This window comes from Brachyhypopomus gauderio, unplaced genomic scaffold (genome assembly GCF_052324685.1).
Source record: "Brachyhypopomus gauderio isolate BG-103 unplaced genomic scaffold, BGAUD_0.2 sc85, whole genome shotgun sequence".
In the NCBI taxonomy this organism is placed as follows: Eukaryota; Metazoa; Chordata; class Actinopteri; order Gymnotiformes; family Hypopomidae; genus Brachyhypopomus; species Brachyhypopomus gauderio.
The window spans coordinates 1080221-1223164 of record NW_027506906.1 but is presented as its reverse complement, the minus strand read 5'-3'; the positions used below and the strand labels follow the sequence as shown (position 1 = coordinate 1223164).

The following is a 142944-nucleotide window of genomic DNA, read 5'->3' as shown; positions in this document are numbered from 1 at the left end:
CCGACCATAAGAACCTGGCCTACCTCCAGCAGGCCAAGCGTCTGAATCCCAGACAAGCCAGGTGGTCCTTGTTTTTCGGGCGTTTTGATTTCACGCTCTCCTATCGTCCGGGCACAAAAAACGCCAAGCCTGATGCTCTGTCCCGTCAGTGGGAGTCGCCTCCTCACACCTCTGAGCCCAGCACCGTGCTGCCCGCCTCCAAAATTGTGGCACCCCTGCAGTGGGCCATAGAAACAGAGGTTAAACAGGCTCTTACCAGTGACCCAGGGCCTGGGGGTGGTCCCTCCGACCGTCTCTACGTCCACCCTAGGTTACGCAAGAAGGTTATGGAGTGGGGTCACGCTTCACCCTTCGCTGCTCATCCCGGGTCACGGCGTACTCTGAAACTCATCCAGGGTAGGTTCTGGTGGCCCGGGATGGACCAAGAGGTGACTCATTTCGTCACCGCCTGCGAAACGTGCACCAGAAATAAGGTGACCCATACCAAACCCGCCGGTCTGTTACGCCCTTTGCCCATACCGTCAAGACCTTGGACGCACGTGGCCTTAGACTTTGTTACCGGGTTGCCTCCCTCTCGGGGTAACACCACTATTCTGGTCATCGTGGACCGGTTTTCTAAAACCGCCAGGTTCCTGGCCTTACCTCGGCTTCCCTCTGCCCGCGAGACAGCGTCTCTCTTCCTGCACAACATAGTCCGGCACCACGGCTTTCCTGCCGACGTGGTGTCCGACAGGGGGCCCCAATTCACCAGTCGTTTTTGGGGTTCTTTCCTGAAGCTCTTGGGGGCCAGGGCTAGTTTGTCCTCTGGGTATCACCCCCAGACCAATGGTCAGACGGAGCGCACCAACCAAGACCTCGAGCAGACGCTTCGGTGTCTGGCTTCCTCGAACCCCTCCTCCTGGTCTGACCAGCTTCTGTGGGCCGAGTATGCCCATAACACCTTGTGGCACTCGGCCCTCAGGATGTCCCCCTTTGAATGCCTCTACGGGTACGCCCCTCCTATGTTCACTAACCAGGAGGAGGAGGCGGCCGTTCCGGGTGCCCGGGCGATGGTGCGGCGATGTAGGTTGGCCTGGCGTAGGGCCCGTAAGGCCTTAATGTCTGCCTCCTCCGGCTACTGTCGGAGCGCCGATAGGCACCGGCTTCCTGCCCTGTCGTTTCGCCCGGGTCAGCGCGTTTGGTTGTCCGCTAAGGACCTGCCTGTCCGCGGCAGGACCAAGAAGCTGGCTCCTCGCTACCTGGGTCCCTTCAAGGTGGACAGGCGCATCAACCCGGTCGCTTACCGGTTGGTGCTCCCGCCCTCTATGAGGGTCCACCCGGTGTTTCACGTTTCGCGTCTCCGTCCTGTTCTATGTAACATGCCCCGTGCTCCTGCCCCGCCGGCTCCCCGCATGGTCGACGGCGGTCCTGTGTACACGGTCAACCGGTTGTTGGACCACCGCCGTGTTCGGGGTCGGGACCAGTACCTGGTTGACTGGATGGGTTACGGCCCCGAGGAGCGCTCCTGGGTCCCCGCCTCTCGCGTCGTTGACAGGTCCTTGATCCGGGATTTCCGCCGTGCCAGGGCCGTCGCGTTGGGCCCGCGTGGTCTCGGGCCTAGAGGGGGGGGGCTCTGTCAGGGCTGACTCGGCTGCCACTCCCTCTACCACCAGGGGGGGCACCCGAGCCAGTCCTAGACTTGCTGCACGTAATCAGCAATGATTCGTTTCAGCTGTTCTAAGGCTTCTTAAGAAAGCTTTTGGAAACGGATCATTGCTGATTCGTTGTGGTTTCCATGCGCTTTCAGCCGGTATCCTCGGTCTCAGTTGTTTACTCTCACGAGTTACAAGGTGTCTCATCACCTCTCTCTCTATCTTTGTTTGTCTCCTGCTCTCCTTCGAGATTTCTCTCCTGCGTCGCTCCCTGACCTTCCTCAAGTTTTCACAAGCCTATTTCTCTTCCTGTCATTTATTTGTCTTTGTTTTTGTGAAGGGTTTTGTTTTGTTTGCGGCGTTTTCTGCCTGCTGGCCAGCTTCCTTCACTGGCATTTTCAGTTTCGTTTTCGCGTCGCTTTCATCCGCGCTATTTCTGTTACGTTTGTTTTATTTATTTAATTTTCTCGCGTCTCCTTACGGGTGAGCTCTTGTTTTGTCACGCGTTGAGTTTTTCCGCGTTCGTTTTGTTTCATTGTTTTTACCGTGCTATCACGGTTTATTTTGTTTCCCCTTTCACGCGTCGAGTTTTCCGCGTTTGTTTTGTTTGTTTGGTTCAGCGTGATTACTTTCTTGTGTTTTGTTTTTACATACGCTGGTGTGGTGTTAGACGGCACTTGGGTCCTCCTATTCTCACTCACTATACGCGGTGGGTACTTTCCTGTACTCCCGCGTTACAGATTTGGTGGATGGCACAGTTTCCGTGCATTCCGTACAGCAATGGTGTGCCACGTATTACGCATAAAATGTTAATTATGCTAATGCTAACTATGCTAATGCAAACTATGCTAATGCTAATTATGCTAATGCTATGTTTCAGATCAAAAACTTCCCAGCTAACGACCAAGCAAAAATCCAGAGGGCTATGTGCCATTCCAAAAACGTCTCGAGTAAGTTCTACATGCCTCTGAGCAGTGTGTCCGAGGCTGCAGATCTGAGACCTCCAGTCCAAGGTGTTGGGCAAGAGTCCACAAGGCCCCGAACAACCACAACATGGAAAATCGAAGGACCCTAGCTCAGCCAAGAGGCAGATCTCCTTCGATGAGAGCAGTGATGAGAATAAAGAGGTCCTGCCAGATGAAGAGGGCTTAGAGAAGATAGATCAGAATGACGCTAACAAGATAACGAGAACAAAAGCAAGGACGAAGAGGACTCTAGCGAAGAGGATCAAGTGGTGGAGGACAAAGACTCAGAACCACCAATAATGTCTGGGTGTTCGCAGTTTTTTATAGCGACTCAGAGTGATTAGGTTATTTTATGCTAGGGTTAACACTAGAAGTCCCAGAGAAGGGTCTTTCAACACTTCTACCATTGGAACCCAGAGAAGGGTCGAGAGAGCTGAAGGATTTTAGCTAACACCCTATTATCAGCTGTAAGCAGGCACTTTTGTTTTGTAAATAAGGCCATTATTGGTGCACCACAGGAGGGGGCATGCTTCAGCTCACAACTAATTGTTGTTTTTCATTGAGTTTGGCCATTTAGTTTATTGTATTTTATAATTTAAAGGTTATATATATTGTATATTTAGTTTTATCTGAGCAACAAAGCACAAACAATGAATTATTTTTTAATATAGAGAATTAGAGAATAGAGAAATAGAGAATTAGAAATTTTACAGCCAGGAACTGTGAGAAATGACCAGAAGCATTTGTGTCCAACTCAAGAAGACTGAAATTTCAGCAAGAGAGATATACAAAAGAACAACTGTTATGTTTCCATGCTTTTTATTACTGCTATAAAAATGATAAAAAAATACAATGAATAAAACAATTCCACACATATTTACAATAGGCTGCATTGTGCATGGGTGTGTGTGTGAGTGGCATGTGTGAGTGGCATGTCCTTCTTTCATTTGCATTGCAGTGGCATTTCAGCAGTCACTCAGCAGTCTGTCAGAACATGCCTGGCACTGCCAGGGTATCTCCTTGGTACATTTGCCACACGTGTATCTGTAGCAGTCAACACATCTCACAGATGCACAATTGTTTGTGCATCAATGTTTGACCTGACACTTCCCTCTTTTGCCAGGACTGGGTGTAGAAGGCTGTTGCCGAAGCAGTTTCTCCTTGTGTGCCTTCTTCTCACTCACATGAGAGTCACTCAACTCTTTGGCAAGCTCTACCAGGAAGTCCACCCGTCTCTCCTGCACCCCCTTGCATGCCTGATACAGCACATGTGCATTCAGTGCTGCCATGTCGATCATGTTATGGAAGACGGCGACTGGCCATCTCCGTGTTCCTGCACGCACACTGTACTCCCGCACCATTTGGTCCATCACATCCACACCACACTTTGTGGTGTTGTATTGTCTGACTGTGTTTGGCTTCCTTTTGGTCGTATCCTCAGTCTCAACCACGCTGTGCATGCTGCTGAGAATGTAGACAGCCTTCTTCCGTTTGGGTGCATACACTGTCAGCGTGGCACCAGTGGTTGAAAACACCTGAGTGGTGTATTCAGTGCGGTCCAGCTGTCTTGCGGATTGAGGAAGTTCCCTGCGACTCTTGTTGACTGTGCCGAGGATTGTTGTTTTCCGGCTAAGCAGTCATCGTGCAAGTGACAGCGAGGTAAAGAAATTGTCCGTTGTTACAGTTCTGCCCTTGTCGATGAATGGTTCCATCAGTCTCATCACAACTGTCTCGGACAGTCTCTCGCCGGTGGGACGACTGGGGTCCTTGCCAAGATATGGGAGGACATTACAGATGTACTTTGATTTCAAGTCGCAAGCCACCCAAAACTTGATACCAAACTTATCTGGTTTTGATGCAATGTATTGCAGGAAACAGCAGCGAGTCTTTGACGGGAAAAGCTGCTCATCAACAGTGACGTGTCGACCAGGGTTGTAGGATGCGATGCAGTTGGTGACAAACGATCCCCACACATTGGAGATCGCAGCAAACTTATCAGTCTCCACTCGCTCACTGCGTGTGAACATGTCATCAAAGCGTAGGTGTCGCATGATGTCTTGGAAGCGGTTTCGGGCCATAATTGCAATGATCCTTGGGTTTGCCAGGTTTGCTGACCAGCTGCCACGTAGTGATGGAACTTTGGTCACCCCCCGCAAGATAATGACTGAAATAAATGCCATTAGTTCCGGGAGATCCATGAACCAATCTACCTGCTCCGTGTGACGTGCATGTTGTGTAGTCCATTCTTGAATGCTATGAAGCATGTCAAGGGTGATAAAACAGAGGAAGCTCTGAAGGCGACTCCGGATACTTCGTCTGGCCTTAGCACTTGGCTCTCCATCTGTAGCATATGGTTCTATGGGGGTGAAATGGAGACGTTTCCCCAGTTGTTCTTCACGCTACACTGTGCCATCTTTCGCGGTCTCTGTTGGCTCAGTTGGCTCTGTTGGCTCACTCCCCAACCGAGTTCTCTTTTTGGGTAGAGAAGGAGTCTCCTCATCTGCAAGATAAATAATTTCAAATTAACTTTTTGTTTGGTTCTAAATAAGAGAAACAGACTAAAAATATATAGTCAGGAAATGAAAATAGGTAGTTTGAGAAATCTAACCTGAAGACAGCTCAGAGTCCGAATCCAGTTGAAGGACTATGTCTTCTCCATCTGAGTCACAAGGGTTGGTGTTGCTCAGGATCAGTTCCAGTGCCTGTTGAGTGGTGAACCTTCTCTGCATTTTGATTTTTGTGATCAAAATAGGTGAAGCAGTCACCTATTTATCCTCCACAGCACAAAAGGCTGCATGCAAATTTGTGCAATGTCCCTCCCCCCCCCCCCCATAAGTGTTCTCATCAGAGCACTCACATACAACTTTACACCCCGTCTGCCACTCCCTCATTTGGGGAGAAAGCTACAGTATTGTGGCTATTCCCACTTTAGTGACCCCATTTTGTTTCTCTTTCACTCAGACAATAAATATATTCAAATACAGTGAGGACATGCACCCAAGATGAAAATGTCAGACCCCTCCATGATTAAAAATAGTCTAAATTGTCTAATAAAATTGTCTAAAGTGGAGAATAGCCACAATAGTGTAGCTTTCTCCCCAAATGAGGAAGTGGCAGACCGAGTGGATAGTTGTATGTGAGTGCTCTGGTGAGAACATTTCAACTTTATTGTATATATTTCTAAACTTACATCATGTCCTCTGTAGGTGCTGCTCTCAGCCAGGCTCTCTGACTGCCTCTCTCACCTTATGCATGTCCCCTGCACAACAAGTAGTGACTCTGAAATCTCTTTTGGTAAGGTTTGCTAAATTTCCTATTTTTGTTTGCTGGTTATGGCTGTTTTTGGAAGAGACACACTGCAAAATCTTGATTTTGATAAGTTAAAATTACTTGAAATTATTCTATTTCAAGTAGTATACATTTATGTAAAAACATCTTTACCTATTAGCAGTTTTTCAAAAGACAAAACTACTTAAAATTAGATTTAAAAAATCAGAGCCATTTTGACTAATCAATATGCCTCTTATATGCCACTATAATTCAAATATTATGTTTGTGTCAATTTCACATTATTTCAACCTTTCACAAATCAAATCTCAAACATATGGGATCCTCTGTAGCTGCTGCTCTCAGCCAGGCCCTCTGACTGCCTCTCTCACCTTATGCATGTCCCCTGCACAACAATGCAGCTGGGGGATGGGCAGACACACTCAGGACCAGCTTTCACACTTTTGCATGACCTTTTTTGAGGTGGATCAACACAATTTGGTAATTTTTTATTGTTATTTTGAACCCACTTATCTTTTTTAGAAGAAAAACATTACTAACATTACTACATTTCTACCTGAGCCTGCCAAAAGCCAGTGATGAGGTAAGCTGCATCACATGAGGCCATCCTTTGTCATGCAGCCACTTCTAGGTAGATGGGGTGATCTATGTGTGAACTATGTTGATCAATTGCCTCAGATGGAGAAGAAAAGACCCTTTCAGAGAAATCTGAACTTTAGCTATTTTGACCATGTCACCTTTTGCAGTGAGAAAACAATCCAAAATTAGTACAAAGGATGCAGACTTGAGATGTTTTGGAATTATAGACCAGGGATTCCCTGGTCTTTTTCTGACTGCTTCTGGCCTCTGGGGGAATGTTGTCACAACATTCTACCCTTGCTAATAAGTACATTGCACTTACATAAACACACACACATACACATACATGTCTTTTCCCTTGATACTTTCCTCTCCTTTCTTCTCTCCCCTTCTTTTCTCTCCTGTCCTGTATGGTCCACCTAACCCCAATTGTTTTATCACTACTGTACTGTATTATACAGAATTTTTTTCTTTTGATCCTTACATGAAAACAAAGTTGTCCCCCAAAGGTGGAAGGGTGGAGGTGGGACAAAAAAAAGTTTGAAAAGCCCATATGAAGCAATTTTCAAACCTAAGGTCACAAACGTCACACACAACACATTGTTAGATTTCAGAGAGTAGTGACTCTGAAATCTCTTTTGGTAAGGTTTGCTAAATTTCCTATTTTTGTTTGCTGGTTATGGTTGTTTTTGGAAGAGACACACTGCAAAATCTTGATTTTGATAAGTTAAAATTACTTGAAATTATTCTATTTCAAGTAGTATACATTTATGTAAAAACATCTTTACCTATTAGCAGTTTTTCAAAAGACAAAACTACTTAAAATTAGATTTAAAAAATCAGAGCCATTTTGACTAATCAATATGCCTCTTATATGCCACTATAATTCAAATGTTATGTTTGTGTCAATTTCACATTATTTCAACCTTTCACAAATCAAATCTCAAACATATGGTTCTGTAGATGAGGAGACTTCTTGCAAGAGATTGTCATGCATAACTATTACTATATAAATCATGTATAATTATTATGTATTTATATTATGTATATTATATTAAGTAAACATGTTCTTTGAAAAAATAAATGAGAAGGTTAATTAGCTAGATGCTAGTTCTGCTAGTTAATTGTGTATGCTAATGCTAATTTGTTACTTATGCTAATGCTACTAGCATTAGCATCATTAGGTAGAAGCTAATGCTAGTTCTGCTAAGTTAATAAAATGTGCCATATTTTGTCAATTGTGATTTTTACACCCCAATCGAAATTTGTCCTCCGCTTTTAACCCATCTGTGCAGTCAGAACACACACACACACACACACACACATACTAGTGATTACTAGGGGGCTGTGGATCACACGTGCCCAGAGCGGTGGGCAGCCCTAGCCCGGTGCCCAGGGAGCAGTTGGGGTTAGGTGCCTTGCTCAAGGGCACCTCAGTCATGGCCTTAGGTCGGGGAATCGAACCCACAACCCTCCGATCACAAGACCAGTTCTCTAACCGCCAGGCCATGACTGCCCCCTGCTGTCAATTAACTTAGTTCTGCTAAGTTTCTCTGACCTCCCTCCGCAAACTTATTGCTATATATTACAAAGTTTTAACACACTGTAAAAAAAAATCCTAATTTTATGGAAAATAACTAAACATTTAATGTATTTTAACATTTTTTCCAATAGTATGCAAAACTTTGTAAAATTACAGACATTATTTGTAATTTGACAAAATGTCTTTTATTTTAAGTATTATGACAATAATTACAAGTTACATGCTTTTCTCATTTTTTTACGGAAATAATACAGTATTATTTATACGGTATTTTTCTGCTTTCTTAAATTATATACAGATTCATGTATAATTACAGCAATTATCTGCAATTAAACATTCAGTTGATTATATAAAGGTTTATGTCTGTAAGAACTAAAAAGTTTTTTTCTCTGTCATTTTAATCAAAATTTTATGTCTTTTGGCACTGCTGGTTTAAACATGATTTTCAATGTCAGAAATGAATGTGGTTTTCATAGTATTAGCTTACATGTATCAATACTCATATTTTGATTGTTAGGCGTCCTCGTAATTCAGAGGATCCATTGATGTTCAGGAGAAAATGTACACAGAACAAAATATACAGGTTCAGACATAATAATATGCCACAGAACGTGATGGTAATTGATTTGACGAAAAAGAAAATAATTTCTGCAATTGAAGATGCTCATTTTTATGATGCCTACAGAATGAATTGTGATTTCCTAATGTCAGTTCAGACATTAGATTTTTACATTGGCATATCTAAAGTATGTAACTGTAGTAATGGCTGTAGGAGATTTCTGTTGATTGTTCCATCTCTATTGATGTCTGTTCTCATTTTAGTTCTTGTGCAGTCAATGGCAATAGAAAATAGCAGTTTGTTTGGGTGCTGGACTTTTAAAAGAAACATTTCTAAACACTGGGTCTATACTTGAACATAACCAAGGAAATAACCTGTAACACACTGAGAGACAGATGAACTGATATACTGGTAGACGTACATTGTAATGGAACAGGCTTTTAAACTTAAAAATGTGTGTGCCTATAGTTACACACTGGAATAAAAACACAAGTTGAACAACCACTTAAATATAAATGTTATCTCTAGGCTAGGGGCATAAACGTGATTTGAGCTCAACGTATTGCTTTTAACCATAATTGGTTAATCTGACTGTCATTCAGGAAACTGGCCAATGACAACTGTTCGCGCCTCTCAGGTCATGTTTGAAAATTTCAGTGAGTGTGCTGACGGTGGACATTACGGTGGGTCAGCCTATGAGCTGTGGTGGCTAGCTAGCTACCTGGATTATTTTATATTTGCCTGCCAAATTATTATTTTGAGCGGATTATCGTTGGATGATTCAACAAAATAAGATGGAAACGGGGCACAGAGGAAGAAAATTTAAGTGAAGCATTATTGGTGACATCAGGTAAGAAAATGTCCTTACTTTATGTAAGCCAACGTTAGCCAGTTAACTAGCTAGTTAGCCCAGTTTAAAAACACATTTCACTTGAATGTTTCATTTGATAAAGATGAAAACAATAAAATATTAATATCTAATATTTTCCGATGCTTTAAAATACTTTAATTCGGTCACTGTTAAATACATAATGGGTTAAATAATGCTCTATGTGGTAATCAAGTCTTTGTTATAAGGTTCATTGAACATAACTAAATCTAGCGACATAGCTACTCAAATTCGGTCTCTGTCTCATTTTGAATTGGTTTTAATGTGAGCTGAACCTTGAAATAGTTGAGTATTTTTCTGAGGTAACGTTAAGTCTAATTTGCTAGTAGGGCTGCACGATTAATCGTATTTTTATCGTTATCGCGATGTGAAGTTTCACAATAAACACATCGAAAGAGCCACGATAACTCCTTGAATAACAGCAAACTCAAATTGCGTTATCCTCATCCAGCAATAGAGGGAGCTATTTGCGCTGCAGACTATGATCACGTGATGTAAGTAGGCAAGAGGCAGAGTGAGGCAGAGTTGCCAGGTTCTCGGTTTTCACGCCAAATTGGGCTTGTTTGAAAATCCAGCCGCGGGTAAAAATTCTGGGGCCGCGGGGTGCGGTTTTTTGGGCTACTTTTGAGTTGGGCTACTGCGGAAGTTACAAGTCAACACTAAGAATCGATCGCGATATAATACTTAATTTGTCTCCAGTTCACACTCGCAACACCCCCCCCCCCTCACCCCCTGCCGACAACTTACACTCGCAGATTTTGTGCGGAAAGCTTTTGTAGGACCTGGCAACCCTGGAGTGGGGTGAACACGCTCATCAGACACGCGATTTGGTTTAAGCCTGGTTTACACTTGATGCGGCGCGAGGGTCCGGGAGGCGAAAATAACGTAATCGCGGTGGCTTCGCCCGTGTGCAATTGCCTCGCGCACTGTCGATTCACGAGGTCGTGCACCTCTCGAATTTTGTAAGTTCGCGCGCGCCGCATCTCGGCGCAATGAGAACAGTCATGTTTGCAGGGTTCATACACCTATACAAGGTGGAATTCAAGCACTTGTATGTCACTTTCAAGGTCCATTTCAATAATTCCCAGCACGTTATTGAATTAAATATTTATACATATACTCTAAATGATTCGAAATAATTCGCTTTTTTATCACATTATTTAATGGATATTTATTTTCAAAACGCCCAATCTTAACGTCTTCACGTTCTCTCATGTTTCGTCCTAGAATTACAAGAGTAACGTAATACAAGAGAATTGTTCAGTCAGACAGATATTTGTTGTGAAACGAAGTAGTTACAATTTCAAGCCTTTTCAAATACTTTAGCCTAAATTCCAGCACTTTTCAAACCTGAAACACAAAGCAACATTAAAATTGGTCAGGTAAAAGTTCATTCCCCTGTATTTGAGGGGTGTTTTTTTTTATACTACTAGGCCTACATATCGTTTCGGACAACACTGCAAAGAATGTGACACGGCAAGATTAAACGCTTCCGCCGTTCGCGGAGGTTAACGAGGTGTGCGGAGTCGCTCACTCGTGAAAGTATAAACCTAGATTGAATCTATTGTTGAATAAACCTGCAAAATATTTGGAATTATTCTGGATTCATTACACAGTAAAAAACAAAACAAATTAACGTGCTGCTGTTCAGAGAGACACTACATTTCTGTATTTTAATCTTAATTTATTGTGGTTCACATCGATATCGGGATATCCAACAACGTTATCGCACATCGCAATTCTAGTCCATATCGTGCACCCCTATTTGCTAGGAACGTCGACTATTCTATTGCTAACGATTAATATTTACATTAAATGATGTACAAATCAATGTGCTTAACAGTTCAGCTTTCTCCATATGCCACTCATGTCGCATGTTGTAGTTGATGTCATTTCTACATTTTTAGCACTCTGGATCTGGATTTTGGGTGACAGACATTAATGGGGTTTAAAAAATCTGCCTCCATCACGTTCTGCGTGGCTGAATATTGTACCGTCCGCCAATGGGCAGCGTCGAGGGGTGGAGTCTACAGGCCTCCCAGCAGGCCCTGCAGTGAGTTCCCCGTTTCCCTGGATGTGTGTTGTATGTGTGTTAGTGTGTGTTAGTGTTCCCCCTCCCTTTTCCCCTTAGAATCAGTGTATTTGGCACTTGTTTATGCTTTTAGCGTGTTGCTTATAAAATAACAGTTCGTTAACATTGGTGTCATGACTCATTCTGATCCTTCTGACTCGACACCATTACAATATGTAATGAATATGAATAGACTTAAAACTGCAGCTTTTTTTGTCGAAACCTTTCCAGATTAATGGAGAAAATCCTATGCAATTAAAATTCATGTTGCTGCTGGACCACTTCTTAGTTAAGCTAATGCAGATCTGCACTGAAGAAAGAAAGGGTGAAGGAGACCAGGTATGGTTTGTGTAAAAAATTAAAACACCATTATTGGGATCATTGTGAAGATTTTGTCCATTGCATTTTAACCCTTAGGGAATAAATATGCTTTCTCATATGTTAAATATGTAAAGCAAAAAAATAATATGCTCCAAGTTTGGCCTACATTTTGTTTACTGTCCAGAGCAGGTGCGCAACACAGCCCAGAGCAGGAGCGCAACACAGCCCAGAGCAGGAGCGCCACAGCCTAGCTCACAGTACAAATCAATCTGGCCATTATGACATTATGGGATACGGTCATCCCACATAGACTCACCTACAAACTCTCCACACTCGGCCTGCACCCCACCTTCTATGACAGGCTTTTGGACTTCCTAACGGGCAGGCCACAATCTGTCAGGATTAGCAACAAGACTACAGCCAGCATCACCACCTACACCGGCACTCCTCAGCCCTATTCTTTACACCCTTTTCACCCATGACTGTGTCGCCTCCCACAAGGACAACATCATCCTGAAATTTGCTGATGACACCGCAGTGATAGGACGTATCACTGGAGGAGGTGAAGCAGCGTACAGGAGGGAGGTGACCAGACTGGTGTCATGGTGTGATGAAAACAACCTTACCCTCAACACGGACAAGACGAAGGAGCTGATAGTGGACATGAGGAAAGAGAGGAGACCTCATCGGCCACTTTTCATCTGGGAGCTCGAGGTGGAGAGGGTGGGCAGCTTTAAGTACCTGGGGGTCCACATCAGTGAGGACCTCACATGGTCACTGAACACCAGGCAGCTAGTCAGGAAGGCTCAACAGTGGCTGTACTTTCTGAGGAGGCTGAAGAAGTTTAGGATGTCTCCTGTGATCCTCACCAACTTCTACAGTTGCATCATTGAGAGCCTCCTGACCAGCTGCATCACCGTGTGGTACAGCAGCCTGACCAAGATGGACCACAAATGCCTACAGAGAGTGGTGAAGACTGCAGAGAAGATCATCAATTCTCCACTGCACTCACTGCAGAGCATCTACAACCACAGAGTCCGAAGGAAAGCTGCCTCCATCATCAAAGACCCCACCCACTCCCAGCATGTACTGTTCAAACCTCTGCCCTCAGGCCAGAGGTACAGGAGCATGAGCTGCAAGACCTCCAGATTAAAGAACTCCTTCTTCCCCACCGCAATCAGAGTTCTGAATCAGAAATGACTCTTCACATTTCAGACTGTCCAGACATGGGTACAGAAGTGTCATAGGTAATTCCACTGGTAAAGAACTCTTTCCTCAGGAATAACCTGCACCTTACTGTTCCATATTTACACCCCACTGTCACTTTACTGTAGCACATGTCTACAATCACACTATTGCACTTTACAACACTCCTTATCACTGTAACTTATACATTGTACATTTTTTTCACTGTAATTTATTCAGTGTAAATTTAAGATTTAAAATTTAAGAATTTGTAGTAGCTTATGTTTATTATTATATTTTTATCTTATTTAGTGTATATTTCCTGTGGCATTCTTAGCGAGGAGCAAAGTAAGATTTTCATTGTATCAAGGAAACCTGTTTCCTCTGTGCATATGACCATATGACAATAAACACTTTGAACTCTTGAATTAGGCAGGGTTCCTTTATTTATATATATATATATATATATATATATATATATATATCCCTAACCCTAGTGTTTGACACTTATTAATCAAATTTGTAGTGCATGTAATTTGTTGTCCCCCATCTTAGCTTTAGAAAATCTTCTGGACAGTATACTGGATCACTCACCGAGCTCTTCTACAGTTGGTGACAGCTGGGATAAGTCTTCTATAACCCTCCTCTGATGTATTTATTCAGGTTCCACTCATTCCTCACATACTGAGTGGAGACGCATGTAGGATACAGCTGAACACTGTGCAGTAGAAAGCTTATTCTCTGAGAATGTAAATGGAATGCAGGGCCGGCGCTAGGGGGGGGCAGAGGGGGGCATTGCCCCCCCAAATTGTGTCTTTGCCCCCCCAAGCACAGTGCAAGCAACGCCTTTTTTTTATTATCTCTAAACCAATCACAAAAATGCATTTTGCTTTACAGCGTGAAGATATTTCCTTGCTTATTCCTGATTGGCTCTTTGAGTCATATAAAAATCGGCAGACCGCCCCAAACGGTTCAGTTCGGCAGTATATGTTCTGTTAGTGTGAGTGAAAGACAGGTATACTGGTAAACACTCTTCTGAGTTTAAACTGACTTCCACATGGTAATATTTGCTTAACTGTGGTTTTTCGTTGCTTTAATGTTACTCACCTCTTACATAGGTGTTGCTTAAATTATTTTATTAGCCGTTAGCGGTTAGGCTAACTTGGTTCTCCTAAACCTGCGCAAGCGGCGGAAGCGTTTAAATACTTGCCGCGCAGTGTTGTCCGAAACGATATGTGGTAATAAAAAACGGGAATGAACATTTACCTGACGAATTTTAATGTTGCTTTTTCAGATTTGAAAAGTGCTGGAATTTAGGCTAAAGTACTTGAAAATGTTGAAATTGTAACTACTTCGTTTCACAACAAATATCTGTCTGACTGAACAGTTCTCTTGTCTTAGGTTAACAAATACGAGCCTCTTGTAATTCCAGGACGAAACATGAGAGAACGTGAAGACGTTAAGATTGGGCGTTTTGAAAGTGTGATTAAAAAAGCAAATTATTTTGAGTATATGTATAAATATTTAACTTAATTAAGTTTAACGTGCTGAGAAATATTGAACTGGACCTTTAAAGTGATGTAAAGTGAAACAATGTCATGTTTGCCGGGTTCATATACCTATACAAGGTGGAATTAAAGCACTTGTACGTCACTTTAAAGGTCCATTTCAATATTTTCCAGCACGTTAAACTTAAATATGTTAAATATTTATACATATACTCGAAATGATTCGAAATAATTCGCTTTTTATTCACATTATTTAATGGTTGTTTACTTTCCCCAATCTTAACGTCTTCACGTTCTCTCATGTTTCGTCCTGGAATTACAAGAGGCTCGTATTTGTTAACGTAATACAAGAGAACGGTTCAGTCAGACAGATATTTGTTGTGAAACGAAGTAGTTACAATTTAAAACATTTTCAAGTACTTTACAGGGTTCTTGCAGGTTTCAGTGAGTTAAATTTAAGACTTTTTTAAGACCTTTTAAGACCATTCTCAGTGAAATTTAAGACCAACACAACATATTACCACAAACAATCCAATGATCCCAGAAACTCTTAAAACATTTTATTTTGATTAATTTAGTTACAGGATTACATTAATTCAATATTAAAACAGATAATCAAAATAGTAACATTCTCAACCCAAGCAACCTTACCAACACAACACTAGCATATCTACATACAACCTCACCCTACATATCTCTGAGTTCTTCCTTTTCAGTACCAATCTCAGCATTTGACTTGGAAAGGAGCTGAGCCATCTTGGATCCAGTCTTGCCCTCAGCTTCTTCTGCAAGAGAATCTGCCTCTCTAGCAAGACAGGTGGATACGTCTTCCAAGCTTTTCTTCCTTTTCTTAAGGTCCTCTAAAGACTGCTCAGTCAGCTCTCTTTTCTGGCTCTGGGATTCCTTTTCTTTCCTGATTCGTTCCTGATCCAGAAAGAGTCTGTATTTTGACCGTGCTGCACCCACAGATGCTAAGAGTTCCTTGGTGAGGGGAACCTGTGACACCTCCATGCATTGTGACAGTCACATATGAGTCTGTGTGTGCCAGTTGTGTCCTCTTGCATGTTTTCTGCCTCCACCTCCTTGATGGAAAATAAGAAATAAAAAGATAGACGTACACCATCAAATTAAATAATCATACACACATTATACATTTAACAACATGTAGACTCAGCCTATCTTCAAGTATGTCTAAGGCATGGTTTGACCAAAATCCTCACACCCTGCAGCTGATAAAATTTATTAAATGTTACATTTTGGTTAAATTACTGAAATAAATGAAATTATAAAATTAACTAATTAAATAAAGGCTCAGAATTTTCGTTCCCCAGGCCATCCATATCTTAAAACACACAAAACTTTTTTAACCCCCTACCTTCTTTTCTATTTATTATCCCGATGAAACCAACTTACTTTGTCTAGCCATGCTGAATATGAATTTGAATGTTAACATTGAAAACGTTGGGACACACTACCTGTTTTTACCCTATGTATATATGCCCACTAAAAGGCAATACATCAGTACAATGTAAATAAAACCATGTGCAATCCATGAAACAGAGCATGGGACAGTGGAACATGTTTCAAAACATGACATAACCCATCTACAGGGCATAGTTTTTTTTTTTTTACATTTTACATGATTTAACACAGTAAATATATTTTTATTTCCTCTAGCTGGGATTTAGCATGCATTGAAACATTTCTCTAACTCAATGCCATGGACAGTACATGGTTCTGAGATGTTTTTGTATTGTAGCCTAATTGTATAAAATGGTTAACACATTGAAAAGAAGACTGTGGAGCATAAGTAAGGATCACTTACTTTGATAAGTTTTGGTAGATCCTGCGCTGTTTCATGGCCCATGAAATGAGAGCCCATGTACCTCGATTGCACATATCCATTGCTCCAGAACCGAACATGAAGATCCAGCTGTCTGGATTTTGTGGTTGAATTAAAGCTTTCATCGAACATTAACACATACGGCCCGGTAAGAGCGTATCAACTCTCTCTTGATGAAGTCTGCCAAGCCAAATCTAGCTATATATGCGATTTGTTTAGTCCACACGAAAACTTTTTCACGATATTCGAACCAGGGAACATTGCCGTCACTCTATCCTAATGTAGCCCGAATATCATTAGCCGAAGCACTAGTGATACTGCGGTGGAGTCCGGCGGGACCCGGCACTGACGATAGCGAAGACGGCGGGGATGAGGCACAAAATTGCGTGAAGGCTTTTCGTGACAAGGGCCGTTTCCTGCCTGCGGTTATTATGGGTTTTGTAGTTTAATTAATTAACACGTACCAACACCTGTAGCCCCGCACAAACACAGACAACACAGAACTGACTTCCGGACGTTTCGATTAAACTACACTTTTCTAAAATTAACTAAGGTAAAATTTTAAGACCTGACTAAATTAAATTTAAGACCTTGGATGAAAATCTGGCTGTTTTTTAAGTCTTTTAAGGCCTTAAATTTCAAGTTTTTAATTTCAGACATTTTAAGACTTTTTAAGACCCCGCGGGAACCCTGCTTTAGCCTAAATTGCAGCACTTTTCAAACCTGCAACACAAAGCAACATTAAAATTCGGAGTCGCGCACTATGGTCACTCGCGAAAGTATAAACCTAAATCAGCAGTCAGAGCAGACATCAACGTTCAGCTATCCCCCTTCTCAAAAATGACTAAACGTAAGGTGGACACTGAGAACGGGTTTCAAGCCAGGTGGGAGGCAGAGTACATGTTCACGGAGGTAAAAGGTAAACCTGTGTGTCTTCATGTGATTTTTCTTTGAAGGAAGTTTGCCTGTTGAAAAATGTTTGAAATTACTGACAGATCCATAAGAAAATAGTGCTTTATTCATTTAAACATTAAATAATATACACTGTGTTAGGTCTTGGTTCAATAGGCTATGTGCAATCATTTCAATATGTTTTAATAAACATTGAACCAGTCCGGCCCTCGGCTTGTAGCAAATTTGTTTTTTTGGCCCTCTGTGTTTTTGACTTTGACATCCCTGGTTTAAACGATTCCTCGCCATCACAGCCAGTATTGTTATACTGTGCATAAATACCGCATTGTACCAGTACGATTCATAACATCAATAAAAACTTCAATACTTTACCAGATTTTTTACCATTAAAGTGCAGTAGATAGATTTCTTATTTTATGTACTTTCATATTTTTTTCTTTTTCAAAATAGAAATGTGACGAATACTCCCTTTTAACAGAATTTTTATTCTTTTGTTTTCTTTATATTTTAATTTCCCAGTAATATAAATATTCTCACTCATTCCTATTTCCATGTTTGAATATTCTCAGTCTGTGTATAGGTACATTTGTCAGCCTTTCAAGAAATAGAGTTGTTCTATTAGTAATGGCAGTATTGAAATGAAATACAATTAGATAATCTTTGTTCTCCATTTACATAATCAACATGTATTTTTTAATCATTGTGTTTTAAGTTCGAAAATGTGCATTTTTATTTCTTTACCTAATACATCACTTTAAGCCAGTATCAATAGTCATCATTCAAGCCTTGAATATATTTCTGGCTTCATAAACATGACTATCAACATGCCCCCTCATTATGTTTTACTGCCCCCCCAAGCAAAGCAGTCCAGAACCGGGGCTGGTAAGCAATGTTTCTACATTGCTGTGCAGTAATTCTTTAAGTAGATGGGTTGGTACAGCATCTAGTATGCATGTGGAGGGTTTAGCAGATTTCACCAGTGAAATAAGCTCCTCACGACCAATTGGGGAGAAGGACTCTAACAGGGCATCAGAGCTGACCAGACAGCTGTCAAGGTGCATTGGCATGTTGACAGGCTCTGAGATAGCATTACTAATGTTTTCCCTAATTTTATCAATCTTATCATTAAAGAATTTCATAAAATTGTTACTGCTACACTCTAGTGGAATAAGAGAATTGTTTTGTTCATGACTCCTCGTAAGGCTGGAAACAGTTTTAAAAAGGAGTCCTGAATTGTTTTTATGTTTTTCTCTTAAGGCCGATAAGTATAAGGACTTTGCCATATGGAGGGCATGCTTATATTCAATAAGGCTGCTTTTCCATGATAGTCTATAAACTTCTAACTTCATATTTCGCCATTTACGTTCCAGGATCCGCGCGGCTCGTTTGAGGCTACGCGTGTGCTCATTGTACCATGGCGCTATTCTTCTCTCCGTGGCTCTCTTATATCGTAGTGGTGCAACTTTGTCTAAAGCTGTACGAAGGGAAGTCTCGACGTGCTCGGTGAAACGCTCTAGTCCAAAAGGGACAGAAAGCAACAAATAATCTTGGGACAGATTATGAACAGAATATGAATTAACAATTCTCAAAGTGACTAAAGTGGAGAGATACGTAGGCAGAATTCCCAGTATTGCCTTATAAATAAAAGTATATCAATGACACGCCCTCCGAATGGCCAATGCAGACCAACCAGTTCGGGAGTATAATTCACAGTGATGAGTGGACATCTTGCAATTAGTGATAAACCTTAAAGCAGCATGATAAACAGAATCAATCCTTTGAAGACAATGAGCAGGAGCATTCATGTACAAAATATCTCCATAATCCAATACAGATAAAAATGTTGCACGAACAAGCCGCTTTTTTACATTAAAAGAAAAACAAAGCTTATTTCGAAAATAAAAACCTAATTTTAGCCTCAACTTCTTCAAAAGATTTTCTATATGTGGTTTAAAAGAGAGTGAGTCATCAATTACGACACCCAAATATTTATAAGTTGGGCGATGGGGTTGGGCGATACCACTAGTCGAGGCGGGCGAGTACCCTAGTTGGGATGTGTGGCAGGCCTGGGCACAGTGGCGAAGGCGCTACGCTCCAACTGGGGTAGTCTGAGCGTTCGGGGTGGTGTCTTCATATGTAAATGGTCGGAGCCGGCAAATTGTCGCGAACTTACCCAAATTGTCATTCCGGCGTCACTCAGGAATATGGTACTGCGGGGAGTCCATGGCACACCGGGTGCGGGTCACTTTGGTGTGACCAAATCACTGCCTAGGCTATGACAGGCTTTCTACTGGCCTGGGTGCAACACGGACACCGAGCTCTACGTACACTGTTGCGACCACTGCACCGCCAAAAAGGGACCTCAGACGTGCTCCCGTGCGCCGCTACAGCCTCTGTCTTCAAGTCGGCCCATGGAGCGGGTTGGGGTGGATGTGCTAGGGCCCTTCCCGACATTGTCCTCCGGCAATCGTTTCGTCCTGGTGGCTATGGACTATTTCACCAAGTGGCCCGAGGCGTTCGCTGTACCCGACCAAAGCGCAGTAACGACCGCAGCAACCTTGGTCAACAAGTTCTTCTGCCGCTTCGGGGTGCCAGAGTCACTCCATAGTGACCAAGGGCAGAACTTTGAGTCGGAGGTGCTGAAGGAGGTGTGCCGCTTGCTTGGCATCAAAAAGACCCGCACCACGCCACTACATCCACAAAGCGACGGGCTCGTGGAGCGCTTTAATCGCACCCTGGCGCACCAACTGGCGAATATCTCCGATAAACGCCAGACGGACTGGGACGACCACCTGCCGGTGATGCTCTTGGCGTACAGATCGGCAGTACAGGAGTCGTCGGGTTTTACACCCGCCATGCTAATGCTGGGGCGAGAACTCCGGATGCCGGTGAACCTGGCGTTCGGGGATCCTGACCCCGCTCACGACACTTCTCTCCCTGTCTATGTAAATAAGTTGAAGGACACTCTTGCTGATGTACATGCGCTAACCCGTGGCAATCTCTCTGTCTCTTGCAGCAAACAGAAGAGAGCGTATGATGAACGGTGTTTTGGTGAGGCGTTCGCAGAGGGCACGGAGGTGTGGCTCTACAACCCGGCAAGGAAAAGGGGACTGTGCCTAAAGTTGCAGTCGGCCTGGGTCGGCCCGTGCATTGATCTATATTACTGGATTGGACATCGCCTGTTGCCGCTATAGCTAGCGATGTGCCGCCCTCGGCGCCATTACTATGCATTGAGTCATGTCAGCACAGCAGTGTAGTTCCTATGTGGGATGTGCATCCATCTGTCACAAAAACAGTCCTAGCGCCCTTATTTCTTATCCGATTTTGATAAAAATATGGCTTAAATTAAAGGTTAGAATATTGCCGATGTTGTGATATGTAAAACTTAGTATTATCCCAAGAGATAAATTTATAAGCAGTCTGGGAATTTTTCAATTTAGGTAAAATTTTAACAAAACCCTGCATAAAGCCCTTTTCTTTCACCTGGCTAAAACTAAATAACACATGTATGTCATGTTTTTGATATTCAATCATAATTATGGTAAAAAGTTGTAAATAAATAACTTTGATAAGTTTTAATTATGATCACAATTCTGATATTGAAAGTCAAATTTATGAGTTTATCTCTTTATTTGTCAACTCTCCCCGTTACAGCTGTAGTTTTCATAAATTCTTTAAGTGCAATACCTCTTATATATGTTCAAGTATAATATGAGCAGTGTTGCGAATAACGCCGTTAAAAATAACGGCGTCATTTTGTTAGTAACGGGATAATATAATTAATTACTTTTCCTGTCGTTTCAACGCCGTTGACGTTACTGGTCATTAAAAGCGGTGCGTTACTATATATTGATATACTAACAGTAATCCGAGCGGACCGCTGCCCAGACTAGTGAGAACAGACCTCGATAGGTCACAGTTCTCTGTGTAACACCTGTTTAACTTAACAAGTCAGTAAGCGATAGGCTAAGGCAGAGTTATGGTAGGCAATCAGAACCAGTGTTTTTACACGCTCGCCGAAGCACACGACACAAACAGAGAAGAGACAGAAATGGCGAGTCAGGAGAAAGCCGAAGAAAAATTAGCATTTTCAAGGTGGCGATATAAACATTATTTAAGAAAATACTTGAAGTTCCTGAATGTCTACCAGACTGGTTATTTGAATTATTTAATTAAGAATAGAGGTTGTATTGTTAAGTTTACTTCTGTTGTGAACAAACAGTTGTCTCAGATTGAGAGAATTTAATTTTATTTGATAGATGTAAATGCACTTTATATAGTGTAACTGTTTACTATTTTTTTTTTTTTTTACAAAGATTTGGGATATTAAAGGATTTTATCCTGCACTGGTCTGTGGATGTGCAATAAATATCAAAAGTTAAACACCTTTCTGATCTACTCATTTCAACTGACTGTAAAAACTGCTTTTTCAAAAAAAATTCTTATTCATTGGCATATAACTTTTTTTAACTGTAACGCAAATAGTTACTTTCTCTGGTAACAAGTTACTTTTATTATAGAGTAATTCAGTTACTAACTCAGTTACTTTTTTGAACAAGTAGTGAGTGAGTATAACTAATTACTTTTTTAAAGTAACGTTCCCAACACTGAATATGAGATGGCATTAGTGTGGAGGAGCATCTTTGAGCACTACATGACTAAATGTGGGTGAAATTAATTGTGAAATTATGATAGAGAAAATAATGAGTTTGAATCTGAAATTTATGACAAAATTTGTCTGATTTTTTTTTACCTTCAAGTAGCAGAAAAGAGCTTACACAATTCAGTTCCCCACAAATACATAGATAAATTGACCTGACACAAAATATACAATTTTCAAAATCATTTATTGCAGCCACTTCTCATTGGCTACAGAATTTCATCAACTTTAATAAAATATTTATTATTATTAATATGGTCTGGAAGGTTGAAAATCTGTGGCACTGCTCCTTCTCTAACATGTGCCCTCTTCAGTGTACGGTTGTACGGCAGTGAGCACTGCATATCCCTGCTGTAGATGACAGTCCTCTCAGACGTCCACACTTTCTGACCCACAATGTGTACAGCTCATATTTTCTTTCTTTGTTGGGAAATCTGTGTAGAAAAATGGCATTTATTAAAAAAAAAACCTGTATTAACCTGGGGTGAGTTTCCAAAAACGTTCTTAGCACTAAGTACTTCGTAACCTCGTTCTTACGTACGAACGTTTTGGGAAACTCACCCCTGTTGATTTAAAAAATAATTATGACAAATTTAATTGACTTAAATTTTCATTTGGTTTAATTATTTATTCAGTTTGTGTGAGAGAGTATCTATGGGACATGCCAACTGGACTGAACATCGGTCCCAGTAATACAGATTTAGAGATAATTTTAATTAACATCGTATTTACAACATTATCCTAACATGATAACAATATTAATAACAAAGCATTGTAATTTGTTGGAACAGAAAACTTGTTTTTAAGAGGGTTTACTCGACATAGCTTTATCAAAATCAAGCTAGCATGGACAGTCAACATCCCTCATCTGCGCTATTTTTAAAAAAATAAAAATTGTTTTACTAACCTGTGAAATGTGATACCCTTTGATCTTGTGATATTGTTGTCGTAGTTTTGACAATTTATTGCAAAACATTGAGTCCCTCTTTGGTTTTCCTTACGTGACTGTCTGCTAGATCTAATGTTTATGTCCATCCATGGATGGTCCTCAATGCACAACTCAATGCATAGTAATGGCGCCTGTGCGGCGCATGCTAAGTCACGTGATGTCCAATCCAGTAATATAGATCATTGGGCCCGTGTACGGTGCTGACAAGACTGAGCAAGGTGGTGTACCGGATTAGGTGGAACAGGCGCAGGTTGGTGGTACACAGAGACCGTCTAGCGCCGTACCAGCCCAAGCTGGCGGGTAAACGTCAGCAGGTCGGCCGGACATTGCAGCCACCCCTCCATGCCGCACACGACGCTGCGGTTTTTGTTTGTGACCCAGTTGATGTTTTGTGTATTGACAATGTTGTAAATAGTCCTGCGAAATTTATTGTTAATGATGTTCCTGTTGATTCGTGTGATGATGTTCTCTCACCTACCACCTTTAATGTTGTTGAACCGGCCCGTGATGTTCCGTGTGCTGGCTCTGATGTTGACGCTCTCCCCCAGGTCAGGCCCACTAGGCTTAGGAGACCGCCGGGCTACTTGAGTGACTTTGTGGGTGGGGGGTGGGGGTCGCCGGGATGTCTGACCCCTAAGGGGGGGGGGGGGGGGGCTGTGTAGCGAGGCTCCGCTACGAAGAGCTGCCATATCACCCATAATTCCTTGCGTGTCATTCCTAGTGTAGAAAATGTAATGTCTCATGTTTATAAAATGTTTGTCAAGTTGTGATACCATGAACGTGTACTGTAAGGTGTAATCTTTTGTCTGATGTATTTATGTCTGTTAGAAATGTTGTTTATGGTGCCCACCATCCCTGTGTGTCGTGTCAATGTCATATACCACCCCCATGCTGTGTGAAGGTGAAGCTTCTGCTCACATTCGATAACTCTCTGGTGAATAAAAGAGCCTTTTCCCTTGCTAAAGAGCTTTTTCAAATAAAGAGAGAGAGTTGAAATGAACAGAATGACCAGTTCCTGCTTCCACCCCTCCGGGGCACACGCCACAATATACTCGAAATGATTCGAAATAATTTGCTTTTTTATCACATCGATTCAGTCAGATAGTTATTTGTTGTGAAACGAAATACAGTTACATTTTCAAGCATTTTCAAGTACTTTAGCACTTTTCAAACCAGGAACACAATGCAACATTAAAATTCGTCAGGTAAATGTTCCTTCCCCTGTTTTTAAATGGTGTTTCTTTTATACTACGACATATCATTTCGGAGAACACTGCAAAGAATGTCTCCACTGCCCGCATATCAAGCGTGTGCTGCACACATCTGACCAATCAGGTTTCAATTAATAATGTGGTGGGAAAACACTGAGAAAATAGGTTATCTCCACTATTGCTTTCTATTTTGGTGCTATTTTGTGATAATTTAATAATTGGTTATAATAAGTTTTATTTATAAAGCATTGTTATGCAGCATTTTTACTCATCACAAGTGCTTAATGTCAATAATAAAACAAAATGTTATAAAATTAGGTTGAAGCTATTAATTAATTAATAATGTAAAAAATATATATGGGGAGCCGTTTGGGAGCCGAAAGAGCCGGCTCTCCACAGTAAGAAGAGCCATTAGAGCCCCATCTCAAAATAGAGCCGAAAATCCCATCACTAACCCACACAAACGCACACACAGGCGACAGACTTTTTTTCTCTAATCGCGAGTGGGAAGGAGAGAGAGGGGGTTTTGATTGGTCTGTTCTCCACTCAACAACTTACTTACATTCTCCGCCCCCCCCACCCCCCGCTCAACAACTTAACCTCCAGGGGGTAACCTCCCTGAAATCAACTTTTGCAACTTGGGATACCTGCGTGGTGCGACAGCGTAAAATACCCCCCTCCTCTTTTTCTTTCTTTCTTTCTATTTATTTATTTATATAAATTATTTATTTAAATTATTATTTATATTAAGGCAAGACACTACAGGTGAATAGGGTAAAAATTTTATCTAATAGCAATCACCATGAAACTTACCACATTGATTACTGACATTAAGAGAATAACTTTTTGTATTACAAGTTTACGTTTACGTTTAAATATGCAAATTAGGCATTTTCTAATTAAATATATGCTAATTTGCATATATTTCAAGAACAGAAATCTGAACAATGCATAATGTCAGGTTCAAAATTCTTGTTTCATTTTGTTAACATATTAGAATCAAAGGTTTTTACAGAAGGAATTCTGAATATCTCTTTTTATTGCTTTATAAATCAGAAAATACTGTCATAAGTTTAAAAAAATCAACTTTCGCCATGTTTTTAGGCATAAATTGTTAGATAATTCAGGCTATAATTGATATATGAAGAATTCCCTCTGTAAAAACCTTCTAAATATAGATATGAATAAAACTGGAAAGTTTCATATATGTAAGTGCAAGTGAACTGGAGATTTCTGGCTCAGAGTATAAGAAAAAACTCATTTTGAGAAAACGGCCTTCAAAGATATATATTTTGAAATTTCATACATTTTTATTGGAAACCGTTATTCACATCATCAATATCTTATCATATCATTAGCAACAATAATCTAGAGCATCTCCAACAATAAAAGGACAACTAACAGATATATAGAACAATGTAATGACTAATAAAATGGAATCAAATAAAACGGAAACACATGAACACGCATACTGCAACCTGTAGAACAGCCACCCTAGATGGTTGAATATCTATCCTGCACAATAGTTACCCAGTCCTAACCTAGTCCATCCCTGCTCCATATGTAGGTCCCTCACCCCTTTCCTGCTGATGTCTTTTCAGCTTCTTAGCTGTGCTCAGAGTCTTGCGCCTACGTATTGCACTGGCAGATGTAACAGCCTCTGCTTTAGAAATTCTGAGCATATCAGCTTCTTTCATTGCATTGACTGTTATAATTGTAGTCTGCAGCCACAATCTCTCCATAACAGTCAGCATGGCAGAGGCACCTTCATTAAAGGTGGAGATGGCCATGCTTGCTGCTGCCTCAACCCTGCATTTACCAACAAAGACTGTTTTTGGACACCGTGCCCATATAACAGAGTTAAGACACTCGTTGTTATTTTGAGTGCCTCCATGTTGCATTCTTTGCAGCAGGCTGTCACTTGACATGCGGTGATACACAGGGATGAGCTTCTTCCCCACCTCTCGTGCTAAAAAGTTTCCTGCGTGGTGTTTATGACTAGCAGGTGTTTCTCCATTCTCCTCTGCTTTCCTGTACCAGCACCAGGAGGGATTACACCTGGTGTGTAAGGGGTTTTCATCTGTAGACATGCAGTGGAGGAGACCTGCCCATATTGCTGCCTTCATCTGATCCAGTGATCCCAGGTTATTAAGAATTGCCCCCCTGTAATAATTCTGTAATGTTTTACATTTATTTGCAGTCAGCTTCCCCACACCCTTCCCTCCTAACTTCCCCTGAGCACTCAAGTTCCTTAGTGCTGTACCCATTCGCTTGTGGGCATGATTGACACACTCCAATTTTACAACATTGTGCCCAGAATATGGATTCAGTGCGACCACCTCCCTAAATGCTGCACTGTCTCCATCTGATAACATCTCAGTGTACCGCAGCTGGTGGCGCTTCACAGACCTGGCCCACATCCTCTTTGCTGATTCTTGCTCCATGGCCTTACTCGATCCGGTGAAGTTCTTAGCACAGTCATGGTGTTGGTCTCTCCAGCTATCAAACTCCTGCTCTGTTATTTTTTTATCTCGCTTGGCATTTTCCTTCAGGGCACATGCATGACAATATGAGGATATGACCTCATAGTCTATCACAAGTCCTGTAAAGAGGTCAATGCACACACTGATTCCATAATGTGAATTGAAGCCTCTTTTATGCCAAGTGCCATCAAAAGACACACTTATATTAATAACTGCATCTGGATCCTCCCTCAGCAGCTGTGCGACATCTGGGTCTACTTCTGCATAAGCCTGCCTGACCTGCTCCCTGGTCCTGTGCAATGACTCCAGCCCTCTCTCAATTTCTGCCACTAAAATAAAATACATAGGATACCACTACCTGTGCATCTCCTCAGGTTTTATTTATTTTTTATGTCAACAAATCACAAATTATTAAGAATATGCATTATTATTATTATTATTATTATTGTTGTTGTTGTTCTGTGGATCAGATACTTGTCTCATCCATCTCAACCCTGTTCCATACCTGTCGCTCTCTTGTCATGTCTCTGATAAGTTTTAAGATGAAGGCCAGGGATCCCCAACACCTTGCTGATTTTTTTTAGTCCCGCATATCCTAACCCTAATTCATGTGCTAAGAGCACCATTTGCACATTTACATCAAATGCAACGTCGTTCCTACTTTCATCTTGAAGACGGGGAGATGTATAAATAGTTTTGCGGTACTCATCTCTTTTGCACAGACTGCAAACTAAAATTAAATTGCTGCAGAACCCGTGGTTCTGCGGATCAATATTAATTTTAAGGCCTGTACTTCCACAATTAGGACAAATTAATCCATTTATCAATTCATTCAAATGCGCGACGTGCACTATTAGCCACTGCTGTGTTGCGCAATGGTCTGCCCCGCTATCTAAAGACTCCTGATTTCCAATGGACAGTTTACGCATCGATGCACTTCCTGTAGGCATTTTAGTATCTAATTTAGCAGGTTTTCTCTTATATCCTGCAAGCGACAGTTGTTGTCGTCTTTTTTGAGAAGCTTTGCAACGTACTTCTTTCGGCATTTGGGCAGTATAAAGATAGCGCTAAAGCAAAACCAGGAAGTGTGAGCGCTTGTGACCACGTGACGCTTTTGAACAAATCACGTAGTCAGAAATCAACACCAGCCAATGAGATTTCAAGTTTGCATTTAAATCCCCCTTGTTTCTTTCACGATTGGTTGCTGATAGAAAGGAAATGACCATATTTGGATCTGACAGCCTTGTGCAGGAGAAAGAGAGCTTTACAACGATACCCGTGATGACAGGGTACTGATAACGGGAGCGGCGTTTCATGCTCCGTAAGAACGCTAACTTTTTGTCAATTTAGGGAAAATCTACAGGTGCAAACAGACAAACTGTAAAGAAATAAACACCTAAATGTTTATTTTGGACATTTACTTTCCAATATTCTGAAAGAAGACATGTTACGGAATCAAAATAGCCTAAAATGTCAAAATTGACCAGTGCATGATAAAACGATGTTTTTGCCTGCCGTGTCTCGCCTTAAATTATATTAAAAAAATTATTTATTTATATAAATAATAAATTATCCATTTATTAGCTCTATGGTGAGTAGGGGAAATATTCTCCATTTCTCTAAATCACATCTTCTCAGTAGGATCACATTGTCAGTTTAATTCAGTTCAAAATGTTCTGTAATAACTAAGCAAAGTTGAGTGATCTGACTACTATTTAAGTATGTTTATGGGTATGTCCCTTCCAGCTCCATGTACAGAGGAAGAGAAAGAACTGTGCAGAACTATGATGGCTTACTGGGTGAGTTGTTTCTTAACAGCATCTACAATAACTGACTTTCCAGCTGGCATGCTTTAATAGGAAAAAGTGTGTATAGTGCTGTCAGCAATATGTAACATTTGGAGCCATGTGAACTTGCTGGCAGGTCTCCAAATGGGCCGGGCCTGACCCCCATGACCTGAGTATGGAGAGGAAGCAGAGTATCTGGGTATTGGACTGGAACAGAGGCCTGGCGAGAACCTGAAGGCAGAGAAGCTTCTGGAGCTGATAGGTTCAGCTCAGGGGAAGCAGGAGCACCTGGAGCTGTAACAAATCGTACCCATTTAACCCTAACCCATTTCCTACATGTGAAGTTCCTGTTTTAGGAATATTGGACAACCTTTTGAGTTATTAAAAATGTCACCTGTCATTACTCAGAATGTCTCTGTACACAAGGAAACTACAGCAGAAACTCAAGATGGTGTATTGATAGTAAAATGGTTGCTTAAATAATACTTGAGAAATTGAACAGATTTCTTTACTCCAATTTATTTCGAAGAGACAAACACTTAAGCTTCAAAGCTCCCTGAAGTTGTATGCAATGAGGTTTACATTAGACACAACTTTCTTCTCAAAAATTTTTGAATTGACGATGAGGATATTCAGGATATAATAGTCATCATTTTGTCGAGGTCACGCAACAGATATGTGCAGTCACCACTAAACAAAGCTTAAATATAGACTTAAATAATTTAATTCATTTAACATATATTTTCTCTTTACATTATAGTGGTTAGTTTTTGCAAAGCTGCAGAATACAAAAGAACAGAGGAACCTAGTCTCTGGTCAATATCTATGCTGCTTTAGAAAGAGCACTTTGAGAGGAGCCACAGCTTTATGATCCAATCTCAGCACAGGGAAGGAAGCATTTGTTATATGTCGTTCTACTGGCGGAGACAGCCTGTAAGCATCTTTTACACTTGACAGCATAATCCAAAAGGGGGTGAGAGAGCATGCCACTGGTGCTGATGTTAAACCCAAGGCCCGTCCAGCTAGGGGAGCTCATTAGTGCGTGTCTTGCTTTTCAGGAACTACAATGAAGGCAGGACCAGAGCCCAAGGGAGACTAAAGGCCCATTCACACCCTACGGTAATTACGGATACGGACCCTTTCGTCCGGTTCCGGGGGTCGTTTCATCCGTCAGTGGGTCCGTTGCCAGAGCGCTTACGAATCCGTAGTAACGAAGCAATATAAACCGGAAATCAGGGAGCAGTAGAGTCAGAAGCATCGGAAGTACACCAATTCGGGAAAATCAATGAAGAAGAGTACTGGACTTTTAAAAATGGCGCTCGAGTTTCCATCCAAACCGTTCGAAAAAAATTATGCGCAATTTCCAAGTTTCGGCAGAAAAAAAATGCGAATTAAGCCTTGTTTCCATTCAATAGTTATGCGAATAAACTTTAGATCACGTGAGAGGACGCCAAACAATAGTGGTTTTACGTCCATCTGGCAGTTACGCATTTTTGCACTTTGAGGTTTTGAAACATTTTTTTCTTTTTCTTTTCTATACATGGAGAAGTTAAATTCAAATTTTGCTCTCTCCAGAACTGTTTTTGTATGCATTTGCCATCTTTACATCGCGATCATGTACAGAACCACATGACTTGAGGCATGATACGTCATCGTTTATGCGAAAAACCCTTTTCCATCCAGTTTTTCCGAATTTTGGCGATGCGATAGTCTAACTTTTCCACCTCCTCCTAGCGTAAAAATCTTTTTGCGATATTTGGGGCTTTTTTCGAATTTTGGTCTTTTTCCATCCAGCTTTTTTCATGCGCATTTTCAAAATGCGCAAAAACTCGGTGGATGGAAAACCCTTATGATGCTACGGTGCCAGGTCATCGCGATAAACAGCGATGCAAAAACAGCTGGGAGGAGATTGCTGGTGCACCAGTGCAGGAAATTTGACTATACTGCCCTCTAGAGGATGTATTTAAAAAAATCATACGTTTTAAATACGTTGGAACCGGAAAGAGGTATAGTGGCCCCCTACGGAGGCTACGTTTGGTACGGACGGACGAAATTAGTCCGTGTCCGGAGGTATAAAGCAGGCTTTAAGCTGCTTATCACAGTCCAGCTGTTCTCTGATGGTGGTGGTGAACTTCACATCTACATTTTTCAGATATCCTCTCTCTCCCCCACCCCCCAACTGGTGCCACCAAAGGACAAGACAATTCACTGGGAAGCAGGGTTGCCAGGTCCTACAAAATATCCCGCACAAAATCAGTGTAAAACCCGCCCTTCAGAAGCCTAAACAAGCCCAAAGCCCAAAGTTGTTGACGGGGGGGTGTGTGGCGACCAGTGTAATCTGTCGACCGGGGGGGGGGGTGTAAGTGTAAGTTATCGACGGGGTGGGGGGGGGGGGGGGGGAGTGTGTAAAATGGAGACAAATTAAGTATTATATCGCAATCGATTCTTAGTGTTGACTTGTAACTCCCGCAGTAGCCCAACTCAAAAGTAGCCCAAAAAACCGCACCCCGCGACCCCAGAATTTTTACCCGCGGCTGGATTTTCAAACAAGCCCAATTTGGCGTGAAAACCGTGAACCTGGCAACTCTGCTGGGAAGAGTCAAAATAATTTGCCAATTTGAAATCTGTGACTTTAAGCATTATGAAATATGATTAGTTATGAAGAAAACATTTTTATGCACTTTAGTGTATTATTTAAGAGAACAGACATATAGGTATGGCACCTGAGATACAATGCAGTCTGTAAATCTATGAATGAAGCACCCTCAGTCTTCTAATGAATTCATCCACATCATGAAGTAATTATTATCACAGCATGCACGTTCATTACAATACATGTTTATATGATCCAGATTTAGATGGTGCTACTAATTCATCCAGGATTTCCATGCTAAACTGAGCAACCCCACCTTCTGAAATCAGCTATACCAAACAAGTGGATGTAGTTACTGAAAATTCCAGTCCATTTTTGCAACAAAGCATTTGATGGTTTTGGGTCAAAATTATCCTCAGAAACTTTGGTCTGGCACAAAACAGCATCATGAAAGCTATAGTATGGTCATTCAGGAGTCTGATTCGATAATATAACTTTAAAAAACTCTTTAGCTAATAATTGACCAAGGTATATATATCTAATGCCAATATGTGTTTACATATTTTACCCATTTTTATGTGTATCAGGGATACTAGTATTGGTTTTCAAATTCAAATTAAAGCATTAAAATTAGAATGATATAATTACAGGAATCCATCATTTCTGTGGGACACTTATAAAATAAAAATGGGACAGCAGTGAAGATGCAGAAAAAAGAAAGAAATGTAAGATCAAACGATCCAGCTACCACCAACCAAAGAGATGAAAACCTCCATCCTTGAAAATAGGACTTGAGACATTTAACTTGAATTTAAAACTTAACTTTCATAGTACAAGCAGGTACAAGTTTTTAGAAGTAGTCTTGGGTTACCATGGTAATGATACAGAGGCACACTCAGCTTGTTCCAGAGTATGTGGGTGAATTGTCACATCATCCTCATAGTCATCATCTCCAGGTTATAAAAATAAATTAATTAAAAAGCTGATAAGAAAGCCTTGGTATAATACAACCTGTATGAGTACTCTACTGCAAACTGCAGTGTGGTGGGATATTGTCGTGTGCACGAAAGCGACTATTGGGAGGTTTTTTCAGGTTGTGTGGGGGTACGAGTGGCAGAGAGCGTCATCCAGGATTCTAGATTTACACAGAGCAGGAACGGGCAGGTCCAGTCCTGGGACACCACTACACACTACACACTGGCTCAACCCACCAATGAGATGGCTAGGTGGCTCTCGAGTTGACCCAGGTGAATGGGGGGGTGGGTCCTGCAGGTGTGGAAACGCCCATCCTTTGGCAGGGGGTATGTGCGATATAGACGGTGGGGAGCATGACGGAGGGGGCTGCCCATCAGGATGTCCATGACTGCATGTTACGGAGCATGGCCTCGAAGCGCTCCAGGCTGGGAGCCAGCGCGTGCTCCAGCTGGTCGCTCAGCCGACTGTACAGGCTGAAGGACTTCAGCTCCAGCCAGATGAAACCGAAGCGGTCGTCATCGAACAGCACAAAGAGGCCTGGTGTTCGCTCAGGACTGGTGAAGCCGTGGCCCGCTATCAAACCTGTTCCATAGAAACTGATACACAGAAATCAGTTATGCAACGGAAATGCAAATGACTGCGTGTGCTGAGGTTTTAATTTTCTTTGTGATGAGTTTTGTTTTTAAAACAAAATGACGGTCCCATTAATAAAGAAAGAAAAATTATCAAAGCATGGTTGAGTTTTCATTAGGTGTTTCTCTGGAGATAGAACCCTGCTAGAGTCAAAACTTTATGTTGTCAATGTGATATTCAAAATTAAGCACTTTTGGTACTCACCACATCTTGCATGTGCGTGGGTACACCTCATTACGGGCCATGACGCCTAAAGGCAGGACGAAGGGCTGGGCTTCGAGAGGAAGGGAAGAGGTAGTCGCTCCACCACTGCCATCCTCCGCTTCAGCCGCAGGGGAGTATTCAGATCCCTCTGCCCCAGAGGAACCCTCTTCAGCCCCTGCAAGGTGGCCGTCGGGGCCCTGTGAGGCCCTCTGGACCTCCTGGTGCACCCCCATCACAAGGCGAGAGAGCTCTTCGATGTTCCGCTGGTGCTCCAAGTCGGGTAGCCGCACAGGCCGACTCAGGTCTATGTCAAGGGTCAGCTGACCTGCTGGCACGTTAGGGTCACCCTGAGAGAAAAGCAGAGATTAGTCTGAATCAGGAACCCAATTAAGCACTCAACGTTGTCCTCTTTTGCTGCACTGGACTGAGTTTTTTTAAGTTCTAAAAAGCACAGCAGAGCCAGTGAGCATCGTGGCCAAGCACGCCTGAGCCCTCTGGGAACCCCTTGGCTTCACTACGGCACTTGGAACTAGACCGCAGTAAACCGAACCCTTCATTGTCCCTTCACTCTACATATAAATTTTCAAATTCAACTTGAATATATGTGTGTGTGTGTGTGTGTGTGTGTGTGTGTGTAGATAGATAGATAGATTTCACTTTTATAATAAATTGACTTCAGAGTCTTCATTTTAAAGCAACAACAGTAAAACTGAGACAGGAAACCAAAATGAGTGAAACAAAGGAAGTGTGATGTATAGGACCAATTGATAAGTAATGAAGATGCAGTTAAATGACTGAGAAGGTGTTTTAAATTGGCTAGCTGGATGAACTAGGTCTATGCATAATCGCTTAAAATTATAGCACAAAAATTATGCTGAGGAAAGCAGTCTTGGGCCTAATCAGTGCAGTATTCACTCTGCTCAGTGTTCAGAAGATGAGAAAGAAGAATATGAGAGCAGAGTGCTCAGAGCAGAGAAGAGGCCACAGGAAGTGCATGTTTGCCAGGGGGAGAAACACAGCGACTCACTGTCAGTTTGGTGGCTTTGGCCCGGGAGGCGTGGAAGCTCAACATGATGATCTCCAGGCCGTGACTGCCGTACGTGCCTTTGAAGAGGCCCGGCTGCAGCAGGTCTGAGGGGAGGCACGGCGGCAGGTAGATCCGCCGGTACGTCAGGCAATTGCTGCACACGCACACACACACACAGATGCTGTACACATGCTATACAAAGCAACTAACACACAAAGGGTGCTAAATTCATGGAAAACTATTATAAATAACTAGCCCCTCCCCCTTCTTTTGACTGGATGTATTTATGGACATGATTAATATGGAGCACTGGGATCTTCTTGAGATAATCTACTCTAAATTCTAAAAGAAAAAAAATTGCACTTTTGGCATGTATAATATATGTCTGCAAATATGAGCTTTCGTAATAGACTCTTTACCAAGAATGAAAGTATTAATACAAAAGTGGAGTTTAGGGTCATTAATCAGCAGTTTTGAGATCTAAAGCAACACAAGAATTGAAGGTAAAGTGCTACAAAGGTTAGAACTTCTGCTCATTGAATGTTACAATAGTTTAATGAGCTTCAGGTGAACCTTTACTTATATAGGAGCCTGGTTTATGACCACCACCACCAGAAACAAACAAGACAAAGAATATAAGTCCATAGAACTGAATAATCTACAAGTATTTTCCCGTGGTTTTGGTGCCAAAGGGGTAAGCAGTACTTTACCCGTGACAGCCAACCCTAGATGGTCTGTGATTACTAAATGACAGACTTACTCATATTGGCTGGTGTAGATGAACTTCATGAGTATCAACTCCTGCATGTGTTCATGGAAAATATCCTCCAACGTCCTGCCCCACTCCTCCTCCAGCCACGTCCGGAACTCCTGTGCATACAGAGACACACATGCATGCACGTACACATGCAAAAATCAACCAAGTTCTTCTAGACCAACTCCACTTCAAACGTCCTTGTTAAATTGCATCATAAAATACAAAACTTCAAGACTTCAAGCCAAACTTCAATACCAAACTTCAAGAAAGCACGCCAACCCTCCACATTAACTGACCACGAAACCTAAACCAGAGAATCAAGTTGGTCCCCCACCTCTTGTCTGCCCCCTGGCATTCGATGATGATCTGTCTGGTTGCATTTGGTAGAGAACTCATCTTTTTTTACTGTCTGAAAAACACGAGTCACAAGTCACAACACCACTTATACTTCTCTGTGGTAGCACCACTGGCTAGTGACAGACCCAGCTACTGGACCCACCTGAATGTCTCCTTTGTGGGGGCCCTTATGCCCATACATGCACTCCACTGTGGCCCTGTTGCTCTCCCACATGTGGATACGGAAGAGGGGACGGCGTCGCATGGGGTCCTCCACCCGGGGATCGTGAGGTGGCAGGTACATCCAGCCAATGATGAACAGCCCGTCCACCTGCCCAGGTACGTTCCAGAACAGAGATGACCAGCCATCATTTCAGAATGAGATACTGATAAGGAACCAAACATGGTTTACCAGTTCTAGTGCACCAGAGGACAAATGTATTTGACATAATACATTTACAGGTGTGTTCAGACCGTCAGCAGATGAAGGGACATACCACGACGTTCAGCAAACCTCCATAGGGGCCTATGTCTGGCTGCCAGAGACCCAAGATGTGTCTGTAGGGATGGAGCACTGCAAAGCAAGATCCAGGATTACACACCACCAGTGTTGCGAATAACGCCGTTAAAAATAACGGCGTTAGGTAACGGCGTCATTTTGTCAGTAACGGGATAATATAATTAGTTACTTTTCCTGTCGTTACAAAGCCGTTGACGTTACTGGTCATTAAAAGCGGTGCGTTACTATATATTGATATACTAACAGTAATGCGAGCGGACCGCTGCCCAGACTAATGAGGAGTAACAGATCTCAATAGGTCACAGTTCTTGGTGTAACACCTGTTTAACTTAACAAGTCAGTAAGCGATTGGCTAAGGCAGCGTTATGGTAGCCAATCAGAACCAGTGTTTTTACACGCGCGCCGAAGTACGCCAGTGACACACGCATAGTTGCCAGGTTCGCGGTTTTCACGCCAAATTGGGCTTGTTTGAAAATCCAGCTGCGGGTAAAAATTCTGGGGTCGCTGGGTGCGGTTTTTGGGCTACTTTTGAGTTAGGCTACTGCGGGAGTGACAAGTCAACACTAAGAATCGATCGCGATATAATACTCAATTTGTCACCATTTTACACTCCCCCCCCCTCCCCGTCAGCTTACACTCGATATAAACATTATTTAAGAAAATACTTGAAGTTCCTGAATGTCTACCAGACTGGGTATTTGATAGATGTAAGTGCACTTTATATAGTGTAACTGTTTACTTTTGCTTTTTTCTTTTCAAAGATTAGAGATTTTAAAGGATTTTATCCTGCACTGGTCTGTTGATGTGCAATAAATATCAAAAGTTAAACACCTTTATGATCTACTCATTTCAACTGACTGTGAAAACTGCTTTTTCAAAAAATCCTTATTCATTGGCATATAACTTTTTTATTTACTGTAATGCAAAGAGTTACTTTCCCTAGTAACTAGTTACTTTTATTATAGAGTAATTCAGTTACTAACTATAACTAATTCAGTCAGTAACTATAACTAATTACTTTTTTTAATGTAACGTTCCAAACACTGCACACCACACACAAGCTGAGGATTTGATTACATGCAGTGTGAATAAAAGCAGATGAACAAAGAAGAACCATTTCACACAGTCATGTCAGGTTAGGTTCACCACAGATTTATGCATGTTATACCAATGTGTCTCCTTCTCGCAGCACATGCAGGACATAGAGGTGTGCAGGACTTTAGGTCGAAAGTGCCTTTTGTAACTGATCCAGGATCACCTCCAGACCCTCAGTATGAACCACAGTACAAACACCAAACTGCCCCATATCAGCAGAAAAGGGTGAACACTGCCAAACACCACCTGTGACTGGCCACACGGGTTTGTACACAGCCTTCAGCCCGCACACCTTGCAGTACATACAGTGGATGTATACGTCGCGATAGTCCATGTGCTCGTAATCAGGAAGGAGCTTCATAAAGCGTCCTGACTTTACCCGAGGGTTCACCCCTGGACAGGCATACAGGTGGATGAAACACAGGACAAAAAAAGAGGACAAAATCTGACCACTTGTTTGAGCGGGACCCTGTGAGTGTGTATGTCAACACAAACAGGGAGCGTGAAGATGAAGAATAAACAGAGACAAGTCTACACTTCTTTACACTGCCCAGAAAAGTGACATTAGTGGTTGTGCCTTTCCAAATACTTGAGCATGAAAAATCTCAAAAGCACAATAAAATAGGGTAACCAAAGTATGTGCTATGGAATGACTATTGCGGTGCAACACAGGCCTGTAGTTGCGCAGGGGAAGGCCATGTTCAATGCCATTGTGGGCAGCTAGGGGAGGACACTGCAGCATTAACGTCAGAGTGCAACACAAGGCCAGCGAAGAAGCGATAAGAGCAGCTTGCTGAGTTGCAAGCTTAAATGGTCCAGATGAAGCTAAAAGCCTACGCACATCAAGACGCTATGTAATCTGTCTAAAGTGCAGATGTAACATGGATACATCAGTCATGTCAATTACAGAATCATGTTAACCCTACACCAAATCCATCCTGAACTATAGATATGCTGCGTTTGATTTATAGATGAAATGCTAAAACATAAATACATGAGATAACCAAAAATAAGATACTACGTAAATATAATGGAGTTGACCGTTTCCGCTAAAATGGAACCGACAGCAAATGTACAGTTGTGATCCGATATGTTGAGGAAGTCTCTGACCAAGTGAGCTGTATTATTACTCACGTTTAACATAAAGCTCCCGGCTGGACAGGCCCACAACCTCCATCTTCCGAAGATCATCCTTCATGCCAAATTCTGAATGAATGATGAAGGGCAGTAACACAGTTAGGGGTCAACTGGATAAAGCAGTCTGCTACGAAAGCGCTCGCTTGATGCCACAGTAGCAAAACAGGCGAAACAGACGTTTACAAATTTATTTTAAAATGTCGACTTAGAAACCCGCTCATTCAAGGACACTACTGTAATTCATGCAGCATTTAGCATATTGCAGATAGGCCTACGTTAAATGTTTTATTATTATTCCGAAACGAATGACTACAAAGTAACAGGTTATCATTATTTTAAAAACTGGCTGCCACACACAAGTAGAAAAGATTAAGCTGCACAGAAACTGTGGCACTGCCAGTCGAACAGGAGTAAACATTAAACTATTTGTGCACCGTCATATAAGCTGGTTAGTTAACCCTAACCCTAGGTAGTTAATCCTAACCCTGGTTATTTATGCAGTCTGTCCAAGCTGCCTGTTCAACACATGATTTTAGCTGGTCAGCTCGTTGAAGTAATGTTGTTTACCCTCTGTACATCGTCTTCTCCAGATGGTTTCCGTACTGAGTATTTGCCGAAATTTCTTGCAGACCAAGGCCAGGTTAGGCAGCGCCGTGCCAGGCAAAGACGAGAAGATCTCCACTAAAAGCTCGGGGGGTAAATCCAACAGCGACTGCGGCTTAGGTGAACCTGCACAAGCGGAGCCCTCATAACGTAGTCCCGTACACCCGTCCACACGGTCGGCCGAGGCACTCATCGACCTAGGCCCCGTTGCATTGGTCTTTTGACAGCCACTGTCTGCGACGTCTTTCGTTTTGCCCACTATCTTCTCCTCCTCTTCTTCATCCATGTCCATTTCGGAGTCGCTTTCCTGGTCGTGTTGGCTCTTCTGTCGCCGCCTGCACCGCCGCGACTGACCCACTCCACAGAGCCTGGCACACACCGCCATCCGTGGTCACCAAAGGGGCAACATTACATCACCAACAGCTGTAGGATCAGTCTTATATTCCTCCGTCCTGTCTTCACCGCCCTGTCTTCTTCATAACGAGACTGGGCGGTTTCCCGTGACGCACACTGTATCACCACTACGTAAACATTTGTACCACGTTCATCATTGGAGCTTCACAGCATGTTGTGTTACTTCGTGTTTCTTCTTTGTTTTGCATAGCTCCTTAGAAAACAAGAACAGGGTAAAAACAGACAATAAAAAAACTACATTAGTAATAATAGCCGCAAGCAGCAATTATGGGGTCCAAGCTGCACATTATATAGATGCAGCATGGGAATTGTGTATGTGAAACCTATAGGTAGGCCTGCCCATGTGTGTGTGTGTGTCTATATATATATATATATATATATATATATATAGACACTCTATATATATATATATATATATATATATATAAAATAAATTTTTCCATTCCATCCACTGATCCAGACACGCATCCATCCGTGTTTGTAGAAACACAGACTCATGCATGTAGGAATTCACACACACACACACACACACACTATATATATATACAAACACTTCTACAAACACAGATGGATGCGTGTCTGGATCAGTGGATGGAATGAAAAAATTTATTTTAAACCGCACAATACGCAGACAAGAGGAATGTTGATGGACATGCAACAGAACTGTGTAGTGTTGATTATACAACTAGAAGAAAATGCTATTAGCAGAAGAGCAGTGTTCATGCCATGTCAGCAACTATCCAGTGTCCATAACAGGTAAGCAATGAAATGAAACAAAAACTAACACGGAAAGACATGACCAAACTTAATCTATACAGTAAGCACAACTGAAATAAAACCAGAGAAGACAATGTAAAACAGATTAAACAACCTAACCAAAAAAAGTCCAAAAGAACCAAAAACATAGACATCATTATGACATACAATGACCAACAAAACTGAAAATAAAACACAGGGTTTTAAATACAAGACTAAATGAGGTGCCAAGCAAAACACAGGTGGGAATAATAATGAGAGTGTGTAGTTACAAATGACAGGGGCGAGGCAGGAGAACACATGGGAAAACCAAAACGAGCAATAGCAAAACAGACCGACCAGAGGGGCTAAACGGAATATGACAACAAGACTGACAGGTGGGGGCGGGGCTAAACGTGACAACCACAGCCTGTGAAGACAGGTCTGCCTCTTGAAGGACAGCTGCTAAATACTGTTTTTTAGCTGGAACCAACTTGCTTTAAATTTTGCCAGACAGCTGTAATGCCTTGAAATGTGTTTTCTCCACCTGCCTCTACAGAGTCCAACAGAGACCCCTACTGGTCAATGATTAAAAGCAGTCCCACAAATCTACCATTACATTTGTTTATACTGTATCTATGAGCCAGTGTACATCACAGCCAGATGATGTCGCAGGAACATTATAAACAAATTAACTGAAGAAATTAAACATTCTACATTCTGTGATTCAGAATGAATGATTATATACTGTAATTTTTAGATCATGCAGTGAAGACAGCACCCCTTTTCAGGCATGTTGGCAAGTGTAGCGTTATGAATGTTAGTGCATGACTAACACATTTTCTTTATTATTCTTATGCAAATATATACATATGTGTGCAAAAATGTCTTAACTTTCCTAGGTGTATGTAAAACTGAAATTTGATTAACAATACGTTTATACACCTGATCCAATGTTAAGTCAGGGCTGGCTCAGATGCTACTCCTCCAGCTGCCACTAGAGGGAGCTCGAGTCAAGCGCAATCAGCAGTGATCTGTCACACCTGTCGCCATGGATACTTAAGGCAGTTTATCGTCACGTGCTCAGCTCTCTTTCTCTGCCCAGTACGATGCGGTCCAGTTGGAAGATATCTCACCATTTCTCACCCCTTATTCGAGTATCTATCTCCTGCGCCGCTCCCTGGCCTATCTCAAGTTTTCCTCCAACTATTTCTCTTCCTGTCCGTTACACTTTTATTTGGGAAGGATGTTTGTTTGTCGCGATGTTAGGGTTTTCCCAGCCCGTTAGTCGTATGTTTTTTTTTTTTTGAGCAGCGAAAAACAACGTTGAATTTGTCTGTTTGGTTTAGGAACAGAATAAAGTGAGTGTACCAAATATTAGTACTTAAACAGGGGAAAAAGTAACCGAGCCAGCCAGGAGTCGAACCTGGAATCTTCTGATCCGTAGTCAGACGCGTTATCCATTGCGCCACTGGCCCGATACGCCAGCTGTGTCGTCATCACGCATTCGTGGTAATATTATGTCTTGTAATTGGTTAATTCTTTGTAATACTACGTCTTGTGGTTGGTTAATTCTTGGTAGCGATAAGGCCAACGATTGGCCAATTGTGAGCTGAAAGGTGGCTGGATATCGCTACCAAGAATTAGCTCGACACTGTGTGTGTGGCTGTTTGGGCGTTAATAATAGTACCATTCACCCAGTGGAGCCTCGGATCGAATCCAGCATCGGACAAGTTTAAAAATAGTCAAATACAAAGGAAATGCGTGATATTATAAACGATAAAACCAACTAGACACATATATTAAAAACTCAATGTAAATTTGCACTATTCTATTAGGCTATATTATGACCCCATCAATGTTTTTTGGGTTTGGAAATGCAATACACAGCCGGACAAAGATTGCCTCCACAACTCTGTTGCAAACGGTGATGTGTCTTGATTCTTCAAGTGACAAAGCAAAGCTGTGGTCCTTCAGGGTGACTAGGTAGTCTGCCAAGTTTTAAATAGCTCTATAGCCCTCAATGTTATCAGGCCCCACAGAGTCCTATGGACAAAGATATGACAATGCCTGGATTGGCAAACATCAGAGGAGCAGAGCTAGAGACCGGAGGAGCAGAGCTAGAGACCGGAGGAGCAGAGCTAGAGACCGGAGGAGCAGAGCTGGAGACCGGAGGAGCAGCAAATGCAACACCACTGGAGGCATCAGAGGCAGATGGCTCAGCAAGTGGTGTTGCAGGTGAGACAGAATACAGGTCTGTTTAATGCTGGGGCAGTTAAGTCCTCAAAATCCTGTGTCTCATCAAAACCTTCACCTTCTGCCACGGTCACATCCTCAGTTTCAAGAGCCAAGATGACTAATTTATAGTCTTCCAGGGCACTGCCGGTCTGCTCGTACAAGTACTCCACATCTATGAGCTCTCCTGAAAGAAAAAATAAAAACAAGAAGCATAAATGTCCAGACCAACAGTAACTGCTTTTTACTTTTTATTTCTCGGATCATGTAAATTTAGGCGTCCCTGTATACTTTTGTGGCCCTGTGTAGTCCACCAGTGTTCTCCCCAGTACCTCCTGAGACAGCTGGTTTGCAGCATATCTAAGCAGGCCACTGTAGGAACGGGGCTGGTCTTTTCCTGCAGCTGCTAGTCTCCGGTCTTCATTCCACCTAGCAAGGCCATTCACCAGGTAAGCCTGGAAAAATGTATTGCCAAGGTCCCTGATACAAATTACACATTGAAATTGTTAGACTGGTTTTAGATAAGTAACTACATTAAAGGCTTGTTTTAACGTATAGGTGGAAGCTAACCAGGAATGAACCTGTTCATATGCAGGTGAAAGGATTCCAGGGAAGTAGAACCTCTGGCACATCTGTACGTTGGCAGACTGTGGCCCCCCTTCAGGATGGTTCCCATCTGCATGTACAGTTGTACACCCGGTCCTGGATGCAGGCGCTGTGTTTGGCTCCTCAGAGTTGATGAGGGGCACGCCAAGGGTGTTGCAGCCCTTCTGACCATCGTAGGACCGGATCAACTCTGTTATAAGTGCCTTGATGTCCTCACTGCTGCGAGTGGTTCTCTTGCAGTGCAGTGCCATCTCTTCTCTGGTGATGTTCCTCATCACACCTGCATCTGTGGGGTGCATCAGCTTTGCCTCCAGCTCTGAGCACTTGGCCTCCTTAAGCGCCTGGAGGTCAGACTCGTCCCACATGAAAATACAGTGGCTCAGACTGTTCATGAAGCCAGCATAAAGCACATGGGAGTCAGTGGTGCAGCCAACCGCTATCCTCATGTAGTGCCAGATGTCCAGTCGGATCTCCATGTCCTCCCATCCCTTAAACATGTTCCTGAGATGAGTGGCCCCGCAGCAGTCCCGGTCAACATACAGGACCTCTGGAGGTGACACACCAGCGTCTTGGTAGCGCTTCATGATGCCGTCGTTCATCTTGCCCAAGCCGTAGCCTTCACTGGCCGTGAGCACAGACATGATGACTTGTCCGTGCTCGTTGCCAACGTTGGTGGCCCAAGCTGCTGTTGCGCGGCTCTGTCCTGCCAGCTTCCTCACTATTTTTTTTGTGGAGTCCATCTTTAGTACACGGCCAAACTGTGAGGTGATGGAGGCCTTTACCTCCTCTAGTCTGTTCAGGACATCCTGAGCTCACACCTTCATCAGCCAGCGATGCTTTGGGACTGGAAGCAATGGTGGCAGATTCCCCAGAACAACAGGTGTGATGACTCCAGACGATGCAGCTCTCACAAGTCCTTTGCAGTCTGTGAGGTACTGGACCTGTTTCTCCAGCCAGGCCTCTGAGTGCTGCTCCTCCATCTGCTTCTGGAGCTGACTGCTGCTGTTCCCCAAACCCCTCTGACGCATCTGCCGCACTACTTGTATGTCACATGCCAGCTTGGAGGTGAGGAAGCAGGGAAACTGGACACGATGGCCAATGTCCAGCTGACAGACAATGTTGTGGCTCCAGCTGATGATCTTCCTCTTGCAGCTCTTACAGGCAAGGTGCTGCCATGAAGTAGGAGCTGCTGATACCAACCACCTGCCTGATCCTCTGATGCACTCCAGCAGACGTGAGCTCCTCCTTGCCACAGTCAGGATGGGGGCAGAACAGCCGCACATGCCAAAGCTTCCTCGGCATCCAGAGAAACAAGGCGTGTCCAAAGTACCTCTCCATTGCTGGCACACCACTGGGAGTTAGTGAAGGCTGAGGGGGGGTGCCACCACATCTTGTCCACCTTTGAATGGTCCAACTCTGGTTGTCCATTTTGTGACCACTTGAAAAGTGCCTTGGAAATCCACTGCTGATCTACAATAGGAAGAGCAGGTTTCCATCCAGCAGGGAGGCAAATTCTGCTCTGAACAGATGAAAGCAAAAGAAAGGGGGGGGGGTGTGCTATATGACTATATTTGGCATATATATTCAAATCCATAATAGTAAAAATGCCAAAATTAACAAATTTAAGCAATACTGAAAAGTGGCCACCCTATATACAACCAGCTTTGTTCACTCACACATCACATGCATCTTGTGCTATCCATATTTTATTAAGAAGTGAACAATAATAATTGAACCATTGAACATAATACATGTCATATGGCATTCAGACACTGTCAGATTTTAACTTGGAGGGTTGTGAGTAAGAAGAGTAGTCCATCGGAACACAGAGTGCGGATTAGTTTACTTTTCACTTTAGACCCGCGGAGATGCTAGTGAACGATCCAGGAGGAGCGAGTAACTGTAGGCTACTATGTTTGTGAATGTAGCAAAATGGTGACAGAAGCTACAACAGCAACTAAAAATAATAGCGACATAATAGCAACAGCTTAGTAGCTTTCACACGGCAAGCCTTTCGTGACACACTCTTCGCTGTCGTCTTCTCTCACGATAATGTCGCGCTGAAAAATATTGACCCGTCTTGTCAATATATGGAGCCAGATCCGTAAACGCGAGCCGCTTTCGCCATTCCAGATGGCTCAGTCAAAACCATTACGTCTTAATGAACCAATAAATAACATCAGCGGCAAAAATGAGTGTAAAAAATACCAGGGTTCACATGTTTTTATTTTGTCACAAAAGGCTTCTAACATGGGCTAAAGCACAGGGTGGACTATCAACAAAAGTTTTGTAAGGGTTTTGTTTCTCAGTAGAAAGCTCCCTTCTTGTGTTCAGCAATGAGTGGAGGGACATGGAGGATCACCCAGTACGAATCTTCAATTTGATAGTAACACTGCAGAGAACTGCGTGGCGGAGAGCTCTCGGAACAAATGAAGGAACAAACTACTCTTGCAAGCAGAGAAGTTTATTCACACAGGCAGGCTGTACCCCAAATGTTCAAAGATGAGAGGGCGCTCCTTATTTATACACACACAGACCAGCCCTGTGCGTGCAAGCAACAGGGTGGGCTCAATGAGGCTAATCTAACATATGTAATATACTACCATAGATGAAAACAAATGCATTCTTCTCAAGCAGGCTGTGTGTGAAGGCAGAAGATAATTCATACGTGTGCAGCATAGCCAACAGGAAGCACAGCACCTGGAGAGGAAATGATAAGCCGTCTCTGGTACACACACACAGAACATACAGGAGGAGGGGGGAGAGGTGTCAAATGGAGTGTCAGCAGTCACAGAGAACATTAGAGGACATTAGAGGACAAATTGATCCTTCAAGTTTACAACTTCACCTTCAACCTTTTCAGCCCTGGCGCGAATGTTATCCTCACACGTCCCTGGATTCACCAGTTACAACTACAGACACACTAGAAAAAATCTTGTTTCTTATTTTATGGCACCGGTAAAACTACACGAGGTTGACACGAACTTAATAGGCCCATCTATCTACCTATTTATCACAAGAGCTCTGACAGTGTTCAAGGCAAGCTGTAGCAAACGGCAGTAACTTTGTTTTACCGCAAGGACGTTCGTGTGATTGGACGCAGTTTGGCCTCTATGATGGTTGCTGGCCACTGTGTCATTGAAATAGCCGATTTCGGAAGTGCTCCGTTTGCTTATTAAGTCAATATGATAATATGTCTCCCGACACCCCCCAAAAAAACTCCTCAGATCTACACGATTCGCGTAGGTCACCCTTTTCAACTTCAAAACTTCAAAAAAAAAAAGACTCCTTCTTCATGTCAGCAACAAGGTATCCTGTGTAACCCAGGGCGTTTTCAGCCACCCACTTGAAGGTCTGACCCCTGAAAACTCCAAACTGAAGCTCATGCTGACCCAGCACGTGGACAGCGTTGCCTGGATCTCCACCTGAGCGCAACACTGCCCTTCTTGCAGAATCCTTCACCTTTTCAGGAGAAATGGCTCTGGCCCACGGCTTCTTTTTATTGGCTTCCTTCACACATAGGGCAGCCTTGGAGTCACACAGATTGAGACTGCCATCAGCTTTCTTCCTGAATATGGGTTCCATGGTCTGTGAATAGAGTATTATTAAATTGTAATAATTATTATTTATTATAAAGTATTATTAGAACATGTAAAAGTGTAAAAACAAATAATTCAGAGAATAAATGAATAAATAAAACATGTCCATGAACATTTAAAAGCAACTGTACTTTTCCCAGGTGAATGTAAATGCCATTTTGTCATCAAAAAGTGGTTGCAAGGTGGTTAAGCCCCGTTGATATGACTAAGTGGTTGATATGGTGTTCCATACCAACAGATAGCATAGAGTTAAGAGATAGCATGGAGTTAAGCCAATACTACGTATATAAATGCGGCTGAATTACGGTGGATAATAATGTTGCATAGCGCGATGCGTCGCTAACAAAACCTACTAAGCTAGCACACTTAATACGTTTATATTTATACTTACATTTTTCTTCGTAGACGTCGATAGCTACGTGTCCGAGAATGTATAAGAAACGAGCGCAGACCAGCTACGAAAGTTAATGTTGAACAGAATGGTAACTACCCTAAACCAACCCTCCTATATAACATAAACCAACCCTCCAACCCTCCTATATAACATAAACTAACCCTCCTATATAACATAAACTAACCCTCCTATATAACATAAACCAACCCTCCTATATAACATAAACTAACCCTCCAACCCTCCTATATAACATAAACCAACCCTCCTATATAACATACATTCTGGGGAGCGCTGTGAGATGCGATTGGCATTTGACACCGTGTCGGCATCGCCAATTCTTGGTAGCGATAAGCCTTGTGATTGGTTAATTGGTCTGTCTGTCGAGCAATTCTTAGTAGCGATAAGGCCAACGATTGGTTAATTCTTGGTAGCAAGCTGAAAGGTGGTTGGATATCGCTACCAAGAGTTAGCTCGAGTATGTGTGTGGATGTTTGGGCGCTAATAATAGAACCATGATTCGCCCAGTGGAGCATCGGATCGAATCCAGCATCGGACAAATTTAAAAATAGTCAAATACAAAGGAAATGCGTGATATTATAAAAGATAAAACCAACTAGACACATATATTAAAAACTCAATGTACATTTGCACTATTCCATTAGGCTTTTATGTATATATATATTTGCCTCCTCTCTACTCTCTCCAAGGAGATCAAGGATATATATATATATATATATATATATATATATATATATGTAGCCAGTGGTACTTGGGGCTGTGGTTAATGGGTTGCGAGTCGGCATTGGCTGAGCTTCCCGGGTTTTTTTTGTGGACAGGCCGATATATGGGCAGCTACGGGGTCCTGTTAGCAGGAGTAGCTAAGCTAGCCAAACCTACGGCGTGTGTGGGATCAGCGCGAGTCACTGCAACGAAGCCAGAGTTTGAGACTGAGAGGCTGGGTGGAGCTGCGTGTGCGTGAGTGCTGGCTTGTGTGTATTGCAGCACAGAGAGTAACACAGAGCTCAGAAGTAACTAAAGGCTAGCTGAGAACTGCACTATGGTCATAAGAAGTTGACTGGGAGAACGATAGAATTGCTGCCTGTGAATGGGATTCCAGTGTGTTTTTAATGGGGCTAGCTGCTGTTTTCTTTTTGTTTTAATTTCTTTTATGTAGCTGTTTTTACTAGGTCACTAGGAGTTTTATGATTAATTGTGAAATATAAGTGCTGTCATCTCCTACCAAACACCTAAGAGTTATTTTAACTATTTTAACTGCTGCTCTGACTCCTAGAGATATAACAATTGTTTAATTGTTGTTTGTATTAATATTTTGCCTAGGGGGGTCTGGCTACAACTAAATATCATAGGGTTATTTAGATCCGGGTAATGAGACCACTATCCACTCAGTAATTGTAGTGGTGTGCAGTGATCACTCATTTGATTTGCAGTGGAATTTTCATATTACTAGTGTTGGGTTTTCTTTATCTTTTATTGGAATTATAGTCACTACTGAGTGGTTTAGCTGTCCCATCCCTAACCTGGATATTTTCCGTTATTAGTTGTTTATTTATATTTAGTGGGTAATTAAAGATTTCTGTTTTATTTTCTTCTTTGAGATTTATAATCATTATTTTTCTTGCTTGCCTGTCAACCTTGTGTGACCAACTCTGTAATAAAGGAAATTTATATTTTTCTTAAAGCAACCTGTGTGTAGCGATCTTTCAGAGCTCCCCTTGCTCTAGGAATAAACTAAGGGGTGGCGTAGTCGGATTTTGTTAAATAGCCAAGAAGAGGGGTACGGGCCACATATTTGGCGCAGTCGGCAGGATCTATTTGGTCACTGTTAGGTTGGCTGACAAGATTTTTGTTTTTTTGGTTTGTTTGGTGGAGCAGAGCAGCATTAGTTTAGCCTTTTAGAGAAAACAGCAGCTAGTTACCAGTGTGAGGGACCAAGCCGACGGCGAGAATGGACGACGAACTACAGAGATTGAGAGAGCAGGTGGAGCATCTGCGGACAGAGAACCAGAGACTATCTGTAGTACGATCTGCAGGTGCAGAAGCTGGTGATGCTCAACCAGTACGACGGGAGCAGGCATTCTACATTCCAAGGGAAAGGAAGTGCCCCAAATTCTCTGGCTCCATGAGTTCAGGTGGTCTTTCCATTGAAGAGTGGGTAGAAGAAGCTCAGAGTTGTATTAGATCAAAGCATATGTCTGACTTTGACAAAGCAATGTTTCTGTATGATCATTTAGAGGGAGAAGCTCGTAATGAGATTAAATATAGACCTTCAGCAATTAAAGAAAGCTACCTCGAAATAATTACTGTTTTACAAGCAATATATGGGTGTAGCAAGTCTTATGTTTACTGGCAGCAGCGCTTCTTTGATAGGAGGCAAAGGGAGGGAGAGTCTGTATTTGAGTTTTCACATGCTTTAATGGAGTTAATGGAAAGGGTCAAACAGTGTAACAGTGGTTCCATTGCCAATGCTGATATGGTGTTAAGAGACCAATTTTGTGAAAATGTAATGGATCATGCTTTGTGCAGAGAACTCAAGAGGTTGGTGCGGGCGGACGGGCAGCTTTCACTTTTGGATGTGCGGGAGGAGGCTATGAGGTGGTTGGAGGAGGATCGGCCTAGGAGTCGTGGTAGGAGTCCACGTGTGGCGATACGGGATAATGAGGTTGAGTTCATTTCACAGTGTGATTCAGTAACTTCACATTCTTCTGAATTAGCTGAGTTAAAAGATCTAGTTTTAAAACAGCAAGCACAATTAGATATGCTAACTAGACGCTTAGCACCTCCAGATAGTAATTCCCACACCGCTCCACCTAGAGATGGGCGGTTTAGACGCACCTCTGATGGCCGGCCGATTTGTGTTAGGTGCGATAGACCTGGCCATATAGCGCGTTATTGCCAAGCTAACCCGCCTCCTCCTCCTAGTAGCAGACCTGCCCAGTTTGTGCCTTCGGGTCGTGTTAATAGCCAGTCGGAAAACTAGAAATCCCCAGCGTGCAGAGCCACATTCTGGGAAATAAAATACCTGGCTCATGTCTCTCTCCCAGTTCGGATTTTAATCATTTGGTTGGTAATTGCCCGGTTTTATCTGTATCTATGGGGGGAATAAAAGTGCCTTGTTTGATTGATACTGGGTCTATGGTAACGACTATTACAGAGAGTTTCTTTCTTAAACATTTCTCACATATGCAACAAAAGGATTGTAAGTGGTTGGGCTTGAAAGCAGCAAATGGGCTAGATATACCATACACAGGCTACCTTGAGTTGGGTATAGGGGTTTTGGGGCAACACATACCAGAAAGGGGGGTGTTGATTGTTAAGGACCCAGAACACACGGTTTTGCGTGAGCGTAAGGCTTCTATACCGGGTATCTTGGGTATGAATGTGCTTGAAGCCTGCTATCAGATTCTTTTTGAGCAACATGGTGCGGCATTGTTTCGGTCCCCTCCCGTGCGGTCAGCGGACCCGGCGTTTAGGCGTGCTCTGGAACAGGTTGAGAAGATCGAAGCCTTTTATAATTCTGCTTTTCCATTCAGGGTAAAAGTCCAAGGTAGACAACCCATTCGTGTATGTGCTGGTACTCTCTCCATGGTTCCTGTTACCTGCCCCCAGTTAGATTCTGTGGAGTTTCTCCTTGAGCCTCTTGATCGCCCTGATGGACACCTTCCTGAGGGTCTACTTCTGTCCCCTGCCTGGGTTTCAGCCAAGGATGGCTTGTTATATGCCCCAATTGTTAATGTTAGCAGTTCAGATGTCTGGCTTCCACCACGTCATGTGATTGGCACAGTACAACCTGGAACCGTAACTTCCATAACGACCTCATCTTCTGTTTCAATCAGCCCGTCTTGGGATGAGTGCTCTGCTTTCGTGTCTGTTCAAGAAGCTATTTCCAGGCCCAAGTCTTCCCATGACTTTCTATCTGACATTGAAGGATTGAGTGAAGAACAAATGGCAGCGGCGAGTTCACTTTTTGACAGATACTCTGATATCTTTGCCCAAACCGAAGGAGATTTGGGGTGTACTACTTTAATGACTCATGAGATTCCACTGGGGGATGAAGTTCCAGTTCGCCAACCTTATCGACGTATCCCTCCCTCTCAATATGAAGCAGTCAAGCTCCATATCCAGCAACTTTTAGAGAGTAAAGTGATTAGAAACAGCACCAGTCCATACTCATCCCCCATTGTCCTGGTTACCAAAAAGGATGGGAGCCTTCGGTTATGTGTAGATTATCGACAGCTAAATGCTAAGACCCGTCGTGATGCTTACCCTCTTCCCAGGATCGAGGAGTCCTTGGATGCTCTAGCCGGTGCAAAATGGTTCTCGACCCTGGATTTAGCCAGTGGCTATAACCAAGTTCCCGTGTTGGAAAAAGACAAGTGTAAAACTGCCTTTTGCACTCCATTTGGCTTGTTTGAATTCAATCGTATGCCTTTTGGACTTTGTAACGCCCCAGCTACTTTTCAGCGGCTCATGGAGCGCATGTTTGGCGATTGTCGCTACCAGTCTGTCTTATTATACCTTGACGATGTGATTGTGTTTTCATCTAGTGTTGAACAGCATCTGGAACGGCTAGCGGAAGTGTTCTCCCGCCTCCAGAAACAAGGGCTCAAAGTCAAATTGTCAAAGTGTCACTTTTTCCAGCGGCAAGTAAACTATCTTGGGCATGTCGTGTCAAGAGAAGGCGTGGCCACAGACCCGGCTAAGATCGAAGTAGTGAGAGAGTGGAAAAGGCCCTCACATCTTGCAGAACTACGCTCCTTTCTTGGTTTTGCCAGCTATTATCGGCGCTTTGTAGAAGGGTTCTCCAAGTTAGCTGCTCCTCTACACCAGCTGGTTGGGAAACTTGCAGGTGCGCGCCGAAAGGGGAAAACTCCACCTGTCCCGTTGGCAGCTTCTTGGGACGAAGTATGTGAATCTGCTTTTCAGTCACTGAAAGAGCGACTTACATCAGCCCCAGTGTTGGCTTATGCAGATTTCAGCAAGCCTTTTATCGTAGAGGTAGATGCCAGCCATGGCGGGTTGGGAGCAGTTCTTTCCCAAGAACACGAGGGCAAGGTACGTCCAATTGCTTTTGCCAGCAGAGGACTGAGGCCCGCGGAGCGGAACATGGAGAACTACAGTTCAATGAAGTTGGAACTTCTTGCCGTTAAGTGGGCAGTAACTGAGAAATATCGCGAGTATTTGCTGGGAAACGAGTTCACCATTTTAACAGATAACAATCCTTTGAGTCATCTTCAGACGGCAAAGCTTGGAGCCATCGAGCAACGCTGGGCAGCGCAACTGGCCGCTTTCAATTTTAAAATTAAGTATCGTCCTGGGAAAAGTAATCAAAATGCTGATGCCTTGTCCAGGCAGTATGTGGAGCGTTTCGCCATTGGAACAGAGGTCCCACCACTGAGATTTGAGGTCTTGGAGAGTGAACCAGCAACGGTAGAGGCGCGTCAGTGTAGAGAGATGGTGGCCTTTGCTGGACGTTCCCCATTAGACTTGCGCTTGTTGCAAGAGGCAGATCCAGTCATCGGGCCAGTGTGCAAATTCCGTAAGGAAGGGCGGTATCCTAGAACAGAGGAGCGAGAAGCCCTGTCCAGTCCAACTAAGGCTCTTTTGCGGCAGTGGAATCGGTTGCTGGAGAAAGAAGGAGTCTTGTATCGAGTTGTCCACCCACCTGGGGGCGAACCAGAAACATGTCAACTGCTCCTTCCAACACACTTGCAAGAAGAAGTCCTGATTAGTGTTCATAATGATCATGGGCACCAAGGAATGGAGAGAACACTCAAACTGCTTCAGAACCGCTGTTTTTGGCCTGGTATGTCCAACGATGTGGAGAGATGGTGTCAGCAGTGCCAAAGGTGTGTACTAGGGAAAGCCGTTCAACCAAAGATTCGAGCATTCCAAGGCACGTTACAAGCAACTCGGCCTCATGAGATCCTAGCCATCGATTTTACCCTGTTGGAACCGGCAAGTGATGGAAGGGAAAATGTTTTGGTTCTTACTGATGTTTTTACCAAATATACTCAAGCCATTCCTACGAGAGATCAACGAGCAAGTACAGTGGCCAAGGTGTTAGTTCAACACTGGTTTCACCGCTTTGGCGTACCTTCCCGCATCCACTCAGACCAAGGTAGAAACTTTGAAAGTACCTTGATTCAGCAGCTGTGCAAGATGTATGGGGCCCAGAAGAGTAGGACCACTGCATATAGGCCTCAAGGGAATGGCCAATGTGAACGATTCAACCGGACACTGCATGACCTACTACGAACATTGCCACCATCAGAAAAAAGACATTGGCCTGAGTATCTGTCTCAGTTAGTCTTTGCTTATAATACCACTCCTCACCAAACCACAGGAAAGACCCCATATTATCTCATGTTCGGGTATGAGCCAAAGCTTCCTGTTGATTTTCTGCTGGGGACTGCGGATGATGCACAACAAGAGGACACCTTAGATGACTGGATTCGGAAACATCAGCAAAGTTTGAGGCTGGCTCGGGAGCAAGTGAGTGAAAGAGCAAGGAAAAGGGCTCAACAGCGGAACCAGAAGCATAATGATCGAGTAAATGACCCTGGCTTTGAAGACGGGCAGCTGGTGTACAAAAGGAACCATGTGCCTGGCCGAAACAAAATACAAGATTATTGGAACTCTCAAGTGTACAGGGTGGTCCGGAGACCGGCCAAAGGAGTTGTCTACTCTGTAGTCCCTGCCTTTGAGGAGGGCCCAGTCCAGCAGGTACATCGGACAGAGTTGAGAGCAGTCCCTGAAGGGCAACGACCGGTGCCAGTGGAGGCCCCATGTACACCCAGTTCTGTGACCTCAGAAAGTGAGAGAGAGGAACTGTCAGAATCCCTAATCCTATGCGTGGAAGGGAGCCAGGAGGATGGTGATGCCCCAGAGGGTGGAGTTCTACATGAAGTAGATGTCCCAGTTCTACATGAAGTAGATGTCCCAGTTCTACATGAAGTAGATGTCCCAGTTGATAACATGCCCATTCGACGCTCAAGTAGGTCTACAGCAGGCCAACATGCAAATCCCTTTAGACTCCCCCGTACAGTGTGTTTAGGAACCATGCGAGAGGAGGCCTAGTACGGGTATGTTCAGAGCGGCAATCGTCGGGACGCCGATTCTTTTGGAGGGGGTGTAATGTAGCCAGTGGTACTTGGGGCTGTGGTTAATGGGTTGCGAGTCGGCATTGGCTGAGCTTCCCGGGTTTTTTTTGTGGACAGGCCGATATATGGGCAGCTACGGGGTCCTGTTAGCAGGAGTAGCTAAGCTAGCCAAACCTACGGCGTGTGTGGGATCAGCGCGAGTCACTGCAACGAAGCCAGAGTTTGAGACTGAGAGGCTGGGTGGAGCTGCGTGTGCGTGAGTGCTGGCTTGTGTGTATTGCAGCACAGAGAGTAACACAGAGCTCAGAAGTAACTAAAGGCTAGCTGAGAACTGCACTATGGTCATAAGAAGTTGACTGGGAGAACGATAGAATTGCTGCCTGTGAATGGGATTCCAGTGTGTTTTTAATGGGGCTAGCTGCTGTTTTCTTTTTGTTTTAATTTCTTTTATGTAGCTGTTTTTACTAGGTCACTAGGAGTTTTATGATTAATTGTGAAATATAAGTGCTGTCATCTCCTACCAAACACCTAAGAGTTATTTTAACTATTTTAACTGCTGCTCTGACTCCTAGAGATATAACAATTGTTTAATTGTTGTTTGTATTAATATTTTGCCTAGGGGGGTCTGGCTACAACTAAATATCATAGGGTTATTTAGATCCGGGTAATGAGACCACTATCCACTCAGTAATTGTAGTGGTGTGCAGTGATCACTCATTTGATTTGCAGTGGAATTTTCATATTACTAGTGTTGGGTTTTCTTTATCTTTTATTGGAATTATAGTCACTACTGAGTGGTTTAGCTGTCCCATCCCTAACCTGGATATTTTCCGTTATTAGTTGTTTATTTATATTTAGTGGGTAATTAAAGATTTCTGTTTTATTTTCTTCTTTGAGATTTATAATCATTATTTTTCTTGCTTGCCTGTCACCCTTGTGTGACCAACTCTGTAATAAAGGAAATTTATATTTTTCTTAAAGCAACCTGTGTGTAGCGATCTTTCAGAGCTCCCCTTGCTCTAGGAATAAACTAAGGGGTGGCGTAGTCGGATTTTGTTAAATAGCCAAGAAGAGGGGTACGGGCCACATATATATATATATATATATATATATATATATATATATATATATATATATATATTTGTAATATATAAAAGCCTAATGGAATAGTGCAAATGTACATTGAGTTTTTAATATATATATAATAGAGATAAACGCCGTTCGCGGAGGTTCGCGCGAGGTTTATCTGCAGGATCAAAGTAAGCCCTGTATATGTAATAATAATAATAATAATAATCTTTATTTGTATAGCACCTTTCATACATACATGTAACTCAAAGTGCTTTACAGTATAAATAAAAGAAACATTAAAAGGAGATAAGACAAAGATAAAAAGACAAAAAGAAAATGTTAAAAGAAATTAAAGATAAAAATATTAAAATAACATAAAAAGTAAAAAGTGAAGTAAGTAAGATAATAAAAAGTAAAGTAAATAAGATAAAACTATTAAGATAGAGTTTCTTAACTAAAAGCGGATCTAAACAGGAATGTTTTGAGACTGCTCTTAAAACTATGCAAGGATGAAATGCCTCTGAGCTCTTCAGGAAGAGAATTCCAGAGCTTTGGGCCATAGTGGCTAAAAGCACCCTCGCCAATCTTTAATCGGCTTTTAGGAATCACCAGTAAATTACTGTTTGAAGACCTGAGAGACCTGACTGGAACATATCTAACCTATACTAATATCTGTACTGATATATACATATACAGAGGGCTTAATTTGAGCCAGATCCTGCGGATAAACCTCGCGCGAACCTCCACAAACGGCGTTTATCTCTATTATATATATATATATATATATATATATACACACATCCAAAGGATGTATCAAGGATATACAGAGGTGGGTAGAGTATTCAACAATTTTACTCAAGTAAAAGTACAGTTACTTGAACCAAATGTTACTCAAGTAAAAGCATGCATCCCAAAAATTTACTTGAGTAAAAGTAAAAAAGTACTTTGATTAAAAGCTACTCAAGTAGTGAGTAAATGCATGAGTACTGTCTCGTGTCAGTAAATTACATCATGGGAAATTGAATTACGGGAAACAATGACTTTTAATGATAAAAATAATTTATTATAAATAAATATTATATATATAAATTATTTATTATAAATAATGTGTATTTTTGTTTGTTCCTAATTATTAGGCCTGTGTAACTTTGTGTTCCACAAAGGCACTAACTGATGAGACTGTCAGCCAATTCGTGTAGCTACAACTTGACACCAACTGAATCAATTTGTAGCAGACTTAATCATCCTATATTGCTAGTGTGTACAGTGTGAGAACTGGTTTTTAGTATTACACTGCGTTACATTTAATAATTACATCATACAAACGTTATGCCTCAGAGATATAACATTACACAAAATTATACATACAGCAAACTTATCGCATCGTGTTTCCTCATATTTGATGTTGAGTTCTTGTAGGCTGAAATGTCCACACGTTTGCAGACAGAATTGGCAGCCCCAAGGTTGCAAACTCTCACGCATTGAGCGTGAGACACACGCATTTGACTGTCTTCACACGCTTACACGCCACACATCCGATTTCTCACGCCGAAAAATATCTAGTTTATTTACTTCTGATCCACATCTATGATTCAATGAGTTACTAGTTCGCTCTGGCGCCAACCACTGGTGATCGATCGATCGCGATATAACACTTAATTTATGTCCAATTTACACCCCCCCCCCCCCCCCCCCCCCCGTCAACAATTTACGTTCACCACCCAAACCCCCACCCCGGTTTAAATCTCACTAAATGTGATCTTGAAAACTTGGCAACCCTGCAGCGCATTATATAACTGTCCTTTTACACGTTTGTAATGATGTGAACATTGGCTGTATGAGGTCAGGGATGTTCGGGAGGTTTTTCTGTCACTTTCTTGCTACGGTGGAGAAAGTTTGCGTATGTGATCACGTGATTGACCGGCTTCATTTGATTGGTCACTCATACTCTGGTGACGAACGTTGGTCAGTCTTCTCACTGAAAAGACGAATTATTTACAAAACGAAAGTAACGGTAGCGCGCGGCGCAAATCCGATTGTAACGGAGTAAAAGTCGCGTTTTTCTCACCACATATTTACTCAAGTAAAAGTAGAAGTCTTTCATATTAAAACTACTCCTACAAGTACATTTTTGTCCAAAAAGCTACTTGAGTAAATGTAACGGAGTAAATGTAACGCGTTCCTACCCACCTCTATATATATATATATATATATATATATATATATATATATATATCCTTGATGATCTCCATGGAGAGAGTAGAGAGGAGGCAAAGAGGTCTGTGAAAGCTGGGGCACCAAATACCAAATTCCTATCAGTATTGGTACAGGAAAGACAATATACAATATTAGACACCTTAATATCTAAGCCGTGTAACACTGAGGTGTTATGTACACATTATTGCCAAAAAATATTTGCTCACCTTCCTCACATATGAGCTTAAGTGACATCCCATTCCTAATCCATCCTAATAGGGTTCCTAATAGGATTCAACATGACATTGGTGCACCCTTTGCAGCTACAATAGCTTCAACTCTTCGGAGAAGCGTGATTCGTTACTCCAGAGAACGCACCTCCATTGCTCTACAGTCCAGTGGTAGCGTGATTTACTCCACTGCATCCGACGCTTTGCATTATACTTGGTGATGTATGACTTCGATTCAGCTGCTCGACCATGGAAACCCATTCCACGAAGCTCTCTGCACACTGTTCCTGAGCTAATCCGAAGGCCACATGAAGTTTGGATGTCTGTAGTGATTCATTCTGCAGAAAGTTAGCGACCTCTTCAGTTTACGTGGCCCACCACTTAGTGGCTGTCGTTCCCAAACACTTCCATTTTCTTATAATACAGCTGACAGTTGACTGTATAATATTTTGGAGTGAGGAAATTTCATGACTGAATTTGTTGCACAGGTGGCATCCTATTACAGTTCCATGCTGGAATGGAAGGGTTGCCCATTATTTCACAAATGTTTGTAAAAACAGTCTGCATGCCTAGGTGCTTAATCTTATACACATGTGGCCATGGAAGTGATTGGAACACCTGATTCTGATCATTTGGATGGGTGAGCGAATACTTTTGGCAATATAGTTTATGTATAGCGCATGTAACATGTATAAGAGCAGAGGAGATCAGTAAAATGTTTAAAAAGTCAGAATCTGAAGGTAATTATCCCCAGTAATAAATAGATGTTAAGCCTGGATGTTGCTGATATATATATAATATTAGAGCCAACTGTAGCATCTAATGCTAAATGAGAATTTCCCAAAACATTTTGTTGGATGTAGCCTAATGTGCTGCCAAATAAGACAGTTCAACCTCTTTTACATGCTAACGTTATTATAACCGAGATCTTTGACTGTCGCAAAGCCTCTCTCTCTCTCTCTCTCTCTCTCTCTCTCTCTCTCTCTCTCTCTCTCTCTCTCTCTCTCTCTCTCTCTCGAGGACGAACCTATCACGCGCTCTGTTGCGTCAGAGGAAGTGACGTTGTAGTTCATCTGGCGGGATATTTCAGTCATTCTTAGCTGGAATAGTAGCGTGAAAGAAGGAAACTACATTAACGCGAACTGTCTGTCCAACTGTCTAACTGTCTGTCCAACTGTCCAACGGCGTTCACGGGACAGGTAGGTCATTTTCCTAATTCTGACCTTCACGCAATTTATGGTTACGAAGCTGTTGGAAACATTATTAAAATTGAAGCTATGGGATATAAATGATCATTTGTAATGGGCCTTTTATTAAACAGTTAGTTTGCTGTCTGTCGTTCTAAATGGGGTAGATTAAATAAATTAGATTAAATACATGTATGTAGGTTAAATACAAAATCTTTCATGACGTGTTGTATAGTTTAAATGTCGAGCTGCTTGCAACTCTCACAGTGTTTTGGTTTTACTATTGATGTAGTTGGCTAAGCTTGAGATGACAGTAACTGTAACACCTCTCTCTCTCTGTGTGTGTGTGTGTGTATGTTTAAATGGGTTTACAGACCTGAATGCGCGTGCAGTATGAGAGGAGCTGTTGACCAGATTCTGTCCTTATCAGAAGGAGATGATATTAAGGAGCTCCAGCAGCACCTTGATTCTCTTTCTGATGATCAGGTTTGTATTTAGGTACCACAGATGCAGAAGTTGCACAGATTTACTTGTTTTGAAACTGCTGTTCAGAATTGACAAACTGATAAATGATGTTTCTCAGTCATTGGTCATTGTCCCAGTCAGCGAGGGTGTGATGAAATACTCAAACTGTGTTTTTGGACAGAAATAAAAACCTTTTCCTAAGTGACATTTCAAGTTCTTGATTTGCAGCTGACTGTACTAATTACAAATGCAGCCCTGAAAGGAAAGAATGGAGCTGCCCTGATCAAAGCCATATTCAGAGGTAATTTGAATAATAAACTCTTTGATGTGTATTCCTCCTGCATAGTGGTCCTAAATAATGTAATATCATGACAATTAGGCTTCATAATTAATAAAGATTAATTATGGCTAATCTTGTGCATCTCATTTAAGGCTCACCGGTGAGTGATTCGAATGGAGCAAGTCGCAGGTTGTGTGTGTATAAACACTGTATTCCTCTGTGTGAATCTGGAGACCTACAGACAGAGGTGGTCTCAGACATTATTGGGCTGTTAATGTTGGAGGTGAGAATACTGCCCATTTTATTTAGTACTGACATATGTCTTTCTGTTTTCTTATCAAATATGAACATGTTTGCTGCATATTCTCCTTGGAAAATTTTAACTTTATTTTACCATTAAATGTGTCATAGACACACACTTTAGCTGGCCCTTCACTGGCAGTGTTAGCGTCTCTATTTGTGGATGCTATTAAAGTAGGTGAAATGGGTAGTGGCAAATCTCTGGAGCTCTTCCCCACTATCCTTACTGCCCTGGCGGGTACAGAGACTGTGGCCTATGGCAAAGGTGATTTTGATATATTTCTATCTCTGTCTGTCTCTCACTTTCCTGCCCTTATTACACGTGTAGGGATTCTAGGCTACAATAATACAGAGAGAATCACTGTTCTATCTTAGTTTTCACTGGCTTCTGTTTGTTTAGGTGAATTAAGTGGAGATGAATACAAGAAGCAACTGATCAACAGTCTGTGCTCAAGCAGGTAATAAACCTAGGGAGTTTTTCCTTGCCACTGTCGCCCTTGGCTTGCTCACTGGGGGCTAGGACTCGGCACTTGTAAAGCTGCTTTGTGACAACAACTGTTGTAAAAAGCGCTATATAAATAAAATTTGATTGATTGATTGATTGATTGAAACCTACAGTATTAAACCACTCTGTTTTAATACTGGACATACTATAAAATGTGCAGTGGGTGACCTTGGCTAAAGATTGGAGCAAACTAGTTATCTTCACTGGAAGCTCTAGGTAATTTCCAGTGGCACAGTGCAGTTAGCCATGCGGTTAAGTCAAAGCAGGGTCCACACACTGTCTCCATACCCCAGACCTTCCCAGTACCGAACATGCTTCGACCGCTAGTCCTCAGTCACATGATCATTTTGTAAGATTGCTTCGATACTCCCCCTTTGATGCATTAGACAACATTAGAAGAATACCCCCCATATATTACAGATTGAATCTTACCTAGACACCTATATAGTAATAAGATAACCCTAAATCAGGCATTGATGTTTAGGCTGTACTGTTGAACTTTTCTAAACTACTTCATGTATTTCTCCAAATCTTATGTATTTATTTTTTCAATACAGGTGGGATCCACAGAGTGTTATCCACCTCACCACCATGTTCAGGTTAGAGAGTCTTTGATTGTCCCTTGTCCAGGTCTCAAAAGCATTTCATTCATAGGTTTTCCATCACCTGTTCAGTGACACTGCTATTTTTGTTCTGTGGCACTTTGAGGAAACCCTTCTTCAGCACATTAAAGGCCTGGGTGTATTTGGGTGTATCTGAGTGTATTTGAGTGTATCTGGGTGTATTTGACGTTTCTCTCAGGGATGTGCCCTTATCTCCAGAGGAGCTGCAGTTTGTAATTGAGAAGGTCTTGAGGATGTTCCTCAAGCTGGACCTGCAAGAGATCCCTCCTCTGGTCTACCAGCTTCTCCTTCTTTCTGCGAAGGTCTGCTGACCTTACCTGTTATTATTACAGTCATATTTACACACATTTTATATTTTAGTCACTGAGTAATATTTATTTGTATAGATACCTCTGAAAATGCAGGTAGGTCTTGCATTACATTAAACATTACATTGAGAAAACACTATAGAAGGATAATCTCCCCAAGTATATGACCTGTCTCTTGTTAATGCCGTTCCACAGTGTTTGCACACTGATTTTAAGCAGTCTCGTGTTTTTTTGTTTTTTTTTTTTTTGCACAGGGCTGTAAAAAGCTTGTGCTGGATGGAATTAAAAACTACTTTCGAGTGCAGGACCTGCATCAGAAAGATGAGCAGAAGAAAGGAGAGTGAGTGCCCCCCCCCCCCCCCCCCCCCCCCCATCACTGTGGTGTAGATCCTGAAATGTGTTTGTAGATGTCTCATAACATTTTGCTGAGAGCCCAGACTGAGTGCATGAATGTCATCAGGACTATGGATGTGGAGGCACAGACCATCCCACAGGACCAGCTCAGACATGTGGAAGGAACCACCATTTTGCACATTGTATTCGCAATTCGCCTTGACCAGGAGCTCGGCAAGGAATTCTTAAAAAGCATCAAGGTTGCCCAGCACAGATACAAACACAGCCTAGTAACTTTTTAAAAATAATAAATGTTATTATTATACTATGCTGTAATTGCTATTTATGTATGCTGTACTTTGATGCATGGAGTCTCTGAGTGTGTGTGTGTGTGGGTGTGTGTTCTAAGGTTGTTTTTTTTCTGTAGGTTTGTCAAGGGCAGCTGTTGTGTCCCTTTAGTATTGCCCTGTTGCTTTCTGTGGCTCGCATACAGCGCTACGAGGACCAGGTAGCCCCTCTGTCCTCCTGTTGCTTTCTCTACACAAACCTTCATCTCGTATATATCCACACAGCTCTTCTGATCATGCATCATACACTCCTTATTTTGGTCAATGCAGTATTTAAAATTGGATGTCATGTTTATCCATTAGTATCTGTCCTTGGCTCCATGAGTCTTACTGTGCCAGATAAATCAATGTAGCAATGTTCTCCGGCACTGATTTGTGGAGTTTGACCACAGCAGTTAACCTCATCTTCAGTGTATCTATAAAAGTGCTCTTGTTTGAAATAATTTCTTGATTTCCAGAAAAAAGCAGTGAGATGATAAAGGCTCATTTTAAATCTTGGTGTAAAACAATAATGCTGTAGTAAATGTCAAGAGGAGAGATTTCTAAAAAGCCAGGCTGGAAGCAATATCAAGAGGCTGTCGTAATGCAGGAGCTTTGACCAGGAAGGCTTAGCCAAGGGTTCCAAGGCCCTATCTTCCTGGCCCTCTGGATGTTCTCCAGGTGTTCGAGTTCCTGAAAGGAGCTGTCATTAAGAGTTTCAAGGATGAGCAGCTTCAGCAGGGTTCCAGGTTCCTACAGGATCTGCTGCCCCCAAGCAGCAGTGTCTCTCACATGATTATAGACACCGTCAAGAACAGGTCAGCATGAACACTGCTTGTTCACACTGACTGTCTATAGCTAGGCTTGGCATTACTCCGTCATTGCTTTAGTGAATTTGGACTTGTCATTGTTACCATCAAGTGACGCTTCAAACAGACGCTTCCTGACTTTGCAGAACTTTTTTATTTGTTTATGGCTTCTCACTATGGAGACAATGTAAACAAGAACTTTTACTCTTTTATATTTTGGAGATTTAAAATAAAAGAATAAGAATATGCTAAAAAGAAGGCTTTGGAAGGACCCTTTGGGACTGGAATTCCTTCAACCATTTTTATTTATTGTTCTTGTCTAATGTGGCATCTGTAGTGTGTTTGGCTGGGACCACGTCACTCAGAGCCTGGTGCAGTTAGGGTTCATCCTTATGGACTCTTTTGGGCCAAAGCCAGGACCTTTTGGGAAGACAACTGAATCCCCCACTGGTGCAGCTAAAACCCCCTCCCAGCTGGCATGCCGCCTTGGTGGACAAGTTCTCCTGGAGAGCTTCAAAGTAAAGTCTCCCAGGAAAATCTCTTTCTTCAGCATATTTTGTGTCTGGTAAGCTTGGTAGTGTATTTTTGACATTTAGACAAGATGCTGTCTTCTTCCTCCCTAGATGCATGAGCCAATCAGAAGCGAGATCCTGGAGCAGGTGCTGAATCGACTGGTTACGAAGACGGCTTCACCAGTTACCCATTTCATCGGTATGAAATGAAATTCCTTATGCAAACAAGGAATATCTCACAGCAAATAGAAATTTGGGGTGTAATTTTTCTTCTTTTTCGTCCATCATCTCCCTGTTCTAGAACTGCTCTCTAACATTGTCATCTCGGCTCCCATGATCCTCCTGGAGTCATCCTCAAAAGTGACTGAGACCTTTGACCAGCTGTCTTTCCTCCCTCTCAGCACAGTGCAGGGGCTTCTCAGAGCTGTTCAGGTAATCCCAGCCAATAGAGTATTCACTGCGGTCCCCCCTTTAAACGGTGGGTAAAGTTCTGAGTTGGTGTTCATACCTTGGAAAACCCAGTGTGCTGTTTAGTAGAGGCATTTTGAGTTTAACTGTCATAGCCTCTGTCATTTTGTAAATGAGCTCAGAAGTTCATCTGTTGTAATGCTTCTCCTTCTCCAAAAAAATGTCTCTTGACATTTCCTCTCTTCAGCCACTGCTGAAGGTCAGCGTGTCCTTAAAAGACGCCCTGATTCTGGTGCTGAGGAAAGCCATGTTCTCCAGGTAAGAAAGATGATCACACAAGACTTGGATAAAGTTCCATTTTTCTTTTTAACTATTCAGTAACTGTTATCCCAGCATTAATTTTTCTACAGCAACCAGGAATCGTCATGTACGTTTCCTTCCCACACCCTTTTATTTTCATATTACCAAACATTCGAAAGGTGGTTTATTACGTTTCCTGTTGATGTAAACTGACCGCTTCAAAAAAATGCATTGATGTAATCATCGATCGGTGTGAATCCCTGCCCACACACACACACACATCGCTCTCGCTGCAGTCAGCTCGACGGGCGCAAGTCTGCCGTGGCCGGGTTCCTTCTGCTGCTGAAGAACTTCCGGGTCTTGGGCAGCTTTGCCCCCAGCCAGTCCAGCCAGACCATGACCTCCAGTCAGACCATGACCTCCAGCCAGGTGAGGGCGCTGTCTGTCTTTCCGCTCTTCCGGTGTCGTCCTCTTAATCCGTGCGTCATGGTGAGAGTGAGCAGAAGTTTGATGCTGTGTGTGTGTGTGTGTGTGTGTCCCAGGTCCAGGCAGACGTGCACTCGCGGTATAACTCTGCTGCTAACGAGTCCTTCTGTTTGGAGATCCTCAGTAGTCTGCGTCGATGCCTTGGTCAGCAGGCGGACGTGCGTCTCCTGCTCTACCAGGTGGGTCCGCCGACCTCCACCTGCACTCAACACTCTCGCTCGCTCTGCTCAGTGGGCACAGCCGCTCTCCTGGACTTCCTACCGGACTGTGTTGCATAAATGCAGATTGGACATTATTTATTGCCTGTCTGTTTGCTTTAAAGGGTTTCCATGACGTTCTCCGACGCAACTCCCAACTGGCAAGTTCTATCATGCAAACCCTTCTGTCACAGGTAGGCATTCAAGCTACTGGCAAGATCTTCATTAACATCATATTGTTTGACAACCGCGTGTACTAAGTTCTGTGTGCGTGTGTGATCAGCTGAGACGGTATTATGAGCCCGAACAGGACCTGCTGCCCCCAGTTAAGCTGGAGTCATGCATCAGTGCACAGGGAGACCAGGTCTTCCTCCAGGAACCTCTGGTACTGAACCATCTAATAACGTTCTGAGTGTGAGTGGATGGGAACTTCTACTCTTTTGCGATTGGTTGATTATACTCTTTCTTGTTTTTTTTTTTTCCTCCTTCATTCCTTAAGGCCCATTTGCTCTCCTGTACTGTTCATTGCCTGCTGTGGTGTCAGAGTACACGTGAGCCCGCTGCAGGAGCAAGCGATGATGAAGACGAGGATGAAGAGGAAGGGTTCCAGGACGAGCTCTGTGCTGTCCTGGAGAGCATCACCAGACGCATGCTGAAGACTGAGCTGGAGGACTTTGAGCTGGTAATGCATCAGGAGCAGTTTAGGGAAGATTCAACAGAATCTTAGGAACATATTGCGAAATACGGTTCTCTTGATTTAAAATGACCTCCGAGTTGGGTTGTTGATGCGTCATGGTTTGTCATGGTTTATGACTGGACGTTTACTTCACCGAGGTCTTCAAAATACAGATCATCTCTTCCATCACTACCTACTCAGTCCAGTATTCTGTTCTTTACATCAGCAGTTATCAACCCTTCTGTGTCTAGCAGCATCTAAAATGTGGGTTAGATTGTGTTTTTTGGCATTGGATTAAGAGTTGCACACTGCTCTGCTAGTTTATTTGCTTTTTTTCACAATCCCTTTCAGTTTATACGAGCAATAAGGTAATTTTTCTAAAACTAAAATTACAAGATATTTACTGTTTTCACAAATTTTTGGTTAAATGATTTTAAGTCAATGCAAATCAATTTGGTTTTTTATTCCATAACAGAAGTCCAAAGAGTCATTGTATAAATTGTTTCATCAGCTTGTGTGGTATTAAATTGTCAGTTACATTTGAGTACCCGTGATTTTGCTACATTTCATACCATGAAAACGATCAAATGCATCTTTAGCTCTTATGATCCTAAGTCTACTGTCAGTTTCATGTACTTTTAATTTACCTGTCATACAAACTTCAGATATTATTATTATCAAATATATAATCATGCACAAACATTTGGATCTAAGAAGCATCAGCTATGACCTGAATTCAGACTGCATTCAAACATGCCTCAAATGAGACTACAGAACTGATCCGAGATCAGCCCAGGTTATCCCCATTTGGTTCCCCACAGGACAAGTCAGCCGAGTTCTCCATGGCGTCCAGCGTCGGGGTGAAGAACAGTATCTACGCTGTACTGGTGATGGGGATGTATGAAGTTCTCATAGAATACAACTTCATCACAGCCAACTACAGGTAACTTCACTTATGTTACTGCTCGAGCATCGTGTATTATTGCTTTATTGTGAAGGTTAAACTGGATCATCTCCATGTTCTGTGTGTGTTGAGCAGTAAGAGTCGTCTCCAGGATGTCTTGGAGCTCTTTAATCGTTACTATAAGCTTGCTGAGATCCTGAGGGAGAAATCTGGGAAGAGCCGCAGTACCTCCAGTAGGAGTCCACGCAGCCTCCTCTCCTTGGGCTTCGTGTCCTCCCTGCTCACAGCGCTCTTCAGGTCAGCTGGTGGGATGATATGAGATCAGTGACCGTTTCCTTTGGGAAGGTTACTGATGAAATTGAGACTGGGCCGTGTGATGAGAAAAGGCACCTTTTGTCATTCTTACGCAACTGATATATATAAAAATGTAGAATAGCACCAGCAGTTTATACGCTGGGCCCAAGGATCACTCCTGTCTTGCTACTCCCAAGCTGTCTTCCTTAATTTGCCCAGGGAGATCTTCACTGGTTCATTTGGGATCAGGATCCAGACATTTGTAAAGCTGCATTGTGACTTTGGCTTAAAAATTTGTGCTAATTTTTTATAATTTACATGAATAAAACATGTCATACTGTTAAAGGCACTGTGACCATGTGCACTAGCGTGCAAATTATTGGGGCTCCATCGTGGCTGACGTGTCTTGTGTCTCTGGGTGGATGATGTTGTGTTGTCCAGGGACAGCGTTCAGAGCCATGAGGAGGGTCTGTCTGTTCTGCGCTCCAGTGTGGAGCTCCAACGTCACACCGTGAGCGTGGCCCTGCAGAAGCTCCAGCAGCTGGAGGAGACGGGCTACGCCGACACGCTGGAGGGCCTGAGCCCCGACAAGACCTTCCGCTACCTCTGTGACATCACCAGGTCCTGCGCCGTCGGGACTGCTCCGCTGCATGCTAGAATTGTCCCGCCACATTCGATACGCCTCGTGCATGTCTTGTTTTTCCAAATGCACATTGTTTCTTTCCATATTTAGTAGTTATCATCTCAGTTATTGTAACGTAACCCTAACCCTAACCATCAGGGCAGACTGAATGAGCTTTTCTGGGCCCAGTACTTTAAAATGAGACGCAGTAATTGGCGCTTGATGCTGATAACATCTCCTCCCCTCCATCAGTGTGCTGGTGTGGCGTTACACCAACATCCCATCTGCCGTAGAGGATGCTGGGAAGAAGGAGAAGGGAGTGAGCGTGTCTCTGCTCTGTGTGGAGGGCCTGTTACGTGTCTTCAGTACGGTGCTGCAGCAGTATCCCACCAGAGTGGCCCGCTTCCTGCGCTCTCTCCGTGGGTGACACTCTGTTGACCGAGTCCTTGCTGCATGGATCAGTCCAGACATGGTTTCCTACACTACTGCTGAGGACCAACATCATTTGTTTTCCTTTCAGGTGTTTCTGGAGAGGAGGAAGAGGAGGAGGAGGAAGGGGAGTCTGAGAACACTAACCTCACAGAAAAGGCAGCCTTCTACGTTCGCCAGTTCCAGGTACCGAGAATTTTCTTCTTCCTCTTCCAAGTAGGTGACAGTATTGGCCCACTGACACATTTCTCGCCTTGATCTATGGAGCTTGGGAATAAATAAAGAAAAATATTGTCTGCATCTTTTCGGCTGCAAGTCCAAGAGACACATTCGGTGTGAGAGTTAATATGATGTGGGTGTGTGTCTCCTGGCCTACAGCGCGCCCTGTTTACCCAGCTGAGCGGAGGAGAGGAGGACTTCAACAGTAGAGAGGCCCAGCTCCTGGTCAGCGTCCTGAGCCTGCTGTCTCGCCTGCTGCAGCCCTGCTCTCCACAGGTCGTGGAGGAACCTCCTGATATCTACACCTGCTTCCCCTGTTTCCCCTGCTGTAGGGAACTGCTGTTTTTCAGGTGTCCTTAATCGTGACTTTAATCTTGCATTTCTGTGACAGTTTGCCCAGATGGTAACCTGGACAGTCAAAATCTGCAAAGAAACCAGCTTTGGTACGCTATGCTTTTATACTTGTTGTGAGTGCAGATTCTGTACTAATTTATGCTGTAATATCTGCTCTTACCCGGTTCCCACCAGGCGTGTGATTTTAAATGCAACCAAACAATTTCCCTAACCTGATACTTGCCTCATGGTTTCATATCAATATTTAAACAAACAACTGAAATCCAGTCAGAGGCTTATGTAACTCCTCTTTGTGATTCTCTCTCTCCTCAGAGGACATATCCTTCAGTAAGGGTCTACTTTCACTGCTCTTCAGCCTGCATGTCCTCTACAAAAGTCCAGTGTCTCTGCTGTGGGAGCTGTGTCAGGACGTCCACAGCCAGCTGGGAGACATAGACCAGGTCTCGAACCGTTCACGCCACTCTCTGTATTCAGACATGTTCTCAAGTTATTGGTCAGGTTAATGGTTCCATGTTTGTAGTCGCCCTAAGTCACGAGTCCGGAGTTTTCCCGTTTTCAAGCCGGGGTGCGTGTCTGTTTTGTGGGTTGTTGCCCTCTTTCTGGGTGAGACATGGATTAAACTTACAGTGCTGTATGATACGGTGTGTCAGTCATGGCAGTGATTGGTCTTCACCTGAACATCTCCCCGGTTCCTCTGTGCAGGATGTAGAAGTAGAGAAACAGTCCCACTTCGCCATGGTCAGCATGAAGACAGCAGCAGCCATCACGGTGAGTCCCTATACTGCTTCTCAGTAAGACGGAGCATGTCCACTCTGTCCCCTTCTCAAATCCATCCTTCTCTCCCTCTCTCTCTAGCTCGTAGTTTTGTCCCAGGTGGGGAAGGTATTGGATGAAGTGGAGTGGTTAATCGGCATGAAAAAAAGCCAGTTAACCTCTGAGAGGACGAGCACAGGTGCAGCTCTTACACGCTAATGTACTCGCACATCAGACGCATGCGCTTCAGTTTTGGATGACTGTCATTTACTGGGTGTGTGTGTAAGCAGCAGGTCAGCAGGACCCTGTAGAGAAAGCGGTGACCCTGCAGTTAGGGACCCTGCTAACGGCTCTGAATGAGCTGGTGCAGACAGCGCTGCCCCCTGGTGGCTGCACAGACTTACTGCTGCGTGAGCTCAGCCGCACCTACAACATCCTCACCTCCTTCATCAAATACGTGAGACTGACACACAACAGCACCAGTGACATTCACATCTGAACTACCTCTATACATGCTGGAATAAGGGGTGTTTTCCTCTTAATCAGCGTTTTGTTTTGTGATGCAGTATATCAAGCTGTGTTCTACACAACCTGGCCAACTACCAGCCCGTCTGGAGAAACTGGTGAGAGGCCTTTTAATGGTTTGATAAGAGCCAGTTTGACTGGATGTGTATAGTTATAATGGTAGAAGTTGTATTGCATGTCTAGCTGGATGTTGCCAAACGGGGGGTGTGTGGGGGTGTGTGTGTGTGTGTGTGTGTGTGTGTGCGCGCGTGTGCATTCCCAGGTCAAGCTGTCAGGCTCTCACCTCACCCCGCAGTGCTATTGTTTCATCACCTATGTCCAGGTGAGTCTTCACCTACAGTGAGTCCAAGAAGTATTTGCTCCCTTGCTGATTTTCTTCGTTGGCCCACTAATAAAGACATGATCATTCTATACTTTTAATGGTAGATGTATTCTTACATGGAGAGACAGAATATTAAAAAGAAAATCCAGAAAATAAATCTAAGGAATATATATTAATTGATTTGTACTTCATGGAGTGAAATAAGTATTTGATCCCTTAGTATTCATTAGCAGTTCTGGCTTTTACAGACCAGTTAGACACTCCCAATCAACTTGTTACCTGACCTGAAGCCACCTGTTCTCACTAATCACTTGTGTGAAAAACACCTGTCCACAGAATCAGACAGATCACACAGATTTCAAGTCTCCAACATGGGTAAAACCAAAGAGCTCTCACAGGACCTCAGAGTCAGAATTGTTGACCTTCACAAAGCTGGAATGGGCTACAAAAAGATTAGTAAGGTGTTGGATGTGAAAGTAACAACTATTGGTGCAATTATCAGAAAGTTTAAAGAGTATAACATGACAATCAACAGACCTCGGCCCGGTGCTCCAAAGAAGATTTCGCCTCGTGGGGTGGCAATGATGCTGAGAACGGTCAGAAATCGTCCTGCAACCACTCGGCAGGAGTTAGCAAATGACCTGAAGGCAGCTGGGACCACAGTTTGTAATGAAACAATTGGCAACACTGCGCAACAATGGATTCACATCCTGCAGTGCCCGAAAGGTACCCCTGCTGAAGAGAGCACATGTGGAGGCGCGCCTCAAGTATGCCAATGATCATTTGAAAGATGAACCAAGTTATTGGGAGAAGGTTTTGTGGTCAGACAAGACCAAAATTGAACTTTTTGGCCTCAACTCCACCCGCCATGTGTGGAGGAAGAAAAATGCTGCCTATGACCCCAAGAACACTGTGCCCACCGTCAAGCATGGAGGTGGAAGCATAATGTTTTGGGGGTGTTTCTCTGCCAAGGGTACAGGGCTACTACACCGCATCACTGGGAAGATGGATGGAGCCATGTACCGCACAATCCTGAGGGACAACCTCCTCCCCTCTGCCAGGGATCTGAAAATGGGCCGTGGGTGGGTCTTCCAACATGATAACGACCCTAAACATACAGCAAAGGCATCAAAGGATTGGCTCAAGAAACATCACATTAAGGTCATGGAGTGGCCCAGCCAGTCGCCAGACCTCAATCCGATCGAAAATCTATGGAGGGAGCTGAAGGTCAGAGTTGCCAAGCGACAGCCCACCGACCTTCATGATTTAGAGAGGATCTGCAAAGAAGAGTGGGCCAAAATTCCCCCTGGTGTGTGTGCTAAACTTGGTTAACTAACTACTTGGTTAACTAACACTTGGTTAACTACAACAAACGTCTCACCGCTGTGCTTGCAAACAAAGGCTTTGCCACTAAGTATTGAGTGTGTTTGGCAAGAGGGATCAAATACTTATTTTCCTCATTGAAATACAAATTAATTAGAATATATTCTTTAAAATTATATTCTGGATTTTCTTTTTAATATTCTGTCTCTCCATGTAAGAATACATCTACCCTTAAAAGTATAGAATGATCATGTCTTTATTAGTGGGCCAACGAAGAAAATCAGCAAGGGATCAAATACTTCTTGGACTCACTGTATGTCCAGGTGAGTCTTCACCTATGTCCAGGTGAGGGCGTCGTCCCCCGTGTTGCTGGTGTTCTTTAACATGTTGTCCTGTCTACAGAGTGGTGAGATGAATGTAGGAGCAAATGGGAAAAAGAAGAAAAAGAAAGAGGAGGAAGTCGCTTCTGTGAGAACATTTGCTCTTCTTGTTCTTGTTCATTCAGCTCCTGTACGGTTCTAAGTCGTTTTGTCCTTTTCTTATCCTGCTGTCCTTAAGGCGAAGATTCTTCGTGAGACCAAAGCTGTCCCTACTCTGATCTACAATATCGAACAATATGAAAAATTCCTAATTTATCTGTCCAAGAAATCAAAGGTATAATGTCAGCTCAAAATAAGAGAACAGTCAGTGGTCCCTATAGCTAACACATAACACTGCTAAAGCGACCTAGTAACGTTAATAACTACAGGATGTTGACGTGGTGTTCAGGTGAATCTGATGCAGTACATGAAGCTTAGCACGTCCAGGGACTTCCGGATCAACGCTGCCACGCTGGACGCTGCACTACAGGAGCAGGACAACAGCCAACAGGTCCTGTTAAGTCCCGCACACACACACACAACACACACACAGCCCTGACACACTTGCACACACACCACACACACACAGCCCTGACACACACACACACACACACACCACACACAGCCCTGACACACACGGCCCTGACACACACACACAACACACACGGCCCTGACACACACACACACACAACACACACGGCCCTGACACACACACACACACAACACACACGGCCCTGACACACACACACAACACACACACACGGCCCTGACACACACACACACAACACACACACACGGCCCTGACACACACACAACACACACACACGGCCCTGACACACACACACACAACACACACACACGGCCCTGACACACACACAACACACACACAGCCCTGACACACGCACGCACACACGGCCCTGACACACACACACACGGCCCTGACACACACACACACACAACACACACGGCCCTGACACACACACACAACACACACACACGGCCCTGACACACACACACAACACACACACACGGCCCTGACACACACACACAACACACACACACGGCCCTGACACACACACACACAACACACACACACGGCCCTGACACACACACACACAACACACACACACGGCCCTGACACACACACAACACACACACAGCCCTGACACACGCACGCACACACAACACACACACAGCCCTGACACACGCACGCACACACAACACACACACACAACACTCACACACACAGCCCTGACACACACACAACACACTCACAGCCCTGACACACGCACACACATCACACTCACACACACAGCCCTGACACACGCACACACAGCCCTGACACACACACAGCAAAAAAACACCACAAACAGCACTGCTGTAGTAACAGGTAAATATTTACTTGACTGGTGTATAAAAAAAGAAAAAAAAAAAAAAACACTAATGTGCCAACGTTAGCCCAAACTAAATTACTTCCTCACTGAGGTGTGTCAGGTAAGGATATGGACCTGTTGGGATTGCAGAACAAACAAGATCAACAACTAGAACAGTAGATCATCACACAGGATCATTTAAGCTTCCTTCACAAAGTGAGATTAACCAGTTCAATATCCAACTGAGTACAGGTTAGAAACAGATAAGTCCACCACTGAGTCGGGACATAGCTTCAGTTTTTCAAAGAGATGCTCTCATTCTTTCAGACTGAGGAGACTCCGGTTTCTGAAGAGAGCCAAGCTCCCAAGAAGAAGAAAAGGAAACAATGACCGACCCAGTCTGCCTTTTGTTTTCTGTTCCATGTCATGCAGTCTGGCCTGACGACTGTGAGTCACAGCACGTTACCGTGTTGGCTTGTGTCTTTCTCAGATGTTCTCCTTTGCACAGAAATCCAGTTGATCCCACTATCTCCCTTTGGCCAAAGAACCTTTGGTAATCTCAATGATCTGATAGATATCCAAGGCCTCACCTGTTAATATAAAACAATGCTGATGGTTTTCTAATATATGATTCAGTAATTGTAAGGTTTATAATGTAATTTTATATTTGTCACTTCTGAATGCATGTTATACATTTGTTTCTCTTTAATTCTTAGGTGGATATGTTAGATCTCCATGTTAAAATATGCCATCTTGATGCTTGTTTTCCAATAAATAGAATTTTCAGAAATTTCACTAATTAATTTCACTAATTTAATGTGTACAACAAAAAAAATTAAATACAATATATTTGGGTAGTGAATGTTAAAACAAGGTAAAACTAAAATAGAAGGCATTCGTTTCACCTTCACAGACACATACTGTTCTGTCCTAGAACATTACAAAGTGTCTGCCTCACCTTGTGGTAATCCATATCGCCGCTGCAGTCCTGTAGGGTTAGATGGGGTCACACAGTCCATGGTGACCTCCTTCCTTAAACACTGGTCAATATCTACAGCACTGAAGAAAGCCACGGACTGAGGGAGATCCTTCATGCCCAGCTTGTAGGCAAACATGCATCTAGGAAGACATGAGATGTTCAGAATACATAGGACTTGTTCATCTTAAAGACTCAGCATGATAAACCCACTTGCATGTAATGGAGTGCTGCTCAAACTGCTAAAATGGCTCTAATAACTCGCACCCCAATCCTTGGGGAAGCCTAGAAATGTATCATGCCCCAATTCCCAGCCCAACTCCACCAGGTATTCCATATGCTCCACAAGTGTGCTACAAAATGGAATAGACAAAAAGCATGCACTGGGAAACACTGTCTTAGGGCGTGAACATTTACATGCAATCCACTCCTCCACCCCCCCAACCAACATGTAAAAGACTTAAGCTAAGCGTACTAACCGGGTGAGCAGGTTGGTGATCTGCAGGGCGAGGGCAGCTCTGTAGCGGTCCTCACTCCTCACCAGGTAGCGCACCTCATCGTGAATACTGATACAGAAACGTCCATCGATGTCATACTCCTCCAACAGCCAGCGCATGGCCACGAGCATCAGGTGCAGGTAGTCTACCGCTGAACTCTGGACCACCCAGTTCACCCTGCTGGTGATGAACTGAAATACACCAACAACAGTATTATCAAAATACTATCACAATTAATATATACATTAATCATATTTAAACAAATATGCAAAACTGACTTTTTCTCCTCAAATGAAAACTTCTATGACTATGATGCAGAGCCACTGTAGGGGAAAAAAACCTTTTTTATTTCTAGCGTACATCAGTCTAAATCAGTGCCAATCAATTGGGTTTTGGGGCCAGTGAGAGACGCACTAATTTCACTAATTAGTATAATATTTTGGTTATTGGTGAAGTTATGCAAGGTTGGAGCTAAAAGCTATAACACAAGGTCCTCAGTTGACCAACCCTGTGTTTTCCCCACATAATCCAGATTAGTTTAACAAGCACAAAATTGGCTTCTAAGTTTTCCAAATGAGAGCACCTCGTCTCTGACAGCAGCGGGTTCCAGGGCTCGGGAGATCCTGCAGCCCAACACAGGGGTAGCAGGCTGCTCGGAGTGAGCAATGCTCTCCAGCTTGTTGAACATCTCGGACTCTGTTCCTCCGACCCACACACGCCGACCTGCCACGTCCCAACGCCTCTTACTCCAAGATCTACAGGAAAAGGACACTGCAGCAACTCAGCACACAGGGGGACAAAGTAGAGCAAAAGTGAAACTAGAAATACTAGATAAAATTTTTAACGAACCTTTTTGACCTTGTTCCAGCCAGTTTAGAAATCCTGCGTAACTCTTCTCTGGACACGGTGCCATTTTCATCTCTCTCCACACTCACACCCAGTTCATTAACCAACCATTCCCCATCCTCAGAGAGATGATACCTGAGTCCACAATGCATCAATTTTCATCAAAACATTTTACCGTGAGGACATGATTAGTTCAACACCGTACGAGTCTGCGGTAGCGATACCTGCGCAGTCCCTTGGTGAGGGCATACATCTGCCGGGCCTTGCCAGCCGCCTCGTCCTGGCTGAGCCGATGGTTGAACTGCATGAGCAGCCGCTCGGCGAAGGGCTGGCCTGCCCCGTAGATGCGGCCATAGTTAAAGACCTTGGCGTGCTCGCGGCTGATGCCCACCGCGTCGGCGGTGCGGCTGTGCAGGTCGGTGCCTTGACTCTTCTTACCCTGCAGGGTCATCCAGCCAAACGCCGTGCAACCTGAAGGACGTACAGTCGTGGGGAAGCAAATGCTCTGGTCAAACAGTCTTCAACGATGTGCGTTTCTGAGAACACGATTGTAAGATACCTGGTTTGGAAAGAGAAATAATGCTTGACAAGTTCTTACACCATGTTCTGAATTCATGCCAACCTCGGCTGCGGTTTTGTAGAAAAGTGGCCTAGGCAAATTCAGTTTTCACAAATAATACCTTAACATATCGACAAGTTGCTGAATATAGGGTTGGGTGAATATAGGGTTGGGTGAATATAGGGTTGGGTCAATATAGGGTTGGGTCAATATAGGGTTGGGTCAATATAGGGTTAGGTGAATATAGGGTTGGGTCAATATAGGGTTTGGTGAATATAGGGTTTGGTGAATATAGGGTTTGGTGAATATAAGGTTGGGTCAATATAGGGTTTGGTGAATATAGGGTTTGGTGAATATAGGGTTGGGTGAATATAGGGTTGGGTGAATATAGGGTTGGGTGAATAAAGCACTTGGCCTTTGAATACTGCTTTTGGATCCAATACCGCAAGTCAATATTGTGTCTGAACTCACCGTGCATGGCAGCAAAGTGAGATTCTCCCAAGACAGCAGCGATCCACAGTTCCTGGGAGTCAACGTCCGCCCCCACTAGATGGTACCCAGGAGGCACCTGGACCATAGCCTTCAGTTCACTGCCCACACGATCTCGCTGTAAACACACACACACACACACACACGCACACACACAAGTGATTACTAGGAGGCTGTGGTGAGCACACACACACACACACACACACACACACAAGCACATGTGCCTAAGCTACCTGTGAGTTGCAAACAAAGTCATAACATTCCAATAGGAGTGTGACCCATCAGTGCATCACACCTGACTCTGGTCTGGGAACTATTGACCAGCCAACACATTTCCAGTCTGAACTCTAGACCAGACAGATTCTGTTAAGATGCTGACATCTACTATAAGTAATCAGTATTAATAATGTATGAAGACAGTGGAGGAGCAAACAGCTGCTCTGTTCTTACCCGAGCGTTACTGGCAGTCAGCCATGTTGGTTCCACTGCCCTGCGGGTGACCGTGCCAGCAGTAATAACCTGCGGTAAGATGGCACCATATTGGCCCTCCTCATCATAGTCCTCATGTCTGATGCAGGAGAGGGAAGATGATGTAAGACCTTTTGACTGGGAACGACCAGGCTGTTATTAGTGGATGGTGCGACGGCAGCCATACCTGCTGACCGTGCGAGGAAGATCTCCCTTCCGAAGCCACACCACCATCTGGGAGCTGCACACAGATGGTCGATGCCAGTTGTTCAACAAAGATCAATGGCAAGAGCTGCTCGGTAAGGTAAACGTGAATAAGGTCCACAGGGAGTTTCACGACATCGTTACTGGCAGAGCACACGAGACTCTCAAGGGTACCTGATGCGTTTCTGGGCATTTCTCCAGAATGAGATCATCTTGTTGATCTCCAGAGCCTGTGCAGCGTTAGTGCCTCCTCGTCCTGCCTGGAGGGTCCCATCCTCCATTTTAGACAGGAAGTCTTTGGAGAAGGGGCTACCCACATTATTCTCATTCCCATCCTAATGCATTAAAACAACTGTTTAAAAGACACTCAATAACAATATATGTGAAGGACTATTAACTCTTATTATGAAAACTGATAACCTTGTGAGGGAGCTTAAAGAACCAACATCCAGGAATGTTGACGTCATTGTAGGGGCCATTACCATGGTGATAGGAGCAGTCACTTTTACCGTCCAGATCCACTGATACCTAAACACAAACATTTTTCTCTGATATCTGAAAAGGTTTTTTTTAAAGTTATTCCCATATCAGTCTTGTCAAAGTGGTTGAAGTGGTTGAACTGCCGACCTTCGTGCTTTTGGTTCTGGCTGTTTTGGACTCGTCATCAGACGCCTCCAGTCGGCTTAACTCCTCCACCTACAGGACAGCACACACAAACATGCACAAATTCAGCTCTAACACACACACAAACACGCACAAACTCCGCTCTAACACACACAAACGCGCACAAACTCAGCTCTAACACACACACAAACACGCACAAACTCAGCTCTAACACACACAAACATGCACAAATTCAGCTCTAACACACACACAAACACGCACAAACTCCGCTCTAACACACAAATGCGCACAAACTCAGCTCTAACACACACACAAACGTGCACAAACTCAGCTCTAACACACACACAAACACGCACAAACTCCGCTCTAACACACACACAAACACGCACAAACTCCGCTCTAACACACACACACACGCGCACAAACTCCGCTCTAACACACACACACATGCGCACAAACTCCGCTCTAACACACACACACATGCGCACAAACTCCGCTCTAACACACACACACAAACGTGCACAAACTCAGCTCAAACACACACAAATTCAGCTCTAACACGCACACAATCGTGCACAAACTCCGCTCTAACACGCACACAAACTCCGCTCTAACACACACACAAACGTGCACAAACTCCGCTCTAACACACACAGCTTCATGCGCTGCCCATTTAACATCATAGCAAATGAGGAAACTATCAGACACTCATTCAGTCCACTGGTCAGCTCAAATATTACAATTACATCATATTTGTGGCATTCAGCAAATGATCTTGTCCTAAATGACTTACTAACATCTACACAGAAAATGGATCTTGAGCTAGTACAAATGGGTTAGAGCCTACAACAACCTTTCAGTTCAGACCACTCAAGCCGTCATGAAACTTGGTCTTGTACCAAAACTAAAATAACCTGTAAGCGGGAGGTAAAGTGGAGTTAATGGCTCCTACTTTTTGCCACACACTGGTGTCACTAAGCATGAGGTCATCTGGGGGCGGCCTGTCAAGACACCGCGGCTGCTGCTTGCCTTTCTGTTCACAGTACTGTCTGTAGATGTGCTCTATTGCCCTGGAGATATCAACACACACACACACACACACACACACACACACACACACACCACCAGAAACACACACACACCACCAGAAACACACACACACCACCAGAAACACACACACCACCAGAAACACACACACACGCACGCATACACACACACACACATACCACCAGAAACACACACGTCACAGAAACACACACACACGCACGCATACACATGCATTCGTGCGCACAGACAATGAAACTATGGTTGAAATCTAGAATATCTAGGTACAAAATATCTTATCCAAATTTCTTTAGATCATTTCCTTATGAAAATAAGGTTTTATTAAATCATAAATCTTCAAAGTGTTCAAAGTAAAAGCAGCGCAAAAACTTTGCACCATCATCACGGCTTCATTTCACCTGTATGGGCACACGGGCCCTTCTACATCTTCCGTGGTGTCCAGGTTGTCTCTGCGTCCAGGCACCAGGTATCCCCAGCCATACTTCTCCGTGTAGTGCAGGGGGAAGCCGTCCCAGGTCAGACCCATGAGCTTGGGGGTGACCCTCATCTGTAGGCTAATCAGGCCTGGTCCTGGACGCCACGCCACCTCCTCCTCCTTCACAGATGATGACAGCCTCGTACACAGCTTACGATACCAGCTAACAGACCACAGAAATGGTAAAGGGAGAGAGAGAAGTGTTCCTCACTTAGTCATAGTGATACAATACAATACCAGCATCGCTGCTCCGACACGGAATGAAAGCCTGGCGTTCATCAACAGACATTTACAGTGACAATATCATAACCCAGAACTTTTTTACCTTTACTTAGTCTGATTGTGTGATTTGTGTGTGACTTGTGTATTTGTCTGTATTTTGTGTAATATGTGTGTTAACGGGCCGCCCAATGGAGGATGGGTTCCCTTTTGAGTCTTGGTTCTCCCGAGGTTCTCCCCACCATCATAGGGAGTTTTTCCTCGCCACTGTCGCCTTTGGCTTGCTCATTAGGGATTTGGACCCATAGTATTGTTAACCTTTTAAATCCTGTAAAGCGCTTTGTGACAACATGTGTTGTGAAAAGCGCTATACAAATAAACTTTGATTGATTGATAGTGCATATTTGATGATGGACAGCTGGGAATGCAGACAATTAGAGCTTGTGTGGTTCACTGAGCATCCCCCCTACAGTGCAGCAGTATGCAGTGTTCACCCTGGGTGTCCTGGCATGTGCTGTCTCCTCTTGGGCAGACAGCTCACGGTCTCCTTTAACCGCTCCACAAGCTCCCTGCCGGGATCCCCCTTCCTCTGATCCTCCTCCGGTGGGCCTGGATCTGCGATTGTTAATAAGCTCTTACAAACAATTTGCCGCTAGTGCTAAGAAACTGAAAGTGGACCGATGAATGGGATTGGCATTAAAAGCGATCTTTTGAAGATTAGTATCATTTTCACTAACAAATGAGAATCAAGGGAAAGTTGGCGATACGAGCGCAGTTTCGAGCCGTGAGCTTCACCCTGGTCTCCGGCCCGGCTGTCAGCCAGACACGCTGCTGCTCTCTCAGCCTCCTGCTCCCTCCTCTTCTTCTGACTCACAGACACTTTCTTCTGCTTGAAGCTCTGAACGTCCCACTCCAGGTCCCACAGCCAGGGGTCCTCCTTGTACCTAAGTCCCCATGCATGGCAAAGTAACTCTTAAACTCTACTGAACACATGAAATAATGTTATGTAGAAACTGCATGTGAAGTTAATGATAAAGCACAAGCATGCAAAAATGTCACTTCTTGCACTTGATGGTCTTTAAAACACAGGACATATTTGTGATTTAACTCTTAGCTGTCTGTAGCTCACATGAAACCAGTTCACCTGTCATCCTGCAGTAACTGGCAGGCGTCGTCGGCCAAAATCATGAGAGATTTCTTCATCTCTCTTTGCAGCTCCTCAAACGTGTCCTGGGAATCCTCCAAGTACCGCCCCCAGTTCTGATTCACCGGCAGATAGCAGACGCCCATCTCCAGCATCCCTGCAAACGTCACAGGATGAGGGCACCTAGAGGGATGGATATTGATATTAATGACCAGTTGATTGACAGGTTCAACTGCAATGTCAACTCATAGGGTCAGGAGAGGGTAGAGCAGGGGTGGAATACTGTACCTCTCCATGAAGAGGGAGAGTTGTTGGGCAAACACTTCATGAGTGGCCAGTACATCCTTAGCACAATACTGCATGAGTTCCTAGAACAAAGACAATGAAGAAACCAGTAGACTAAACGACAAAATGAATTTAGGATTTATTCCAATGTAAAATTATTGCACTGTATGTTTTGTAATTCAGTGTTATGTAAGAATCTTGGACAGCTGTATGTCTGCATGTGTGAGTATGTACATGGCTGAATCAGGGTCATCTTTACCTGGAAACTACTCCTGACGTCATTCATGGTCCCCTTCACAAACACCTCCCTGGCCTCTTTCTCTAAGGGATCCCCTCCAACGTAAAGTGCGTGGACATCTGCTAGGTTATTAATACTGCTAATGCTAACCCAGTCCCAAGAGCCAATCTACAAACATACATACAGACACAAAAGCATTTAAAGTGAATTACTAGAACTTTGCTAGTATTTGTTACATTCTCAGCCGACTGGCCAACAGTAAACGATGTTTCAAGTGTTCCCATGTGCACACACCGCTGGGCCTTCGGGGCGCCGGCCGAGTTTCTTCATGTGCTCCTTGACTTCCTGCAGGCCCCGTCTCTTCCCATATCTGTTAGCCATCCACAGGGAACGCTGGAAACCGGTCAGCCCTGATATAGACATGTGGAGACTCATGGTGTCCAGAAAACGCATCTTTGATCCCTGTGTAGGACCAATCATACGAAAGGAAAACCGCATGATGTATATATTCAGAACATCCTAGATCATATCCTATAATATCACAAGTAGGGATGTTCAAACTGATGCACAAAACCCCAAATGGTGAAATTAATATCATTCTCGACTAAACATATAAGTACATTAACAGTGCACGCTGTGCACAAAACACGGAGCAAATGCATACCTTCAGAATATACTGCTCCTTAATGTGTGCTCTGTCGAAGCTGACATTGTGTCCCACTACAAGTCTTTCCTTCCACTGTCCCCCCAGAGGCCTGCTGGAGTTGACTGGTGTCTCCAGTGGGATGAGGTCTGCCAGTGTGAGCTGGCTGGACCAGCTGTATCTGTCTTCAACCAGCCTCCTACTACACCATGAGTACCTGCAAAACGCAAAAGCAAGCAAACAAATTAGTTTTAAAAAATATCAAAAACAATAACACACTTCCAACATGAATTTCTGATTTTTCCCATCTGCTGTAGAGATTACAGCTATTCAGCATAAGATATAGAATAATAATTTCAGATATCATAGCTCATGAGCCTTTGTTGGAACCACAAACACCCATTTCTCTTGTCTCTCTATATAGTTGTAGAATGCAGAGGTAAACTGGTAGTAGTGGACTGTGTGTCCTACCAGGCGGTTGGAGACACCGCCACTGCCAATGTGGGACAATGTCCTTCTGCCATGCAGACTTCCACATCAAACACCAGAGCGTCCTCCTCTGGGAAATCCACCTTCCGTGGTTCTCCATCCAGTCCATACTGTGTCCATCCGACCTCCCAGGCCCATTTTGGGGGTACCTGAGGGAGCTGTGCTTGCTGGAGACAGCTAGCTGCAGTAAGGTAAGGCAGGCTTTGTTTCTGGGCAATAAGGCTAAAGTGGCCATCAATGTCCTTGCCATACATCTTTGGCAGTTTAAGTTCCACGTCCGGCAACAGCACTGCCTCTTTTCCCCAGAGATGATGCTTCTCCAAATGCTTAACACTTTTCTCTACGTTCTCGTCTGTGTATTCTTGCGCTGAGCAGCGAAAGATCTGCTCTTGCAGGTTCCTGGACAGCATCTGGATGTTGAGGGGGTTCATACGTAACTGCCCGGAGTCCTGTGGGACCTTTTGCTCAGCTGCAGCTGTGCACCATCGCCTTTGCACAGCCGCGTGGGCGCACAGCCAGCGTGGAGGTGATGTTAGACGATGCATCTTGACTCACAAAAGTCTTACTCTTCTTCAGTAATCCTGCAAACAAGCAAAACATTTTAAGAACGTTATATGGAACTTCAATTTGACATCAGTCTCATCACATGCCATTGATTATTCTATATTCTTTCAACAGCCCTACATTTATGATCATGTTTCATTTTGATTAGTGACATCATTTATCATTTCATTAAAAAGACACGTGCGCATTTCACACCGTTAGTGCGTAATAAACTACATAATAAATTTCACCGCGATGCAGTTGTAATGTTGCACTACTGTACTCACAACTTACCGAAATGTCAAACAATAGTTAGACATCTTGATGAATGTAAATATGACCCGGTGCCTCTAGTGCCGCTACATCAGCTGGTACAACACGATCGATCTGCTCGACAGCGACACGTGTTGAGATCTGATGAAGGTGTTTCGTTTTCCACACAGCGACACCACGTGGCGGGGGGAGCACGGTACACCTTTTGTTTACTCTTACGGTCGATAAGGCAGGTTTTGTATCAAATAAGTATCTACCATCTTTACTTTATCCACAGATACGGATAGTGCATTTCATATACAATCTTATTTATTACGAAAATAGTATATTGTGTATCGTAATAATTAAATACGTCCTGGTTTACACCGGCCTCGTGGCCTAATGGATAAGGCGTCTGACTTCGGATCAGAAGATTGCAGGTTCGAGTCCTGCCGGGGTCGAGCTTTTCTGAACCGAGACCAGGTGTTTTAACCTGAAATTAGTTAAAAATATACTTATTTAAAGCGTTCTGCAACATCATCCATCTTTTAATTTTAGGTTATTGTCTATATATGTACAGAATAAGCATTATGATTCATTATGATTATGGTCTATTCAGTCTATGCCAAATAAAGTTGACGCATTTTATAAATAGATTTGGTCTCAAGTTGGCATATAGCGCACAATACATAAGTGTTTCTGCAGTCTGATTTTGTAACGTCAATTTGGCTGAAGTGGCACACACACACACACACACACAAGTGATTACTAGGGGGCTGTGGATCACACGTGCCCAGAGCAGTGGGCAGCCCTAGCCCGGCGCCCGGGGAGCAGTTGGGGTTAGGTGCCTTGCTCGAGGGCACCTCAGTCATGGCCTCAGGTCTGGGAATCGAACCCACAACCCTCCGGTCACAAGACCAGTTCCCTAACACCAGACCATGACTGGCCCAACCTGAGGTTGATGTTACATTCTTTTCTGTATAATATTGACTTCACTTGACACAGTTACACGCTCGTACGTTTCTCTGACTGTAAAGAGATGGTGATCGTTTCACTCCTGACCAGTGTTGCGAATAACGCCGTTAAAAATAACGGCGTTAGGTAACGTCGTCATTTTGTCAGTAACGGGATAATATAATTAGTTAATTTTCCTGTCGTTACAACGCCGTTTACGTTACTGGTCATTAAAAGCGGTGCGTTACTATATATTGATATACTAATGCGAGCGGACCGCTGCCCAGGCTAGTGAGAAGTAACAGATCCCGATAGGTCACAGTTCTCGGTGTAACACCTGTTTAACTTATAACCTTATGCCTTAACCTGTTTGGCTAAGGCAGCGTTATGGTAGCCAATCAGATCCAGTGTTTTTACACGCGTGCTGAAGCACGCGAGTGACACGACACAAACGGAGAAGAGGCCGAAATGGCGTCAGGTGCAAGCCGAAGAAAACTAGAACTTTCAAGGCGATATAAACATTATTTAAGAAAATACTTGAAGTTCCTGAATGTCTACCAGACTGGGTATTTGATTTATTTAATTAAGAATAGAGGTTTATTGTTACTTCTGTTGTAAACAAACCAGTTGTCTCAGGTTGAGAGAATTTAATTTAATTTCATAGATGTAAATGCATTTATATAGTGTAACTGTTTACTTTTGCTTTTGTTTCCAAAGATTTTGAGATTTTAAAGGATTTTATCCTGCACTGGTCTGTGGATGTGCAATAAATATCAAAAGTTAAACAATTTTCTGATCTACTCATTTCAACTGACTGTAAAAACTGCTTTAAAAAAAAAACTTAATTAATTGGCATATAACCTTTTTTTTAACTGTAACGCAAATAGTTACTTTCCCTGGTAACGAGTTACTTTTATTATAGAGTAATTCAGTTACTAACTCAGTTACTTTTTTGAACAAGTAGTGAGTAACTATAACTAATTACTTTTTTAAAGTAACGTTCCCAACACTGCTCCTGACACAACCTTCACAACTCATTCGCAAATCTGCAGACCACGTGGTAGCGCCAACCTCTCACCGCCAGGGGTCGCTACTGTCATTCATACCAACACAGCAGTTCGATAAATACGCTGTGTAATTAGCTTCTCTGTTATATATCTGCTTAGACACCATGTGAGTGGATTCACAAATGTCTGATCACGGCTATAGGTTCGGTTCTCACAGAAATATCAGTATGCATCAGGTCATTCAGGAAATTATGTCCTGGAATTAAAAGGTGCAGAGAATTAAGAGTATCAGAGCAATTCTAGGATTCCACCTCCATGACATTATCAGTAAGTTCTTACCTTTTAACTTATGTTAACGCGGGCATGTATTGTAGATGAACCTATACCTCAACTTTTGTGCATTAGTAAAGGACAAGTCTTTCCTAATGAATTTAGCATTGTTTAGATCTCTCTCTCTCTCTCTCTCTCTCTCTCTCTCTCTCTCTCTCTCTCTCTCTCTCTCTCTCTCTCTCTCTCTCTCTCTCTTTGTGTGTGTGTGTGTGGACGCGCATGCGTGGGTGGGGGGGCTTAAACAAACTACAGGGATTCTGTGCAAAAGCAACTATAGTGCTGAGGATACTTTAAATCACTAAGCTTAGAAGCTTAGGCACGTCTTACAGACACTGAAAAGCCTGCGTGATGCTATTCATGTCTGGGGAGAGGGGTCAGTGGGTCAGGGCAGTTCACAAGCCCCGACACTATTCTTATGCTAACCTGAAATATAGACTACATCCTCATGCTCAGTGACTCCATGGATAAGTCACAAAAAGCCTAAAATAGCGTAAAAATAGTGGATTTAGGTAAACGAAACTAACGAGAGGTTCTAGAGAAGTTTGCAAGTTCCCCACGTAAACTGTTAATCGTATGCTGCATAACATGCTAAATGAAAATACTACATGGGCAGACAAGTCCAACACCACCATTAGATGGGAATAAAATTTCAACAATTTAAAGGGTTTCCTCTCTCTCTCTCTCTCTCTCTCTCTCTCTCTCTCTCTCTCTCTAGAGAGGTGAAGACTTACTACTCCAGATTTGCCACCTTGTCCACAACCAGCTACGTCCTGTTTGCTTTGTAATACACGTTGCAGCCCAGAAGACCTCGTCTTGTAGTCAGTCAACATGTTTATTTAAAGACCTTGTAAAAGAAGGTATCATGGTGGCCACAGACCACCTCAGCAGTCACATGAGAATAAAGGGAAACCGCCTCAGAATTAGTGGTTGTTGACCTATGACTTTGACCGATGGACCCCTAGGTCTGGTTATTGTCCTCCAGGGAACTGGCCGGAGTCATTTGCCTCGCACAGGACTCCCACCAACTGGTCCCAGTACGTCGCACCACACGCCTACAGCTTAATTTACCCCAGGTCAATGTCAAACAGGGTCAATCAACTGTCCATTGAGACTCGAGGGAGTCAATGGTCATTACTGGTAACCAATAAACGTAGTGGCCCAACCTAACACATCTGAACAGAGCAGGAACGATCCGACTAAACGTGTCAAAATATCTCAGTGTCTTCATCCTATTATATATTTACATTTTGCGTTATTCGTCATTTACTATTTGCACAGGATATTAATATTCATTTGAAATTATATGTTTATTTATTTACTAATTACTTTAATTCCCAGACAGCTAGAATCTATACAGAATACGCCCTTTAGTTAGTTATAGCTGCGTGATACTTATTTGTGCTATCAAGAGAGCAAAATAGAAGGACATAATTCACATAATTTAACACGCACACCAGATACAATAATTGTCATAATTAATCTTAACGTTTCAAGATTATTGTATGTTTACTATTTAATTTCCACCTTATTTCACGTTATTTCGATAGGCAATAGATCGTCGTTTCAACTGGCAAATTCGTACAGAGTGCTGACCAATGAACGGCGTATTTGCGTAGATAATCCGTTATCTTTTTATTTTATTATGTTTTATTGCATTTTATTTCATGGGACATGTGTTTGCTTGAAGCTACAGAGCCATGATCTAGTGATGTAGTGTCACTGAATCTTTGAGGATCTTTCACACGGGGGTGTGAGTCTCTCATGGTCCCTTCAGTCTTTCACCAGCCAATTAAACATACTGGCAACGATAGAGACCTTCACACACTGTGCATTTATCAGATCTTAGACAACATGATATTGACCAAATGTGTCTTACGTTCCTGACTTACTCATAGTTCCCTAACTGTTTCTGTTACTTTATCCTCCCTAATCAAATCGTATTTGGTAGTAATAACATCAGTCTATCTTTAGGTTGTTTAGGGTATTAGGACACCTTATTTATACACCAGCTGAAAGGTTACCTACAATTATTTCGTCTACCAGCTTTTTCGGTGCAGTTGAAGAATCAAAAGAGGAACATTAAAGTGTTCCTTATCTTTCATATACAGAATAAGCAGCTTTTAAAGCGGCTGACCTAAAGGTGTTTTTTTTACCTAAAAAGAGTATTCCCATGTTTTTCTTAAAATGCACGTTAAATTGGCTTTGTAATTTGTTCAAAATTTGTTCATCTGCCTATCGTAAGTTGTTTCGTTTACTGCTAACAAATTTTTACCTTGACGGTGAATCGAAATGCTGTGGGTTGTTGAAATAATCTGAATATTCAGTGGCTTATGAAAACAGTTTTTATTTGCAGAAGTTATAGCTCAATAATAGAAATACAGTAATGTAAAATATTTGTAATACTTTAGCTTAGTATCGCATATAACCGTTAAATCAGAAAGCTTCAAAGTCAAACAATAAAGCCTATTACATATCACGGCTACTAAATGTGTATAGACAATTTACAAACAATTGCAGTTTTTTACTAAATATTTAAATGGTACATAATATGTTTCTTTTTATCACGAATACAGATTCTGTATTCAAGGCAAGGTTTTGTCCCACAGGTCATTCAGTCGTCTCTTGCAGTTCACATAAGAGTTCTGTGTCTTTAATACATGGCCACGTCTGCAAAGAAGAAATGGTCAGACATATGATTCAATGTTTTACACAACTTAAGTATTACTAAAGCTTTCTAAAATAACTGGAAGAAAATGATTAAACTTTCACACAAATAATGGTATACATTTTTTTGAATGCCTGTCAAATTGCAAGATACATAAATATTGCAGTACAGTAATGATAATAGTGGTTTAATGTGTCAATGTATTTACCACTAGTCAAACACAAAGTAAAGAATGGTCAATCAATCTTTCTTTTCCCTCACACAATACATCTTTGCAAATAGTGTGTCAACTCTTTCACAGTTTCAAAATGATACACAGTGGATCCTTTGGCTTTTATCGCTGTAGGAGGTCAGATCAGATTCTTTCTCTGTCAATTTCGCCCCACTCTCCCATGCAAGGCCGCCTCTCTCGTTTCTGTCTGCACAAGCCAGCGTTTGTCCTTTCCTCTTTATGTTGCTCTTTGATATCTATTTTTTCACCACGCTCACTCTTTGGACTTCATACAGCTTATGCAAATCACTTTTCTTTTATTCCCCCAGCAGCACGCAGGACTAGAATGGAAACTGCAAACACAGACACACACAGACACACAGATATACACACACACACAAACATACACACACAGACAGACAAACCCAGACAGACAGACAAACACAGACAGACAACCACCCACCCATGCGCACGCGCGCACACACACACACACACACACACACACACACACACACACACACACACACACACACACACACACACACACACACACACACACACTCAAACAAATAGCAAATACTTTATTCCTGTTATCTCAAATGATCATGTCCAGGGTTGTGATACATGGTGAAGCTGGAAGTTGTAGTAGATAGTAGATTGTAGTGGGGCTAAGGTGGGGGGGGGGGGGCTCTGTGGGGGGGGGGGGGGGGGTGATTACAGACAGTAGGCTGAGGCTATGGCTAGACTGGAACTGTGGGGTGGGGGCAGTCTCACTGTGAGAGCACCAGGACTACAGCAGCGCTATGGGTCTGTGGGTGGGGGGGTGTCTGATGAACCCGAGGCTCTGACATTCCCAGGCTCTGGGGCCATGCCCAGTCGGGTTTTGTTGGGGGGTGGAGGTTGGGGGGGCACATCTCGAGACAGCCCTGACAGCACCGCCTTTTCACAGCTACATTACTGAGCCAGCCAGCCTCCCTGCCATAGCAACCACCACAAAGGTCAGAGGGTGAGCAGCTCTCCCTCGGAGAAGAACCAGAGAGGGAGAGAGAGAGAGAGAGAGAGAGACAGAGACAGAGAGAGAGAGTGAGTTGGAGACAGACAGAGAGGAGAGAGAGAAAGAGAGATAGATGGGGGGTGGAGGACTGGCTGCAGACAAGATGCCTCTGCTGCAATGAACTTGAACTTGCTTGACAGCTGTTTTTTTTTTTCTTTCTAAATGCAGACACACAGTTCTACAAATACGATGTGAGGATTTCACTTAAGATAATATATATGTTTTAATGTTTGGACTAAGTATTAATTTGTTTTATTTTTAATGGGTGAAAAACCATTATCAGTTTAGTTTGTTCTTCAACACTGGATCTAAGATACTCTTGTGAATTTGTATAATTCTGATTGATTATCCATGTCTCTCTTTTTCCTCCTCTTTGTTCAGTCTAATCTATGCCACTTAATTTAACATTTTATTTGATTTCCAAATAGATAAAAACCTCTTGATCAAATGTACAATTTCACTAGTGTTGTTGAACATTCCTGGCTATTCACTGATAATAATATTAATCCAGCCTACTGTAAACCTAGTCATGAATTCTAATTGGGTGAATGTATGATAAAGCCATTTTTAACCTAAAATGCGAACAGCCAAAACAAATGTAACATGAAGCAGGTCACCCTCCACCCCGCTCCTGGGATTATCCTGCAGTGATGCATTAGCAGTTCTGGACAACTTGAATTCTTCAGTACTCTCATTTAACTCTTATTGGAGGACCCCTGCATCTGGGTCCCTCGGGCAGTCAGCCTCTAATCTGAAAAGCTGAACTGAAGGAAGTTTTCTCTCTTCCTGGGAGATACTTAAGACATTCTTTGTGATAGATTAGTCTCGGCTAAAGTTGTATTAACAGACAAAGATTAGGCCTGACCTACATTGGATGTCACCCAAGGCTTTGAATGGCATATGAGGGTGTTTTAATATTCCTGCCAAAGCTGGTGGATCTTCTGTATTATCCCCACTTACAACTAGCACAGGCCTTCATGTGACCCCAGCACTGACCTCAGCACTGACCCCAGCACTGACCTCCAATCTGATTATAAGGACACGTCTCCTTCACAATGGAAGCATTCTTCAACCTTTGCTGTCAGAGAAGCTTATACATAAAAATATGCCATAATGCGCACGTGTGTGTGTGCGCGCACGTGTGTGTGTATGTGTGTGTGTGTGTGTGTGTGCGTGTGTGTTTGTGTTACAGTACTATGGCCATTGAAAGCAGCATTATGAGATATGCCTACCTGCCATGTAGCAAAGCTAATTTATGTGAACACTGCCCCATGCCACATACACACATTCATGAAGAGAAATCTCCCCCCTCTTTATTGCTCTTCAGCATGTAGTTGTCTTACTGAGTGTTTGATGCACTTCAGTAAAGAGATGTTTGAATTAGCAGCCTGACCCAATGACACACAAAGACTGAAATCTTGCAGCTTTACCCCACCAAGGCACTCAACCTAAATGTAAGATTTAAGATAACATGAGAGCTGATATTACTCCACATATTAGGCCAGATGTATCACATCTGTAATTTATCATATAACAAACATGCTAAAATTATTGTTTTCAATATTATCTATTAATATTGTTAAGCTAAATGCATCAAGACTGTCCAAAGTGGACAAAACAATTCAGTTTTCAGAGTGAGAAAAAAATCAAGAAAGATATTAAATAGCATGCACATTCAAAATATATATTTATTATATGCTACACCAAAAATCGCAAGCTAAAAAGTTCATGAACATGTTCTTCATACACTGTTTCCCTCCCTTTGGGTCCCTGTGCCAGCTGACTGTAGCATCTGCTCCACAAACACAGGCCAACACTGTGCTCATGTGTGTTCTTTCACCCCACACATGACGGGGCCCCCCGCGCCCTGCCAGCGTCTGCCACCCAGCGAGACTCTGCTAGCGCGCTGTCATGCCTCGTCCTTCCAGTAGTGGCCAGAGAAACGAAACATGGTGCCTTGTCTTCCTGACAATGTCACACGCTTCCCCCTCCCTGTCGCCCCCCCCATCCATCAATCTCCCAGAACACACCAACCTCCTCTCTCCTTTTACATCCTCACTCTTTCAGTCACCAATCCCTGCCTTGTTTTCATCTTTTTTGACTGTTACTATGCTAGATTACCAGTAGTGTCCATCCTTAGCATATACTGACTGTTTGTTCCCTCATTTACTCTGTTTTTTTTTCTGTTTTCTTTCTCTGTATGGATCTATGTGGCCTCTCTCTCTCCCTCACACACTCTCCCTCACACCCTACATCTCTCTTTCTCACACTCTCTCCCTCTGTCTCTCTCTCTCACCCCCTACGTCTCTCTTCCTCACACTCTCCCTCTTTGTCTCATAATTTCATTACTTCTATTCGCTGAAGAGTTAACAGAATGTGCCAGTGTTTGATGTCATGACCTTCATCAACACACGTGGTCCCTGCACTAGTACATGTGGCATCTTGGACATATTTATAAAATTTCTCGAATGACTACAGATGATAAACTATTAGAACAGGTGACAGGGGAACATTTTGGTTTTAAGATCTGTGATTTCAATGACACATACTAAGAATATTGTGTATATAATTCCAAATGAAAAGAATTGACATTAACACAGTAACGCTTAATTTCTGCAGAGATAATGGACGCCTCCTTTACTCAGCGACAACCAACAACATCTCCATCTCTACCAGACAAGCATTAGGAACGAATAGACCAATTAACGTGATCAGGTGGCCTACGGCCCGTTCCTGTACACACACACACTCACACGTATACACGCACACACATAAACACACATAAACACACACACACTCTTGCTCACAAAAGCTCACCGATCTGCATAACAGTCTCATGTCTTTGGCATCTGGTCCTGTCTGGTCTGCTTCAGGCTTTCCCACCCAACCCCCCCCCCATTACCCCCACACTCCCACACCCCTAAGGAGCCACAGAGAAGTACCAGTCCTGACAATAGTGGGAAAGACAGGGTCCTTTATGAGCCGGGGGGGGCCTCCATAGAGGGAGGTAAGGCGCGAGTGGGGCAGAATAATAATGGCAGACACCACGCTCTGTTCATTAAGGCCCGCTGCAGCTGCCCGCACACCCGTCTCACCCGTCTCACCCGCACCACCGCTCCAAATGGAGGCCAGAGTGCCAGGGGCACGGGGGGGGGGGGGGGAGGGGGCGGGTTTAGCATCACGGGCTGGTGGGGCCGCGTGGAGCCAACCTCCATTGGGCCATTTTGAAACCTACACCAACACCACCGCAATTCACTGGGCAAAGCAAAAGTGATTTCAGTATTTCAGTATTTCAGTATGTACTGGGATAAGATCTTGGTGTTAGGACAGGGTTCTAAACATATGTGTTACTTCATATCAGGACTATTTCACGTCTGCTAAAACTTTATGCTTTAATCAGTAATGGAATTAACTACATTATATGCTGTGCATTTTATAACAAACTCACCCAATGATTTCCTTGGGAAACCTGTTTCAGACATCTTTGGAGATCATTCATTATCTCTCTTGCCTCTTTTACAATCATTCATTCATTCGATTGTTCATTTTTTTATTTACTTACTCAGCTAACTGGCATTACTGCAAGTAATAAATTTTGGGCTTTGGGCTAGAGGAGGGAAAGGCAAACAGAGTGGAGTATGGAGGAGTTTGCACAGGGTCTATGGGAAGTGCCTCCGGGACGCTCTCCTATTCACACAGGCCTTTTCTTCCTTTTCAATGCAACTATGTCAAGAGGATCTTTACTCATTAGCACTGCTAGCTGCTTCATTCTCTTCTTTCTATTTTTCTCTCATTATCCATTTCTGACTGCAAGCAAAACTATTTACTTTGAATTTTAAATAAGTGCATTATATATGTAAATGTGCTAGTGCTCTTCTCAAAGAGATTCACAGGGAATTCAGACATCTTACACCACCACTGTTAGAGAAGGAGGATCCAGTATATTTCACCGCAGTTATGAATTTCATAGCTAAATGTTGAAGATGTCAGAAGTTAAAACATATCATGGAGGTTAAAAATCTGTTAGCTTAATTAAATGTAAACAAATCGAGCTCTATTGCTGTTTTTGAAGGGAGGTATAGTTTGCGTACAGAATAGTGCTTATTTGAAAATCAGTGCCCTTCACCCTAGATTCCTCACTTGAGGAAAATGAAAACATAGAAATTAACCATTACATATTGATAGTAATACACACATCACAATTGCCGCTCACGATCTTTAAATAACAATCATGAAATTAACCACCTGACAAAAGCCCAATTAGCCCTCTTGATTCCAGGAAACAGAATACAAAGAGTATTACGTTAAGCTACGACGTGCAGGTAGCTGCGTGTCAACAACAAACTCAGTCCCCTCTTAACGAATGGAGCCGAACGCTCACTGCCACATTAGGGAAGCATGCAGCAGCGCTAACAAAGGAAGATGGCAGCCGCTGCTCTCGCTGCCAGTTCATTTGTGTTCTTTACTCCCCCTGTGCAGCACACCCCCCCCCCCAATAAACCCTCTCTGCTAATTAATATAGTAAGATCTGATAGGCACAGGGCTGAGCTTGACTGATATACACCTCAAATCTGCACAGCACACACCCATAACCACACTCACACACACACACACACACATATAGACACACACACATATACACACACACATATACACACACACACACACACACACACACACACACACATATATACATACACACACACACACACACACACACATATATATACACACACACACACACACACACACACACACACACACACACACACACATACACACACACACATATATACATATACACAATTCTTTGAATAATAAAAGACCAGGATGCATCTCACCTTGTATGCCAGTCCAGCCATCTTAGCTGTTTCAGTGAGATCTTCCTCAAGATGGCCTCCTCGCCTCCCCCCTTGGCGCGGCTGGGCTCCGGGGGGCTGACGGGGGGCTGACGGGGGGCTTTGTCGTCAGTGGCATGGGCACAGTTACCCCCGTCCACCCAGAGGGCCACAGATGGCACAGCGCTTTCTAGGCACGAGGCTGGCACTCCCAGGTTCATCCCAGCCGCCCTGTCCTGTCTCTCCCTCTGCGTGTCCAGTACGCTGCCCAGGTTTCCGCCACCGTGGTCCTCCATCACACCGTCTTACCGACTCTGAGGACAGAGCGAGGACGCCAAAATGAAAACGAAGCATTACAATACAATCCATGTTATTATTGCCAAGCTGGTGCCATGGCAACTGCCTAACGGTTTGTTTTGCGGATGCAGCATACATTCAGGCCCACATGTTCGCCCATGTGACACGCCAACATGCCACCATATTGCAGTTAGAGGCTTACAATCCCCTTAAAAACAGAAATTTGACTGATTAATCAATATTAAAAATTCAGAACACCTCCATTGAAACACTTAGACAAACTGACATCAATGTCCTACATAATGCAACAGTATTTTAATTTAACTGTTAAAATTAAGCATCATAAAGCTACCTTTTAAAGGGGCCACTTTAATAATTATAGGTAGTTTAAATTAACATAAACTTTTAGTGCATCAAAATTATGTCTGTTCCGATAAAAACATTCAAATAATCTCCACTGGTAAAGAGGTAAGGACCAAAACCATGACGTTCAGAAGATCACCACTTCTTGTCTATCCAAGTCTTTCCAAGCTACAACTGCAACCATATTCGTGTGCTTTCATTAGCTAAGCTTTCTTGGTTAACAAATCTAGAATATTGGATCAGAAATTCATAGATTTTTCATGTTACAGGGAGAATCAAACACAATTTTATTAAACAAACAATGAGACATAGTAGCTTGCAATGTTCTTTGTACACACATCCATATGCACTAAGAAAAGCTAAAGTTGGTGTCCTTCTATAGTACTGGAACTCTCTGGATTCTTAACATGTCCCAGCATTGGTCTTTATAACTTGTGTCAGAACATCTCATATTATTCTCATATATTGGACTATGAGATCATTTACAGAACCCCTGTTATCGTTGTCAGCCACAGGAGTCTCTTTTGTCTACGTTTCTGTTACAGGTTTGCATTTCTGCTGTTTTGTTTTGTACCTGAAAAGAGTCCAGTCGCCTCATCAGCGGCTGTTGTGCGTCTACATTGCTTCCACCATGAAGAATGCGATTTTGAGGAAGATTTCTACTTTCGGTTATCTAGCTTTATGACATGCATTTATACTCATACAGCTAGATAACCAAAGACAGAAACCAACCCCCTGCTCGGCTGCTTGACGCAAGTTCTGTTCGAGCGACGTGAGATTTTGATGACGAACATTGTTACACGTCTGAAAGACATAACAGACATAAGAATAAGACAGCACTAAAAATCTGAGAAGACTTTAGGCTTTAATCAAACGATTTAAACTCTATCGTCGAAAATGAAACACATCATTGCAGTGTCGCAAAGACGTGCCACGTGTCAGCTCGAAACCATTTTCCAAATGCTGCAATTCATAAATTAATATAAATGGTTCCTCTTTAAAAATTATTCTGCAATTGTATAGAAGATTCGTGGATCTCTGGGTCATATTTAGTTTCATATTAAAGCTAATTATGATTTATTTTAATGCTGACGTTTGATTTCACATAATAATAATAATAATAATAATAATAATAATAATATAATAATAATAATAGTACATACAATTGTAATGCATAAACGTATACATTTTTATATGTTCTTATTATGGGGGATCTGTGTGTCATAAAGCTAATAATAACCACACCGTAACAACAGCAAAATGTAAAATTAATATTTAAAATAGCACAAAAATAGATATTCTAATGTAGTTAGTACGCGGCTGGGTTTTTAATTCAATATTATTTTTTACGCACATGTGATGTGCAAACAAAAGGTTGTGATGATCTTAGCAGGCTGTAAAATCATCTCCACGTGTAGGCCGCACGGTGTTCCCCAGGCAGGTCGCCCACATGTACCGCACTGATCACGACTCACCTGCGCCACCATCACATTAAAACGGAGGACGATCAGTCAGCAAAACACACATCCTAACAGATATAGCTGAGTGCGTACAGCAGGACACATGATATTTAATACTGTGTACGTGCCAGTAATTTCGCTTTCTGTGCCACCTCGAGTCATTCACCCACTGAGAAATTTCAAACAGGCTACAGTAATATTAGTATTCATAGTGAAAACCAAATTAATACTCCAATAATCAGCATCGTTCTGGTGAAACGTGCACTACAAGCTTCGTTGAAGGCCGAAGTGGAATCAGTATTCTACAGGAACTTGGCTTACAATTAATAAAATAACTTACAATTAATAAAATAACTTACAATGAATAAAATAACTTTGACACCCGTAGAAAAAAGATGAAGGAAGTCTTTTGTAAATAAATAATTGCAGATGATACCAAGACCACATTGCTAAATATTTCTGACCAGTATCAGATAAACCAACATAGGTTTATCTTTTAGTTTGGCAATAGCAGTTTAACAATTAGGCCTGCAGTATGCAGTACTGACCCCTCAACAATATTCTACTATTGTACACATGTATTTAGTGACATGTGAACTACAAGTAATGATAATCTGCACCCTGTAGTCTTGGCTGTAGCCTCCACCATCACATCCCTGTTTATTTCTGAAGAGGTCACAGCAATAGAGTTCAAAAATCTTTCTCACATTTCGCACAAAGTGATAGACCTGTCTTTCTAAAAAAATAACAAAGTATACTCAGAAAATGTACCGGTCTGTCTTATTTCATGTGCCTATTAGAGTAGCCTGCATAACGTGGTAAAAGTAGGTCGTCTAACCCTAGGCTAGAATAAAAACAACGTTGCAAATTTCTGTATAACTTCTAATTTATGAAATGTTTGTTACCTAATTACTAAATACTCAAATTACACATTCCTTGAAAAGATAGCACATTCAGTCTTTTTCAGTTAGTATGAATACCTCTGGACTCCATTGGTGGGAGATCATTATAACGCAGCGTCTCCGGTTATATGTGCAGGTATGTGACACACGCAGCCGTCGCTGGTCCACACGTCCGTCTTCTACACCCGCTACACCTGCTAATCCCGGAGCCTAAACACAGTCTTGAGGTCGATGTCAAAGTTGATTTCTCTCATGCAGCCCATGACACCTACAACAGGTTGTGTCGTCTTCACACCACGATCGATCTATTGACTGTTATCTAAAGATGCTGCTCTCCACCGTCCTCCTCACTGTCCGCTCTCGTCTGCAGTGACGTCAGACGTCAGTCGTCTGAAGTGACCAATCACAGCGCGAGCACAAATGTGTGTGTGTGTGTGTGGGGGGGGGGGGGGGGGGGGGTTGGATGTCCCAATAAGTGTAAGTCGTTTGCAAAAAAATTCTCAATTAGCCTACCTGTAGTAAATGTTCCAATTACACTTATCTTTGACAAATGAGTAATTTCTAAATAGATTTTTTTGTTTTTTGTCTTACTGACTAGAATTTCAAGAAAATTATAATAAGAGAAAACATTTAATCTTAGAAGTCAGTCGTAATCATATACGTTCAGATATAGACAAGACGCGAACATCTACTCCAGCGCCTTTCACTGAGACTTCACATCGTTCAGATTTAATGTAACCAAATAGGAGATGTGATGGGTTATTCGAAAAGCCAAATATACACAATAAACCTTAAAAAATGTCTGACAATGCATCCATAGCATCTTTAACTGGTAAAATGACTTTGGTGTGTGCCACTTTTAAAAATAGAGCACACATTCCCTTCACTGACCGGTCAGGTTGATGTCAGTGCAGGAAATACAGAAAGTACCAGATCTTCAAAAATATGAAAATAAAGCGTGAAATGAAGGCAAGGAAAACCAAGCTATGGCCGTTGTTCTAATAGATGTTCTTCAACAGTTGAATTAATTAGTCAATTCTTGATAGTTTCGTTTTGTTATTAGCTTTTTGAAAATCATTCATCATTAATAATTGAACCAGAAATGCAAGATTCATCAGGGGTTATTAAAAACATTTATGTCGTTAAATTTATGCTATTTTAAGTTTCATTTTGCGCGTCCTTCTGTTTGTTAATGATAATAAAGATTATCTTACATAGAAAAATGTGCTCATATAATACGGACTTTATTTAGCAATTATGTATTTATTGTTTTCAGTTCTATTATTAGACTATTTTACAAGTGCTACTGGATTATTATTATTATTATTATTATTACCATTATAACAAAATTACTATCTACTCTGTCCTTACATGAAGAACATTTAAAGTAGATTATATTGTCTTAGTACAAGAGAGTACACTAGTATTTCATTTAATTAATGCCTCAGTATGATATTTTAGGTTGCAACAGGTGGTATATGCATATATCTGAAGAAGATTCGATTGAAGTAAGTAACAGTGCATGTATGCTATATAGAGATATTAAAGATTGTCCAAAAGTTGTCCAATTCTATACTATATATAGTGTGTATACCATATACACACATAATTTACAATTATAATTTTAATAATTATTTTTATTTATTATTTTATTAACTTTTTGTAAAATAATATGAGTCTTTAATATAATTGAACAGATTATATATATTTATATCATACCGTTAAATATAGTTCATGATACTTCTGTGTACAGATTACCAGAGTAATGTTGCTTCCTCAAAAAAAAAAAAAAAACGAGTGAATTACCCAAACAGGAACTACAGACAATAACAATTTTAATTTGTATTATTCAATACCAAAGTATTTTGACTTGGAAATGATGTGATGAATACAATTGATCAATGTATATATAGATAAACAGTATAATATATATATATATATATATATATATATATATATATATATATATATATATATATATATATATATATATATATATATATATATATATATATATATATATATGTCATGGCTTACATTTATGATAGAACCTGTTTTGAGGACAGTGTATGTGTTAGGTTATGTTGAAGAAGATAACTAGGGCCAACAGAGACACAGAGCCAACATAGTCTGAAGGAGAAAAAAATAATTAGTTTGTTAAAGTTTTGTAATCATATATTGTTACTGTAGTCCAGCACTATACAGTCTTTCATATTTTAACTACATTTAGGCCTGTAAGGTTTATGAATCTAGGGTTAGAACTTTATATTTCATAACCACTTAGCTATAAACTTGTCCATATTGCCTTTATAATTTTCTCATCTATTTGAAATCAAATGACTTTCAAACACTTGTAACCATGGTCTGCTGATGGGTAACAATTGTGAATCTTCTCTCCTAAGAAATGTGGTACATTCCAGGGTCCCATCACAGATCACTGCTTAGTTCTGATGTTTTGTCTGATATGTCTTTAATCAAATGTATACACTGAAGTAATAATATAAATGTATATTTTTTTCAGTTCTTTCCATTCAAAATGTACAGCAATTGGAGTATTTTGTGGATTCAGAGGTCTATAGGAACGCATGTCTGAATTCCACCGAGCTGTGAATGTGATTATAATGCAACATTGATTCAGTGCTGTGTACCAAAGTAACTGTGGGTGTTGACCTCTTCCTCCCGACTGTCTGCAGAAGTTCTTAGCTTCTATGGGGAGGGGTGGCAGGCTGCTGTCTGCCACCACCAGTTCAGACAGACGTAGAAAACGTCTGACTGGGGAAGAGTGAAGGACGCAGGGTGACAATGCGCCTCTTTTCATGATGTCTGGGAGTGTGTGTGGTGTGAAGTGGCCCCACCATAGAGAATTAGGGCTGGCCCAACGAGCTAGACACACTTGGCGTGATCTGCATAGACAAACGCATGAGGAAAGGCAGTGTTACATCTGCAGTGTTAAGTTAATGTTGATGAAGTTGAATGATGCTAAATGTGTAAGTGATTATATAAATAATAATAATATAAATACATAATATTTATTTATAAATAATAATTGCAGTATGAATATGAAAATATGAAACACTTAATATAATACATTTAACTTATCAAACTGAACAACTAAATTTGATGTGTCAAATCTTACTGGTTTGTGCAGTAACAGTGGTCAAAAATAATGTTAGTCCAGCTCATTTTTGTTTCTGATTTCACTGTCGCCTTTGGCTTGCTCATTAGGGATCTGGACCCATAGTATTGTTATCCTTGTAAATCCTGTAAAGCGCTTTGTGACAACATGTGTTGTGAAAAGCGCTATACAAATAAATTTGATTTCATAAAGAAATTGCCATCAGTATATCATACAATACACAACGACACATTCACCTTTCATGCACTGAATCACAGTTCCTAACATGTCATTTGTTGTGTAAAAGTTTTATAGTATTAACCTCTGTCACTGTATTATGTCCAGGCAATAAAATAAAGCCAAGACTGTGACCAATATTCATAAGTTTCTTTTAAGTTTCATAAAAGATAATTATACCTATAGTATGTATAGGATTCCAAAAGTATGTAAAGTGCCACACCATCTTCTGGGCAAAATAGTAAAATTGAAAACTCAGGTAACAAATGGAGCGAGGAAGAGTGTGTGTGAGAGAGAGAGAGAGAGAGAGAGATCTGTCGCCTCACATCAATCCCTTCACAAGAACATGGAACGTGTAGCCACACGTCAATCACACGTGAACAGAGACGTCTCCGCTCTGACGTCGTCTGATACATCCTCCCTGTTCATTCAAACTTGCTCGGCAACCATCAGCCGGTTGTAGGGAGGCTTTGTCCTGATCAACAGGAGATAAGAATTGAAAAGGTATCCAGCCATGGCAACCAGGCTCGGGCGGGTCTAAAGCAAAGTGTGTGTGTGTATGGGGGGGGGGGGGGGGGTGCTTCTTTGTCAGGCAAGGATTCCAGCATTGACCTGCAAGTCACAGTTCCACCTCTGTGCAAACGATTTGCCTACCAGAGAGCAGAGAGGTGGTGCATGCTGGGAGCCTCCAATCATGGCTAATCCCATGTTCTTAACACAGTGCCAAGGGCACTTAAACAACTTTAGTGAGCCTCTGGCTACCTGGAGTGGGCTGGTCCACTGCAGGCGCTGGGCTCCCATCCATGACAGGTGGGGGGAGAAGAGGCCAGAGGGTCAGTTCCCCGTACTCAAGAACACAAGGAGGACAAACACAACTCACAAGGGCATACATGGCCAAAATCCACATTTAGTCTTCAACCACAGTTAATTAAACCAGTTTGAAATTGAATATCAATTATGTAGTGGTTGTTACAGAATTTAAAACATTTGAGGTCATATTGACTGCTGTATGAATGATAGGCCAAGGGATAATAATAATAATAATAATAATAATAATAATAATACAGTTAGAGTTCAGTTCATGTTAAGAGAACAACCTAGTCACGTTTTCTCAAAATCATGTGATTCTTCAAAACGCAATAAGACTCAGCTGTATTACTAATAGCAAGACTAGATGAATATCCAGTTTATAAAAGCATTTATGGACTTCTTTTAAGGTTTATAGGGAAGTTAACATGGGTACTGAACAAGGCTTTAAAACTAATAAAACCATAGGAAAGAATAGTAAAGAATCTTGTAACTGGGTTTTATACAACACTGGTCACCGTGTGTAATAAACATATGTGCATTAAGTGAAATAGTCTAAATACATATCACTATTTGTATGCATGATATAACTAAATATCAACAGCCAAAATTATAAAGGTTCATGAATGTATGACATATAGCTGTAACTAAGATATAAACATCTGTTTTAATGAGTGTGTTGTGTAATGCAGTTGTGTTGTGTATAGAATTTTTTAACCATTATGAAATCTCCATTTCACATTTTCTGTGTGTAATACGCTGGGATGATGGTGTGAGTTCATATGGTATTGTAGCTAATGTTGGTGGTGCCTGTGTCACACCCCCACTGCAGACGTTGTTTCTCACACACGAACAGCTCCACCCAAGTACGCTCTCCCACTTTCCCACCCTTTAGCTCAGCATGGCTGTCAATCAAACCGGAGCACTGATCCAGACAGGCAATCAGTCATCAGCCATGAAAAGAACTCTCTCTTCCCTCTTCCCCTCTTTTAACGCTCTTTGGCTCCTTTATCCCTCCTGTCCCCTCGCTTTCTGAATGGGCGTGACGGTCTTAATCTCCCACACTCCTCCTATAAGTTCCCGCCTCTCTCTCTCTCTCTCTCTCTCCCACTGGCTGCCTTAATCACCGGCAGGGCAGACAGCGCTAGTTTTTTTGGGGTGAGCCCAACATCATCTCACTCCCCCTCCTTCCTCCCCAGCTCAGTGTCCTCAGGGTCAGACCCCCCTCCCTAGACTGGGGGCCTTTCAGCTCTGGCTAAAGGATCATGTCATGAAAGGAGCTTGATTTAGTTTTAACAGGGGGCTGTGTCCGGCCTTTAAGTGGCAAATGAATAAACATAAGACGGCAGTGGCCTGCAGGGTGGGGGGGCGGAGGGGAAGGACGTGAATACACAGGAGGTGGGGAGCACAGTTGTGGAGCGTAAGAAAAATGGGGTTGGTTCCCTCTCTCCTCCTCTTCTCCACAGTACCCCAGAAGCAGTTAATTAGAGTGCTTTCTCTACTCACACGGCTGCTGAGATCAGAGTGGTTTACACCCGGGCCTCCTATAGAGAGAGATTACTGCCTGATTCCCTTGCTATTCCAAGGAAGACACACATTTTTGAGAACTGAGCTTGTAAGAAGAATTCCAAAATTATTCCAATATAGGAATGACATGATCTTTGAAACAAAAACACATTATTCAGTTAGATATGGTTTGATCATTGCAAAATGTAATGGATCTTAATGCAGGGTTGAATTTACACAGTAAATTGTCTTGCATCACCTGTTGTATGATGTAGTTTACCCCTTGACCCTTAATGACCTTCGGTCTGGTTCATTAACAAGAATCATCAAAGAGACATGTGGGCTACTCCACTCCAGCATCATTTTCTTGACCTCTACAACCAAAGGTCATGAACTTTGAGTATAAGTGGACATTGACACAGACAGAAACACTATAATGCCACAGCAATTAAAAAAACAGTACCAGATCATAAAACAGCATTGTGCCACCATATTAAAAGCACAGCAAATCAATACAGTTTTCCCATCTCAGCATCCTATCTTCATTAACACATTTTGCCTTGATAGTTTGATTTAATCCAAGATTATTTAAAAGTGATATCCACAAAATGATTAACATGATGATACAGAAATCAGAGATCCTTTTATTTAATTGATCTAAAACACTTTTCAAGGAATGTAGTTTGCAACTGGGTAAAATGTAAGATTACCAACAAACTTTGAAATGGTTATTTATTTCTTTATTTATTCATTTATTACTATTAACGCATGGGTAATAGTAAATTAAATACAAATTCAAATTGTTTTAAAAATCAAGTCAAAATTTAGAAGGTAAGAAATGTTATATCCCTACGGGTTAAGATAAATTGACTGAATTTATTGGAATGTTTAAAATCAAAGTTTAAAACTGAAATTAGTTTACAGCTTGGGCTTTTAATAACAGCAAGTTATAGTCTGTGCATTTAAACTTGTATGTATAATTGAAATTAGGTTCAGTGGTGGAGCTAGACTTTTTTTTTCCCCAAGCGGTGGCCAAAGGGTGAGCAAAGTTTTATCAGAGGGATCCATACACACATGATGAACGAAAGGAAACATATTTTCTCTTAGTGACCATTTCCAGTGGGGTGGTACTAGGGGTTGCAGGGGTGCCGTTAGGGGTGGAAATTGCCCCCCTGCCCCCCCCTTTGACTCCGCCACTGAGTGCATCAGTGATGTCAAATTAACTGCAATGAGCTAAAAAAAAATTATACCGTTTTAATTATGCTCATTTTTAGTATTTTCAAAGCATTTTACTCTAGATTGTTTTTCAGCCTATTTATAGAGGTAGGTACATATTCCCTAACCCATAAAACAATGGTCCTTTGAGAGCATAGTAATGAGAATTGTAAAAGGAAAAGTAGCTCGTGAATAATGAATAGAAATGCATTATACAGTGTTATCTTATTATACATATTAAATCTGACCTGCTGTTGATTTTACTTTTAAGTGAATGATGTTAGAACGAAGGCAAGAGGATAAGGTACAATTAACTACACAAAATACTTAGACTGAAAAACTTGGCTACAGTATATAAATGAATAACATTAACCCCTTCGTCAATATTATAGAGTAAAATCAAAAGACATGAATAAAATGGACAGTGTCCAATAGGCAGTGACCCACCTTGGTCATTGTATGGGCTTGATAGAAATAAGGGGGGAAACTGCCACTTGCTACACTTTAAGAACAATTATATAATTTATTTTATAAACGTTTAATATGCAAAGCCATATGATACAGGCCCTGTACACTTAAAAGTACTCTCTAATAACAATCATTATTGTGTGGTGATAAAAGATTCTTTTAATAAAGTAACATATCTTAAGTGCAACACAGAACCCTGAGATATATTATTGATTATAAAAGATGATGGTTTGCCATTTCTTCGAGCTGAAACTGATGAAAGGATCAGTCAGTATTACTGATGGAGGGAGGTGTAACCTGGTTAGTGCTGCTCCACAGTGAAGCGTGTTTCCGTTCTGCGAAGGGCACAAAAACGCAAATCATTCAGTTTTAACACTAGGTCACTATGTGTGAACTATACGCCACCTTGTGGCCCAGTCCGGTAATATAAAAGAAGAAAGATCTTTTCAACCAGCCCGCAAACAGAACAGCTGAAGTAACTACACTCCCGTTTTTGCTAAATAGTAAAATCCATGTTCTTGTTTAACTGGAAACTCACACGTCCGAGTGCTTGTTGGACGTCATGTGGTTGTTATATTCTATAACAGGCACGACAGTCTCCTCTTCGTCAGGCACCTTAACACGAGATAATGTTGAAAACAAAGTCACATTCAGAAGCACACGTGACCTTCCACACGTCACTCAATCACAAACAAATAACACGCACGTGTCCTAAAATACGACTTTCAGGCACCTTCTCCCTCAGTCCCCTTACCCACATGTTTCAATGACCCGTAGAATTTAAAGGTTTGGTTATTCTGAAAGCAGTGTCTTGTAAATACCGACAGGCATCTACACAGCTAGTCAGGGCCATGAGGGCATATACAGAAGCAAAACACCTTCACAAGGAAAGAGAGGAACGTTTAACCTTCACAAGAAAAGGGGTAAGGTGACACTTTCTCCTAATTTAGATCACAGCCTCAGTGGATAATTTCTGAACAGATTCTGGATGTTCTTACATAGATTCATTCATTCATTCTTACTTGAGGTTTTGGCAATTCTCACCTCCCAGTAGACTTCATCATCAAAACAGTTGTCATCCATCGCGTCACCCCAGATGGGCAACCTCAGGATGAGACCTGTGAAGGGAAGCATCTCTGCTCCATCATCTCCATCAACATTATATTTGATGTTCCTGTTCATATAAGCATATAAGCCACCCCGTTTCAGAGAGCTGTGGGCCTCCTTGTGACTAAAGCAAAACCTGTTTGTCTCGGTCCTGGCTGGAGTTCCATACCTACAAACGTCCCTCCAACTATTCCGAAGGACACAGCCACACACATGGCAGCCGCCTGGTAGCCGCCTTGTTGAGTAGGAGTTCTGTCCTTGAACTCATTTATAAAACCAAAGGTGTTTATTAACCTGTTAAAATAGGTGAGAGATAAAACCACTTGGGAGAGTTATTGATGAAGAATATTCTGATAAATGAAATACAAAGAAAAAATATATTACAACAAATAACACATTAGCATATGCCTAAAATTACTCAAAGATAAACCAAAAAGAATCACCTCCATGTAGCCACATAACTTCACCCTTGCACCATGTGACTAATCTCTACAGAAACTATGAAGATACACACATCCGTTGTCCTTACCCTTCTTTGCCATAAACAGATTCGCTAGCGGCAGCAGCAGTTATGGCTCCCACGATTCCCCCTATGACGCCCGGCATGGCGTGCAGGTTATGGATCCCACATGTGTCTTGGATCTTTAACCTCTTTTCCATGAACGGCTGTCAAACAAGACAAATTTCAATCCTACTCTGACTGTCCTCCACTGACTGTGACTTTGTAAAAAGGATGAACAGAGTTAGCATTTTAATTTCTGTTAGACTGTGAAACAGAGCTGTGAGAAGAGCTAGACAACAGAAGTTATTCTGTTATGCGGTATCATCCTGAAATGTGGTTCACACATTGCTTTGGTGCTTGGATGTTGCTTTTTTGTAGAATGCTAAAGGAAGATCTTACTGTGATGTATATGTAGCCCAGTGTAGAAAGGACCCCACAGCAGAATCCTACTATCAAAGACCCATAAGGCATCAGCATGAACTCTGCAGCTGTTCCTACTGCAACGCCGCCTGCCAGGGTGGAATTCTGGATATGCACCTGGTAACAAATCATTAGCAGAGTTACTGTCAACAGCTATGAGCCACTACATTACCTGTATTCTATTACATTAGGGTTTGGTATGTTAATCTGGATCTGAAATATCGATGTCCATATAAATGTTAAAAAAATATAAAAGAATAATAGCCAGTTTTAAGTGTATAAACAGGCAGGTAATAGGTGATGAGCATGTGTGCAGGTGCACAGAGCCTTCATCCTGATCCCCCATCTTTATAAACAAGCCTTCATGACCCCCTCAGTTCAAGGCCAGACTACCACACAGAGGGCTAAGAGCACTGCAGGTGTGGTCAGAAGCAGCGGAGGACAGTGGACCAGTACCATGTCCAGCTTTCCACGCTTCTGGGACAGGCTGGATATGGCAACGGTGGTGAGGACGGTGGCAGCTAGGGACAGGTAGGTGTTAATGGCTGCTCTGTGCTGACCATCGCCATGGTTACAAGTGGCAGAATTAAAACTGGGCCAGAACATCCAGAGAAATAAAGTTCCTGTGAAACAGAGTCAAACATCAAAACTTAGACTGAACAACAAAGATGTGTAAATAAACACAAAACACACCACAAAACTCACCAATCATGGCAAACACATCTGAATGGTAGACAGAGCCCTGCAGCTGACTGCTCTCCTTCAAGTTGGGTCGATAGAGGACCCATGAGATGGCCAGACCATAATAACCTCCAAAGATGTGGATCACCATAGAACCACCAGCATCTCTGGCCTGCCAGACAAAGTATCACCCAGAGTAGTTTAGCCTCGAGTACATTCAACATCGGTATTATCTCTCTGATGACTGCTCACTTACCTACAGACAGACAGAAGCAACTTGGATACGTCTTCTAATGTAATTCTAATTCCATTTATTGTACATCAACAAAACTTTGTTGTTTTTTAAATGTGACACTTCCTTTAAAATTGAAATTGTCACCTCCACAATATACACAATGGTGACATTCAAACATGGTAGCAGTCTTCCGGGTAATTAGACTCACATGGAGTAGGTTGGAAATGATGAATTCTTCCACAGCGAACAGTGTAATGCCGAACAGGGTCATCACCATGAGCTGTACAGGACTGACCTTCCCCAGGACAGCCCCATAGGCGATCAGACAACCCGCCACACAGAAATCTGCATTGATTAGGCTGGGGTGGGAGCAAGAGTATTATTTAAGGCCTTAATTACTTTAAATAGCACTTACAATATTGTGTGAAGCCAAATTCATTCTTGCACAGTCTGTCATTTTGTATTTTCATTCATAACCAAAGTCATAGTAATGTAGATTAATTATGCAAATACTTTAGGAATGCTTTCAGTGAACATTTGTGAATTGAACCCGACTCGAGAGAAGCAAAATCTTTATTAGTCTCAGTTCTAACACAGACACATGCATTTTCAGAAGGTTAGTGACTCGTCTGAGCTCAAGTGGTCACGTACTCAAACTCACTCTTCAGGTTTCAGTCAGGACTTACAGTTCATATTTGTCTGGGCTGTTTCTCATATTACTGCATTATCACATGCAGCCTTATGTGATAACGGACAGACGAGTGTCTCAAATGACAGTGAAATTAATAATCTGTGTGGTATCTTTCGCCTCAGGTTAACAGAGCCGTAGTCGAAGGGAACATGCTGTACAACGAGAGTCTATCAGTTAAAACGTTTCGACCTGTCAAAGGTTTTTTTTTGGTATATCAGGTATAATTAGGCTCACATCAAATGTATTTCCCTATAATATCACTAATGGAAGTAGGCCTGTTTTTGGTTAAAACTTGAGGCAAGTTGCACAGTCGACTTCACTAGGGGACCTCGTATTCTGTTATTTGAGTTAGACCGAGAGATGTATTTGAGTTAGGTACACTCCTAAGGTTTGCATGCATCCTGAACTTGTATGCAGTAGGTTTATTCCTGTCTCATATTCCCTTGGCTATAGTTCAACTTAAGTAAAAGGAGGTTTACCTTACTCTACTCTCTCATACATGGCAGCTTATGTCATTTTATTAATGCAATTCAGTGACTGACATCTTTAATATAAAACTATGGGGGAGATATTAAGATATAATATCTTTAAATTCATGGACTTCCCTATAGAGGCAATGCTACATACGCCAATATCCAAGTCAAATTCCTTTGAAACCAGTGTTGTGAGGAAGTGAAATCTCCAAGGCACAAATTATCTTGAGTAAATCTTCATATGGAAAAGTAACTGATGGAAATAGAATGACAAGTAGAGTAAACGGACTTACGCCGTTTCTGAATAAATGAGCAGAGGCACAAAGGTGGTGCAAAAGAAAAATTATTGACATAACCAACAAAATCCCAACTCAGGAAGGGATACAAATGCTCTAGAGTGACTATGTGGACCTACTTTTCAATGCCGATCTTGATGGTCCCATCCGTGGGGTCCAGGGACTGGAACCAGCCCTGCATGAGCAGCGCCCACTGCAGGCCAAACGCTGCGATCAGGAAGTTAAACCCTACACCACCGAAGCTGTAACGCTTCAGAAACGTCATGAGGAACCCGAAGCCCACGAAGATCATGACATGCACATCCTGGAAACCTACAAGATAGAAAAAGAGACATTCAACATTCCCTCAGCAGCACACATCACAACTGCAAGTGTTGCCAAACCACACCACCGAAATGCAATCTTTCTTGTTTTTAACAAAGATATGAGGGATTTGTTAACAGCCACAAAAAAACCCCTACAAATTACAGCCAGCTCTTATGAAAAGCTTGGAGTGGAGCCATGTTCTGCAAAAAGATCTGTAAAAAGTGAAAGACAGAGCAAGCCGTGCAATGCATCCTCAGTGCTGGATTTCAGTATCAGTATTACCAAGTCTCTCTAATTATGACAGCAAGCCACAGGGTTCTAAATGCCTGTGCCCTCGGGAGCTGACTAGCAATAGACCTACAACACAAGGACATCATGTTAATCTGGCACGTATATCAGTGCTGACTCGTCTCAAGCCTTTCTTATGTTTCAGCTGAGGCAGGTGAATGAAGGTGCTGATGCAGGTTGGAGAGCGTTTTATGAATTAGGCCCGTTCACATATTTGCACCATCACCATTCCTGAGCAACTCCAAGACTTTTGTTCTGCGTATGATCACTGAAGGACAATGTCCACATCAGCCTTCCCTCTCCAAGACACGAGCTTCACTTTCCTTTTCTAAAACCATTTAATTTATTGTCTAGGTAATAATTTACATTCTTTGGATATAATGCCAAATATTTGAAAGAATTCCAAATTTCAGAAACCCCGTTCTGCCGAAAATAACCTCGTCAAGAACTCCGCTTATCTGTGTGGACTGATTATATGTATACAAAGACACACTTCAGTGCTGTGCTACCTGAATGGCCTTTTTTTGCTTATGGTTCAACAGACATAAAATTGTGTCTAAACAGAGTGTTACTACATGTTAGAGTTTGTGAATGCCATTTAGTAAGGTGAGCATCACTGTACACATGTCACCAATCTGACATGTTTACTAAACAGTTCAAGCATGTCTCATTACCCTTGCTGCTGACACTAAGGGGATACCTTCTGAAGGAGAAAGTTCATCTGTACCTGTAAACTGAATTAATCTCAAGAACACAGATATCACTGCCATCTCTGTACTTAATTCAATAGTAAAAAGGTCTTTAGCCTACTTGAGATTCAGAAAAATCTGTTTTTGGTGACTTTGTTAAATGAGGCTAAAGAATATTTGAGATAAATATGAAAAGCCCAAACATGCACAGCATTATTTCAAAAAATTGCTGAAATACTAAATGCATTAAAATTGTGCAACAAACATTTCTAAATATACCAGCAGTGTTTTCATCCAGTTTTCCTTTTTCCATAAACAATCTAGCAAGACAGATAAAATCTTTTCTTGAAGATTGCCTACTTGATCTGATTACTCAGTGATTAGACATAGATACCTATGGAGAGCTTTTTTCTCAGTAGACAAACCCAATTCCACCTTTAGAAAGAATTCATGACTACTCTGAAACTTTGCACCTTGTGTTACTCAGGAATGCCCACACGGTCTTCCCTCCTATTGTAAAGGTCACTCACTGAAAAAACCTTCTGTATGTCCAGGAGAAAATATTGTTTATATTTAGATCTTACATTACAACACTGCTTTATTATAGAAATTACCTGGTAGGAAGACGGAGAGAGACAGACAAAAAGAGTGATAGCGAGGGGGGGGGGGCAACATTAAAATAATTCAGCAGCAAAATTTTAAATAGCAGGGACAATGAACATGAGATTAATATAACTCAAACGCTCATACAAATATCCAAATTGCACAAAATTCAAACAGGTGTGTTTAATATTAAATTATGAGAACACTAGCCTATTATTAGAGACATAAGACATTTAAATAACTGTGTAATGAATTACTTACTTGGATATCTGAAGTAGAAGTCATTCTCAATGTCGCTGGTGATGTTAAGTTTAATCTTATTTGCAGACCAGCGCACATCTGATTCTCCATTATAACGAACAAAAACCCCGAAGAGTATAATCATGGCGGTTTGCCACACAAAGCACACGGCCGGTAGTGTCCATCTGATGTTCGTACTTCTTGGCCCGTCGCAGAACGGCACGATGCAGTTGCCCATGTTGGCGAGCGAGTGTGTTAGATGCAGCACACACACACCTGTGGCCAGGTAGTTATAATAGCCTCGCAAACGTGGAGGTGTGTCCAAGCTCAGTGTCAATCACTCTTCTCTTGTCATCATGTTTTAATGATGATAACAAAAACGAATAAAGTGGTTTGGTAATTATTTTGGCTCTCGCGACTAAATGCCTAACAAGTCTCCAAATCCTTATTTTCAATCCAAACTTTGGCGAAATGGTTTATAAACACGCTTATCTACTGCAAATATAAAATCAAAGCTAGAGTAATGGTTACTGTTTAAATGGAAAGCTTTATATTTAAGTTAGTATAATACAAATGAATTGGACGTTAAAGGGTATGGAGCTTATGTTCACGAGAATAAACGTGTACGACACTGAAATTAAAAGGAAAGCCACCAATCAAACTTCCACCCACTCCGACAGCGCTTGATTCTGTGGCCAACATTGGGTCGAACTGCAAATAAAAAGGAAGTAATGGTATCTTGGTATTTTATTTACTGCAGATTGTCGACAGCACGTCTTTAATATCTGTTAAAATGGAAAGAAAAATGTATTGTATGGATATTGCTGAATCATTAAAGAACCCATATAGAGTGTTTGACTCGGCCCTATTCAGAAGAATTCACTATAAATAGAACAAGGAGCGCAAACAGCAAATTCTGTACTGCCTCTAAAATGTAAAATAAACAGCAAATACCTGTAAAATAAACAGCAAATACCTGTGTTTACTACAGCAGTATAGTCTTACAGATCAAATTTGAGAGGTGAGAGTGCACCACGCAAGATATACTCCAGAGTACTCTTACAGTGCAAACAGATGACACAGGTCTCCTCTGACCTACAAGTCTTAGTTACAGAAGCCATCACCTGGAATTAACAAGCAATTAATAGAGAGAGAGAGAGAGAGAGAGAGAGAGAGAGAGAGAGAGAGAGAACAAATGAAGAGAAGAAGAGACAGTGATGGACAGAAAAAGAAAGAGAGGGAAGTACCTGTAAAAAAGAAAGAATTAGAAGAGAGTGACAAGAAACTGACGTTTGCTCTATATAATTAATGATTTGGTCTACTGTAATAAATGACCTAAAATATTTCATCCGCTGGCAGCATTAATAACATGTAGCTATAAGGGAAGACTGGTAAAGCATTTGAACTGGCTCCTGTCCCCTCCCTGTCTCCTACATTCAGATCCAATTAACTACTGGGTGTTTAAAAGCAGCATTCGCTCCAACAAGGTTCCCTTTGTTATGGTGATTTTAAGAAAGTCCTTCATTATCTTAGTTTCTTTATGATGAGGTAAACCTACACTACTGCTGACTAAATGGATATTCCTTTATGATGTACTGAACCTATTTTACTGCTTTCAGAAGAGATGGGAGGTGCTTGTGCTTGGATCATATCTTACAGCTCGAGGAGCAGTCATGGTCTGGTGGTAGGGAATTGGTCTTGTGACTGGAGGGTCGTGGGTTTGATTCTCTGACCTGAGGCCATGACTGAGGTGCCCTTGAGCAAGGCACCTAACCCCAACTGCTCCCCGGGCACCGGGCTAGGGTGGTGTAAAAATCACAATTGACAAAATATGGCACATTTACATTAAAAGTATAACGATGGAAGTAGTAGTATTGCTTTTAAACGTAGGATACTGGGGAACGACACTGGCCTCCACCAAGATGACTTCTACAAAGAAATTGTGCTATATTGCCATATGGTCAAATGTAAAGTAACTTCAGAGGACATATGTTGTTGAAACTCATAAGATCTGAAAGAGTTCCAAAAACTCTAAAACGTAAGGCTTAAAGAACCCATAGATAGACAGTTTTCAAAGAGAAGAAACTTAGAATAATCTCCTCCTCTGTCTGAGAATAGGCAATCTTCTCTTAGGCAGTGCAATGGCACACCATGGGATCTTTACGTCAATAACGAAGAAGAGTTATGATAACACTGAACAAGAGTAAATCTGTGATGTTCAGTCAGCAGTCACTGAGTTGTCTGATGGTGGTAAACCCAAGCGACTGGACTAATGGCCTTTTTCTGGAGGTCGCAGAAAGGCACAGTGGTGGATGTGTGCCTCAAGAACTTCCCATAGAAATGAGGCAAAACTAACCATTTGTATTTTGGTTGTATCAGTGTACTTGTGTGGTACGTTTAGACTAATTTTGCAGCATGTTATGTAATCGTAAATGTGGCGTGTTCAGTATAGTCTCACAGGTTAAGGGTTACCTCACTTACTGAGAAAGAATGTAAACTTCACCCCAAAGGGGTGGACTATGTGGATATATACTCTGTACAGTGATGGCTTAGTTATCTTGAAAAAGTAATCCGATTACTGATTACTAATTACGCCTTTTAAAAGTAACTTAGTTACGTTACTGATTACTTGATTTTAAAAGTAACTACGTTAGATTACAAGTTACTTTAGTAGTTACATTCAGCAGCAAAATGAATACTCACTTTATTGGAAGTGCATTTTTAACAGTAACAATGTATTGAAGCAGGTTCGGTAACCGAGGCAGAAACTGCTTAATCCAAAAATCCCGAGGAGGGAAACTTTATTGATAACGCAACCCTAGCGCGCGCAAAACACTGCAAACACTGCAAAAAAAAGACTTGTAAAACGTGCTCGCGCTCTCACAGGGTCGCGCGCAGCGTGCGGAGTCGAGCGCTACGGTCAGACGCAAAAGTAGAACTGACCAAGAAGAAAGCAAAAATATATATTTTTACTAGGGAAAATAAAAATAGTAACGCACAGTTACTTGGATAAGTAACTTTAATCTGATTACTGGACTGGAAATAGTTATAGTAATATAGCGTTATATTACTCGTTACCGAAAAAAGTGGTAAGATTAGACATCACTGACTCTGTATACAAATGTACTCTGTTAAGGTTGGTAACGGGCGATTTTAGGATCTGGTCTTTAGGGGTGCCCAGCCCCCAGTGCTCACAGAGGCACAATACCAAAGTATTGCGCAGGTGCAGAGCAAGGTTTTTGCATAATATAATATTTAATAAATGTGTTGAGCCAGGGGGTGCTGAGCAACTTCACGGTGGTGCTCTAGCACCACTAAAAATACCCTAGCCTCGCCCCTGGTTGGTAACATATTTTATAACCTGCACTGAGCTATTTGAGATGTGAGTTCCCTTAGTTTCGTACCAACTATGTTTTGGATTCAGACAATTTATTACATTTTTACGCATGTCAATCTTCTGCACCTATTTCTGTCCTTGGTTGTAGGCAAGCAGGTGGGGTAGTTCAATATGATATCTAAAATCCCTACGTTACTCACTTCAATATGGAGGCGTAAACCGATCTGATTCTGTTATTTTAGGGTTGCAATATGTGTACACGTGGTCACAGGAGGTTACCACTGAGGAAACGACTACAATCCGATATACCATTACTTATATACTCAAGTTTGATAAAAGCCATGTACCTTGCACAATATTCTGTGTGGGATATAACATAACTTTATCTTTCTAATAAAGTACACTACAGTATGTTTAGAAAATACAAAACACTACATACAGTATAATTGATTTTTCATATTGTATTGATTTGTACAAAACATTTAATCTATTGAAATATTTAAAATATTACATATCCTTGGAAGGACGTTTTACACATTGTTTTTGCAAGCTAAGCGAATTTCCTCATTGCACCTGTGCCTTCTGTATATTAGTGTGAATTCAGATATGTTGTTCATGCTACACATTCTAAAGGACAGAATAACATCTAATCTGAAAACACAAAGGCTAAGGTACAATCAAATAAAAATACAGCGCCATCAATAACAATGATTTGAAAACATTCAGCTAATTCACCAAAATAATACCTGCACATTGCCACATGTCAGTGAGTGTGTGATGAGCCTAGTTTCACCTCACACTGCAGCATCTACCTGGATTACGATGGTCTGTTCCATCAAAAAGACTCGAAGTAAGTTGTGCAGGCCACAGGCCTTTTAGCCAAGTGTGAGTTGGTAAACCAATCCTGCATACCGTAACTAGATCTTACATTGTCATGGTCAAACACAAAATTCAAAGTGCCTTTTAAAATGAAATAAGGCAGTTTCATAGGTAGAGGTGCCTGGGAAGTTATGTGTAGAAATTCTCCCACTAATCATGTTTCAGGAGCTTTTTGTCTTCAGGTAACTCTAGAAATGGCCTCCTGAAACTATACACACTAATGTTCTGGGTCCTCCATCAACCACACTGAACTGTAGTCTAATTGATGCAGGAATTGTGCATGTGCCCATTTTTGTACATTCAAAACAAACAAAGGAAGTCAATGCCATTACTCAATTTATTCTGAATACACTAGATTTAAATATTTCTTCAGGACTACAGTACAGGGCCGGCACCAGAACATATATAGTGAGGGGGCGTCAGAAAATTTCGGGGGGGCGAACGTAAGTTGTTGAGCGGGGGGGGGGGGTGCGTGTAACGATTGTGGAGCGGCCGAGGGGGCACCATGTAGCGATTGTTGTAAAATAAATGGGTCTTATTTTTTACATTGAGGGGGCGGGACACCTCGCCTGAGGGGGCGACGCCCCCATTCCCCCCCCCCCCCCCCCCGTGGCGCCGGCCCTGCTACAGTATAACACACATCAAGAACAATGGACTAGTCTGGTGGTGACTCTAGATTCATGGACTGCTGGAGGCTGAAGTTTGTTAAGTGGCCTGTTGGAAGAGGCCATTGTGGTGTCTGTCAGTGGTGGCACAGAAGCTCCAACACCTCCTGCTAGATGATACCAGCTTGAAGAACCTGTAACGAGAGATGGTGGGAGGTGGGTGTGATCCTTCACAATGCTGACTGCCCCGCGGCAATAGTACGAGGCATCGATGGTGAGTGGAAAGAATCCTTTTGGCTGTACTCACAAACCATCCCAGGGCCTTGTAGTGCTCTTCACATACCAAACTGTCAGGCAGCTCGGCAGATTACTCTCTGCTGCCTTCTATAGAAGAGAGAGAGGATGACAGGAGCCACATGAGGCGCTAAGTGAACGTGCTGGTGGACTTGTTGGCTAAGAAGATGCTGCTGAGGGCCCAAAGAGAGGTCTAATTCTAATTCTAATTCTAATTTTAATTTTAATTCTAATTCTAAAATTCAGTTGTTCCACTTATGTGCAGTGGAGAGCAGTCACCCCTCCTCAAAAATGATATCTGTTATTTGATCAACATTAATCACCAGTCAGCAAGCTAGTCCACATCCTCAGTGCATGTGTTTAGTGTGGACGTGCTGGAGGTGATGATGTTAGTCCTGACAGGTACTGAGGTGATGATGTTAGTCCTGACAGGTACTGAGGTGATGATGTTAGTCCTGACAGGTACTGCGGTGATGATGTTAGTCCTGACAGGTACTGAGGTGATGATGTTAGTCCTGACAGGTACTGCGGTGATGATGTTAGTCCTGACAGGTACTGAGGTGATGATGTTAGTCCTGACAGGTACTGAGGTGATGATGTTAGTCCTGACAGGTACTGAGGTGATGATGTTAGTCCTGACAAGTACTGAGGTGATGATGTTAGTCCTGACAGGTACTGAGGTGATGATGTTAGTCCTGACAGGCTGAGGTGATGATGTTAGTCCTGACAGGTACTGAGGTGATGATGTTAGTCCTGACAGGTACTTTTATTTTTTATTTATTTAACCTTTATTTAACCAGGCAATGGCAGCCTGGCAAGAGGCACAGCCTCTTGAAGAACATACATTACAAGCAGACAATAATATAAAACAAACAATAAATAAACATTATAAGATGATTAAACACTACAGTTGCAACATTCAGTAAGGACATTCGCAATAACATTTTTAAAAGTGGACATGGATATAAAATTACTAATCTGTAATGATTTTTGCAGGGAATTCCAGTCTCTGGCAGCTGCAGATTGAAATGACGATGAACCAAAATGTTTTAGGGATTTTCAGTGTAATGAGTTGCGCCGAACGAGTATTATAAGCGTTGGGTGACAATTTTAATAAGTTACATAGATAGGGAGGTGACATGCCCAGGAGGGTTTTATAAATAAACTTATACCAGTGAGTGGTACGACGGATGTGTAATGATGACCAATTTAAAGATGCATAAAGGGAACAATGATGAGTTTTGAAGGGTGCATTTATGGCAAATCGGATAGCAGAGTGATAAAGAACATCTAGTTTTTGAAGAAGATGTTTGCTAGCAGACTTGTATATGATATCACTATAATCAAACATGGGCAGAATGGTCATTTGCACTAATGTCACTTTAGCTGAGCGGGTTAAACAAGAACGCATTCTGTAAAGGAGACCAATTTTAGACCTAATTTTTGACTGTAATTTCGTGATATGTGTGGCAAATGATAGAGTGCTATCTAACCAAATGCCTAGGTATTTATATTCTGTGACCTGGCATAATTTTGTGCCTTCACATGTTATTATGTTATGGTCTGGTGGAGAAGCAGATTGCTTCTTACTAAACCACATGAACTTGGTTTTTTTTTGTGTTAATTTGTAACTGTAAAGTAAGAAAAAACTGTTGTATACTAAAAAAACTTTTTTGGAGTGTATTGGTTACGGTCTCTGGAGATGGACCTATTTCATAAAGAACCGTGTCATCAGCATATAGGTGGATACATGAATCTTTGGTGATGGAAGCAATATCATTCAAATAAATTGAAAATAATGTAGGGCCAAGAATTGAACCCTGAGGGACACCCTTGAACACACCCAACGGCTCAGACAACAGATTATCAGATTTAACAAGCTGTACTCTGTCTGTAAGATAGCTAGAAAACCATGCTAAAGTGTTCTGTAAACCCAATACAGCCCAACCTATCTAGCAGAATTGAGTGACCGACACTGTCAAAGGCTTTTGCCAAGTCTATAAAAACTGCTGCGCAATACTGTTTGTTATCTAACGCAGAGATAATATCATTGAGAATTTTAAGCGTGGCGGAGACACAGCCATAACCTGATCTAAAACCTGACTGAAACTCCGACAGTATATTATTAGTTTCCAAATATTTGATCAATTGTCTGTTAACAAGCCTCTACAACACCTTTGATAGGCACGGTAATATAGAGATTGGCCTATAGCAATTGAGGTCTGTCTGATCTCCCCCTTTAAAAAGAGGGCGTACCAGAGCTGTTTTCCATGCTTGTGGGAAGTTTGCAGTACGTAAAGACAGATTAAAAAGATCTGCAATTGGTTTTGCAATTACTGACGCTCCTATCTTAACAAAGAACGGGGCCAACTCATCAGATCCAGCTGGTTTATTACTGTCCAATTTCAGTAGCTCATCCAACACCTCACCTACTGAGACCAGTTTCAGAGTGAAATTCTGACTAGCGTCTAATGAGCTTGAAGAAGCAAATGATGACTCGGGTAGCTTGGGGGACTGCGGTGATGATGTTAGTCCTGACAGGCTGAAGTGATGATGTTAGTCCTGACAGGTACTGAGGTGATGATGTTAGTCCTGACAGGCTGAGGTGATGATGTTAGTCCTGACAGGTACTGAGGTGATGATGTTAGTCCTGACAGGTACTGAGGTGTCACAGGACAACTAGGCTCCACTTCTGTATGAGTGAAAAGACTGTGCTGTGAAATGACTGTGCTGTGAAATGACTGCATCGAATACTGAAGTGAAGCCTATAAACAAATCTGTGATTTGTTTTGGTTGATATTACATTTCTCCCCACCCAAATGTAGATTTTATCCCAGATAATTGTTTTATATTGAATTGGTTTCAATAGAGTAATGCAAAGTCATTACACACAGAAGATTAAGCAGTAAATTTCTACAATATAAGAATTCATTACCTCTCCATGTGTAGGTTTAATTGCAGTAACCGGAGTGCCTGCTACCTCTCAGTATAGGGTTAGGGTCTAACCCTAGGGTCTAACCCTAACCCTAACCCTCTCAGTATAGGGTCTTACCCTAGGGTCTAACCCTAATCCTAACCCGCTCAGTATAGGGTCTAACCCTAGGGTCTAACCCTAACCCTAACCCTCTCAGTATAGGCTGAGTACAGTAAGCACTGGTAAGCTCTGTGCCCTTGGTTGGATAAGCAGGGGGTTTCAGGAGGTTGTGGCCGACTTCCCCAAGTTCTCTCTGTGCACCACATCCTGCAGGATTTACAAAACATTTTTCTAAAATAGTCAACAAAACATAATTTACATAAAATACTGTTAAAAGTCTTGAAAGGAAAGTGAATGAAAGAATGAGTGGATTTACATAGCAATGTTGTAACTCTTCATTAGATAAATCACTACACTCTGGGTGTTTTTAAAATACTGTTTGAAACTTCAGTGGACTTACAGGCTTTCTGGCTGCTGTCTGCTTTTTCTGCTAGGAGCTCATACAGTAACACCCCCTCCACACACACACACACACACACACACACACACACACACACACACACACACCTCAACTGTTTCCAAGAGGACCAGCAGAACTCTGGCAAATTCCGTTTCACATTCATCTCTTTCAGCATCTTCTGACAATGCGTGTAAAGGATGCTCACACGCATCACCTGACTGCCTTCTAATTTATTTCCGCACTGGTGCCGTTACTGGAAATAGTCTTCCTCTGGGAATGGACTGAAGGCAGACCAGTTCACATAAAGGACAGTCATGGTATCAAACAATATGGCTCCTTCACCTCCAGGTCCACAACTGATACACAAAGCTGAGTGGTTCACCTGTCTGGTGTAGCATAGGAGTTTGAACACCATGAAGATCGACAGGTGAGAATCTGTTCATTCATGCATAAGGAAGCCCCGTTGTCAGTGATGATGACTCCTGTTCAGATTCTGTCATGTCTTGGCTTATGTCTACACTCTGTCAACTAGGTCACTTCCACTATTTTATTACAATTCCCTTTAAATGATGTGACAAGACCAGATACAAAATGTATCTTAACAAGAAAGGTGATATTCACTCAAACAGAAACAAAATGTTCTTTGAAAGAATGAAGAGTGTTTTTGTTTTTTTTTTCCTTCTTCCTTCTTTCATAAGAGCTGGTCACACCTCTCCTTCTCCTGCACTTCCTTCCTGGCTCAGCTGCTCTCTCGTCTCAGTAACCTGACGCTGCTCTTCGAATTTGAACAAAGAAAATGGATTTGATCAGGTCGTCCCTCAACGCAAAAAATGTGATGGGTAGAGCTGTCAGAACGCAGACTGTGACTTAGTAAAGCTTGGATTTGATCATGGAGGGTCTTGTTGCTCTGCGTGCGATGTTGGATCAGTTGAGAGACGCTGACTTAAGGAGTTTCACGTGCTCAAGGACGGGCTCCTTACTCAATTCTTTATTTCGCTTATCTACATTGGCGACCAAAACCAAAAAAGTTTTTCCCTGAAGGTCGTCGTCCTGGTTACCTGCTCCTTCCCCCACACAGAGACTGTCAGAGATGGCCCTCACCTTCCACCGTGAACTTTGACACAAAAACTGTGTGCCAGGCCTCTGCCCCCCCCCCCCACCCCCATCTGAATAATTCACGCCTCTCTCTGCTTGACTGTCTGCGTATCAATGCTTGTATGTGCTATGGGGATTTTTGTTTTGTTGTCCTGTTGAAAGAATATGTGGTCATATTTTTTGTCTCCTCCTCCGTCTACCTCTCTGTGTTTCTCCCCCATTCTGTGAAACGGCGGCGTATTCCTGATGCAGCGGCCGCACTGGGATCTCTGTGCTTTACACTGAGGCCTCAGAAGGAACAATATTTCATCGCTTTGTACTTGTACATTCAACAAATAGACATGTCACATAGATCTTCTTCATTTAATTAACACACTAAACACATTAATGACAATCAATTTCCAAACAAGTCATTCATAAATAACATAGTACACATACCAGAGTACCAGAGTTAACAAATCTGGAACACAATTAAAGTGCATTCATTCACCCCCACACCTCTGAAGGAAAGGGACAAAGCTCACAGAGGTTTTGAGGAACAAAAACTGCTTTAGAGTTCCTTCAGCACTACAGCCCAACCCACCACAGCCCAACCCATCGTTTCCTGACTGCTGGATCCCAGCAGCACACAGTTCAGCAGAACGTCAGCTCAGGCGCTCAGCACAGCAGCAGGGTGGAGAAAGTCATGTGGTCGCTTCATTCTGTGGGATCTTTAAACCCTTCTGTGCTGTTGTGCATGGCCTGGAGTTCATGACCAAATAGCTTTAGCAGAGTTTAGAAGCAGATAGCAATAAACAAAGTAAATAAATATGGCAAAAAACAAACAAGCAATCAAAAAAACGTACAGGCATATACACGCCTTTGTGCCCCTTCTGTAATGCTGACGGAAGTCAAAATGACTGAAATCTGACCAATTAAATGTATTTCCTCTGTGGGTTTGGCCTATAACAGCCCCGCCTTCTCAGCCTTCTGAAGGGGGTTATGTAATATTAAAGTGTTCCTGTTCATGTACACATTATCATCCCAACATGTAGAATTACTGTGTGCATGCTGAAACAACTATTTACATTTACATTTTATGGCATTTGGCAGACACCCTTATCCAGAGCGACTTACATTTTTATCTCATTTTTTATACAAGTGAACAATTGAGGGTTAAGGGCCTTGCTCAGGGGCACCTCAGTCATGGCCTCAGGTCTGGGAATCGAACCCGGGACCCTCCGGTCACAAGACCAGTTCCCTAACACCAGGCCGTGACTTCCCCCACTATGTTGAGCAGGAACCCGCGTTATACATGATCGCATGCCACCATTTGACACACATTTAGGAGAAGCAACCCATATGTGATCAGGGTGTGAAATCTTGCTTTCAAGACGGTGAAACATCCTTACTTACAAAGAACAGTCAACACAGGATCAGAGAGTATACAAGCAGCAAGGAGAGCAAACAGATGCTTCTCCTGACCACAACTGTGATATGGCATACAAGACAGGCCAGTGTTTGTTTGGACTGTGTAATGCACATCTGGCACCTTGTCATACTGGCAGATAACTACCATTTAAAGTCACTGCTCACATACACAAACAGCTTCACATGTTTGTAGCATTTTTTTTCTTCAAAATGGACGGCAGTAGCAGTAGTCATTTCAGTTGCTGATTTTCGCATTCTACAGTCACACATAGCTGGTTATCATTACCCACACTGGACCACAAAACATCACAAAGCTAGAGAAACACACACACATATACATATATATATATATATATATATATATAAATATATAATGGCCCTTTCTCCACTCCGATTGGACCGATTCCAATAATAATTGTACTTTTTGTAAGTCGCTCTGGATAAGAGCGTCTGCTAAATGCTGTAAATGTAAATAATAATAATAATAATTATTATTATTATAAAATAATAAAAGTAGAATTCGCCATTTATTTATACAGTTGACTTGGTCATGTCCTTTCCGTAACAGAACCAAAGACACAGAGGAATTCCTTTTCTAATCTATTAGATAAGAGACAGCAGCTAAACGTGTAGGACATCTTTAGAGGAGTTCAACTATTTGTTTTTGTAACGCATCAAACTCTTGGTCATTGAACACGTATTTTTGAACTATTGACTTCACTCCGTCCTCGTCGATGCTTTCAAAGTCTTTTCTGTTTTTGAAGGGGAGATGTCCTGCTAGTTCACACAGGGCCACGTTGAACCCAGACTCTTCTTTGGCTCCAAAACAGGACACACGCGGCCACACGAAGACGCGCACCCCGCCTGGGAGGGGCCGGGACCCGGGGACGGGGCTGGGGGGGCAGCCCCGGGTCATGAAGACATTGTGTGCGATATTTCTATCTACGAGAATGTCGGTCAGCTTACAGATGTTGGCCACAGTCACGGGTAAATCCTGCCCGTCGGTGTAAAACATAAACCCGTTCGGAAAGCCCAGACGGTACAAGCCCATCCGGGGCTCCACTAACGCAGTCGGGGCCCACTGGACCCTCAGCGGGTGGTTCAGGTAATACCCGTGAAGATGTAAATGATTCACAGACGCGAAGGCACCGAGACTGTTGAACCCAACTCGATATCCTGGATCGGCGCTCAGAAAGACGGACTCGAGTCCGACCTGGAGCGCCGGAGTCGTGAGGAGCTGCGGCCGACACCGCGCCGGTTCCGGTACCAGCAGGCAGTGTCCCCGCTCCAGAGGACTGACGTTGATCAGGACCCTGCACGTCCCAGCACACGGTCCAGTGTGGGTCTCCTCCGTGGAGCTGGGCTGGACCCTACACATGTCGAACAACACTTCCTCCTGCTTTATTCTGTTGAAGTTAAACAGTTTGGGGTCGAAGTTCTGTCGGAGGCTTAAAATCTCTTGAGGTTTGCGTCTCTCGGTTCCTCTCTGGATGTTCAGCTGAGCCACATAGCCCAACTCACCCGGGAGAGCTTTAGTCTCCAGATCTCCTAGATGGTAGCGGAAAAGCCCCCGGCTCATCTTCTCTGCCCAGCTGGATCTCAGCATGAGGTCGAACGTGGAGGGGGTGTGTGTGGTCTTCAGGTCAGGACCACCCGCCTCACACACCAGGTCCTCGCTGCTGTAAGTCAAAACTCGGATCTCCATGTCTGCCTTCCAGAAATACTCACACCGGAAATCGTTTCAGGTCTTAAAATTCACCATACACTTAAAAAACGTCTCGACAAATGAATCCGTTATCGCGTAGTTACCGACTAGATAAAGATCTCCGCTTTAGTTAACTGGTCCACTGTAGTTTAATCCCTCGAACACTCTCTCCAGTTCCTGCTGCAACATCCCGGTTTAATCCACGTGGCCACCTGGATCAAAGACGTTCCACTCCCGCCCCTTTTGTCACGTCATGTCTGCTCTGATTGGTCAGACGCATCCTGGTTGATCACATGATTTCATTCAAGCAAGCAAGACGTGAAATTCTTTATTTGCCTGACGTCACTTTTATCAAGTTTAAATAAACAAAATGAATCATTCAGGAAAACGAATTACAGACGGTATATTTATTTTCTCACAAGGAGTCCATTAGCGATATAAAAACTATGTAAGATATGTCATAAAAGGCCTGTGAAAGCATTACAGTGATGACTATAGAATTAAGTGGCGTGCTGAGCTCTTGAAAAATTAAGTGAACTGTTTTAAGATATCTGGCTACTCAACACGATTGTTTGTTTGCTGATGTATAAAGAAACAACTTGACTATTTCTATAGGAATGTAAACACAAAAAATGTGCCATATCATAAAGGAACTATGGCCTGATATCATAATAAACATATTCATACGTTGAATATAGAACATTTGATTGAATAATTTACCGGAATGCAAAAAGTACAGTGCTAAACATAACTGGGGAAAAATCAGTGCAAATAATGGAAGTGAATTAAATATTTGGTCATGTGCTGTTTTTCAGAAACACTACTGCAGGAAGCTGGTAGCAGCATCACTGCCCGTAACTCCCAAAAGCTCTGTAAAAGCTGTAAAAGCCACCATCCACTCACTTCCCCATATTATCCCAAAATTAATTTAGAAACAAAATCTGCTATTAAATGTGGATTGGTGAGACTGACACACCTCTGCTCTTTCCAAGTCATCCATTCTTAATTTCAGGGTAGACGCTCTAAATTCTTCAATCAGAAGAGACATAAAATGGTTCACCTCTAAAGACTTATTTCTAGACTACAACATAAAGTATTGCAAACTTTTCTCCTTGAAGACACGTAGTGAACTTTCTTTGTAGGGATCACACTTCCACTTATGGAGCAGACATGCCATTGGCTTCCCCCTCAAAGCTCTTAATTAGCCCGTACTCTAGCGCCAGGTCTAGGCAGCGCTGGGCTGCCCTTGTAACAGGGGCGTGGCTAGCGTCAGCTCCGGTAACAGGGGCGTGGCTAGCGTCAGCTCCTTTAGCCAGTACAGACAGGATCTCCAGCACTTCACTCTCCATAAGCGTCTGAGCCAGGCTCCTGTCTGTCTGCATCATGTTGAGAGTGATGACCACACCACGATGACGCAGCTCCTGGTTCTCACTCAGCAGCAGTGCCTGCAGAATGTCCATCCAGTGACTCGTCTGCAGGACAGGAGAGAGGACAGGAGAGTGGACATGAGAGAGGACATGGGTGGAGTGCACAAAACAGACCAAAAACCTCCATTTTATTCTGAAAAAGTCAGAAATAAGGCAGCATCAGAAGTCTTTAAAAGGAGTAATCTTTCAGCATATGTTGATATATGCTTTCTCCACACTCTGGCCTAATAAAACCTGTAGACAGCCACTGGGCCAGATGTGCTGGCGTGACTCACTGTGCCGGGGATCCGTGCACACAGTTCAGGCATTTCACCAGTCAGCACAGCCAGAGTTCCTGCCGCAGCCTTCCTCAGTCTCTCGTCATCCTCACCGCTGTACAGCACCAGGAGCTTCAGACGGTCGCTGTCTGTGGCCAGGTACAGCTTCTGCACCTGTGGAGGAACACACAATACGGAGGCTCGGAGGTTGTAAAACGGCACATTCTAAAAGAAAGGAGGATGGAAAATCTCACGGCAGTCAGCCGTAGTTCAGAGTTGGGGCGTACCTCAGGGCTCAACACTAGGTTGCACATGCACTCAGTAGCCGCTGCCCGCACCAGGTCATGCTCCTCGAACATGTAGCCCTCCACTTTAGCCACAGCTTTCTCCTTAATGATCTTCTGTCTGGAGTCAGAACACAGGTTCATGTTTCTCAAGCAGGTATCTTTCATGTTCGTTTAATATAAAAAAACATACTAACATATATAGTTGAAATGCATCTCTCTCGGCATGTCAGCGCTTGTCTGTAGGCTAACCTGAGTCTGTCACTGATGCCCGCTAGGTTGGTGAGGGCCATCAGGGCCTCAAAGTTCTGTAGCAGAGAGCAATCTAGTGCTAGGAGACTGACCAGAGGACGTACCACCTCATATACCTACATCCATAAAAAGAAAAGAAAAAAAACATTACAATGAATTAAACATCACAACTCGGCCAACAGCTTGTTCACCTTCACCAAAGCAAAACATCTAAGACCTACGGACAAAGACATGCATGGCCTGGCATTCCTCTTCCAGTGCTCACCCTCTCTCCAGGGAAGGCTATCTCAGGATTGGAGGTGATGGTAATCTTCGCCAGCGCCTGGGCTGCTTTGATCTTCCCCACATCCGTGCTTTCTGACACCAGTGGTAATAAAGCCTGGAGGTGATCAAACCAAACACTAAGAACAGTGTTGTGTGGTAAATGTTGTCATTTGGTAAATGAACGCATGTTTGCGTTGTAGTGAATGTTGAGGTGAAACATTGATTTACTTTTCCTCCTCCCTGTGCCACCACCATCCCCCGCTCCTCCTGACGGTGCACGAGAGCCAGGAACACCCTGTCAGAAAGAAGACGCCGTCCACCATAACACTGTGAACCACTTTTAGTCATTGCAGTACATTTACGGCATTTAGCAGACGCTTATCCAGAGCGACTTACAAAGTGCTTTGTATCCGATCACAGAATTCATCCTAGGTAACAGGATGTCAGACTACTACTAAACTACAGGAGTCAATGTCATTACCTAGTGTTTTGCAAGTTAGACATTTGCCAAGAAGCACAAATAACCATAGACAGACATACAATTTAAAGAACAACGGCAAGTGGTATCAGCTGAATTAGTGCTCTGGTAAGAACTCAACAAACAGGTGGGTCTTCAGTCTATGCTTGAAGATAGCAATAGACTCTGCAGTCCTAGCAGCTAATGGAAGATCGTTCCACCATCTTGGAGCCAGGACGGAGATTAGTCTGGAGCTTTGTCTTCCATGAGACTTTAAACATGGAGTTTCGAGTTGAGCCAAGCTTGAGTACTTTACTCAGTGGAGATCCTAAGTGATCTATCCTGTCCTGCAATTCCTATTGTAACATTGATTTTGTGCCTTATAAATATGTACAAATGACAAGCATGTGGAGGATGAGGAGGAGAGACACACCTGGCGATGCATTCTCTGCAGCTTTCCGTCAGAGCTGGACTTTCCTGCTTCACCATGCACACCAGAGCCGACACCACCCCAGCCTCCAACAGCTTAAGCAGCCGCTTCTCCACGAAGGGCGGAGCATCCTACACGACACCACAGCCACCATCACTGTCCAGTTCCACCACTACCTGTCCTAGGTGTGCCTGGTGTGTGACTGGCGGACAGGTGTGTGACTGGCAGACAGGTGCGTGCAGATACCTTCGGGTGTTCCTCCGGTACGTGCTGCTTGGCATATTTAGCCAACTCTACCAACTGGGGATCGGGCTTCTCCACATCGTAACTGTTGGTGCAGTTTACCAAAGTGGATCCAATGGCAAACAATACAGTCTTATCCTCAGACTGTAGAAAATGCAAAAATAAGAATAAATATGATAATAATAAGAAATAATAGAGTGAGTGGGTTAAAAAAAGGTTAATCCCATAATTTAATTTGATTATAATTGACCAGTACAGCTAATTATAAGTACATATAATTATTACTGCTCCATTTACTCCGGACTATTATTACTACATAATAAAGTTTCTAGAAGTAATATTAAAGAAAATGTTGATAATAACAGAAACAAGTTGTCAGGAATGCCACCTGATCTTCCTTAATCAGCCTCACCTGCCCCTCATTACCACGCCCCCTTCAGCCTTACTTAAGCACTTCACCAGCACATCTCAGTTGCGAAGTATTGCCGACTCATGCCGCGTACCAAGCCTTTCTTTATCCTGTCTGCTCTCCTGTGTCCTGACCCTCGTTTACGTCCCCGACCTTGTCTCCTGCCTAGTCCCTCTGTACCTCCTGACTTCTGCTCCCCCGGTATGACCCTGGACCGTCCTGACCACGCCAAGAAAACGCTGTTACTACTGATCCTAGTACTCGTGATTCACCTGCCTGTGTTTGTACCAGCGTCTCATTTCAATAAAAGCGGTGTTCTTCCGCATTTGGATCCCTCTCTGCCTGATCAATACGTTACACAAGTAGAACAATGAGCAGAATGATTTTAGACCTTAAACTCATGCTATAAGACTAAACGTTTTAGAATCATATATTATTTAAAGGTTAAAAGTGTTATGCTGCAGCTGTTTTTCAGCTTTTGATTACCAATTGTTTGTTTTGGTAAAATATTATATTACTGTAAACAGAATGTTGCAATTCATAATGTACCTTTAAATAAATTAATACATTCACATTTTTAAATGGCACATTTGTAGGCACTTTCTACAATTAATGCATGAACTGGTGTAGAAACGCTTATTCTAAGGAGTAATTTTACAAGATACAACCCTTAGGACAACAGTGATGCTACTGTAGATGAAAGTAACTTCATTGGTGTTCACACCTTTTAAAAACCTTTTTACACCAGTTTAGGACAAATCAACAGGACCCAGAGGTGCTGGAAGTTCTGACTAAGGTTCATTTTGATACCATTTAAGGTCCCTTAACTCACAAAATTCAATGTTCAAATGTTATCGTCCTGTTCTGTGATTTACAAAATCAGCAATAATCATGTGAAAAAGGGGAACTGTTAGTTAACTGAGTCACAAGATGAGTAACCTTCTACATCTGTGTCCCCTGAAACCAGCTGGTAAATTCCATATTCCCTTGTGGCTATGAAACGTACACCTGGCTTTCATGACACAAGAAAGCCAAGTTCTAATTTAATGATGCTGACAATATGATGCTGACAATGCCATTCATTTTTGGTTTTGACCATCGATGTGTCCATCTACCTTAGCCAGATGAAACATGGCCTGGAGAGCATTTCTGTCCCCCACCAGATCCTCCTTCACATCAGCATCAAAGGTGAGGTAGGCCAGGCCCTCCACAGCCCAACGCCGCGAGTTTGGTGGGAGACCGTCGTTACAGAGCCACCTGGGGACGAAACAGTAGCATACGCAGTAGATAAATGCAGCTGTGTAGTTTATGCACCTCCATCTACGACCCATCATGGTAATATGATCATTGTGGCCATCATAAAATTCAGAGTAATGCAGCATTAAGGGCTCTGCACTAGTTCTCATGCAGTCAGTCATACACAAAGCTCGGCATCTACGTAGGCGTCTCCCTGCCACACAAGCACTCTCAAACTAACTGGACACATTATCTGGGAAGTCACTGCTCTGCCACTGAGACTTGTGGGAAATCAGGCATACTTCCTGCACTGTTTGGCCAGTTTGAGGGTCGATCCCTCTGCGAACTGCTTCATGCTGAAGTCTGTGCCTCCGGCTGAGCCAAGCTTGCACAAACCCTGCGAAGCAACAAACCACAAAATGTCACTGAACAAACAAACAGACAAAAAAAAAAACTATCCAAACGCTCACACATCACTGAATAATAACTTTCCATGTATTGAACTTTAAATTTGTGCTTATACTGATGTTTATTCAAATTTTTTTATACAATTTTATTCACATTATCAACATTTTTGAATTTAACTACCAAGTTGTTTAACTGTTTGAGGGTTTATTTCAATGTTTTAACATTTTTAGTTGTCATTGTCTTGTAAATTGCTAGATTTGTAATTTAGACTACCAAATTTCTTTCATCATGTTTATCTACTTCTGTAAAACACTTTGAGCTGCACTGGTGTTCATGTGTGTGTCACACCATCAGGTCACCAACATCAGGCATCCACCTTTAATCATGTCTAATCATTTAATTCACTGCCACAAGGACCACTAAATAATATAAAGAAACCTGTACAAAGAAAACCAGCAGCTTTGATGTAGCACTTACCACAAGAGCACGCACTCTTATCTGGTCATTTTCACTCTTCTTATAAAGGTCCTTCAGCAATGCCACTCCATTTGCCGTGATGAAAGAGGCTCTCTTGGCCTTCCCTGCTGCGTGAATGAGCGTCTCTACTGCCACCTGCTGGTGGGTAATGTTCTCAGAGGCGCACAGAGAAATGACCGCGTCCATCATGCCAGACATCTCCATGGTGCGGTTGCCCACGTCGCTGGGCCCCTGCAACAGGACCGACACTGTCTGTATCGCACGCAGCTTGCTCTCCAAGCCTGGACCCCTGAAGTGATACCTTCACACAAAAGAAGTTTGTAGAAATTACCTTCATGCGTGAATCTGTGCACAAAGCGTTGACTTTTTCAATTTAAAAGTGAAAGGGAACAAATTCATGCACATCACATCACGTCTTCAGCAGAAGTGCGGTACTCACTGGACGTGTTCCTCACACAGCTTGTTGAAGTTCTCCCGCTCTGTGTCACTCTTCAAATCATCATATAACTTACTGAGCAGCACAGAGCAGCTCATGGGGGTGTTGTCAGTGAGCACCGGGCCATCTGTAACCTCGGGAACTGTGCCTGCCACTTCCAAAATCTTCTTAAGACCTGTGGAGAAGAAGGGATTAGAGGCACGATTCAGCATAAGCAACTTCTGTGACAATGGGGAGCATGTTGGCTTCGAATGCTTCTGAAAGGTGATAACCACAACTACAGTCATTTCAGTGTCATGTACATGTACTGTTAGGTTGACAGTGAATAGTGTTTTACTGCACGGGATGATTATGGTTGTTGAACTAAATGACAGAAGGTGCTGGCTGCTATTCTTCTGGCTCTCACCCTGGTCCATGACCCACAGACTGAGGGAGTTGTCAGGGTTCTTGTGAGATTTTCGGGGTACCTGCTTGACCAGCAGGTTGATGGCGCTGTCGCGTCCCGGCCCAGACACGTTGGACGCAGTGAGTATGTCGAGAAGGTGGCGCAGCATGGAGCGTAACTCACGAGAAGGTTCTGTGGAACAGGCAGAGGACACGGGGACATAGAGGACATAGAGGACACGGGGACATAGCAAAGAACCCCTCCACACACACCGACAGACTGAATGCCCATGGTAATATGGCAGAATTAATGTTGACAAAAGAGGAAATTTGCCGTATTGCTAGCTTCTTGTGATGACAGTTACTACAAAGATGTTATTACAATTACACGGAAAATAAAAAAGAGCATTATATCACTTCTGCCTTAAATTACATTTTACTAGAGTACAGTACTATGAACAATGAATAATCTGAGGGAAAAAAACATAACTACATTTCCTAGCAGTTAAAATGTGCATAAAACCCTATCAAAGCATATTCCTGTATCATTGTAGAGCTGGTGAAGCAGGCTGTTAGAAACACGAAACATTCCCAGAAAGTGCATGTAAAATGCTGTAAAAACAATTCTCCTGGACTCTCACCTGGCAGTAAGGCCTCGTCTTTCCTTCTGACTTCCTTTTTCATGCCCTCAGTGAGAGTCTCAAACATTACTTGAAGCAAATGGCAGGCAGAGAGGGACACCGCAGAGGTCGGTGACCCCATGACCCCACACAACCTGTCCATCCCCAGCTCATTCACTATGGCCATGGTCTGCAGGCAAAGATAGATCACAATAAGCAACGAACATCAAGGCAGGAAGCGATGGGCAGGACACTGAGGGATTCATTAAGAGGTTACAGGACGTCTGAGCCAGTGTAGAGGTTACAGGACGTCTGTGTCTCACCCTCGGCTGGTGTCCTGTACACAGGCCAACCAGAGTTCGAAGCGCAGAGAGCACAAAGTCCTCCTGCTGTGACTCTAGCAGCTTCTGTAAGAGCTTCACGCCATCGTTCCTGAAGATCTGCTCCGCCCCAGCATCTTCGCGAGAGAGCACCACCAGGTTCTGAGCAGCCTAAGCAAAACCACGAGGACTTTACACAGCTGCCTTCATGATCATGCCAGTTATTATGACCGCTGCCTCAAAAGTACAAGCACCTTCTGTCTGTCTGATGCCTGTGCAGAGCTGTCCAGCAGGAGATTAAACATCTGCTGAACCCGTGAGTCTGTGGAAGAGAGCTGCAGAGCCTGGATGAATGAGAGCACACATTACCACAGGACGAGTGGTATAACATCGTATGGTATAACATGTTATAAGGATGAGTTATAACAGCAACAATCATAACGTAGAACTGCAGAAATGCAGACACAAGCAAAATTTTGGGTGCTGTAGTGAATGTACAGCTCTTCTTGATTTATTTTGTGATGATCAAACAATACAACATCAAATAAAGTGAAATCGTTGAAGTAGAAAAATACTGGCTAAAGCACCTTCTGTTGGATCTGAGCACTTAGTTGTCTGAGCAACTCTTGAAATGCTTTATTCTTGGGCTCCAACTGTGCACATTTTTGGGCATCCAGAAAGGCCTGATCCAGCCTCCCAAGCATATGCAGAGCCTGGGCCCGGCGGAACCGTGCCTTGATATCCCCTGGATCTGTGTCGAGAGCTAAAGAAAAGGTCTCAGTTGAAATATTTGTCTTAAAGGTTTCGAAGCAACCAACAGCAAGTTTTGGCACCTATGTGTAGACGGAATTCGTAGTCCCTGGACGTATTCTGCGTTATTCTGTACGGAACTGTCATGCTGCTCTGTTGTGATCTGTAAATAGACTGTAACAATGTCTGCTGATGAAGAATATTTGACCTTTGGTAGCGTCCACCTCTGCCTTGGAATAGTCCTGGAGTTTGAGGTAGCATGCAGAACGGTTGCGATACAGAACGGCACTTTGTGACTGACTCTCGCTGAGTTTGAGGGCTGTGGTGTAGCAGCTGAGAGCGCCCTCCAAGTCGCCACTTTTAAACAAGTTATTCCCCTCCTCTTTCAGAGCAGACGGGTCCTTAGTCATCTAATGAGAAAAAAAACAAGAGATAACTGTCTACAAAGTAAATAGATAGCTAGCCACTTACCTGCGCGAAGTAGCTTAGGTTAACTCATTTGCCTCAGTATCTAGGTACTGATATCGCTGTAATAGTGTAACAGTCTGCCTCGTCCACAATGAGTCTTTGACCAACTACATGGTCAACCACAATCACACAGGATCATGTGTAAGGGAATTAGTGGTTTACTGTCCATGACCCTCAGACAGAACACTCTGATATTCAGTTCACTCCCTTATCTGTGTGTCTGCTCCTCAGTTACAACTTCTCTCTCTCCCTCTCTACTTTTCCACTACCTCTAGATCCAGTCTACTGTGCCTCCTTTCCTGATAAGAACACCAATCATACATGTTTTATTATTCTTACCCAATTGTGTTGACACATCTTCTTTGTTCTGTATTTAACTACATGTATTATCATTAAACTCTTTCCTGACACCCGTGTGTTGTGAATCTGTTCTCCTGGTACCAGCTACGGATGTACCAATATATAATCCTGTTTATGAACCCTGGTGGGTTTGGTCTATGTCTGAAAGATGACTCCAAAATAAAATAATCTCATAAAATTTTTATAAAATCAAAATAAAATTTTATCATCATGTGTTCACCAGTAGTTCTGATCTAGTCTCATTCGTGTCTCATACACTCACTGCTGGAGCTTCTTGTCGAGGTGCCTCACAGTAATCATTTCTTCATCTTACCTTTCGCTGCTACAGTGCACTGCTTTGTGGAAGATTATCTTGTGCCGAGCAGTCCAACACGCGATTCTAACTTAAGTTCGTAAATGGTGCTAAACGGAGAATGTGTTAGTTAGCAAACTCAACCATTTCTGTAATGTAATGTGTCCTGCAGCTCCTCACGGGTCGCGCAGTGATGACGTTTGACGCGCAGTGATGACGTTGGAGGGGCTGCCCAGCGCCTTCACTGCCATATAGGGGAATTATATGTGCAGCTGGAGTTATGTGCAGTTAGGTAGTAGGACCACTCTTACACACTCTTGTACACTCTTACACACTCTTGTACACTCTTACACACTCTTTACACACTCTTACACACTCTTTACACACTCTTACACTCTGTGGGTGGTTTGAGTGTGGACAGTTGAGTGATTCATGAGAGACTATCTACATTAAATTATTGCTAAGCACCAAGTTCTATATTAGCAACTAGGAATTGAAACTAAATTATTTAATTTGGATAACAGTTTAACAGTTTTTAGGTAAAAATAAAGATAAAAGCTTAAATCTTGTAAAAGGTCTTAAATTGTATGAGATTTTTGCTGCAACCCAAATGAGACCTGCAATGACCCTATATTACACAAAAACCTACGAACCAGACAGTTTGTGGTGTTTTGTACAGATTACACATTTCAAATGTCAGTTTAGGGTCGACATGTGTTGCTGTGTTGGAGTGTGTTAACCTCCCTTAAGACCCCCAGCAGTAATAGGTTTGTAATATATATTTAAATCAGCCATTATACACATTTTCACTGCTTCTCAGTAAACAGCATACACTACATCTGAGATTATCCCCAAGATCTCTCAAAACCCACAATGTATGAGCAACCCAATCTGTTTCAACAACTCCACTTTTCTCAGAATTACCCAAACTACTTACATTGACTGTGTTATCTGACTGAGTTCCACATCAGCTTTGATAAAAGGGAAATTGTATGTAAAATATGTATATATATCTGTATATTATATATATCTGTATATATATATCTGTATATTATATATATCTGTATATATATATATATATATATATATATATATATATATATCTGTATATATATATCTGTATATATGTATATATATCTGTATATATGTATATATATCTGTATATATCCCCAGCTTCATTCAGTGTAAATATAGCTTCTGGAAACCAGAACTTAGCTCCAACTATAAGTCATCGTTTGAGAAGGTGTGAAGTTCAGGAAAATGGTGCAGAGACTGTTGCCTCAGAGCAACAGAGACCCCGTCCTGAACTGGTAATACTGCACTTATTGGCCCCAGGGTGGGGGGGCAGATGGGATGTGTCATCGGGCTGTTGCTATGAGACAAGCTATAACTGGGGCTGAGTTAGAGCTGAATCAAAAGAAGAATAAAAAACAGTGCTTCTTGTATCATTGTGTCCCACTTTGCAGCAAAAAATAGGCCGTTAAGAGAGGTGTTAAGACAGATGTTATTCTTAGTTCCTACCCAGATGCAAAAGAGAGGTGTGACCTCAAAATGATCAAGTGATTGCAAAATGCCATAGATGTCTCCAGAACAATCTTCAGTATATGCATTATCCAGATAGAATTTCTCATGGACTCTCTCTGCTTGACAGCCTGTAAATAAATAATTGAGTCCTAGCTCATCTTTCATCTCAGGGCTTTTTTTAAATACCCAAACAATGGAGATAGAAAGACAGACAGATAAGCATAAGGATAGGCTAGACTGCAACACAGTTCTGTTCTGCTGAGCAAACTGAACAAGTCTAAAGTTCAAAGTCATGTATTTGGACATCAATAGCTTTTGCTGTTCATTTGCAGATAATAAATGACCAGTCTTAAGCACTTTCTCATAAAATAGGTCCCCTTCTGAAGTCACCATAATCTGTTACACAAATGTATCATAACACTCAGTCCCTTTAGATTTCAGAGATGGTGGTTGTCCTCTTTACTCACTCATTTTTTCTATCGTTTGTTTCATAACATTTAAAAAAGTTTTTTAGGACTTTTAAACACATAATTTAGCTTTTCTATTTTTGGTGCAGTATTGGATGTCAGAGACACTTTATCTGAGTGTTTTTCTTGACATCTCTGATTATTTTAAACATTTCCTCCCAAACTAATTTGCCAGTTGCTAAGCACTCAGTATTTAAATGAGTTCCTGGTTGTATTCGAATATCTGTATAAAAGAAGACAGGGAAGAAAACATAATTATCTATACAACAACAACAACAACAACAACAACAACAACAACAACAACAACCATTACGTGGTTCTGGCTGTCACCAGAAACTAACATTAGTTATCTACTGATAACCCTGGTGTGTGATGTTTGTAGGAGACGGGGCGGGGGGGGGGGGGGCGGTAACCACACGCACAACGTCACCGCGTTCTAAAGTGACGTATCCAACCAGCTCGCGCCTCGCCATCCCATAATTCCGCTCCGTGTTCCATCCTGACGCGTTTACGCTCGCGCGGATAACGGCCGTGTGAGGAAGAGGAGGAGGGAGAAGAAGAAGGAGGTGAAGGTGAGGCTGTGGCGGGGGGCTGTGCGGGGCTGTGCGGGGCTGTGCGGGGCTGTGCGGGGCTGTGCGGGGCTGTGCGGGGCTGTGCGGGGCTGTGCGGGGCTGTGGCGGTGTGAGGACGCGCTGGTCGCGGTGAGGTGTTATTAATGTAGCGGCTCGTTAGCGCCACTAGCTGCGCTGCTAACCGTGTGGGAGCCGCTAGCCGCGTTAGCTTCATTCAGCTAATGTAGCAGCGGAACTAGTGAACCAGAGGGTCAGTTAGCGCACTAGTTAGAGCACTAGTTAGCGTGTGTAGATACACCTACTGCACTCTTACAGCGGACAGCAGTCCTGTTACTCCGGCTAGTTATTTACTTATTTACCTATTTACTGATTTACTTAGTTATTTACTTATTTACCTATTTATTTATTTAGGTTCACTCTCTAATAAACAATGTGCGGCGCCTCGTAGTCTCTAGAGTTAGGGTCAGTTATCTCTAGGGTTAGGGGTAGTTAACTCTAGGGTTAGGGGTAGTTAACTCTAGGGTTAGGGTCAGTTAACTCTAGGGTTAGGGTCAGTTAACTCTAGGGTTAGGGTCAGTTATCTCTAGGGTTAGGGTCAGTTATCTCTAGGGTTAGGGTCAATTATCTCTAGGGTTAGGGTTAGTGTCTAGGGTTAGGGTTAGTTAGCTCCAGCGATATCAGCCGGCAGCTGCACACATACAGTGTTGTTCTCTTACGATCTGTAATGGTGCAAATTAAAGTTACTGCAAGTATCGGTGCATTTGTCCACGATGTTTGAAGTGACGCAGTTATCGTGCACGTCTACTCTTCTGATCTGCCATTATGTTGAATTTTGGAAATCTTAATAGTCTAATGACACTCGTTGGGTTGGAGCTGACAGCGTGTTGGGGACAGTAACGGTGAGCCCACCTGACACTTGTGTTTTTAATGCAGGTGCTTCTGTTGTGAGGAGATGCTGGAGGCAAAGCTGGACAGCATGAGAACATGAAGAAGAACAGCTCTGCAGGTGTTGGCACCAAGTTAGGATCATTATAGGTGTTCTAGAGATTTCCCCGTTTGATCACACAATCTTATTTACAGGAACAGAATCAAGGCAGGAAAGGCTGTTTACTTCTTTACAAGGACAATGTGAATGTTTAAATAGTAATCCTAAATCTCTATCAGGGGGTGTCTAAGTCAGAAGCACCCTGAACTGGAAATAAGATTATTTTACATTTTATTCAGAAGAGTGGAGGAGGAACACCTGTTTAAACAGCCGGGTCACTCTGCTCAAATTGTTTTTGACCTCAGTTATTTATTTATTTTTAGAATGGGTCTTTCTCCTCACTTCATATCTCCTAGTCGTGGCATATTTTTGTGTTTGGTGTAGAATAGACTACACTGTGCTTAGTTTGTTATACTTAAAGAGTAAAGTAACCTTCAGAATAGCCAACATCCCCCTTTGGCTGGGCTTTAAAAAAAGGAAGAGAAAAGTCGAGATAAAGAAAGAGGTAATGCAGCGAGACTTTCTCATTCAGCCTTCCCCTCTGAACACCTACGTTCACTCTTATGACTTCACCACTCTATCAATCTTAACCCTTTGAGTCAAAAGTAACTCGCTGCTCCGTGTCTAGGTTCCTCCTGTTTGTGACCTGCATTGTTCTGTCTTTTTTTTCTTTCTATTGTCCTTCGTTCTTTTCTTTCTTTCCCCACTCCATCCCAGTGGGCTTGTAGAGGACAAGGGTCCACTTTGAAGGAGCGGGTTTGATTACTGTCCACTGACCGCTGGCCCGCTCTCGCCGGCCGCCTCCCCCTGCTGCTGCTCTGGAGGGCGGAGCTGTAAGGGAGAGCAGAGGAGGACATGAAAGCGTGTTAACACTGCCTGATCTCAGGACTGTCTGGGGGGGCACTGCACATTTCAAGAACTTCACGCTTGCACCCTTTTGCATAGAGCTGTGGATAGGTGTAGGACTTGGCCTGCTCTTTGGCCTTTGGACCAGCACAGGTCGGCCCAGTTAGAAAGGACAGGATGAAGCTGAAGAAGCAGGTGACTGTGTGTGGTGGGGCTATCTTCTGCGTGGCTGTCTTCTCTCTATATCTGATGCTGGATCGAGTCCAGCACGACCCAACCAGGAGACAGAGTGGCGGAAACTTCCCGAGGGTAAGAGTGCCGAAGGACGAAAAACACTCCACTCCACTTTTTCCACTGCAGGCGGTGTTTTGTTTGTCTTTCCAGTGTTTGCATACATTAGAATTTTCAAAGAACACATTTTCTAAAGGTTTTGGCATTTTCAAGTTAGCTTTATGCTAATTCTTTAATCAATTTGCAATGGTTCAAGCACAAGCAGATGGCTTCCAAGAAGCTGAATGTTTATTTTCAAGTCTTAAATCTTTTTAAACTGAGGTTTAGCTGTCTAGCTTATTCTGCATAAGTCTATTAGAAGTGAACTGCTTAATTGCATGCTGTTAAGAACTTTTATTCATTTATGCATTGTAATTCATTTATGTTTTTGCAGTTCATCACACAGCCTTGACTACAGAGTGTATACACATTAAAAGAAAGATCATTTAATCAGATTTTTTTGACTCCTCTCTCAGCTTTTTATCACACACACATCGTCAAGGCCACATGTCAGTCTTGCACTAGCGTGCTGTCTCTTAGTGTGTAGAAAACGAAGCTGGTTTTCCAGGCGGTGCGTTTGTAGGCCTGTGGTGATAGATCACACCCCTCCTTCCTGTGGTTGATAGATCACACCCCCCCTTCCTGTGGTGGGTAGATCACACCCCCCCTTCCTGTGGTGGGTAGATCACACCCCCCGTTCCTGTGGTTGATAGATCACACCCCCCCCCCCCCCCCTCCTGTGGTGGTAGATCACACCCCCCGTTCCTGTGATGGGTAGATCACACCCCCCGTTCCTGTGATGGGTAGATCACACCCCCCGTTCTTGTGGTGGTAGATCACCCCCCCCCCCCCCCCCCCCCTTCCTGTGGTGGGTAGATCACACCCCCCGTTCCTGTGGTTGATAGATCACACCCCCCCCCTCCTGTGGTGGTAGATCACACCCCCCCTTCCTGTGGTGGTAGATCACCCCCCCCCCCCCCCCCCCCCCCCCCGTTCCAGTGGTTGATAGATCACACCCCCCCCCCCCCCCCCCTTCCTGTGGTGGTAGATCACACCCCCCGTTCCCTTTCCTTTAATTTTCAGAGCCAGATTTCGGTGTTGCAGAACCGTATTGAGCAACTGGAGCAGCTGCTGGAGGAGAACCACCAGATCATCAGCCACATTAAAGACTCGGTGCTGGAGCTGACGGACACGGGTGCGGTATCGCCCAGCGGACACCTCCCCTTCCGCGGTGCCAACGGCTCCTGGGTGCTGCCCTTTGACGGCAGGCCCACCTTCCTTGCCGTCAACCCCCAGGACTGCCAGTTTGCTCTGGGCCGCCGTGGCCAAGCTGACCTGCAGGCGAGTGTCCGTGTTGGGGTTACCCGGGTAACGTTTTAGGGTTAGGGTTACCCGGGTAACGTCTGCGCCGGTGTTCTGAGACGGGTTTACGTTGAGCGTGAAATCACTTTAGCTGCTGCCGCGCTCCTTGTATTGTTTGAGCAAACATGGCTGTGCATCAAAACCGTTTTCTTACTGCTGAGCATTTTAAATTAATATCACGCTTCATCTCAGAACAAGACTCTGGGAGGATTATTAAAGGTGTGTGTGTGTGTGTGTGTGTGTGTGTGTGTGTGTGTGTGTGTGTGTGTGTGTGTGTGTGTGTGTGTGTGTGTGTGTAGATGCTGGATGTGTACTCCCTGCTCAGCTTTGATAATGTGGACGGAGGTGTGTGGAAGCAGGGCTTTGAGATCACCTACGAGCCCACTGAGTGGGACCAGGAGCCCCTACAGGTGTTTGTGGTGCCCCACTCCCACAATGACCCAGGTGGGTACAAACAAACTGTTGGATTTACGTCTCTTTTCAGTGTTTGGAGCCCTTTGTAGTGATCTTACGACACACAGTATTGATAGATCAGTGCTCAATGTTAACAGTAAATACTTTAATGGCTGTACTACAACCTTCAGGAAGTTTGAAACTTAAATGGACCAAGTGAGTCTCTTGTTAATTCCCCTTCAACAACTAAGCAGTGGTGACGTAAACATTGGGTTAAATAACATCAATGCAGTGTTAGCTCTGCTGTAGCTAGCTAAGCCCGAGCTTATGTGTTGCGTGACGGCATGCTGTAGGTAAAGTAGGTCAGGCAGTGGGCGTGGCTCTGAGCAGTGGGAGGGTGTGTCAGGATGGACCAGAGTGCTGCTCTCAACACACAGTGAGGTTCTAATCCCCTTATACTGGTCACTGTGGTGTGACCTCAGAATATCACTTCCCACCCAATGGAAACCATCAACTAGCGTATTTAAACAGACTCTTTAATGTCAGCCAGCTAGAAACTTGTTCTGCTGTGGTGGCAGGATTTGATCCCTGCAGTGGAGGTTTGGTCTGCTGGTTGTCTAATGGTGCAGCCCGCGTGCTGGTCGTGGTGTGCTGGTTTAATGCGGCAGAGCTCCAGTGGTGTGTGTCCTACATGCAAACAGCACTTCTTTGTTCGTGCTGACACAGAGGGTCCGACTTTTAACACTGCACAGCAGTGTCTCCATATCTGTATTAAAATGGTGTCTTGTCACAAGCTGCTCTGAATATGATAGTACTGAATATCAATTATTTATTTTGTTTTTTATTTTTATTTAGTTTGACCCTGTAATATATGATAAATGTTCAAGCCTTTGTTAATTTATTGTATATAGAGTTTTTGTGGAATTTAGTTATAAACCTCACTTGACCTTTATATGAACATACACCTGAGCCCCTTGATGGGGTCTTGATCAATTATGCTGCATATTTTGTTTCATTTAGGCGTCATTTACCACTTCCTCTTTCTGTGCTGGCAGGCTGGGTCAAAACCTTTGACAAATATTACAATGAGCAGACGCAACACATTCTTAACAACATGGTGGTCAAGCTGACAGAAGACCCACGTAGGAAGTTCATCTGGTCTGAGATCTCCTTCTTTGTTAAGTGGTGGGAGAGTGTGGACTCTCTCAAACAGGAGGCAGTGCGCAAGTAAGTGTCAGATGGAGCACAGTGGGATTTAAATGACAGCAGCTCCTGAGTATTAGTGACTGTATTTACTACAGCCCTCAGTATTCAGAATGGGCCCTGCGCCCATGTTCATTTCCAACCTGGCTTTGCATAATGTTTTGCAAAATCAGTCATGTCGGGGCAGTCATGGCCTGGTGGTGGGGAACTGGTCTTGTGACCGGAGGGTTGTGTGTTTGATTCCCAGACCTGAGGGCATGACTGAGGTGCCCTTGAGCAAGGCACCTAACCCCAACTGCTCCCCGGGCGCCGGGCTAGGGCTGCCCACCGCTCTGGGCACGTGTGATCCACAGCCCCCTAGTAATCACTAGTGTGTGTGTGTGTGTGTGTGTGTGTGTGTGTGTGTGTGTGTGTGTGTGTTCTAACTGCACAGATGGGTAAATGCGGAGGATAAATTTAGATTGCGGTGAAAAAAATCACAATTGACAAATATGGCACATTTACATTTGCATAATGTTGTTTTCAAATTCTTCATTTTACTTGCTTGATGTGAGACTGCTATTTTTCTGATGGTTTATCTTCTTTTAAAGGCATATTTTGTAGTTGTATATAGCATTTTCATCAGTCTCCAATATGTTGATTCTAAATGCATAACCTGTATGCAATGGGTCTAGATTTTCCTCCCATCCCAGTCACGTATCTCCTTTAAATGCTTTATTCCCAGACTGGTCCAGGGGGGTCAGTTGGAGTTTGTCACAGGAGGCTGGGTTATGACGGACGAGGCCAACGCACATTACTTTGCCATGATCGACCAGCTCATCGAGGGTCATCAGTGGTTGGAGTACAACCTGGGTATGAGACAGGAGTGCAGGACACAGGCTCACGCTCACCAAGCACATATTACATGTATGTAATTCATGTCTTTGCTATGATTGTGGTCCACTGCAGTAGTGTGTGTGTGTGTGTGTTGTGTGTGTGTGTGTGTTCGTTTGTTCGTTCAGGTGTTAGGCCCTGCTCTGGGTGGGCTGTTGATCCTTTCGGCCACAGTGCCACTATGCCTTACCTGCTGAAGATAGCTAACGTGACCAGCATGCTGATACAGAGGGTCCACTACTCCATTAAGAAGCATTTCTCCTCCACACGCAGCTTGGAGTTCATGTGGAGGCAGGCTTGGGGTGAGTCCTTGCCAGGATCCATACCATTATCCATAGTCCGTAGACATGGACTAGTCCTGAAGAAAATCTTTTTATCCAGTTTTTGCAAAACTAGCATTAATGTGTGCCCAGAACATTTGTGAGAAGAGCTCAAAGGGTGTAGTAAACATTGTTCAGGACCAGGACCATGTTCAGTACAGGGTGTAGTAAACATTGTTCAGTACCAGGACCATGTTCAGTACAGGGTGTAGTAAACATTGTTCAGTACCAGGACCACGTTCAGTACAGGGTGTAGTAAACATTGTTGCTGGGAACTGTTGCAGCAACAGAAAACTACCCTTATAGGTCTAGGTCTAGGGTTAGGGTTATAGGTCTAGGGTTAGGGTTATAGGTCTAGGGTTAGGGTTATAGGTCTAGGGTTATAGGGTTAGGGTTATAGGGTTAGGGTTAGGGTTATAGGTCTAGGGTTAGGGTTATAGATCTTCCATCCTTTCCATCTATTTTCCTTCCAGAAAACAAATGCACAACACTTGTTAATGTATCAATAACATAATTAATAATTAGACTGGTCTTGTCAGTTTTTCAGTAAACTGTAAGAAGCTAATTTTAGATTTTGTCACCAAAACACGGTTTGTGTTAGGGTGGTTGATGCGTTCAGCATAATTTATTGCATATTATTTAATTTTGAATGTTTTCTATTTTTCTGAGACAGACCCTGAATCTGGCACGGACATCTTCTGTCACATGATGCCCTTCTACAGTTACGACATCCCTCACACATGTGGGCCTGACCCAAAGATCTGCTGCCAGTTTGACTTTAAGAGGCTACCAGGCAGCAGGGTGAACTGCCCCTGGAAGGTTCCTCCTCGCCCCATCACAGAGTCCAGTGTGGCCGAGAGGTGAGATCTAGTGATGGGTGATTTTTTAATGATTGTGTTTTGAACTAATAATTTAAAGTGATTTTACAAAAAAAAAAGAATTACGAAGGCACAGCAGGTCATAGTGGAGCTTGTAGAATTGAACACAGTCCATTGTGTGTTAACCATTGCACAAAGATGCATAGACAGAAGTCATAGTAAAACAAAGTAAAACATGAAGATAATTACAACACAAGACAGCAGCTGTAAGTACACAGATAAATTAAGGGAGAAAAGAGAGGAGTGCTAACAGTGAAGGGTGGGGAGAGCGTGAGACGAGGGCGGAGATGCGAACAAAACCAAAATAACAAAACCGCATGGGAGCGTTGACTAAAGGGCAAACTGATGTGGAATAATTCGATTTGAAAAGTCACATGTGGAATAAATTGAACTGTGAGGCACTTGAACCAAGAGCACCACAAAGAACTTGTTCCAGCACAAGGACTACGATAAACACCAACATATAACACCAACACACGGGCTACGACACAAACACCAACATATAACACCAACACACGGGCTACGACACAAACACCAACATATAACACCAACACACGGGCTACGACACCAACACCAACATATAACACCAACACACGGGCTACGACACAAACACCAACATATAACACCAACACACGGGCTACGACACAAACACCAACATATAACACCAACACCACGGGCTACGACA

General features: G+C 42.7%; 8 protein-coding genes, 1 long non-coding RNA gene and 2 other non-coding genes across 20 annotated transcripts in view; 3 read left to right on the top strand and 8 right to left on the bottom strand.

Annotated features, from left to right (window-relative positions):
* Positions 1 to 15077: 15077 nt before the first annotated feature.
* Positions 15078 to 16995, bottom strand: LOC143493360 (uncharacterized). The gene is made up of 2 exons (XR_013125404.1): positions 16365 to 16995; positions 15078 to 15621 (listed from the first exon to the last, which is right to left on the bottom strand). It is a non-coding gene; the product is annotated as an uncharacterized LOC143493360 (long non-coding RNA).
* A 14041-nt stretch (positions 16996 to 31036) lies between these two features.
* fbxo31 (F-box protein 31) lies at positions 31037 to 38860 on the bottom strand. Of its 2 annotated transcripts, XM_076991700.1 has the most exons (10): positions 38229 to 38860; positions 37659 to 37730; positions 36831 to 36917; positions 35407 to 35483; positions 35073 to 35240; positions 34908 to 34982; positions 34577 to 34686; positions 33817 to 33970; positions 32790 to 33136; positions 31037 to 32548 (listed from the first exon to the last, which is right to left on the bottom strand). In XM_076991700.1, the coding sequence occupies exons 1-10, from the start codon at positions 38647 to 38649 to the stop codon at positions 32326 to 32328; spliced, it is 1734 nt and encodes a 577-aa protein (XP_076847815.1). In that variant the 5' UTR covers positions 38650 to 38860; the 3' UTR covers positions 31037 to 32325. The 2 variants fall into 2 exon arrangements, with proteins under 2 accessions (XP_076847815.1, XP_076847816.1); XM_076991701.1 differs by lacking the exon at positions 36831 to 36917 and having other exon boundaries at positions 38229 to 38853.
* Positions 38861 to 40818: 1958 nt separating this feature from the next.
* Positions 40819 to 40891, bottom strand: trnar-acg (transfer RNA arginine (anticodon ACG)). The gene has a single exon. It is a non-coding gene; the product is annotated as a tRNA-Arg (tRNA).
* A 16409-nt stretch (positions 40892 to 57300) lies between these two features.
* fanci (FA complementation group I) lies at positions 57301 to 72852 on the top strand. Of its 3 annotated transcripts, XM_076991724.1 has the most exons (38): positions 57301 to 58064; positions 58427 to 58538; positions 58746 to 58818; positions 58950 to 59080; positions 59209 to 59362; positions 59498 to 59555; positions 60160 to 60201; positions 60404 to 60527; positions 60788 to 60873; positions 60994 to 61126; positions 61294 to 61374; positions 61874 to 62010; positions 62339 to 62519; positions 62625 to 62712; positions 62815 to 62945; positions 63169 to 63239; positions 63518 to 63650; positions 63764 to 63886; positions 64030 to 64098; positions 64188 to 64289; positions 64404 to 64586; positions 65402 to 65523; positions 65620 to 65781; positions 66220 to 66399; positions 66653 to 66819; positions 66921 to 67015; positions 67208 to 67324; positions 67440 to 67491; positions 67715 to 67842; positions 68105 to 68170; positions 68258 to 68354; positions 68446 to 68612; positions 68722 to 68778; positions 68943 to 69002; positions 70728 to 70793; positions 70884 to 70979; positions 71094 to 71195; positions 72385 to 72852. In XM_076991724.1, exons 2-38 carry the CDS (start codon positions 58446 to 58448, stop codon positions 72445 to 72447), a joined length of 3990 nt encoding a protein of 1329 aa, XP_076847839.1. In that variant the 5' UTR covers positions 57301 to 58064; positions 58427 to 58445; the 3' UTR covers positions 72448 to 72852. The 3 variants fall into 3 exon arrangements, with proteins under 3 accessions (XP_076847839.1, XP_076847840.1, XP_076847841.1); XM_076991725.1 differs by lacking the exons at positions 57301 to 58064; positions 58427 to 58538; positions 58746 to 58818 and having other exon boundaries at positions 58960 to 59080; positions 59273 to 59362; XM_076991726.1 differs by lacking the exons at positions 57301 to 58064; positions 58427 to 58538; positions 58746 to 58818; positions 59209 to 59362 and having other exon boundaries at positions 58967 to 59080.
* polg (polymerase (DNA directed), gamma) lies at positions 72508 to 82231 on the bottom strand. The gene is made up of 23 exons (XM_076991727.1): positions 82116 to 82231; positions 81261 to 81859; positions 80811 to 81006; positions 80441 to 80608; positions 80168 to 80314; positions 79912 to 79991; positions 79624 to 79806; positions 79275 to 79423; positions 78974 to 79094; positions 78184 to 78423; positions 77673 to 77790; positions 76724 to 76792; positions 76517 to 76624; positions 76271 to 76431; positions 76080 to 76133; positions 75875 to 75992; positions 75407 to 75542; positions 74601 to 74847; positions 74380 to 74511; positions 74114 to 74285; positions 73513 to 73721; positions 73016 to 73176; positions 72508 to 72647 (listed from the first exon to the last, which is right to left on the bottom strand). The coding sequence occupies exons 2-23, from the start codon at positions 81821 to 81823 to the stop codon at positions 72583 to 72585; spliced, it is 3597 nt and encodes a 1198-aa protein (XP_076847842.1). The 5' UTR covers positions 81824 to 81859; positions 82116 to 82231; the 3' UTR covers positions 72508 to 72582.
* A 230-nt stretch (positions 82232 to 82461) lies between these two features.
* On the top strand, positions 82462 to 82534 carry trnar-ucg (transfer RNA arginine (anticodon UCG)). Its single transcript has one exon. It is a non-coding gene; the product is annotated as a tRNA-Arg (tRNA).
* Positions 82535 to 86563: 4029 nt separating this feature from the next.
* LOC143493369 (uncharacterized) lies at positions 86564 to 96458 on the bottom strand. Of its 2 annotated transcripts, none has more exons than XM_076991765.1 (3): positions 96233 to 96458; positions 93136 to 93446; positions 86564 to 87031 (listed from the first exon to the last, which is right to left on the bottom strand). In XM_076991765.1, exons 2-3 carry the CDS (start codon positions 93426 to 93428, stop codon positions 86947 to 86949), a joined length of 378 nt encoding a protein of 125 aa, XP_076847880.1. In that variant the 5' UTR covers positions 93429 to 93446; positions 96233 to 96458; the 3' UTR covers positions 86564 to 86946. The 2 variants fall into 2 exon arrangements, with proteins under 2 accessions (XP_076847880.1, XP_076847879.1); XM_076991764.1 differs by lacking the exon at positions 96233 to 96458 and adding an exon at positions 94367 to 94471 and having other exon boundaries at positions 86678 to 87031.
* Positions 96459 to 103532: 7074 nt separating this feature from the next.
* On the bottom strand, positions 103533 to 110310 carry rhcgb (Rh family, C glycoprotein b). The gene is made up of 11 exons (XM_076991756.1): positions 110055 to 110310; positions 108027 to 108219; positions 106656 to 106806; positions 106237 to 106384; positions 105988 to 106154; positions 105511 to 105648; positions 105139 to 105275; positions 104779 to 104903; positions 104547 to 104620; positions 104041 to 104117; positions 103533 to 103837 (listed from the first exon to the last, which is right to left on the bottom strand). The coding sequence occupies exons 1-11, from the start codon at positions 110269 to 110271 to the stop codon at positions 103804 to 103806; spliced, it is 1461 nt and encodes a 486-aa protein (XP_076847871.1). The 5' UTR covers positions 110272 to 110310; the 3' UTR covers positions 103533 to 103803.
* A 9705-nt stretch (positions 110311 to 120015) lies between these two features.
* On the bottom strand, positions 120016 to 123009 carry gdpgp1 (GDP-D-glucose phosphorylase 1). Its single transcript, XM_076991751.1, has one exon. The coding sequence runs from the start codon at positions 122790 to 122792 to the stop codon at positions 121728 to 121730; it is 1065 nt and encodes a 354-aa protein (XP_076847866.1). The 5' UTR covers positions 122793 to 123009; the 3' UTR covers positions 120016 to 121727.
* A 169-nt stretch (positions 123010 to 123178) lies between these two features.
* Positions 123179 to 132778, bottom strand: unc45a (unc-45 myosin chaperone A). Its single transcript, XM_076991750.1, has 19 exons — positions 132588 to 132778; positions 131655 to 131856; positions 131284 to 131459; positions 130951 to 131040; positions 130700 to 130867; positions 130398 to 130566; positions 129779 to 129949; positions 129376 to 129547; positions 128937 to 129237; positions 128354 to 128448; positions 127931 to 128072; positions 126410 to 126550; positions 126167 to 126294; positions 125505 to 125571; positions 125278 to 125391; positions 125013 to 125128; positions 124764 to 124881; positions 124495 to 124650; positions 123179 to 124264 (listed from the first exon to the last, which is right to left on the bottom strand). The coding sequence occupies exons 2-19, from the start codon at positions 131854 to 131856 to the stop codon at positions 123950 to 123952; spliced, it is 2841 nt and encodes a 946-aa protein (XP_076847865.1). The 5' UTR covers positions 132588 to 132778; the 3' UTR covers positions 123179 to 123949.
* A 2227-nt stretch (positions 132779 to 135005) lies between these two features.
* The window catches only part of man2a2 (mannosidase, alpha, class 2A, member 2), a 19076-nt gene continuing 11137 nt past the window's right edge, over positions 135006 to 142944 (top strand). Inside the window, exons 1-9 of one of the 6 annotated variants that reach the window (XM_076991738.1) lie at positions 135006 to 135129; positions 136063 to 136135; positions 137060 to 137269; positions 138314 to 138571; positions 138892 to 139036; positions 140041 to 140212; positions 140913 to 141040; positions 141190 to 141363; positions 142055 to 142241. In XM_076991738.1, coding sequence (XP_076847853.1) covers positions 137138 to 137269; positions 138314 to 138571; positions 138892 to 139036; positions 140041 to 140212; positions 140913 to 141040; positions 141190 to 141363; positions 142055 to 142241 — 1196 coding nt within the window. In that variant the 5' untranslated portion in view covers positions 135006 to 135129; positions 136063 to 136135; positions 137060 to 137137. Of the gene's footprint in view, positions 135130 to 136062; positions 137270 to 138313; positions 138572 to 138891; positions 139037 to 140040; positions 140213 to 140912; positions 141041 to 141189; positions 141364 to 142054; positions 142242 to 142944 lie in introns of all 6 variants that reach the window. The other 5 variants (XM_076991737.1, XM_076991736.1, XM_076991740.1 and 2 more) reach the window with 5 other exon arrangements.

Excerpts from the sequence above, each read along its gene's own strand:
- rhcgb (XM_076991756.1), bottom strand. The coding sequence starts at position 110,271 with ATGGGCAACTGCATCGTGCCGTTCTGCGACGGGCCAAGAAGTACGAAC. Across the intron at positions 104,904-105,138 it reads TCTGTTTATGGCAAAGAAGG|GTTAATAAACACCTTTGGTT; the intron begins GTAAGGACAACG and ends CTATTTTAACAG. Across the intron at positions 103,838-104,040 it reads TCCAACAAGCACTCGGACGT|AACGGAAACACGCTTCACTG; the intron begins GTGAGTTTCCAG and ends TGCCCTTCGCAG.
- polg (XM_076991727.1), bottom strand. The coding sequence starts at position 81,823 with ATGCATCGTCTAACATCACCTCCACGCTGGCTGTGCGCCCACGCGGCT. Across the intron at positions 79,992-80,167 it reads ACGTCAGGAGTAGTTTCCAG|GAACTCATGCAGTATTGTGC; the intron begins GTAAAGATGACC and ends TCTTTGTTCTAG. Across the intron at positions 77,791-78,183 it reads GGGCCCGTGTGCCCATACAG|GGCAATAGAGCACATCTACA; the intron begins GTGAAATGAAGC and ends TGATATCTCCAG.
- gdpgp1 (XM_076991751.1), bottom strand. The coding sequence starts at position 122,792 with ATGGAGATCCGAGTTTTGACTTACAGCAGCGAGGACCTGGTGTGTGAG.
- unc45a (XM_076991750.1), bottom strand. The coding sequence starts at position 131,856 with ATGACTAAGGACCCGTCTGCTCTGAAAGAGGAGGGGAATAACTTGTTT. Across the intron at positions 128,073-128,353 it reads CTGGCCAAACAGTGCAGGAA|GTGGCTCTGTAACGACGGTC; the intron begins GTATGCCTGATT and ends TTTCGTCCCCAG. Across the intron at positions 125,572-126,166 it reads TGCAGAGAATGCATCGCCAG|GGTGTTCCTGGCTCTCGTGC; the intron begins GTGTGTCTCTCC and ends TCTTTCTGACAG.
- fanci (XM_076991724.1), top strand. The coding sequence starts at position 58,446 with ATGAGAGGAGCTGTTGACCAGATTCTGTCCTTATCAGAAGGAGATGAT. Across the intron at positions 62,946-63,168 it reads GGCTTCTCAGAGCTGTTCAG|CCACTGCTGAAGGTCAGCGT; the intron begins GTAATCCCAGCC and ends TCCTCTCTTCAG. Across the intron at positions 63,240-63,517 it reads AGGAAAGCCATGTTCTCCAG|TCAGCTCGACGGGCGCAAGT; the intron begins GTAAGAAAGATG and ends CTCTCGCTGCAG.
- fbxo31 (XM_076991700.1), bottom strand. The coding sequence starts at position 38,649 with ATGGCGGTGTGTGCCAGGCTCTGTGGAGTGGGTCAGTCGCGGCGGTGC. Across the intron at positions 37,731-38,228 it reads GAGAAGACGATGTACAGAGG|AATTTGGCATGAAGGATGAT; the intron begins GTAAACAACATT and ends TCATTCATTCAG. Across the intron at positions 34,983-35,072 it reads CCCACAAAGGAGACATTCAG|ACAGTAAAAAAAGATGAGTT; the intron begins GTGGGTCCAGTA and ends CGTGTTTTTCAG.
- LOC143493369 (XM_076991765.1), bottom strand. The coding sequence starts at position 93,428 with ATGGAGGACCACGGTGGCGGAAACCTGGGCAGCGTACTGGACACGCAG. Across the intron at positions 87,032-93,135 it reads TGGCTGGACTGGCATACAAG|ACGTGGCCATGTATTAAAGA; the intron begins GTGAGATGCATC and ends TCTTCTTTGCAG.